A 126222-nucleotide genomic window follows, 5' to 3' on the forward strand; every position below is an offset into this window, starting at 1 on the left:
TGTAGTGTATTGTCTTAAGCATTCATTCAATCTTTCTAAGAAGGTCGAAGGCCTCTCATTGACCTGTTGTGGAATGTTTCTAGTGGGGTGACCCACCATACCCTTCTGCAGTAGGCTCCCCTAATACCAAGGCAGCCCTGTCTAGTTAGTCACTGGGGCCAATGACTGAGGGTCAGTCCTGGGAGCCACCACCAGATCTGACTACTAGGCTGAGGAGCATGTTTTCATCAGCCTCTTCCTTGGCTTTTAACAGTAAAGGTTTTATCTTCGGCAGTGGGCTGGATGGTAAGGAGGGATAAAATATCTCCCCAAGTGGAATTAGGGGTGAGGAATATACCACTAATCAAGCTAATAAACTCCTCTGGGTCAGCCTGAGGTCCCTCCATATTTCCCTCCCTGTCATACAGATCTGATGTTGACACAGAGCAGACAGTAGCCATTTCTCCTTCCCCACTCAGACCCCAGTGTGCCCTCTGGGTGGAGACTAGTACCTTGATGGTGGCAGACTCAGGGAGTGGGGGACGCAGGATGGGAGTATTCGTTCCCTGTTCTGGGGGCATCTCAAAGATTAGAGAGACCAAAGGAATAGGGAGGCTGAGCGCTGGGAGGGGGAGGCAAAAGGAACTCAGAAGAAACAGACCTCCCCAGGAGGGAGACAAGGTCCCCTGTTGGGAGCACCTGGAGGCGAGAAAGCAAGGTCTTCCCAGGGGCCCTCAAGGACTGGCTATGTCGGAGCTGGGGACTCCGTTTCTAACCCTTGGGTCCTCTTTAATGCACATTTCTCTTATAGGCTGAGATTTTGATAGAACGCCATACAATTCTGAAGGTATAAGGTTTCATTCCATTTTTCCTTTTTCCAAAATAGCTCCAATTGTAATATTGTATTACAAGTAAAAGAGCCATTTTGTGGCCAATGTTGCTGGTTCCCTAAAACACATCGGGGCCATGTGACATTGCAAAAGAAAACTTCTTGTTTCTTTGTTAAAGGGTCATGTTCAAAATGTGTCCAGTGTTTCAGGATGGGACTGAAATTCGGAACTGAAGGTTGATTTCCCATTTTTCTTAAGCGGTATTTCCAGCTTCTCAGACGACCCTGCATTGACTAGCAACCAGTTCACAGTCTAACTGAAGAGTTTTATATTAAAAACCTGCTGCTTTGATTGAGCTAAACCTTATGGGTTTGGTACACCATGCATCACTGAATTCTGTTTTTGTTCCCCTAAGAGGCCTCTGCAAAAAGGCCGGGAACAGGCAGGCCCCAGGGTGACCTCCAGAAATCTCGAGCCAGGCAGGGCACTGGGCTGTGTCAGGTCTCTACCTTCAATGCCCCTGAAAATCCCCTTCAGAAATACCTTCAGTCGGCACCCTGACAAAGGTTTGCTTTGTGTTTGTTTGCTTTTCCCTGTAAAGTCTCAGAACCTACGTGCGCTCCAGAAATGAAACTCTTCTTCTGACAACCCTATGCCCCAAACGGGAATAGAAACACCAATTACTGAGGCCTCTGGGGGTAACTCAACCGCCTCCTATTGAACGGTCTGAGCAAAGAGGTTGTGGTGGCCACCGGACTTCACTGCGGAGGCCGGTCGGTACCGCACAGCCGCCGCCAGCACTGGGGGGCACGGCACGCCCAGGGCCGGTCCCGTCCTGTCAGGTCGCGACCCCAGGGCCAGCTGCGGACCGACCGAATCCCACAGAGAAGCCCCCGCCTGAGGTTCGATACCGTCTCAGGGGGCGCGCAGCTCGGGGTGCTGTATTCAGAAAGGAGACGTGGCTGTCACAGGAGGGTTTTACTGACTTGCAGGCAGGGAAAGGGCCCGGGACTCACTCCCCAGCTCCGTCTCCCAGCAGGGAGGCGCGGCCAGGGCTCATGCACACTGGTTCATTGCACGTGGATTTCTTCTTCGCAGCCGCCTACACTTACCCGGCTGTGTTCCGGTCAGGCTCTTCCAGTGACAGCTGCGCCCACAAAGTCCTGGTGTGCGCTTTAATATTTAGCAAGAACAGCATTTAGTAAGAACGGCTGGATGTTGAGACCGTCCTCCTACCCAACACTTTGGGATCCTCCATTTCTTCCTTGTCCTTCGGGGGTTTTTCTCAGGGTTGGGGGCATCCATCCGTGCGACCCCACTCCTGCGTCCAGTGCCGGTCTCGCGGCCTTGAAGAAAGAGCAGGATTCGGAAAGTGCAACGCAAACCGCGAACTTCTACATCCGGGCCCTCCGCAGCTTGGGCAAGGCCGCAGCACAGCGCTGGCTCCGTCCATCACGGCCCAGAGCCCCTGGGCGCACGCGCCCCGGCCCCGCCCCTTCCCGAGGTGCGACCCCATTGGCGCAGGAGCGTGGGCGGGGCGCGCTGTCGCCGCGGGCGGGTGGCCACGTGACTCGCGGGGCGGGGCTGCGCCGCCGCCTCCGGCCGGGCTGAGAAGGCTGGCGTAGCCGGCCTGGTCAGCGTGGAGGCGCCCGGACCGTCCAGCCCCAGCTCCCTGCCCCGGCGCCCAGAGGGAGCTGCTCCTGGCTCTCGTCGGCCCCAGGTTTGCTTTCCCTCCTTGCCCGACGGTGGGCCGTTCGGTCCACTGCCGTGGAGCCTGCGGCCGCCGGGAACCCCGGGACCGAGTGTCCGCGAGTAACCGGAAGTGCGGTGGCCGAGGGGCGGCGCGGTGGCCGCGGGGCGAGCGGGCCGCGGGCCTGGGCGGCTGGGCCTGCAGGGTCGGGTCGGGCCGTGGCGGACTGGAACCCCGCGGCCTAGACCCTGGGAGCCGCCCTGCTCCGCGCGTCCGCGTGGCTCTGGGACCTCCGACCCCGGACCGAAAGGCGGTCAATGAAAAGTTGAAAAAAGAGAAGCTCGGCGTAGTGGTTCTTGCGGACAGTAACAGTGAACACTGCGGGGCAGTTTTCTAAGTGACCTGTGCCTTTCGTCTTGGGGAAGAAACCCGCAGGCCTTGAATGGAGCCCTCCCACCCCCGTCTTTACTGCAGACATTAGTTATTGTTGCATTCGCATCTAGATGCAGGGCAATCCGGTTGCTTTAATCACTCCATAGCCATTTTTGGAAACTGCATTATATGTAACTTTTTTATACGCACTTACCAGTGCTAGAAGAATGGGTCCGTGACCTTAGAGGTTGCCATAATACAAACAAAAAACAATTAGCAAAAGAGGCCTTGGGGCTTTATTATGAAGTTAATTATTGTCCGGAAGGATTCTTGATAATTTTGTATTGAAATGGGAAGGAACTGTGGCTACCAGTAGCGGGTACTTCTTGCAGCAGAAACAGAATGCAAGCAGAGGTGAGAAAAGGTAAGATAAGATATGTCTGAGATATGTGCTGACTGGAGTGGGGAGAAAATGGGACCAATATTTAGAGGTTCAGCTTCAGAAAAATGAAAAGTTTCACAAAAATTATAAATTTCAACATTATTGATTTTTTTTCTCTAGGAGAGGGGAGAATTGTGTGTTGTGAATAGTTATGAGTTAGAGACCTTTTGGAAGCAAAAGGAAGACAGCCTTGGGTCTCTGTTGCAATGGCCAAGGCACACCAGGCTGTATGTTTCTGTATGAAAGTGGTGGGCTTTGGAGGTGGAGGACAGGTAGGACCAGAAGATCCGTGGAAAAGGGGAATGATCCTCTTTTAGCTTGTGAGATAGCAAAGTGATAAAACCGAGTCCCATTCTACCAATTTAAGTGTATTTTACATTCCATTCCAACATGGTTATTCACAATAGGCTTGTAGTAATTGCTTCTTGATTGATGTGCAGCCCCCCAAAAGTCAGTATGCCCAAGGTTTAGGCAGGCTCAGGAGTCAGAAGATGGCACTTTAAATCCTGGCTCTACTAGCTGAGACGTGTTGGGTAACATTTTAACTGCCCTAAGCATCAGGCTTTTTACCGGTAAGGTGCAAACATTGGTATTAACACCAACTGCACAGAGATCTTGGGAGGATTAAATGAAGCAATCCATGTAATCAATGAAAAATAAGTAAGACAATCCTAAACCTAAGGTAAGAATCATCTATTTTTTAGATGATGCTTTATAGGCTTTGATTGCTTGCCCCATATAGCCTTTAACTGTAAGGATTACCTTGAGCTTTGAAGTCCTCTACTCAGCCAGTGTGCTTGGACTTGTATTGCCTGCCTCTGACCTAGCTATGGAAGAGAGAACCAGTATCTTCCTGGAGGAGGGTTCTGAATCTAAGACTGGAAGGATACATGTAGGTTTGCCGGATGGACCAGCTAGGGCTACTGGCCTAGCCAGTTGCATTGCACCTAGGGCTCCAAGGATGATAATGGACCTTTTTGGTGGGGGGGCGGTTCTGGCATTTATTCATTCATATTTATCATTCATCCAACTAATGTATTCTTTTGCAAGAAAAGGCTAAGACCCAACCCAAACGAAACTTATATTCTAGTAGCAGAGAAACCGATGAACAAACATAAAACGTGTACCACAAAGTTGGGTAACGAGTGCTCTGCAGAGACATAAAGCAGGGTAAGGGGATGTGCTATATTAGATAAAGTCCCCATGTGTCTGTTTTTGAGGAAATAATTTTTAGGCAGACACTTGAATCAGTTACCTGGGGGAAGAACTTTCTAGGCCGAAGGAAGAAGTACAGAGGTTCTGAGGTGGCCTGTGGGGCTGGAGAGAGGTGGAGGTGCCACATTACATAGAGCTGTGAAAATGTTGTGTTTATTCTTAGTGATAGGAGACAGTTATAATATTTTGAACTAGGGAAGTGTTATGGTCTACTTAGAGTTTTGACAACTAGACTGTATATTTACCAGGAGCTGACATCTAAAAAACTTAGATATGCATAAACATTGTTTCCTTATTTACAATTTTTTTCTTTTTTGTGCCCCACAGTTGTTGGCTACTTAGGACAAATATAATACCCTGGGCGGATAATTTTAGGAAATATTCTGGTTCATTTACCAGGTTATTTCCAGGCTCAGTATCCTTTATTTCTACTCTATTCTCCTTTTGGCCTTAACAGTTACATACATTTTCAAAGACAAAACTCCCATAAACCCACCATCTTGTATTAGCTATTTGTCCAGATGCTTGCATATCTTTATAGGAGTTGTGATTCTGGATTCTTTCTTTCCCTCCTAACATTTCTCCAGAACTGCTTTTGTAGTTTTTGCAGTCTTCATATTAATCATTAACTTGCTGAGTTATTTTATTATTTATTAATTATTTTATGGATTTTGAAGGAGACTTTGTGCAAGAGCCAGGCACAGAGGGTGGGCTGGATGAATGTGAGGGGTTTTGTGCACGTGGAGGTGGATTGGGTGAATAGAACCTGGCCTTCACTGAGCGCCCGCTTAGACCCAGACACTGAGCCGAGTCCGTCACTGACACCTGTCTCGTTCTCGCAGCAGCTCCCTGAGGCCTGTCATGGTAGCTCACCTACTGGATCAAAGGGGAAATCGAAGCCGAAGGACCTTAAGTCACTATCCAAGTTCTCACAGCTACAAAGGAGCATACGGGGAACTTGAACCAAAATCTGATTTCAGAGCTTGAACATTTAATTTAACTAGCACAGTGTGCCAGCTCTCACTACCATGCTTTTTAAAAAAATAAAATGCCTTTTAATTTTGAAATAACTTGAGACTTACAAAAATGTTGTAAAAGAGTACAAAGAATGCCCACATACCCTTTGCCCATAGTTCCTAAATGTTAACACTTGACTCTGCTTGCTTTATTACTGTTCACTTGTTTCTCTCTATACACATAGAAATGCACTTCACATCTGACTCAGCAATCCCTTTTGTAGAAATTGACTCTGAAGATTCACCTGCAACAATATGATAATACACATGCATAAAGCTACTCATTGTAGTAATGTTTGTAATTTGGAAATTTTTAAAACAACCTAAAATACTCATATGTAAGAAAGTAGTTGAAAAAAGAAAAGGAAAAAAAAAGAAAAATGCAAGGAAATGGTTGAATAAACTTGATATATTCACACGTAATGGGGTATTATGCAGCTGTGAAAGAGGATGAAGAAAATCTTTACAAGTTGATGTGGAGTGATTTCTAGGATAAATGGTAAATTTTAAAAAGCGATAGTGTAAAAGAGTATGCTATATTTTGTGTAATAATGTATATTATATGCATCAATATAAAAAGTACCAAAAACTACACCTCAGTTTGTATAAGGATGTGGTGTTGGATTTTGTTAGCAATTTTCATATTGATACTGGGCTGTAGGATTTTTATACTCTATTCATCAGCTGTAGTTGTTAGTGTTAAACTTTTTTCACAAAAGAATTAGAGGTTTTTCTTTATTTTTAGTGCTCTAGAAAACAGTTATGAAGTATGAAGTATCTTTGTAAGTTTGTTAGAATTCTCTTCTGAAACAGTCTAGGTCTAGTGTTTTTGTGGGATAGTTCCTTAGTAACTTTTTCTGTTTATTCTGTGCATATTGCTGTTTTAAAACTTCCTGGCTCTACTTGGGTTGATTTGGGTAAATTGTGTTTCCTAAGGAAACAGTCTTATTTCACGGGTTATCACATTTATTTTTGTAGAATTCTACAGAATGGTCTCATGTATAAATGGATTTGTTTGTTGCTTTTCTGTTTTGGTGGATATTTATTCCTCATGCTTTCTTACTTTGTAAATGTGTCATTTCTCCATCCCCCTCCAACTCCCATTATGATGTGAGCTAGTACTTTATTATATATAGGTTTATCAAAATAAGTAGGATTTTGATTTATAATTAGGTTCATTGTTTTTCTATTTAGTTCATTGATTTCTGTTTTTATGTTGATTTTCTTCCTTATTTGTTTTGATTTACTTTTTGATCTGAGAGTTTAGTTTCTTCATATAATTATTTTATTTTTATTGATAAAAATTATTTACGACTATAACTATTCCTTTGATCACTGCTTTAAATTTATTTTATAAATTACAATATGTAATAGTCAATTATCAACACTTAGAAATTCATTTAATTTTCCATTTTCTCTTCACTGAAGAGTTGTTATAATTGTTTATTTTTCCTGCTGGGGGTGGTCATTTGTTATTTGATATTTGAGACACTTTTGGTTTTATAGCAGAGTGTTGTTTATGTCACTTTATGGAACTCACTGATACTTCCTTGATAACCTAATAATATATGACTCTTTCATTTGTGCTTGAAAAGAAAGTTTATTCCTTATAATGAAGGTGTAAGTTTTAACAGATGCCCATGAGACCCACTCACTGGTTACCTTATTTGGGTGTTCTGCATCATTACTTGTTTTTGGTCCAGCTTGTGTGTCCTTTTACTGACAGTAGTATTTTTTCTTACTGATGTTTTTATTTATGTTTCTGGGCATCTTCTAGGTTTTGCTTTAAACAGGTGACTGTTGTGTAATTTGGTACATAGAGAATCAAAACTTTTGTAAGCTTATTGTAATTATTGGCTTTTACAATTTAAAGAGTGTCCTTTATCATGTTCAATGCATTTTGGCTTGCATTCCACTTTGCTCGATATCGGGAATAGAAGCCCTACTTTTATTGTTTCCCTTGGCCTGGTGTTCCTTTCCATCCCTTTATTTTTAGCCTTTCCGAATCGTTTTGTTTTAGGTGTCTTGTATTTAGCACATTTGGTCTTGCTTGTGAGCCATGTTAAAAATCACTTTTAACAAGTGAGTTAAACTCATTCACATTTATTGATGTGATTGATGTGTTTGGTCTCATCACTGGTGTATTGTTTATATAACATTTGTCCAATGTGTTTTCATTGCTCTTTCATTTAAAATTTTTTACAATGTTTGATTTTTGTTATTATGGCTACCTTTGTACTTAGACACTTTTAAAAAAATATTTTAATGTAGCTTTTTATTGTCTTTTTTCCATTACCATTTATTCCCCTTATACCTTCTTCCACCACCACCGCCCCCTCCCCCTCAATTACTTTTTAAAATGCCTTTAGTCCCATTTTCTTATTGAACCTTTAATTATCTGATTTTCCCATTAATGCAGTAGTCAGTGAGGTTATTTGACTTTGTTTTCTTCCTCTCATCCCAGTTTTTGGTGAGTTATTTTGATTTTATTAGAACATAAAAAGTTTTCCAGGGTCGCTCATGCCGAAGCACATTACCACTTTGCCGTTGTGGTCAAGTTTTGCTTTTGTTTTAGAACTGGATGGCATTAGTGGAGAGAGAGATTGTGCATTTAAAAAGTTTCCTTCGTTTTGAAGGACCTGAAGTTTCCCTTTGCCCTTTTTTCCTTGGTGGTGCGCTCACAGGGTTCCTCCCCCCACTTTCCACCCTCCTCTTTGCGAGCAGTTGTCCTTCCACAGCCGCCTCTTCCCGTCCCACGTGCGCGCTAAGTGTCCTCCTTGTATCCTTTGATCAGAACTCTTTAAAGTGTTTTCGTGCTTAGAGTGGGTTTTCTCCTTTTGACAGTGAGCTTTAGATCGGCTCTGCCCCGGGCTGCCCAGCTCTGCTTTCTATGCACCGACTGGAGTCGGTTTTAAGCCCCCGGCAGGAAGCCGGTGGCGTTGTGAAAAATGCCAGGTGCCTGACATTGTGCAGTCTCTCTGACGTCTGCGGTTCCGCCTGTACTGAGTCCGGCCAAGGGATGCAGAAAGGACAAAGATTAGTGAACTTGCCGCAGGTCGGGTTGCGCTCCGGTGGTCTACACGCCCCTGCTGGTCCCGGGCCCTGCTCCCTGCGGTCCGTGCAGGGCTCAGGCTCGCGTTCTGCGGGAGAAGCGAACCGGTTGGCGTGCGTGCACTCCGTCTTTGCAGGAACCAGAACCCTGAACGTGTCGTGTGAATCCTGGTGGCTGTGGACTCTGCGTGTGCCCGCTGCTGTCTGCATCTGAGCATTGCGTGCTCCCTCCTGCTCCTCAGTGGCAGGAGGGTGGTGGAAGGACCTGAGAGTCTGGTGACCTGGAATAGGCAGGTTAGAGCTGCGGAGGGAGGAAATCCGGGACAGGTCTGGCTGTCTGGTTCCGTGTGCCCACAGTCGACTGCATCCTGATATGTGGCTGAAAGAGAAATTGTGAATAGACAAAATGGTGACGATGGCGATGGCATGTCTGGCCAAGAAGGCAGGGGTGGTGGCGCCCCTCCCTGGGGACATGGTGCTCCCTGAGGTAATGCAGGCCAGGGCAGCCTGCGCTCCTGGGGAAGGTGGCGCCTCAGTGTGTCAGTGAGGGTAGGTAGGGGCCCTTTCCTGCTATGCTGTCACATCCCCAAGGATGGGTTATGGACTCTTTATGTCCTTTTCTTCCAAGAGGCATGTGGGGTGACAGGACTGTGAGTACTCTCTTTGGGATTGAACATGAGGGCTTGTATAAGAAGACCTTGCAGCTCTTTTTAAGGAAACTGTACCGATTTTAGGTTCTTTGAGTGAAATGATCTAGTGCTGAGTCCTGTCATTTATGACTGTCTACCCTTTCCTTGTCCTTGTGTTTTCCAGAATGCAATCTTCATCAAGAAGTCAAAGTCTCAGGACCAGGAAGTGAATGCTGCTCTCCCTCCGCTACATTCCAGGTGAGCTCCGGCTTCCTCCGTCTTTTGAAATGCACCTTGCTTGTTTCTTCTAAACGACATCCCATCAGACCAGCTCCCACCGTGTGGCATTCAGCCCTGTCCTTTGCCAGCTGAGGATCCAAGTGGAACTGCAATAAGCTGCTTATTAAGCACCAACTGGATGCCTGCTCTGTATACTAAGGAAAGAGCAGCAATCAAAACAGACACTGTGCATCTTCTAGCCGTAGACAGCGCATCAGTGGGTTTCGCGTGCGCTGCACTGGGCAGTGAGCGCTGTGGAGAAAGACGGAGCAGTGAAGGGGCAGGGGAGGCGGCCGGCACCCCTGAGCCAGAGCAAGGGCGGAGGAGGAAGGGCCTGGGTCTGAGGTCACCCAGGTCACGAAAGGAATAATTCTCCCTAGTACTTTGCACTCGTATTGCTGATTGGTTTTATACTGGCAAAGAGGGAGACTGACTCTGGCTCGGCCCCTGCAGCATCTGGGGCGCTTACAGGCTGATGCAGAACTCCTGTCTTTTCCACAGTGATTTTAACTCTGAGCATTCTTTCTCAGTTATAGGAATATAAATAATACTTCTTCTTTGTCTCACAGTGTTGGAAATACCAAGTAAGGAATTAGTGTATATGATGCTGGAAACCTGTAGAGATGCACAGCTCATGACTCAAAGGCCTAAAACGGGCGTATCTTCCAAGTTCTTATCAGGAAAATGACAGTGGAGAAGATGACGGGCCAGGGTGGCCAGTGGGAAGCGCCCTAGGAGGGAGCCACAGAGATGTACACTTCAGAAGAGAGGCGTGATCAGAGAACTCGGAGAAGGACAGTGTATCGTGTGTGCCCTCAGAAGGGTCAGAAGATCTTTATTCGTGTGCATGAGATTACTCATATAGATGATCACTTATACCAGTGCCTTGAATGTGAGCAAAACTTCTGCGAAAACTTAGCTCTTATTATGTGTGAGAGAACCCACAGTGGAGAGAAACCTTATCGATGTGATATGTGTGAGAAAACCTTCATCCAGCGCTCAGATCTCATTTCACACCAGAGGATCCACAATTATGAGAAACCCTATAAATGTAGCAAATGTGAGAAGAGCTTCTGGCACCACTTAGCCCTTTCAGGGCACCAGAGAACACATGCAGGTAAAAAATTCTATACGTGTGACATTTGTGGCAAGAATTTTGGACAGAGCTCTGATCTGCTCGTCCACCAGCGAAGCCACACTGGCGAGAAACCGTACCTGTGCAGCGAGTGTGATAAGTGCTTCAGTCGAAGTACGAACCTCATTCGCCACCGAAGAACTCACACTGGCGAGAAACCATTTAAGTGTCTGGAGTGTGAAAAAGCTTTTAGTGGGAAGTCGGATCTCATTAGCCACCAGAGAACTCACACTGGCGAAAGGCCCTACAAGTGTAACAAGTGTGAGAAGAGCTACCGACACCGCTCAGCCTTCATTGTTCACAAGAGAGTCCACACCGGGGAGAAGCCCTACAAGTGCGGCGCCTGTGAGAAGTGCTTTGGCCAGAAGTCAGACCTCATTGTCCACCAGAGGGTCCACACCGGGGAGAAGCCCTACAAGTGCTTGGAATGTATGAGAAGTTTCACTCGCAGTGCCAACCTAATCAGGCACCAGGCCACTCACACGCACACTTTTAAATGCCTTGAATATGAGAAAAGTTTCAGCTGTGGCTCAGACCTTATTGTGCATCAAAGAATTCACATGGAAGAGAAGCCCCATCAGTGGCCTGCCTGTGAGAGCGGCTTCCTCCTGGGCATGGGCTTTGTTGCCCAGCCGAAAATGAGAACTCAGACGGAGGAGCTGCGTTACCCGTACAGTGTGTGTGACAAAGGCTTCCGCCAGAGTTCGGCCCTCCTGCAGCACCAGACGGTCCACGGTGGCGAGAAGCCCTGTGTCTGTAACGCAGGGGAGAAGGGGCTTGAGCTCAGCCCTCCCCGTGCACCAGAAGCCTCACAAACGTCTTGGCCGGACAAGAAGTTATAACACCATAAAAAAAAAACACTTATGAGTCAGAGAACTCATTAAAATGAGGAACTCTAGGCAAAACTTAGGTTTTTCTAAGAGCTCAGACTTCAGTGGGGACCAGAGACTCTGCGATTGCAGGAAGCTGGGAAGTGGTTTGCCCAGAGAGCTGCCCTAACAGAATCCTACCGGTCACTCCAACGAGCAACCTTCCAAGGCCCTGAGGCTTGGAAAACCTTTAATCTGAGCTCCGATCTGGTCACTCACAGGGGACTCGTACCAGTGGCAAACCTTGCAGATGCTGAGACGGGGAGAGCCTCCAGGCCACGCTCACTCCTCTCCCTCCGGGAAGTTCGCACCAGAGGACAATGCCCTTGGTGTGCACAACCCACTGACGCCAGAGAGCCCACACTCGGGAGAAACCCCAGAAAGTGTGGTAAAAGCTTCCAAAGGAACTGTGACTTTCCTCACCATCAGAAAAGCCATATCGGTGACAATTTAGGTATTTGTCTTGAGTGTGGCAAAGCACTAGATGGAGAGCCTTCTTGGGTTTGCATCAACAACAACAAAACCGATCTGAGAAGAAACCTTATGAAGTCTGAGGGAGAAAAGCTGCCAGCCATCAGCTCCTTTGGTTGGCACACCAGGGAACCCACACGTGTGAAAAACCCCATAAATATCTTGAGTCTGAAAAAAGCCTTGCTAGAAACCTGCACCTCTGGGCCCCAAAGAACCTACTCTGTGGAGAATCGTGCTCTAGTGAGAGATCTAATCGGGGGTGGTGTACATATAGTAGGTGTGAGAATAGCCATGTTCCCAGTTAGCTGACCCGTGTGTAGAGGTGACTTTCATGGAGTCCATACCTGGACAGTTCTTAGAAGCCCAGCTCGTTGTGGGAGGAGCTCGGGCAGATCAGAGCAGGCCTGATGGGAAACTCAGGTAAAGATCCTTTTCTTTTATCTCAACCACTTCATTATGATCGCTTTACTTTCTCTTTTTAAAATGTGGAAATCCAATAAAGGAAAGGACTGTGCCCTGTGACAGACGGTGTGGCATGTGTTACTGTGGGGGACAGCAGAAGACTGACTTTGCCTTATGGTGGTTACTATTTTTGAAAAAATTCTTGGCCAGATTGGGGACTGGTTTTGACAAGTCGCTTAGGGAACTTGCTGGAAGTGGAAACAGCCAGGCAGGTGGGGAGCTGCTCTCCTGGGTCAGGACTCCCAGAAGCTTCCCCTTTGCAGGGCCAACTTCACACACAGGCGGGACACTTGGCGTTTCACACTTGGTGTGAGTGGGGGCGAACCCTCAAAGGTTTCCTTTCCCGAAAATGTCTGAGTATCACTGGTGTTTGAAATTTCTGCTTTAGAGATTCATCTCTTTTCAACTCGGAAACTCCAGCTTGAGGAGCAGTTATGGTGTTGCTAGTATCCACATCTTTGTGGCTTCGTGTGCCACCCCTCCCGGTGCTAACACCTCCTTAGCAGCTCCCCTCCCTGCAGAATGGCAACGGGAGGCCTGCAAGGACGTCCGGCCTGTGCAGGCAGGTGATACCTGGTGACGCTTTGTCAGTGGAGCAGCTGTGCTTCTGGTTTTGAGGTTCCTACCTCCAAAGCCAGTGTTCTTTTCTCTCCATTATCCTGCTGTTTGATTCAGTCCCGTAATGACATGCCTTTCATTTGTTTCAGTTCTGCCAAGAAAGGAGAGACTACTTTTTATTCCCAGGGAAAGGATTGCAATCACTACAATATAAGGTATTTATTTGGCTTGGAATGTAGGATTCTAAACGCTAGAAGGGAAAAGTAGTTGCTAAATTTATCAGAGGTTTAGGGATTAGCACTTATTTCTAGTTTAACAGAATAACTATTATATTCAACATTCTCTAGAAGTACTATAATCCAGGGATCTATAAATGAACAGTTCTGAGGGGATTTTTCCCCTCAAAAGAGATGTAATAAAAATACTTAAGATTCCTGCAGTATTTGGGACTCTAGACTGGTGAATAAATATTTTGTTGCTAGTCTGCGTCTGACAAATCTAGTTGATCTCAGCAAACCCTTGAACTCCAGGAGCGCTGGCCTTGGACCACAGAGGTGGCCAGCGGCTGCTTTGTGTGTGGCTCTGATCTCTGATCTTGATGGCTGGCTGGTGACCTTGATAATCTTAGGGTCACAGGGCAGCTCGAAGTGATAGGAAGGAATCTGGTTCCAGGGTGTTTTTCTTTTAGCAAACAGGTCCTGGAAGGTTATTCACTCTGGTATGTTTTAGTATTATTTCCGTAAATAGCTCTTCTACCATGAACAGTTGCCCAGTGTGGTAAAACGCACGAGATGTATTTGTTTTTCTTTGGTGCCTATCGCTAGTGTGTGTTTGATCACTGTAACACTAAAATAGTATGGGTGTATGGCATGGCAGCGATGAAAATTAGTCCTGTGGCTGCTTGCTAGTCATTAGAACCTGCAGAAGGGGACCGAGTTGGCCTCACGGCAGGGTAACGACCCTTCTTTTGGCTAATCTAGCTGTATCTAGTCTTTAAGTAAATTAAGGATGGACCACCCCCCAAGCAGAACTTTGTGGGTTTGAAACAGGTCCAGGGTCTTTTAACCATGGGGAAGAGGTGTGGGTACTATTCACGCAGCGTAGCCTGAGGCTGGGGAGGACCGCCTGGGGGCCTGTGACCAGCACTAGAAGGCAACTTCTGGGATGGTTGGAGGTTCTCTTGAAACAGTGCCAACCTAGATCTACCTCAGGTAAGTAGTTAGGGTCACTTTCAAGACTTCAGACCAAACGAGACACTTGTATTCAGTGTATTCCTATGCTTTAATGTTTTGTTTGCCCTTAATTCTTAAATAAACATTTGTTCTGAAAAACTCCAGTTTGTCTCTACTGTACTAAGAAAAAAATGTTCCCCCTACACTTGCATTAGAATAGAGCAGATATTCAGGAATCCTTTCACAATGTATGTGTACATCATCAGCTCATCGTGATGTATGCATTAAATATCTTACAATTTCACTTTTCAGTTATACCTGAATAAAGCTGAAAAAAAAAAAGAATAAAGTGGATATTCATGTGGGCCTCAGTTCTGGTGCGGGGACAGTCACTGGACCATTTCTAGAATTCTAGGGGTTTCTGGCTAGGAGCGAACAAAACCCAAAACCCAGAGGACCCTGGGTCCTTTCCAAGTCCCCACCCCCCCACCCCCCCACCACACTGCAGGGCATAATAGCGCAGGGAGGAGTCCTAGCTTCATCTGACCATACGGGGCTAAAATTCAGTAACGACCTGTGCTCCATTGATCCGTGTGGAGTCCATGCCCTCATTACTCACAGAAGTTAAACATATCCAGGTTTCCAAGAGAAAAAAAGACACTCGGGAGAATATTGGCCTGCAGAGCAGCTCAGTTCTGCTCAACTATGGTTTTCTCTGCTCCGCTCCCTGGCAGGAGTGCTGGTACTAGTGTGAGAACACGCCCATGGTGAGAGGCTAGAGATCTTTAGGTGTGACTGGAGAAAGGGTTAACTATCCTTTCCAGTGTAATTAGTGAACATATCCCCCCACCCCAACCATTTCTTCCAGCCTCTCTGGTCTGAGGCCGGGGGAAGGTGGTCGGCCCTGCTGTGTCATTTGTGATCTTGGTGTCAGGGTAAGTATTCCCACTGAGGCACAAAATTGTGCAGAACTTTAGGGTTCTCAGAATCCATTCAGCTAACTTCTAATTTAGAGTAAGTGTCACTGTTACTGAAACTGAGCAAAGCTGTGAAGGACCTCTACACCCCACCACTAACCCTGTGTAGTTGTTGAGGTCCAGATTCGAAATCATTTTATCAAGGTCAGATTTCTGGTTATTGTACAGATTCATCAAAGCAAGCTTGCAAACTTTGGAAATCTTAACACATCAAATGTTCAAGATTGGAGAGGACCCGAACACTCTCTCACATAATGAAATTTCTTTTTTGTGGTCACTTTTTTTCTGGTCCAATATATTTCTTACAGGTTTATGTTTGAACTTGCACATTTCACCTGAAGTTCATTGAAGGAAGTTGTGCATTTATGTCTAGTTTTATCTTTCATAGTGAGATTGCTGGAACATATGTCTTTTAGGTTTCAACATGCCTGGAAGTTATAATGTAAACTTTATTTTGAGTGAGATTCTGATGTTCTCTACCATGGGTTGGAGTGGCCGCTGGCTTGGGTAAGTGCTAGAAGCTTGGTCTCCGTCCCAAGCTCAGTAGGACTTAGAACAAGTGTCCAGAGACTCATTAAATGAGGTGTACTGTGGAAGTTAAAACTTTTCATGAGCATGGCAGAGTCAAAGACCCAGGGAATCCAGTTAAATAACTGCGTAATTGAAAAAGTATAAAACTTGGTGTGGTTCTTTGGGACCTAGGGGCAAAATGCCATGACTAGCAGACTCAGAAGGATAGAGCTTTTGGTCACCTTGGTGCTTTGTGACAGAATGACCTAGTGGGAGTAAATAGCCACCAAAGTGATGTAAGCCCACGCTGACTGATTAGTGAGTGAGACCTGTTCTGACAGAAATGCTGTCACCTGCAGGCCTAACCCAATGTAATATGAAAATCACACTACTACAGATTTGTGTACATCTGGAATTGAGGGCACTTGTGATGAATCCAGGATGTTTTACACACAAACTATAATCTGGTAATCAGCCTTATAGTTGGGTCATAAGATCATTTATTCTGCCGACTGATGGTGCCACAGTAGGTTCCACTGTGTTCATATTGTCAGACCAGGATCTTCCCTTACAGACTGAGGAACTGACTGGGTAATTCCCAGTAACCAGATGAATCATCGCTTGAAGTTTCATTTAGGCACCAGGTAAGTAAATAAAGTATTTTATTCCTGGCAATAACTCATTTTTAAAAATTGTTTTAGCAATGTAAAATATTGTAATGGCACATGGTACAAAATGACATAATAGGCACATATCTAAGTTAAAGCTTATATCTTAACTTTATGACCCCCCCCCCTTTTTATAATGAAAATAAATTTCCACCAGAGCTGATGCCTCCTTGTAACTCTCGCCATACCAACCTTACCCTTCTGCCATTCTGGTTAGCATTCCCAGGAATGGCTTATTTTGCTGAATGCATAGGTATTTGTAAAAATCATATGGAAACGTTTATGCTTGATATACCAGGTACTATACACCATAGAATTCTTAAACTTGCATCTTTAAAATTAACCCATTGCCACTTCATGCGAACTTTTAAACACTTCTACAGCATCCTGCTACATAGCTTCGACTCTGGGCTGATGTCCATACGATTGCAGTGAGCACTCACCCATCCCTGTACAGCCTGGTGTCAACAGTGAGCCTCTGTGTTCACTGCCACCTCAGCATCCTTTCATGTGTATGGCATCTTTATCTGTGGCATCAGTGCTGTTTGTTTTTATGTACAGTATGATGGTCAAATATGCAACAAAACTAATTTTCTGGACACTTATGTTGAAATTATATCACCTGCAAATGTCAGGTTTTTTCCTCTGGACTTTTTTTAATCTTTGTCTCTGAATCTCCAGGATTCCTTGGACAGTGTATGAGTAGGGAGTATCTTCATGCAATCCTGACTTGAATTAGAATATTTTAAATGCAATTAGTTTTCAGTTAGTTTTGAGATTTGTAGTAATATCCTTCTGAATGCCCCTCATTTAGTTAAAGAAACGTTTTTATTATTGGATTACTAAGGGTTTTTTTTTTTATCATTACAGTGTTAAATTTAGTTGAACTTCCATCTTCTACCACTGTATTTGCCCAGCCACGACATCTGGATTCTGACCAGAGGTTCAATCTCTGAGGCTGCGCGCAGACTTCTCAGCTGTGGTGACACCACTTTGTCTTCAGTGGTTTACACCGAGTCTGTCGCCTCTGGGGCTGCCCTTATTGTCTGTGACCGCCCGTCTTAGTCCCAACAGAGTGCACCCGAGGGAGTCACAGTGCCCGCTACCTTTGAAATGGTTCTGACCCAACACTTCACCCAGGGAGCTTTGTGCAAGATTGTAGTTCACCAGGCTCTTTCAGACTTCTGCTCACCTTCCAGGGACGATTCGGAAAACTTGGTAAAAATGACCCCATCTCTGAGAACTGTGACTGGGACTCAGCTCCACACTAAGGGCTTCTCTTACCTTCCCGATGGTGTCACCAGCCTTCCCACGACCCCTCTACCCCTTGCACACCACTCATCCACCATAATGCCGGAAGCACCTCTGCACGTTTATTCCTGAAATACCCGCCTTTTTCTAGTGGTCTGTGAGGCTCTCAATGCCAAGTACCATGAGTTGTTACATTCTCTCACTCACATGCTCACAGAGCGGATGGTGAACACTGAGCTGGATAACTAATAAAATGGGCTAAAAAATTAATTAGGCAGATGGGAAGGGGTCCAGGTTCACTGAATTCCGAGACCAGAACAGAGTGAAGGTGAGTAAATGGGACACAGGAAATTGAAATTATCCCATAACTCGCCCCCCCCAAAAGTTGTATTAAACACATACATACATTTCTTTTTTATAAATACATTTGGAAGATGGTTCCCCAGCCAGTCCCACCCCATTAACCCCCATCCCTGTGAATCTTCTAAATGCAAGGCTGCTGCCACTGCCCATACCTATAGTTGGTACGTGGCCTCCTGGACTGGCCATTTTCACTGTAGCTTGACATAAGGCTTTTCCTGGGCCCAGGAAGTGGGGTTTTTAGAGGACCCCAATGGGCAGGAGGCAGGCAGCCAAGAACAAGACAAAACGGGCATCTGCAGGAGTCTAATCACACTGTGAGTGTGAATTGGGTGCCTCAGCCAGGCTTGTACGGAGTTGGAGGGAAAGAGAGGCCCCCAAGACTAGGTCTGGACACTCACCAGTGACTCCTGGTCTGAGATACAACATGCCGGCCTCAGTAGTTATTATCAGGTAGGCAGAACTCTGGGCTGGGCTAGGAGATGAAGCGAACTCTCTGCCCCTCAGGAGTCCCTGACCGCCGAGAGTCCCCCCGTGCTCTCTGAGGGTGGTGGGGCTCCAAAGATTCTGGCGAGGAGCCCTCTGTTAGAGCGGGCCTGGTCCTGAGCATTGGCTAGTCGAGCCCGTTCTCGACCCCCTGGACGAGCTGCCTTCCGGGCCCTCAGCTCCTGCTCGGTAGGACGCTGCGCAAAGGACCAGGTGCTATCTGGGCGGGTCGAGTCCCCATCGGCGGCGAGGAAGTGCTTCCCTCGCTCCACACTTTGAAGATAGAAGTCGGTCTCACGCTTGGCCTGGGCAACCTCCGCTCTCAGGCGCTGCCTGCGCACCTGGCGCTCAAAGGCGAGATGCTCGCTGAGGTGGGACCAAGTGAAACGGTGCAGGTACTGCGGACAGGAACACAAGAAAAGCCCTGGGTAGGTCGGGGTGGAAAGAAAACGCGAGGGAGCAGAGCTAACAAGAGGTTACAGAGGTGCCTCCTCTGGGGTTGGGAAGGCAGGAAGACGAGAGATGCAGGAGGCAAGCCTATCCCCTCACCTTGAGGTTCCACAGGTCATAACGGAAAGGGCTGCGCCTGCGGGAACCCATGGGCGTGTTGTGTAGGCTGGCGGCCACACGCTTGGCTACTCGCTTGTCCCGGAACTCCACCCAGCCCTCGGTGTAGTCCTTGCTGTATCTGGACCGCTTTTTCCCTCCGGCCGCCGAGGCTGCCGCTGCCTTTTTCTTGCGCCGCACGAACCCCTCTGTGTGAAAGACAAGAGTGGTGGTCATGGAGACAGCCGCAGTACCCACTCACCACACGCCCACCTGCCACTTTCTCAAAGCCTGCCCGCCGGCCGCGATCCCACCATCCCACCGCAAGGTCTTTGCCAGGAAAGGAGTAGAGAGCTGCGAAGTCCACCTCCCCCCATCCCCGCCCCCATGCCTACTCAATCCTTTCTGAATGTCAACTCCTGTCACAATATAAATGGGACTACTTTAAACTGATGTCGAAGCTGACAGCCCGAAGGAATTGCTTTGCATGTTTATGCCTCAAATCTCTGGACGTTTGAACAGGGTAAATAACCTCTGGACTGGGCCGAAAACAACTTTGTGCCCCAAAGAACTGCTTGCAAGGATAACAAAAAAGTAGACACCGTGACCACCAGATTGATGGTTCCCAGACTGAAATGTAAAAACATTGTTTAGGATTAACATCACTATGTCTTGTTATCCGCACCAGTAGCAACGATCTCCTCCTACTGATGTCATTGTTCCCCTTCTCCTCATACACACCCCTTGCCTTGGCCTCCTAATCGGAATACTATTTGGGCTTCTGCCTGAATCAGTGCTTTCCCGAATAGCTCTTCTTACTGAAGTCAAATAAGTGTTTGTTACCTCTCATTTAACAGGCCTTTAATTTTGGTGTTAACACTCCTTGCTCAGGTCTGCCCTGAACGTTCTATTTTAAACCCGCACAGGCCTCCAACTCCCGTTCCGATGAGTGCCTGCCGGGGAGTTGGGGGCGGCTGATCGATACTGTCTCCCCACCTAGGCCACAGTGATAAGGGATGGCTTCGGTTTTGTGGAAAAGCCACTGGTATTTTATTTAGGCGGCTGTACTCATTTAACAAAAAGTGGTAAATTCGGACCAGAGAAGAGGGGTGGGCGGAGGCGAGAGTAAATCCAAATCAGCTGAGGACAGGCCTACAGCGCTACCGCCCACCCCAGCCCTACGGGACCTGCTCACACCACGGACTGACCCCAGCGCCTCGGACCCGCGCACTTACCCTCGGGCTGGAAGAAGACGCGCCCCACCTCTCCGTAGGCGCTGAGAAGGTTCCGCACGTGCAGAGGCCGAAAACGGGGCGGGATGTGGCCCAGGTACACAATGCCCGGCACCACCCGCTTCTTAGCGGCACCAGTCGCCTCTTGGGGTTCCTCCTGCTCCTCCGCCGCCTCTGGTTCCGCATCTCTGCCTTCCAGAGTCTCCTGCTCCGCTGGCTCCTTCGCCGGCTCCTCAGCCTCCATGTTTGCCGAGACGTGAAGAACTAGAGCCGTAAAGCGCTAGAGCCTGAAGCACTGCGCCGTCTGACGCTTGCTGCGTAGGACAGCCTGCGACGAGGGGGCGGGGCCAATGAGGGTTCTGACCAATGAGGAGACGAAATTGGGCGTCACGGGCGGGTCCAGGTCCAGGGCAGAGGGCGGAAGTGGATCCCAGGTCCCGGGAGTTTTAAATCGAGAGAGCCGGTCCGAACTCAGGAAAGCGAAAGTCGCCTGACTTCCGGGCTGGAGAGGCCGACCGGAAAATGCAGACTGGAAGAGGAGCACGGAAGAAGCCGATTCTCTAGTCTAACACACCCTGCAGAATGCCTCGGGAGGCGCAGAATGGCGGGATGCGGCAGGCTGTCCCGGGATTTTGGGAGTGGCTGAAGTGGCTTATGTGGTGGCAGTATTAGGCATGGCTGCATGAATAGGAGGCAGCACCTCTCTGGTTCTCCACAGTCCACTGTCATTCTTCGGGAGCCGTCCGGCTTTCTTACCCGCCTCACTAGCTCTTAAAGGCGCCATGTGCAAGGCGCACAATGTCCACACGATGGCGCTCCTGGACCGTTTCCGAGTGTCCTCCCCGTAACCCATATTGCAGGTCACCACCCTCCCCGGCTCCCCTAATGGGCTGGCTCCCCATTGACCCTGCCTCTCGGTACTGATTTTGTTACTCGTACTTGGAGGCTGAATTCCCCAATCGAAGTTTGCCAAGTCTGTCTTTGTAAAATGTCAATGCCCAGTATGTTCTCCGGGATTGGGGAGTGAAGAACTCATACAGTTCACAGTCAGCCGTGATAAAGCTCTAATGGATCTGAGCGACGGGATGGGGCAGGCGACTTTCTTTCACTCCAATTCTACACCTGCACTCCAATAGAACCACAGAACATAAACAAACAAATGAGCGGAGGCCAAACTGAGTTCTGTGGCTGGGCAAATTCTGTCCATGAAAGAGTGTGGCGAAAGTCCCCAGGTGGTGGTGAGAATCGGGGCAAGACTGACCTTGAGCCACTTTGAGAACACCTAAGTTCTGAACTGTCTTGTCTCAAACGGTGTGGAAGGGGCGGGTTTCCTCCCACAGAAATTTATGCACTTTATGTCAGCTGCCAGTGAAGGAAGGAAGGAAGGAAAAGAGAGAAAGGAAGAGAAAGAAAAGCAAGCAGAAGAGAGAGCAAGCATTAAGGACATAGTAAAGACCTGGAAAGGTCTGCCCTGTGTGCCCTGCAGAGCCTAGGGACAGTCACTTTCTCAAATAAGATGTTTCACCTTTTGCATGTCAATTTTGATCCTCTTGCCCCAATTTCAGTAAGAGGTGGATTCCAGTGTTGAGTAAAGTGGTGTCCGCGCTCTGCGGATTATCTCCACACAGGATCCAGCTCTGTGCAGCAGGTTACAGGTGGTGCTGGTGGCTTGAATTCGTGCTGTGGCTGTTTGATCACCACTGACCCACAATTCCACTCTTGGGCCTATGAACTGATAGACCAATTATAACTTGTATGCTGGAATTCTAAATTCTTTTCAAATATTAAGGTGAGTGAGGGAAGCCTACAGCACGTCGCTTGGGGAATTAGCTCAAATGGTAGAGCGCTCGCTTAGCATGCGAGAGGTAGTGGGATCGATGCCCGCATTCTCCAGTTTTATAAAAAGCGTTTCTAGACATTCTCAGCTAACAGATCCTCTAGGTCACAGAGATCCGGACTTCTCATCGCACATTTCATGACAGGGATGGACATCGCGCCAAGAGCCACGTATTGGTGGCTACCTCACCTTCAGGACAGGACAGGCAAGAGTCAACTTTTGGGGATTTCACTCACGTTTGCCGGTTTGAACAAAAGCTAAAAAGCCCGAGGGGAAAAATACAAGGATTTCCAGGCACAAAATCCTCAGCAACTCTTCCTTACCTTGATCTGTATCTTTGTAGGTGAGGAGTCTTCGATAAATATTCGGGATCATATTTTTGAGACGGGGAGAAATGAAATTGGCACGAAATTACAAAAGTCTTTTTCTATTGTTGAGAGAGATCTCTCCTTTGTAATCCCCAAAGCGGGTAGAAATCGTACGCATTTTTCTACTTTTTATCCTAAAATGATTGTTTCTCTCGTAGCAGTGGTTCCCAAACCTTGCAGCACGTTAAAATCACCTGGGAGCGTTTGAAACTACTAACGCAGGGGACCCGCCTGCAAAGTGTCCCGAGCAGGAGCGCTCTGTAAAATCTCCCCAGGAGATTTTGATACTCACCAACCGTTCTCACCCAGGGTTGAGAATCGCCGTCACTTAAAGGGGGCAAGGGGGCGTAGTGCCCGAGTTTCTCTCTGCCTGCGGGGCAGGGGGCATCACCGGAAAAATCCTTCCGGAGACTCAGAACTATAGGACCAGCAGGGGGCGCATGAGCCGAGGGGCCGAAGTATGACTGAGGGTAATTAGTCTTGATTACAGTGAATAATAATGGAGAATAATGATGTAAAAGTATCGATTGGCTGCACAATAAGGACGGTCTTAAAGAAACGCCCATTCAAGACTTAAAGAACTGAGATGGATCGGGGATGAAAAAGAACTCGAAAAAGCCAGTTCCTTCGAGCCGGATTCGAACCAGCGACCTAAGGATGTCCGAAGAGGGAACCACTACAGTCCTCCGCTCTACCAACTGAGCTATCGAAGGAAGCACGTCGCTAAGCTGCAATCCGCGGGTGCCAACTCTGTGCTCGCAGCAGCAGGTGCCCGCGGCCTCACGTTTCCACGTCCTGGACACGTCGGCCCTGTCCCTCAAAGACCCACAGCTGTGGACCAAGGAGAAAAGGGGAGCACCCGCTGGTTTGCAAAAAGGAAATCGGCACCATGCCCAGAAGTCCCTGTTTCCTGCCACTCTCCTTGCTCTCCCCGTCTCGCTTTTTCGTGCGCGCATTTCTTGTGCTGTAACATTTGAAAATAAGTTGCAAATACCATGACTTTCATCTTTAGATACTTCAGCGTGCATACCTATGTGTGAGGGCATCCTATATATCCCATCATTATTCCACCTAGGAAAAGTATCAATAATTCCACTGTATCTAATAATCAGCTCATGGTCCAGTTTCTCCAATTATCCCAACAATATGATTTATTGTATTGATTTTGGAACCAGAACGTAATTCAACACAAAGCCCCCCATTACACCGGTTATAACGTCTTCAGTAATGTAGCGACTGCGCTCCAATGCAGTCGCTTGAGTGAATTAAGTTTTTCCCTTCACCGCAACCCAGATCGGGGACTCCTATTGACATTGGATTGGTGGCACTGACCTTTTGCAGACGAGGCCGTAAGAATAGTGTTTCCCGTAGGTGTAGACTTCCTGTGGAATTCTAGCCTGAATAGACAGCCACATTGTGTATTCACCATGTTAAACTGGAACAGCAGCCTCAACCAAAAGCAATGGTTTCTAAACCATCAAGAGATTCAGGTTGACTATGTCTGAGATTGAGCCCAGGAATCTGAAATGTGAGAAACTCCTCAGGTGATTCACGTATACAGCCAGACCCTGGATACCCAAACTCAGGTGTTTCCACTGAATTGTCCTGAGGCCTGAAAGAACATTAATGTGTGGTTAATTGGGTTTTATCAATGGAGAGGTATATATGTTTGCTTTTCCTACTCATTGTCGTGGGTGTTTTGATGAAACAATACAAATGAACCTACAAAAGCTTCAAAGGAATAATAAAAGAACACATTCACAGTGGGATTTTTGCAGAGGGGTGGCGAAATCTCAAAAAGCCCTGAGACCAAAATTTGAGACCAATCAATTTGACCAAAGGGCTGATTTTCGAGTCACTCTATTAACAGCAAAATCTGCCCCTATCTGGGATAATACTGGCGAAGCACAGGGCTGAAATGGTCGGCGCCACACCAGCATGGATTTATGTGAGCAAAAAGGGTACATGGTGGGTGCAAAGTGAACAACCATCGGAGGCTGGGCAGGGCAGTGTTTTCTACAGGGTAGAAAGTTCAGAGGAATTGGGGTAGAAATGCAGTCTGGATTTTGAAAAACAGGCTTAAAACTTTCTATTTTATTTTGTTGACAATTGGAACCTGTCGTGGCTTGGTTGGTTCTTTTCCTTGCCAGAGGAAGGGAAGAGAGGTTGGAAAAACTTTTGTTGGGTTGGTTGTGCTCCCTGGGTGTGAGTGGTTAGGTAGAGAAAGGGCGTAGGAGGCAGTGGCCATAGAAAATTTGAGTCTCCATAGACGTTGTTGCCTCTGGGTCTCTGCCCATCAAACTTCCCTTTGGGTGGTTTTGTCCACTTTCAGTCTCTACCTTTCCCAACATCCCTGCACCTTCTTCCCGCATTCTAGACTTTTTTGATTGGCATAGTGCTTGAGAATCATCCGAGGAGCTTCAACTCTACAGAGGAAAGTCACTGCTACAGGCCCAGTAAGAACTCAAATAATGATCCTGAGAGACGCATTCCCGCCAGGGGTCGATGAGGACACGCTGAAGAGTTACAGGGGCTTAAGTGTCTCAGCAACAGTAGCCCTGTAATTCCACGCTTAAGAGTGTTGACCTATAAACTTGCTCATTTGACATTGGTGACAGACCGTTTTTGGAGCTAACGGTGTGTAGAGATCAAGTAGAAAAGCATTGGAAGCAATTAAAAGTAAGCCGCCCAACGTGGGGCTCGAACCCACGACCCTGAGATTAAGAGTCTCATGCTCTACCGACTGAGCTAGCCGGGCACCTGTGAGGGCGGTGCTCGCATGTACTCTAACAATATCAAAACTCTTTTGGAAACGCCTCAAGTTTTGTTTTATAGGCAAAATAACATGAAATTCAAAGAAGATAAACATTCTATGACACTATTAGCGTTCATTATACCCACTTGGATTACTTTGCCCCATTTCTCACCAACCTGTAGTGTGGCAGACCACAAACACCACGGTGACCCCTGCTCTGGCATTCCCCCCGCTCCGACCTGGTAGCCAACGTGGCTGCGCACTTAGTGAGGGAGGCCTCGGGTCCTGGAACCCAGACACAACCCCGGGCTGTCTCTGCAGCCCACCGAGGCCCTCCTCTCCTGTGTCCGTCGCCTGTCAACTTTCGCCCCTCCAGCCACCCTGTGTGAACATGGCCCTCCAGAAAATCTCTGCGGTTTTTGCCCTCCTTTCCAGGCCCCTTTTGCTTCTTTATTGTCCTTCACACGCTAGGCTGATACACACAGAGAAAAGGGGGGGGGGTGCAATTTTATTTTAATATAAAACACCTGACAACCACTGAAATATATAGAATCCAGTGATTTTCGTATTTTTTATTTACCAATGGCCGCAAACTTTTATTGAATATAATAGATGCTCAACAAACCTGACCCTTCCCAGTAAGGATGCAGAACCCCGTCTCCTAAACTACGGGAAATTCTCAACGTTATACTCACGAGGAAATCACTTATGCAAAGATTTCCAGCATCCGAACTCGATAGATCAGTGTTGGAGTTTTCCACTTAAATCCATGTATCTGCTGTGGTGAGGGAATTATGGGTAAGAGCGACCTGAGATGTGGCCATCGTGTTCCTATACATTTTGTATATCACAAGCGTGGAGGTGGAACTTCAGGAAGAAGCAGAAACATTTGCCTTTGCAAGAGTTACTTTGCAGCTGATGGAAAATTGAATACAAGCCGAAATACGAAAGTACTTGTCCCTTTTGTTAGAAGAGTTACCAAGTGACTTACTGGGATCAAGTGCAGGTGGAGCCCGGACTGCAAATTTCTTACGCGGAGTTATAGGAGTTTAATTTCGTTGAAAGGCAGCTGTCCCAGGTGTGCCGCGAGTGACAAAGAGTTACAAATGTCCAATAAGCAACAAAAACGTGGGCTCGTCCGGGATTTGAACCCGGGACCTCTCGCACCCTAAGCGAGAATCATACCCCTAGACCAACGAGCCCCACAGTCATCTTTTCCCCTGAATATATTAAATATATAGTAAAATTCTGGTTTTTGCATTTCATTTGCAAAAGTGTGTAATTGTGACTGATATTTTCCTTTTCTTCCCGGCCCTCGCTCCTCGTTTTTCTATTTTGAAAACCAGACTAACGCAGATCTCAGAACTTCCCCGGGTTTTCCCCCTACCCAATCCTCTGAAGACTGTATAAAACCTTATTTCTCAAAGCTCGTTGGCCCATCCTTTGTAAGAAACAACCGTGCTGTTTGTTAGAAAAGCAGAAACCTTGGCCCTTTCTGTGGAGCGAGGCCCCAGAGGCTGCATTTTCGCGAGGCCCCTAAGGCCCCTGAAGCTGTAAGAGCGAGGCTGACCCGGCCTCGTTTGCATTCCCAAATCCACGTGGAGCTCTTGACTCGGTCTCAGCATTTCCCACGGACAACAGTGAAAATAGGGAAAGTTCACTCAGCGGGATACGAAGCTGAGTGATTAAGCGATTAAGTGAAGGGTATGAGCTGCACGAGGAACAAGGAGATAGATACGTAACTAGGGCGCTGAAACTGCTTTGTTGGGAAATGAGGCTGACTCCACACGCGTGCCATCAGGAAATGACAGAACAGAGGGACAGGTCTGTGACAGAGGGCCGGGTAGATCCTGGAAAAAGACTGAAAGTGGGATTCCTCCGATGATCACCCCGATAGAAACGCTTCACTAGGATCGGAGATACTGAGTCCTGCCTGCTCGCAGGGGCCCTCGCGCCACTCGCTCAAGAGTACCTGTGTCGTAGGATTTGGAGCGAAGGGTTTGGTCACTAACCCGGCGACCTTCTTTTTCCTCCTGCTGAATTTAGTATCCGCTGAGGTTACCTACTTGTCTGCTGATGCGGAGCGAACGCTGTGAGCGCTCCGCCAGCGGAGGCCCGCGCTGTGGGCTCCCTCGGAAAGTGCACAGCGGTACAAAAATGAAAATAGGAATGGGACTGGCCCGTACGGGGATCGAACCCGCGACCTTGGCGTTATTAGCACCACGCTCTAACCAACTGAGCTAACCGGCCGGTCGACAAACGGCCTTTCAAAAATTTAGTAGAAGGAAACTTTAGTCTTAATTTCGCTTTTTAGCTGCCAACAGTGTGGTGCATCCCAGCAGCTGAACTCGACCGCACCGAGCTGGGCTTCTTTTTCCCTTGTTGGGCCTGTAGTTTCGATGCAGCAGCTAACCAGAAGATAACAATAGGCTTCCTTCTCTTTCTGTGCTCTCAAGGTAAGATGATCTCTGTCCTGAAGTCCAGCCAGACACTGAAGATGGCTGTTAATTTAATGAATCCTGGGCAATTCTCCAGGTTGCCCCTCTTCGGCCTCTCCATTTTCTCTTTCATTTTTGTATCAAGCAAAGATACCCCAAAATACTTTAAAGCGATCTAATTTCCTTCTCTACACAGGGAGTTCTATACATAGATGCTAATCTATGTACCAGATTAATGAAGAGCAGCATACAGCGCGAAACGAGAAGGCATTTTTAAAATATAACTTCTGATTAAGTAGGTATAAAAGAAGCTTGGAGATGCCGGGGATCGAACCCGGGGCCTCATACATGCGAAGCATGCGCTCTACCACTGAGCTACATCCCCTGCCTTGCAGGCAGCCGTTTTACTCTTCTCCCCAACTTTTTAAATTTGACTTTTCCCTTCCACAATTTTAATGTTTTCTGAATGTTAAAGTGAAATTCTCCTTTATTTAGTCAGAAAAAAACCTTGAAATGGTTGATGGGACATTTGTCAGAATTCCAAGTGGAGGAAACCTTGCAGCCATCAGACCCTTGCCAGTGCTGAACCGGGCGACGCACGCATGGAGCTAGATGCCGGAAACCCGCCCGAGAAAACGAGAGTGGAGCTCTCCCTTACAAGCTTACTTTTCGTTTTCTTTTCTCCAAAGACAGCTGAAGCCCGGCACAAAATAAAACCGTTTCCTCTGTCCCTCATTAGCTGTCCAAAGTGCTGCGGGAAAAGGTGATTTAATGAAGCCATTAAAGCACAGCATTGGATCGGCTTCCTTTTGAAAGTGCTCTGCTGGGGCCCAAGGGCGGAATGTTTGAGCTTCTTCTCCGGAAAGCTCAGGAACTGAAGGCCAGCGTTCTTGACGGCACTGAGTTCCATGCAGTCCAGTATGTGTTTATATGCACTATATACAGTATCTGTACATATACTATAGCCTATAGAATTCGGGCGACATTCTCATCAATGTAATAGGATTGACATCGGCCTTAAAGAAAACCCTCGTTGTGGTTGAGTTTCTATGTTTATTGGTACTAACAAGCACTTTCTGAGTGACTACCTTTGAACAAAAATGATAGCGAAATCTTCTAAAATGACTTGCTCCTTCTAGTTCACATTAACTTAAATATAGTTACTATGAGTAGTTAAAGTCGTGTGAGCCCGGATAGCTCAGTCGGTAGAGCATCAGACTTTTAATCTGAGGGTCCAGGGTTCAAGTCCCTGTTCGGGCGCTCCCGTTTTTACTCTCACAAAATAGAAAGAAAAAAATAGTAAGGTGCTTGGAAGCCACGGCGCAGGAAACATTTCATCTATAGCAGTAGTGAAAGTTTTAACAGTAGTCACCATGTATCAAAGGTCAAATTTGTTCTTTAAGAGCAACGAAAGCGTGAAACTGCTCCCTCGCCGCCTCATTACTGTGCTCGTTTCTAATCACCTGTTTCGCTCAGCCCTGCGGATGCCCAGGTAAACTGCACGTCGGTAGTGGGGCCAGTACTCAGAACGCCTGGCCTGGTGGCTTCCAAATTTCTTTGGCCAGGACCAGTTTGAAGTTTAGTTTACTTCTGCACCCAGAAATACACAGGTTACAGGAACAAAGGTTGCTTAAATTAGCACTCACTCTTCCATATGCCCTGCGTTCTGCTGTTTCAGATTCTGATTCTTTAAAATGCTGGGTTCTGCCCGCCATTACACTGATTTCAGGTCCTCCTTCTTGGAAAAATACCCGGCTGTAGGGTAACCATGAAGATGAACTGTAACATGGTATAGGGCGATGGGTGCTCTGCTGAGTAACCTGCCTGCTCCACCCCTTCTCCTAAACCCGAGTCCCCTGTCCTGGAGTGACCCAAAGACTCAAGTCACCTAATGCCCGGGCACTGACATTTTCCCTGCCTTGCCTGGCAGCCCTTGACTTCACTTGGTAATTGTTCAAAGCAGAGACTTCATCCTAATGCATCCAGCAGATAACAGAAAAATTAGGTTTTTTTCCTGCTGTTAAAAATCGCCAAATGAGCACTAAACCAGTAGAAAAATAAAGATCATCTCCTGACTGGACCGATCAGCCAACAGGGGGGTTGAAGTTAAAATTGCTAGTAAATAAAGGAGATGATACCTGTTGTGGACAGCTAATCCAAGATTCTGGAGCAGGCCTGTATAATCTATACATTCAGTTTTCTTTTCGACTCTTGCTTTAATTCCTTCCTATCTCACAGATAACATGAGAGGCCAAACACTTGCTGTAATAGTTGTTTCCTTTTCCTCCTTAGTTCTAACTGTAAAGATAAATCTTCAATTGACTGCCCTCAGATATTGCCTCCTGGTTCAAATCTATTTTTCAAGTTGTACTTAGCATTTTACTATTACAGAAAATTTTGCTGTTACAAATTTTTGTTCGTTCTGCACAGCTCGGTGTTAGAAAGACACCCCTCTGTTAATGGTTACTCAACATTTTTTAGGTAATCACTAAGGTCTATGAGACTTCATATGAGAAACTTCCAGAAACTACAGAAGAAACAAGCCAACGAAAGAACACAAACGACAAAAAAAGAAAAGAAAGAAAATACAGAAGACGCATTCCTGCCCCTAAAGAAACGTGACAGTCAAGACTTCCTCTGTTCTGGCGCTCTCGTTGCTCATATGTGGGCTCAGGCTCCGAAAAACCCACTTTTCCTCCTACATGGGACATGACCCTCCATGATGAGCCTTCCTGGTGATAAGACCTACGATGTCATGATTTGCCCAAGATAAGCCACCTGCCAATGGAGAACTAATGCTGCTTTAATAACTGATGAGTGCTGCTTTCCAATAATTGATCAGTGAGATTTTCAAGGAAAAATCTTATTCAAAAGTGGAGGAGAATGTAAAAATAATACAAACGGAGCCACTTCAAAATGGAGTCATTTTGCAACTACCTTGCACGTCTTATGTTTCAAACCTTTGGACGTTAAAACAGGACAACACACTCTTAGGTCTGGGTCCAAATCAACACTGGGCCCCAAAGAACTGTTAGCAAGGATGACGAGGAAGCAGATATAATGGCAACTGGATTAATGATTACTGGACTGGAAATTAAAAGCACTGTTTGGAATAAACATCCCTATTTAGCTTACCTGGACCAATAGCAACACCTTCCTTCTATTGATATATCAATAATTGTTCCCCTTCCCTTTCTCATACACAGCCCTTGCCTTTGTCTCCTAACGAGAACACTATCTGGGCTTCTGCCTGAACTGGCACGTCCAAAATAGCGATTCTTATTGAGCTTAAATAAATACTTGTTGACTTTCACTCTGGCCTTTTACTTTTAGGATAACATACCTGAATTGATGGGCTGAACTCAATTTATCTTTGTCCCAACGCAGCACTTCATGTAATCAACCCCATCGTGTCACCTAAAAGAAATTTCAGCAGGTGCAAAAACAGTAATAATAAAATTACTAATATCTACATTGTGGAGGAAGGGCTTTCCGTGTGATGGGCACCGTGTTAAGCATTTTTGCAGAGATTAACCTGGGGACCAGTTAACTGGGATGAGAAAAGATTAAAAAATTATATCTTTAAAATCTCTAACCTCTGAAATTTAGCATATCCTTCACGTATAAATGTACAAATTACAGTCGGAAGAGTAGTACCCGTGGCTTTGTCACACACACACAAAAATCGCATATATTATCACGTCACAACACAGTTGTTACAAATTATCTCCTACTTAACTATTTTTAAAAGACAGATGTCCAAAGAAGGGTCTTGATGTTGAATTTTTAATGCATTACACTAATGAAGGTGCACACATATGACTATATTGCAAATTACACTATTTCGTAGTATAATTGGTTTTCTTTGTTACCTATGTCTTGATTTTTGTTGCTTTTTAAACTATAATCTAGCCAAGGGCTCCATGCCCCGCCCCGAGGCGACCTCCTGGTTGCTGGCAGTCCCCTTCCGCCCGAATTTCTCTAAAGCAGACGTGGGGTGAGAGCCCGGCACCGAAGCCCAAGCCCGGTGTGCGAGGGGCCGGAGGGGCCGCAGGGACAACCCAGGGAAAGAACTTCACGCTCACAGCCTCCCCGCCGCCTGGGAATCCGCCTGCAATCCAGGCCGGCGGGCGCGCGGGCCACCGAGAAGACGGTCCTCCAAACGGCCCAGAGGGGCCCGGAAGTGCGTCCGTGCGGCGCGGCGTGTCCTCCAAAACTTCCGGTAAGCTGTCAGCCGTCTCCCGAGTGACCAGGCCGGGGAGCCGCTGGAGGCTGTAGCAGGGGCGTGCCGTGTGTTTTACGGGGCCGCTGTGAGCACAGCTGAGAAGGAACGAAGCGAGGAGGCGGCGCGGGGGGGGGGGGGGGGGGGGGGGTATGTCCCTCGTCTTCCTCCCAGCCCTCCCAGGACCAAGGCCTCCGTTTGGAGGGTAATTTAATTACTGAGAGTTCTGGATCGCCAGGCTGTTCAAGTCAGACCCAGATTCTCAAGGTGTTTGTGAACCAGGTTGTTGCTTCGTGACTTTACAGAAAGGGACGTAAACGCCTAATGGGTCGGAAAAGTGGGCGGGCGTGTTTAAAGGCGGACTTAGGCTTCCTAAGTTGCGCTTTCCCGCTTCAGGAGTGGACAGAAACTGTCCCTCTGACCTCATGTTGCGGGAGACGCACCGACGCTGTGAATTCCCGCCATTTTCCTCCTGGAGCTTGTCCTCTCGTGCTCTTCGTCATTGGAAATCATCACTGTTTAGCTTGTATTTTTACTGCATGCATTTGAAGTGAAAGGGGGATAGTAATACTGAATTCATAGTCATGAAAATAAAACCATGCGTGTAAATCATTGGGCAGACAGAGTCTGGCAAACACAAGAAATACTGTAAAACTAATATAACTTGGTTGTGCATTTTAATTGTTGACTTAACCATTTACTAAACAACTTCCGTGCAGCATGTCCACATCCTTGCAAGTGTCATTACTTGTACAAGAAGCCTTTCCCCCACTCCTTGCTTGACCAACTTCTGTTTGTTTTCGTTTTGCAGTTTTTGTGTCAGAATGCCCCCCAGAAGCCCTCCCTAAAACCCGTCAATCTCTGGCCTCCGAGTTAGGCCTGTTGCGCATTCACAACTGGAAACGCACGGCTACATGGTGGTATCTATCACTTGACTTTGGACTTTGAGAATAGAGAATGCTTATTTTTAACCCTAATCTGTTTGGCAAAAAAGCACAGAGAAATGTTTGCTCATAGAAAAAAATGGAATGGGCATCATGGAGCAGAAGGATGGTGACACAAAGCAATGAAGTAGGATATCCGGCAATTCAGCTGTGACTGTCTGCTAACGGGTCTTCCTCCTTTCACTCTTTCCCGCTCACAGCCTGCAGCCAGTGCCTCAGCCACACAGCCCTTAGACCGCCACTTCTCTGTTCAAAATTCTGAAGGCATCCCTCCTCAGAGAGAAACCACAGCCTGGAGAGGCACCCGTTTTCTGGCCCCTGCTCATGTCCGCATTTGTGTGAACTGTCACCCTTGCCCTCACTCCAGTTCAGCCACTCGTGCCTCCCAGTTCCTCCTCAGCACGTCTGTTCCACCCACCTCTGCATTTCCCATTCTCTCGGCTGGAACTTTCCCCTCAGTCCCATCTCTTGTTCCCCTACTTCACTAAGTGCTCTGTGGAAATATCACCTAACCACCCTATTTAAGTTGTACTGACTTCCACTTTTTTTACTTAAGTCCCCCGTTCCATAAATGTGTGTGTTTTCTATCTCACCCACCCCCATTAGAATATGAGCTTGGTGAAAGCAGAGACTTGGTTTGCTGTGCCCCCTCCCCTCTCCCTGGGCACTTGGACAAGCCTAGCATTGGAAAAAGGAAAGATGGTACAAGGTGGTGAAGAAACAGTCATTTGCATGTACAGAATCTATGGTCGTCTATGTAGAACACCCACAAGAATATACAAACATAAAAACTGATGAGAATTCAGCAAGGTTGCTGGATACAAAAATCAACTTTAGCTAAAAACAGAAAATGCAGTAACTACAAATATACTGTATGAAATAGAATTTAAAAAGTACATGTAGAGTCCCTAAGAAATATCAATAAAATAAGACATTTATGGAGAAAATTATAAAACTTTATTGAAAGAAGTTAAAGATCCTAAATAAATGGGTTCATAGATTGAAAGACTCAACATCACAATGTATAAATTCAGTACAAACCCAATAAAATTCCAACACTTTCTTGTTTGGTTTGATTAACAACTTGTCAGTCTAGCTAAGCTTGGCCAAATAGTCCTGAGGAAGAAAACTTTGGTGGAGGTGTAGGGGATGGAAGTTGGATTTGTCCTGAGATATCAAGGTCAGTTTCTAAACTTGTAGTACCCAGGCCTGTAGCACTGCCGGGGGTTAGGCAAAGTGCCTGCCTCATGAGTCAGAATAGAACCCCCCCCCCGCCACCCCAACTTGATTTATGAAACAGCCAGTGCTACAAATCAGTGAGGGATGGATAAACTTTTCAAAAAGTGATGCTGGGACAAACACATCCATACGGAAAAACTACGATGCTGAACTTCTATCTCATACATTTCACAAAAATCAGTTCAGGAAAGATGCAAGGTAAATGTGAAAAAACTACAACGTTCACAGGCTGTAAGAAATATGTGTTTGGGTAGGAAATGATCCCCTCCCATTGCCAATTTGTATCCAACTTTTTCATATACTTAGAAAAACAAAAAGTTACTTCCAGCAAAATCTGAGTACAATTTATAAAATTTTACAACTTCCAAAATCCCCTCCTCAAAAGTCAACGACCTCTTCTGTTGCTGCTTTGAACAGGAAATGTTTCAGAAGGGACAGACATTTTGTATGAGGCACATAGCAGATTTTCACAGGTCAGCTCTGACCTAGACAAAACACCTGAAATCTGCAGGATCCACAAACCAGACAGAAATCTTTGACCTTCTGAGCAACACCATCTCGATGTCTGCCAGAAACCCTGGACATGCGACCCCACACTGCCAGTTGCAGGGGTGCCACGGCCACTTCACGGGTCTCGTTTCAGGACACCAGGTCCAAGCCGATGGCACCGGGAAAGAAGACAGGATGTCTGGCTTCCCCGCAGTGCGAGGCTTTTGAGCCAAAGTGGCTGACATGTGCATGCAACCAAGAATAACCTTCAAAAACAAGGACAGAAAATCCTACTTCCCCCATTTCAATCGAGCTCCTAACACTCTATTAGTGGCATTTGCCCTTTCCACAAGAGACAGCCACAGTGTCTTGTGTGCTAACAGTGTAACTTAAAAAAAACCTACATTTTAATAAAACAGATTTAAAAAATAGCATTTCAGACGGTGGAGTCATTAGAAGAACAGAACTATTTAAAACGTCTGCTTCACTTGTCCCCAGTGCCTTCTGCTCTCTGTGACTGGGTAGCGGCGGCATCTCGGGTTCTCCCAGGGTTGTTACCATCCTTGCCACCATCTGCTTTCCCCTTTTTTCCTTTGGGCAGCTTCTCCCCCTTCTGTGTAGGGGCCTCTTTAGGCCTGGGCTCTGGTTTTGGAGGAGCAGGCTTAGCAGACAGCCGTGCCGACCTTCTCTGCGGCTCATCCTTCACTTTCACTTTGTCTCCTTTGGCGTCTCCTTTTGCCTTTCTCTTGGGCATGGCAGCTGCAGCGCTGCGCCGGTGGCTCTGCTAGTCCAGGGGGTTCTTCTGTCTTCCTCACACTGCGCCTAGAGTTTAACAAGACACAAAAAGTGTAAACCATAAAGGGAAAGACTGACAACACTCAATTTGATTATATGAAAATTAATAATTTGGCCCTGGCTGATGTGGTTCAGTGGACTGAGTGTCAAGCTGAGAACCAATGGGTGGCCAGTTCAATTCCCAGTGAGGGCACATGCCTGGATTGTGGGCTAGGTTTCCAGTAGGGGGTACCCAAGAGGTAACCATAACTGTTTCTCTCCCTCTCTTTCACCCTCCCCCTCTATAAGAATAAATAAGTAAATAATTTAAAAATTAATAATGTGTGTATGTAAAAAAGATAGCATAAAATGTCAAAAATAAGTTAAAAGCTGAGCAAAGATATTTGTTACACATATAACTGATGAAGGATTAGAATCCAGAATATATAAAGAATTCCTACAGATCCACGAGGAAAGGACAAAATGAGAATTTTAAAACAATGGGTAACTTCTGGCCAAGATGGGGGCACAGGTGGAAGCACTGTATTTCCATGCACAACCAAGATTGGAACAACAACAATTTAGAAACAGAATAACATCCAGAACTGACAGAAAATTGATCTGAATGGAAGTCGGACAACCAAGGAGCTGAAATAGAGCTTTTCATCCAGACCGGTAGGAGCGGTGGAGACGAGCAGCCAAGGGCGGAGAGCAGAGAGAGTTGGGTGTGTAAAGCATCCGGGGCACGTAAGACCACAGCAGGTGGACCCTGAGCGCGCAAGCGGCAGCTGGCAGACCCCAGCCTAAGGGTGGCAACCTGCAGACCCAGTGAGGCGGCGATTGTAAAGCAAGGCAGTGTGCGAAACCCAGGATCCCAGCACTGGGAAATAGAGCCTCGGGGCACTGATTGAGGACACCTGTGGGAATTGAGGTGCATGGAGAGACACCCAGCCTCACAGGAGAGGTCCTTGGAAGGTCCCACAGTGGGCAGAGACCCACCCACATGGGAATTGGAACCAGAGGGGCTCAGTTTGCTTGGGGGAAGCAGCAGAAGGGCCTGAGGTCCCACAGAGAATGGAGCAACTGCCATTGTTCCCTCTGGACCCCATCCCCACATACAACGTCACAACCCAGCGACTGGGGTGCCCAGCCCTGGTGAACACCTAAAGCTCCACCCCTCACCGTAACAGGCGAGTCAAAACAAAAAAAAAAAAAAAAAAAAAAGAGAGAGAGAGAGGGAGAGGGAGATGGCTGAAACAGAAGAACAAATCAAAGCCCTAGAATCCATCCTTTTAAGTGACCAAGAGATAGCCAACCTATCAGATGCACAGTTCAAAACACTGGTGATCAGGAAGCTCACAGAATTGGTTGATTTTGGTTGCAAATTACATGAACAAATGCAGGCTACGATAAGAGAAATGAAGGAAAATGCACAGGGAACCAATAGTGATGGGAAGGAAACTGGGACTCAAAACAATAGAGTGGACCAGAAGGAAGAAACAACCAAACAGGAAAGAATGGAGAAATAAGAATTTAAAAAACGAGGAGCTTAGGAACCTCCAGGACATCTTTAAATGTTCCAACATTAGAATTATAGGGATACCAGAAGAGAAGAGGTAGAGCAAAAAGTGGAAAAGTTATTTGAACAAATAATAAAGGAGAACTTCCCCATTCTGGCAAAGGAAATAGACTTCCAGGAAGTCCAAGAAGCTCAGAGCCCCAAGGCAGTTGGACCCAAGAAGGAACACACCAAGGCACATCATAATTACATTAGCCAAGGTAAAAATGAAGGAGAGAATCCTAGAAGCAGCAAGAGATAAGGGGACAGTAACCTACAAAGGGGTTCCCATCAGACTGTCAGCTGATTTCTCAAAAGAGACCTTACAGGCAAGAAAGGGCTGGAAAGAAGTATTCCAAGTTATAAAAGGCAAGGACCTACATCTCAGACTGCTCTATCTAGCAAAGCTTTCATTTAGAATGGAATGGCAGATAAAGTGCTTCTCAGATAAGGTCAAATTAAAGGAGTTCATCATCACCAAGCCCTTATTTTATGAAATGTTAAAGGGACTTGTCTCAGAAAAGAAGATTTAAAAAAGCATGTATAGTAAAAGGACAGCAAACTCACAATTATTAACAACCACATCTAAAACAAAACCAAAAGAAACTAAGCAAACAACTAGAACAGGAATAGAACCACAGAAATGGAGATCACATGGAGGGTTAGCAACAGGGGAGTGGGAGGAGGAAAGAGGGGGAAAAGGTACAGAGAATAAGTAGCATAGATGGTAGGTAGAAAATAGACAGGGGAGGGTAAGAATAGTATGAGACATGTAGAAGCTAAAGAACTTATAACTATGACACATGGACATGAACTAAAGGGGGGGAATGTGGGTGGGAGGGGGTGTGCAGGGTGGAGGGGAGTGAAGGGGGAAATGAGACAACTGTAATAGCATAATCAATAAAATATATTTAAAAACATTGGGGTGCAGGTATCTGTTCAGAATAGTGATTTCACTTAGTTCAAATTCATCTGGCCTTTAAAATTTTTTTCAAAATGGGTTTTAATCAAGCTTTATATACAAACTGTTGTACAATTATTTTTATGTGGCCTCCTAATAAAGTTCGCCGGCCCATGCTCAGCCAGCACCCCCCCCCCCAACAACAACAACAACAACAACAACAAAACAATGGGCAAAGGGTTAAGCACTTCTTAGAAAAAGCAGGAATAGTAAGTACATAAAAATATGCTCAGTGTCCTTGGCAATATGGGATAATGCATTCTAAAATGGTAGGATATATTTTACATCCATCAAATTGGAAAAAAAATTATTTCATCTCTGAATTGCTCCAGAAGGTTGTGTGTGTACATGTCTGTATGTGTTTTAGAAGAGGAGTTTGCTGACCTCACCACCTAGATATAGTGAGCAAAGATGGTGTTTTTTGAGAAAAGTTAGATTTCATTTTTATGTTTCTTGGTCAACAAGAGCAACCACCAGAAATGGTACTAAAACATCAAATTATCTACTTTTCTCCCCCATATTTTTAATTTAACGAGAACTTCTGGAAAATTTGCCTTTTCCCTCCTTGTAAAGGGAGAGGTGAGATTTGTACAGAGAGGGAAGGACCAAACCTGGGTGTGCCTTGAGTGCTTCCCGATTTCCTTTGGCGCCTTATGAGGAACTCTGGGAACAGGGGTTAAGATTGAGGAGAAACGGTTCTGTTCTCGCGTTGCACAGCTCTCACTGAGAAGCTTGTGTGGAATTCCCTGGGCGCCCCCTGCTCTTCCCTCACTGTGCTCCCTGCTCCCCTCAGCTCTTTCACGGTCTGCTCGCCCTGTGGCGTCTCAGCTCCGCAAAAGTCAAACCTCTGCGCAAAGGAAAACTCGGCTCTCTGAGCCAAAGGAGAGCTGGCTTGCGAGGAAAGAAGTCCCTATTCCTGGTTCCTGACTGGTCTGTCCTCATGCAAATGAAGACTTTAAGTATTTACATTTTGATTGGTTCAAGACACTGTTCTTGGTCAGAATGAAGGTGCTGATTGGCTGCGGAAAGCCTCAGTCCTAGTGGCTGAAATAGGATTCTAGGAACTCCTTTATAAAGATGGCTCAGCGGGAAGAAACGTGTGCCGGCAGCTAGAGGCAGGCCGTTCAGCAAGGAGAAAAGGGGAAGGTGCCTGTGCGGAAATGGCTGCTAGGTTCTTTTCTTTGTTTTTTTTCCTTTCCTTTCCCCTTTTATCTTTTTTTTTTTTTCTCTTCCTTCTTTATTTTGCTTAAAATTTTAGCTTAGTTTGCCGCCGGGGCCCTTAGTAGGTGTCTTCTTTATCACAATTCACAAAGAGTGAGCTTTTGCTTTACAGCACTGTGTGCCATTCTCCGTCCATCTTACTCCAAACGTGTTTGCCACCCATTCCTGGTATGGAAATGCACACAGCCTGTTCTTGGTTCGGTCGGTGTTCTTTATGTTAGATTCCTTTCTCAACAGGGGGCCACGATCATTAAAGCACAGCAGGTTACAATAAAGATAAGTTCAAGGCCAACAGGCCACTGGCTAGATGCTGTACCTGAGTACAAGAAAACTGATTAGCTTCTTGAAACTCACCTTTAGGGAACTTATCAGGAGATCGGGTGGCTGCTAACTTTCCAGAGACCCTACAGATACATTATTTGTGTATCTGTAGGAGACAGATACACAAAATAATGAAAAAGGGCCATTGGATAAAAAGTGATTTTATTTCCAGGAAGGCCTCAGAATGATTAGGGAGGGCAGGAGGTTACATGGTGTCAGTGAGTTCCCTACTTTTCAAAGGAAATGTCAGGCAAGGCCGCATTCTGAGTTCCCATTTGGAGGGTTAGAGAGCGCGTTGGGAACCCAAGCGACTCTGCCCTGACGCTAATCTCCACGTCCTGGGGCGCGCGAGAGGGCGCCGCGCAGTCACAGAATCCCGGCAGCTCTCTCTGGAGTCGCGCCTGGACGTGATCCCGGGAAGTTCGACTCACGCCCGGCGCGGGCCCCTCGGATCGCCCACGTTCCTCTCGGGGCGCGCAGACCCATGGTTCATCCACGAAACCGCGTGTCTGGGGGTGGACGGGGATACCCCTCCATCCTGCCGCCCAGGACCACGCTTCTGCACTAAATCTCCTGTTAAACTCATTAGCCAGCAAGCTGGACTTGGGTCCCTTATGTGCTGGCGGCCGCTGGGCGCTCGCGGGGCTGACCACACAGGGGATGGGGGCCACGGGGAAGGTGGGCCAGGGCGGGGTCTCACGTGCGCTGAGCCACAGGCGTGGAAAAAGCAGCCACCGCGTGCGCCGCTCTGCTCTGACACGCGGGAAAGGCGGAGGGGACACCCCCCGGCCCCGGCCCTGCCCCCTGAGCGGTGCAGACCGGGCTGCGAACAAAACTACCTCGGACACGCGGGAACCGAGCGGGGGCCCCAGCTCACCGTCTGGCTAACGAGGGACCCCGCGAGGTGAAAAACACGGGCCTCAGGCGCGAGGACGGCACGGCCACGGCGCCCGGAGCCCAGCAGCCTGGCTGACCACAGGGAACGGGGCTTTAGGGACCGAGTGCCCTTGCCTCATCGCCATAAACGCGTCGCCAACGCCCGGTTCACGCCAGGCACCGAGGGAACCCGAGCAACGTGACCTGAGCGACTGCCTCCGGCCCTTGGAGACGGGGGTGGCAACCCCGGCGGGGAAGACGCCGCGTCTAGTAACAGGGCCCCGGGCCCCACAGGTGCCACGGCCCGACCCGTCCCGTCCCGCAGGAACGCGTCTGACGACCCCGCTCACGTGGCCGCCGGCCGGGTGCCCCGCAGGTCAAGGCCAAGCGGGCCCGTCCCTCACCTTCGGGCTCTTCCCGCCTGGAGGGGAGCGCAGGCCAAGGGGAGGAAGCCTGGGCCCGTCGGGGTCCCCTCGGAGGGTGGCCCACGGGGGACGCCTCGAGCCCGCAGGCGGAGGGACCGCCCGCCGCGACCTCCCCGCTGGGGCGGCCGTGGCGCCGCCGACCCCGCCGTCCCAGGTCACGACGGGAGGCGCCCGGAGGCCCCGCACTCACCGAGTGTCCAGGCCGTCCCCTCGCGGGTGGGCGACCGGAGACCCGCGGGCAGGAAGGCCGCGGGCTGGGGATGCGCTTCCGGGGCCCGGGCCGCGTCTCCCCTCCTGCGACGGCCCGACTCCGCACCCACGTCAGCACCACAGCCCCGCGCGTGCAGGCAGGAGGAGGGTGCAGGTGTTTGTGAGGGCGTGAAATTTTAAAAATTAAGCGAAATCGTTTCTTAGGCAATTTATTCCGAGCATGGGGAAAAGAAAAGAGACCGCCGGCTGTTTCCGCCCGGTTTCGAACCGGGGACCTTTCGCGTGTGAGGCGAACGTGATAACCACTACACTACGGAAACGCTGTGGAAGACGTTGCCAGATCTCCCTCTTCACCTCACGAACTCCGCCCCTCCTGCCTAACGCGCCAGGCCCGCCGTGTGCGCCTGCGCACGTCCACGCCCTCCCCCCGCCCTCCCCCTGCTTCGTCCCCCTTCCCAACCCTCCTGCTTACACCGGAAATGACCGGATCCGGGAAAACAAAAGAGAGGCTCTGGTCTTTATGAACCCTTCATTGTTACCGGGGTCCCCCCACCTGAATCTCCACATCTTAATTGCTTCCCCTTTGACTGAGGGTCCTTCACCCCCGCCTCCCTTCGCCGGGGTGCATGGCTGCGGGCGCGCCGCAGGGACCGCGCCGGGATCGGCTGTGCGAGGAGGCTCCCGCGCCGGCTGCGGCGCCTTTCCCCCCCGCGAGCTCCTCCGGGGTCCGCGGAGAAGGAAGTAAAATGAGACTGCGCCCACCGAGCCAGCCAGGAGTCGAACCTGGAATCTTCTGATCCGTAGTCAGACGCGTTATCCATTGCGCCACTGGCCCACGCAGGAGCTCACCGGCGACGTGTTTTCTTCATCAGAAACCAGACGGCGGGCGTGCCCGTCCGAGGCCGGGCGGCGGCGCCCTTTCCCCGCGGAGCCTGCGAGCCCGCCGAAGCCGGGCCTCCGCACCCCCGGGCCCGCGGCCCTGCCAGACCTGCGCCCGCTCTCCCGTTCACACCAGCCCCTGGGCCTGCGAACGAAGAAGGGCTCGGTAATAAATCAGTGACCGGCAGTAACCTTGCGCGGTGATCTGATCACAAGCTCCTGACTGGGCGGGCGGTGGTGGGGAGGCGCGCGGGTCTAGGATTCTTTACTACAGGGATATTTTCGCCTTAAGCAAACTTTGTCCATTGTCCTTGTGCGTCTGGGTTTACATCATCTGAAACGCCCAGAGTAATTCTCTCCCTCCGGCCCCTCGGAGGCGAAACCAACCTCCAGGGAGTACTCGGCCGTGGTAACTCGCCTGCATCTCGTTTTCTCCCACCTTCTCTCCCTTATTCCCAATGCAGACAAGCTATTAAACTGTCATTCTCCAGAGCATCTGGGATCTTGCTTCCCCGTACGTCAGTTTGTCATAAAAATTCGCTGCAGCTTGCGATTGTTCAGGCTGGGGTTCCTTTCTCGGCAGAGGAGGCAGCCCAGTCCCTCTTCGCCCCAGCATCACCTCCCTCCGTCCTGCACCATCTGACCCATATTTACGGCTCAGTAAGGAAAATAATGCTGGTGAGAGCTTGGAGAAAAACGAAGCAGAACTTCGTGGAGAAATAAAAAAGCCCAGCAGGGAAGGTATGGACGACAGACTAATGATCTGCATTACGGATATTGGGGAGCAGAGCGATCTGGGAGCGGCTTAATCCTCAGGGAAGGCCTGAAAGTGGGAGCCGGCTTAGGCCAGTCCAGTAACGTGAGGGGCCAGTGCTGAGTGGACAGGGACAGCAGCCTTGGGACAGGACCTGGGCCTCGCAGGCCTTTGTAAGGACATGGGCTGCTACTCCAGGAAACTGGAAGCCATTGTAGAGTTGCATGATCTGACTCTTTCTTGTCTTTTCCTGGGTCGTTAAGAGAAGTTATTTTTTAAAATTTACTAAGCAAGACTGCGCTAAGCACCCTCTCTGCCTGCGACCTACATCTCAGAACAGGACACCTTGGAAAACAGCTGGCACACACATGAATGCTCACTTGTTTACTTGCCCAGGAAACCCAGAAGTGTTTCTCATGTGTGCATTTCAGCCTCTTCACGTTTCTGAGGAGGAAGCATTATTCCCAGGCACCATGAGCGCGGTGAATCACGTGAGAGGTACTGAACAGACGGGGTAAACGTACCTGACACCGGGAATGGATACACTGAGATTAGAGAATACTTGTCTTCAGTTGGTGAGGTCGCCACAGTCCTTACGAAGAATACTCGCGTTCCTGCTCTTACTAAGGTGGACCTAGTTATGGTTTCTCCTCTGGACCACAGCACAGGAGTCATCTGTCCAGGTTTTGTTCTGTCCCGAAGGGCAGTTTGGTGGTTATGGACTCCATTCTGGAATAATAGTTTTAACTATACATAAAAAGATAAATCCATAAGATTTCAGAAGGAAACCAAATATATTGAAATGTGCTCTTAAAATATTAAAAATTATGGTACAGTAATATTTGTGCTCCTTTACTAATGCACTAGATCTCCTTGTTCTGCACAAGATCAGAACATCTGATAAATACTGAAATTTCAAAGCAGTAATGAGCATGATATTTTAAGAAATTTGGGACGTCAAATCTGGAAGAAAATATTTGTGACTTCCAAGAGTGGTAAAGTCAAAGCTGCTAAAATACAGCTGTGATTTGTTGCCTATATTCATAATGGAAGAAAACACAAAATTTCAGTGATTACTTGTTAAGTAGTCAATATTATATTTTCCCATCCAAGTTCATGAACTACTCCATTTTCGTTTTCTCTCCCAAGCAAATGGAAAATGGCACTGTTGGCCACTCCCACGTTTCTTTACATTGTTGCCAGCATCTGTGACTCAGAGATCGGTGCCTTCTCCAAGGTCAGGTGTGTGGAACAAAGCCAGGATGAGAGGCCTTTCCCTGGCCCTTGATGGTCACACTGGGTACTGAGTAGTAGATAGTGTCCATGCCCAGATTTCTGGAAGTGATTGTTCTAAATCTCAACTTTCTTCCAAGACTTGCCTGGGGCTTGTTAAACAACTTTGACTTTCCAAAATTTCTGGGCCAATTTTGACAGCTGCCAGTCAAAGGAAAAACGCAAACCAGATACAGCAGGTTCTGCTGTCTTTCTGAAAGTCTGCCACAGTTTGGCCAGAGCCATACTGGCTCCAAGCACGTTGATGATATGATGGCTCATCTTATAATATTAAAGAAATAGGTGCTTATTTCATGGTGTTTCATACCCAACTGTGTGTTGAGTTCACTGACTCCCAAATTTTAACAAAAATAAACCCAGCAGAGTCACACAGCCCCCACTCATGTAGGTGGGCGGAAGTAAGTGCCTTATAGTGTTTCAGAGAAATCCTTCAAATATTGGTACAGTTGACTTCAGCATTATCACCCTAACAACAGATATCAAGCAAGACCTGCAATCATAATTACAGGCCTTATTAGGGAAGATACTTTCGCAGCTCTGGCGCCAAGTTGTAAACTGTTCCGAGTTTCACTGAAGCCATTTGTTCAAATTATATTCCCAAGGACAGGTTTACTTTACAGAGCACAGAATGAATCGGGAACAGTTACGAATCCTTACACAAGCCCCCGTAACAAAGTAGAAATTCTTGCGAAAGCTCTCAATGTGACATCTCATCAAAAACAGATCCCTTGACCAGAAAGCGTCTCTCCCTCCGGAGCTGCAGAGGAGAGGGGATCGCTCTTCCATTTCTTTCCAAGACTAGGTTTTCATTGTCAAGCCTTGTGTGTTCAAGGTGCAACTCTGGAATTGCGTCGGTTAACAGGATACGCTAGAGGCAGGCATTCGGAAAACAAATACACGCAAGGGCTTGTGGTAAGGAATGGCTGGAATTTTCATTAAAAACCGTGACATAGAGAATATAGAGCTTGCTTCCTGCACGGCCCAGTTCTAGGGGCTGGAAGTGTCCTACTGTCCAGGTGTCACGGTGTCACACGACCCGGAGGCGCGTCTCCGAATGAGTGCGACTGGTCCCCTCTTCCCACGCCCACCCCGCGCCGAGGAGGCTGTTGTCCTGCAGCTGCGCGGTTTCTCGGGTCTGCTGGGGCGAGGGGGAGGTTCATCTTCAGAGTCTGGGGAAGCCGCCGGGCTGCTCCCGACTCTCGTGGGGGAGGACGAATCAGCCCCGAACAAAAGCAACGCTCTTCCTCTTTCCTCATCGATTTGGACAGGCGCCGGCGTGCCGGCTCCGTGGCTTAGCTGGTTAAAGCGCCTGTCTAGTAAACAGGAGATCCTGGGTTCGAATCCCAGCGGGGCCTTTTTGTGGCTTTTCCCCCTTCCGCGGAGGGGATGGACGATCGCGCTGAAATGTAAAGGGCACTTTTCCCCGTGCAGTTTCACAGTAACGTTTTACGCGCGTCTGAAGATGGTTATTATTCACAAGAACAGGGTTCGAGGAGGAGTGGTTCTTTTGAAGAAAACCTCCATCCTTCCTGTTCTTGTATTTTTGTGCCACACACATCTTTTCCGCAAGCACAAAAGGAGCCGGGGAAAACGCAAGGCAGAGTCGCCAGAGTTACACCAGCAGCAGCATCGCAATCTCCGGTGCGGTGCGGTTCCCGAGGAAGTCCCCGGCGGACGCCCCCCGGCAGTCGGCAGGCAGCGTTCCCCCTGGAGGCAGGGGTGGCTGAGGGGTGCTGCCGAGCAGGCCGCAGCACCGGGCCGAGCAGCCGCCGAAACGACCCCAGACCTCAACATACCCGTAAGGGGCGGGGGTCTTGCTGCTGGTTCTGACTTTATCTAGCTGTGCACTAAAGACTGGCGGGCTTTTCTGGATGGATGTTACACTGCAGTAAATAGTTTTAAGAAGAAAGCAAAAAGATGAATAGTTTCTGTGTCTAGTACACCCGGAAAGAGGGCGCCTGACACCAGGCTTCCCGCCAGCAACTTCTGTGGCCACCCCTGGGAGGTTTCTGAAATCACAGCATCAGGGATTCTGCCTCTGGTGAGGCAGGCAGGCTTTGGCCAAGCGTTTGGCCAGGTGACACTTCCTCACAAGATCCAGAAGCAAAGCCAGGATTACTAAGATAACTCCCCCAGGGCACTGGCACTTGGTGCCAGCCGGAGGGGGCCTCCAGGCTCATCAGATAAGGTCTGGGGCGGGGGGCGCCCAGGCCCGAGGCCACAGCTGGGGAAAGCAAGGACGCAGGTGTTTCCGAGGAGCCTGTGCCAGCTCAGTGCTGTGCCTGGTGACCGTTTTTCTTGAAGGGAAAAGGGAAGGAGAGGGGAGTCGGCTGATTAAAATCTGTGACCGGTTTCCTTTCTATTCTCAGCGCGGGGTCCCTGTGGCAGCCGGGTCTGCTCCAGGTGAGGTTTCACACTCACATTTCAGGGTACACATCACACGTTAAACCAGCAAAGCAACTGCCTGAGGTTCCCAAGTATTTTAAAGAACGTTTGGGCTTTGTTTCCCTTCGGCTTTCTAGAAGCACAAGTTGAACACAAACGGATACTTTTAAAGCAGGGATAAACTGTGTCCTCCTCCCAGCGATCCAGGGTGGGTGTGTGGCATGCTGGGGGGCAGTGTGGGGTGAGCGTGTTTGAGGCAGGATGAGGAAAGGGCCCTGGAGACTCACGTGCTGTCCCTCTGGGCAACAGAGCTGGTTAAATGTTGGTAAGGTCAGAGCTGCTGGGCAACCAGCTGCTCCTGATCCCCACTTGGGGCAAAGCAGGAGAAACAGGGCGTCTGGCTGAACCGCGAGGACCTTCAACAGTGGTTTCCAAAGATCACCCAAGTCTGTTTGTTTCCCAGTTACAAGGCATCACCACTAAAACTTCCCCAATCATTTCCTCCTCCTGGAAAAAGTACTGTTAAAATTCCGAGATGTGGCCTCACTCACCTCACCAGGAACTGCCTTTCGAGCGGTGGAAATGGGGCCGCCACCCAATCAGGGGCTGAGGGTGGGCCGCCACTGGCACTGTGGCCTGTCTGTAAGTGTCTGGACCCTCCTGGGACAACGGCCCCTGTGCCACTTGCCCTGGTGGGCCCATGGCCCCCGGTCTGGGATGAGTCTTGGGCAAACAGAACCACATTGCTTGGCAAGCGGCATTCCCACGCAGGTTTTTCTCTGTCTTTGTTTCCGTTCCACTTGTTGAAATAAAGAAAGGAGGGTGCAGATGCTGCTTTCAGAAACCAGACAGACTTATTTATTAGGTTACGACCCTGGCGACATACATCTGAACGCTGGGAAAATACAATCGAAGTGGGCAATGTAGATAAATGTGTGGCCCCGTTGGCCAGACAAGCCAGGGGTGCACGGAAAAGGCAAATACAGGCGGGAGCAATCAGGGCAGCTGCCCTGAGCAGAGACACGGCTGCACTCAGGGGGCCCGAGGAGAGGCGAGGGTGGGAAGGCTGCGAGGGGGGAGGGTGCACGGGGCGCCGTGTGGGATTAGAGAGCAGTTGGTGCTGCTACAGTTGTGCTTGTGGGGTGAAACAGGACGTTGGGATGAGGGCTGAGGGGGCCCGAGGCTGCGACAGTGGCCCATGAAGTGGTGGTGGTACCGCTGAGGGGTGATTCCTGAACATGCCTCTGAAACGGAGGAAGAGAGGTGGAGACCATGGAGCCCACGGAGTGGGGGTGGAGCAACCCCCAGGCGAGGGAGCAGTGGGCTGGCGCTGAGGGGAACAGGGTCTGAGAGACAGCTCTGCACACAGCCTTGGGTTCTGTCATAACCCCGCTGCTCTGCCCAGCTTGCGGCTGACACCCTGGGCCTGCTCTGGCATCTCCTCTCTGCTCCACGTTGCCCGAGGCTCAGCCCCACAGCAGCAGGGCCGTTTCCTCTGCCCTGCATGGTGGGCCCAGGAAATTCGAGACACAGGCCTAAGCCTGCAGGGGCAGGCCAGCTGTACATCACTGGCCTGGGGGCACTTCACTTTCTTCCATCACAATGTCCCCTCTGGGTTTCTTTATGGGGTTTCAGCCTCAGTCTCATGTTCCCAAAACCCTCTGAGATTTCCGCTTGCCTGTTCCTCTGGACCCCATGACAACCTAACCCCACCTCAATCCCTGGGCTTTCTCTTGAGTTTGTTTCAAGTCCTCCCCCTTAGGATCTGGCTTCAAGAGGTAGGAGAACAGAAGTTGACACCTCCTTGGCCCCTGAGCACTGGTACAGAAACAGATTTGGAAGGTCTTACACCCCACACTTTCTAGCAACAGCAATGCCACTTTCCCGACTAAGGATCCCTAGGTGACAGGAAGCAGGGGAGCTGGGCGAAGCTGGCAGCTGAGGCCCCCAGCAGGGGAGGGGGGGCAGACAGGGAGCAAAAGGGAACGGCTCAGCTGGGGTTGTCCTTAAGGTGCCGTTTGGCTGGGCTGGGTAGAGATTAGTTTAGAACGAAGCATGTCTGTGTCCCCGGAGGCAGCATCCTCGCCCATCGGGGACAGTGGGATCTCCAGGGAAGGGTCCGTGGCATCAGCGACTACTGTGACCCCCTCAAGCTCATCAGTGATCGGGCAGATGGTCAGGGGCTTTTTGCCACAGGACCACAGGCAGAAGAAGGCCCGGAGGGGGCCGGAGAAAGCTGCGTTGGAGAAGCTGTAGACGAGGGACCCGTCGGTCATGTTGTAGAAGGTGACATCTCCAGACTCATAGTCCAGGAAAACCCCAACCCGGCGGGGGGGTCCCGCCAGGGGAAGGGGGGTCCGCAGGGGCGTGAGGGCCCAGTACCCATTGCCATACAGTTCCACAGCCCAGAACCCGTTCTCGGGAGTCATGGGGTCAAAGCCCTTCTTCGCCACGCCCTCCCTGCACACCCCGATCGCCCAGTCGGTCCTGTCTCCCACCTCCACCTCCCAGTAATGTCTCCCCGAGGTGAAGGCCTCCCGGCCCAGCACGCAAGGCCAGGAGTCGAATCTCTCTGCTTTCTCGGGCAGTTTCTGGCGAGCGTCTTCCAGCCGGACCGACTTGAAACCCTCGTACAGAAGGAGGTGGGGGTGGGCGGTGTCTGGATCCAGAGTCACGTCGACTAGACGCCGCCGAGAGGAAGTGGGTGTGAGCGGGAGGGACTGTGAGGCTCCACGGCCTGTCCTTCCTCCCCCTAAGGTGGGGGCGGCAGTCTAGGGGCCATCAGGCCTGCTGGCTGTCTCTGTTCCCCTCTCCCACCCACAGCCCCCGGTGCCCAATGCCCTGCGTGGGATGGGGCTTGTCTCCCAGCCACCTCCCAAGGGCCGCTTGTGCCTCAAGGAAAACGTGAGGCCATTTGCCATCGCTCCTGCCCTCTCTATCCTCATCGCTACCATGTGTGGGTGCTTTTACTGCCCAGTAACTAGGACTTTGGACCCCCCGGGGAAGGGCACCCTGCAGCCCTCGGGAAGTTGACCGCCACTGACCTGCATGCAGTGTGGCCTTCTTCCACTCTGCAACGAGACAGAGAGAGAGTCACGCACAGGTTTTATACAAGGGGGGGGCAATCTTGAGGGTGCAGTAACAAGGAGTCGGAACTTACTGAGCTCTTCCAGGAGTTTCTCTGGAAAACAAACAGAAATGCCCAGTGACCTTCTGCAGTGGACATGGTTGGGAGGGGCGGACCGGTGTGGGAGGGGCGGACCGGGGTGGGAGGGGCACGAAGCAGCGCCTGTGAGTCCTGACTGCTCGCTGGGCCCGATTACTGAACCAGGGTTGACAATGAACAACAAGGACTGTTTTGTTTTCTAGGAAATTTGCAGGAAGTTCCTACTGGCTTGGGCTCAGATCTTCAGTCATTGCTGGGAAAACGGGCAAAGTGAGGACAGAGCCTCGGGGGGAGGAGCGAGCGAACACGGGTCTATTGTCTGTCAGCGCTCGCTCGGCCCCCTGCACCCGGCCTCTGCTCCTCTTCAGGCCGCACGTCACGGACTTCAGCAGCCGTGCGATCCCCGAGTCTCAGAATTCCGGAGCCAGGTATCTTCCCCTGGCAGTTACCCTCAAGGACTTGGCTCCGACCTCACCCAGGAGCACTCCTGGCAAGGTGCCCGGGATTCAGTGGCTTACTCACCTGTAGAGCTGAATTCCTTCTTCCTCTGTCTGGATCGTTCCTTGTAGAGTCTCCAGGTGAAAAATATGGACCCGGTGGTGAGGACTCCTAGGACTATCAAGATGACAGCCACAGCCACCATCCAGGGCGTCAGTCTTGGGAAGAAGGGAGCTGAAACCGAGTCCCCAAAACGGACATTTGTTGAGAAACTTTGAGCAAATCCAGCTTCTCCCCTGGTTCCCAAGGGACTGGGAAGATGAGACAGATCACCTGGACCTCTCCCCTTCCTCCCAAACAGTACCCCCAGTGCCTCCGGGCTTTCCAAAAATGTGTTGGGCCTTAGGTAGGAAAGAGCAGAAAAAGAGAGGAAAGGAGATGAACACGAGTCATTTGGGGGCAGGACCTGTGAGATAGAGAAAAGGTGGACTCATTGACGTTGTTTGGAAACCCCCCTCAATGATCAGCGGAGGCTGACCCAGGCCAAGGGGGTGAGGGAAGGACATCAGGAAGCGGAAACACCACCTCTGGCAACAGCAGAGGACTCAGTGGCCAAAGTGCAAGGAACACTTCCTCCTTGTGGAGGAACAGGGACACGGCCTCACGTGGGGGGCAATGGGAAGAACTGCTTCCTGAGGGCAGGGACGGGGCGGGGAGGGGGCAGGGGACCTTAGTCTCCGCGGTCCCTCAAGGAGACAGTCTCTGGGTCAGGCAGGCCCCCCAGGACCAAGCTGCTCTGTCTGAGCCGTATCCCCTAAGACAGAAAATCTGGAATTTCTGGGCGGTCAGGCACCGTTCCTGCCTGCAGAATCTTGACTCTTCGAGTGAGTTGGTGGGGCTCCCTCAAGTCGGGGGGGGGGGGTCTGAGGTGGAGGAAGCAGACCACTCTGCCACGGTGTCACGCAGCACGGGTGTCCCAGGTGGCGTGGCCCGGAAGCTGCATCAAGTTGGAGCCCAGTCTGGGGGTCATTCACCTGGTATGGAAGTTCCCACTTCCTTCTCCTGGCCGAGAAGAACGTTTCGGATACAGCAGGACACATTCCTCTCGGACGTGTCCTCGACGATCACCGAAGCCGCCACAGAGAACAGGCCTTCTTCGTCGGGCTCCCTGGACTCCGACGCCGACGAAAGCTCCTCCCCCTTGGGTGTTCTCCACTGCAGCTGGGGCTCGGGGAACCACCCGGCCGAGGTGCACTCCAGCCGGGTCTCCCCATTGCCTTGAACTTCCACGTGGATGTGAGGATCCGAGCCCAGAGCTGCGGAGAGAGGGGCTGGTCTGACTCCTCCCTGGGCACAGGGCCACAGAGTCCAAGATGGAAAAGCATGAGGGGATGGGGGATGAGGGGGACTCCTCTCCATTTTCCATTACACAAGGAAACTGAGGTGTCAATGAGAGGAATTTCATGACCTCACTAGAGAGTGTCGCCAGCTGGAATTTGGTGGCTGACATGTGGGTTTTGTGGGAAGACATGGGGTGCCTGTCCAGTCAGCAGGAACACCAAGACCAATGGCAGGTGATGGAGCCCTGGCTGGCCTGGCTCAGTGGATTGAGCACTGGCCTGTGGCCCAATAGGCTGCAGGTTCAATTCCCAGTCAGGGCACATGTCTGGGTTGTGGGCCAGAGCAGGCAAGAGGCAGCCACACATTAATGTTTCTCTTTCTCTCTTTCTCCTTCCCCTCTCTCTAAAAATAAGTAAAAATCTTCAAAAAAAAAAAAATCAAAAGATAAGGCATATCCTTGAGGAGAAAGAGCTGGCTGGAGGACCTTTGCACTGAGATATAGCTTTCAACTTTCCTTTACCTGTGATACTGACTCAGACAATTTCTTAAATGGTTTCAACCTCATTTCCCTGCAACCATTATGTCTTAACGTAAACCAACATCTGTTTTTCTGGTCTCTTCAGCCTGATTGTTTTCTTGCATTTCCACAGAGCACAGAAAACGCTGAGCCACAGCGAAGAGTCCTTACACACACGTCCACTACGATCAGCTTACACCCACATTCCGAGTGGATGTGTGTGTGACGGAATGTGTGTATTTCTCACGAAGAGGCCTGCCACTCTCAGCAGATTTTCAAAGGTGCCTGTCACTCGGAAAAGGTGACAAGGACAGTTTGATGATATCAACTCTCTAGGGTTTTGCAATACGAGTTTAAGGTAATTTTCTAAAGAGGAAAACCGAGTTCCAGGCGGTGCTGCCACCGGGTGCAGCCCGTTTGGAGGCAGGGACCCAGATTTCACCCAAGGCTCCCAAACCCGATCTGCACTCGGATGCGGACACGAAGGGCCATGTATTTGTAAACCACACGTTTTAGAGCAGCCCGAGGTACAAGTGCATCGCACGAGTGTAGAATGCTTTTAGAGTTGCCAGTTTCCCACACGCTGTCTAGTTTTGTTTCAGACTTGCAGACGCTTGCAGGGGAGATGTTTCCAGGTTTTACAGGAGGAAACCCGGCTCAGGAAGAGGTCCGCCCGACGCCCAGGCAGTGGGGAAGTCAGGCCCGGGCACACTTTCCTCCTGAAGGCTTACCGTGTTCCTTGCAGTGACAGCCCGAATTTGGGCTTGACGCAAGAAAAGGGACAAAAGCAAAACCTTTTCCGAGTGGGTCGACACGCAGGCATGGTTTGGGACCTTAGGAAACCAGGGGACACGGTGTTGGGCGTTAACCCATCGAGCAGCTTCCACACATGCGTGGGGTCGCTCACCGGAGCCTCGGCTGAGGGTGAAGCAGAGACGCCAGGTAAGTGTTCAGGTCTGGGACTCGCCCAGGTACCCCTGGAGTACTAATGGTGTCACGGGGCCCTTATGTCTCACATGCATTTAATTAATACAACGAGGAAATGCTCATCCTAAAATCCGGAGGAAAAGGCAGGAGATGCGAGAAATAGATTTCTACAAGAAGGGCAACTCGCCGGGCCCTCTGCACTCTCAGCCCCAACCCCTGCCCGCTCACCTTCCATGCTAGGCCTGCCGACCCCGTCCAACCTGCGCGGGATTTGGGGAATGTCTGAAAGTTTGCAAGGACACCCGTAGGAAGACGGACGCCGCACGGAAGTCACGGAGAGAGGCACCCGCTGTACTCACCGGCCACCTGCAGGCGCACGCTGGCCTCTCCGTGGCCGTCGTCCTGCTTGAAGAGGCACCGGTACTCCCCGTCGTCCGAGGCCCGGACCCCGCGGATCCTGAGGGCCACGCGGCCCTGGGCGAGGCCGTCCTGCACCAGCGCGGCTCTGCCCCGGTAGCGGGCCATCTGCTCCGCGTCCTGCGCGCGCCCGGCCCGGTGCACCAGCACCGCGGGGGACTCCCGCTCCCGGAGCCACCGCAGCTCCGCGCCGGCCGCGCTCACGTTCGCGTTCGGGGACAGGTGGCAGGGCAGCTCCGCGTCGTCGCCCACCATGGCCAGGATGGGCTCGGGGGGCCCGACCACGTCGAAGCGAGCTGTCAGAAAACCCGGCGGGTCACACAGCATGGGGACAGTGGGCCGAGGAATGACGGAGACCAGGGTCCCCGCCGGAGGACCACGCCCCTGCCACCGTTCCTGTTATTCCTGGGACGGCCCGGCGGAGTCCCTCTGGGGCCCCGCGGTAGCCTCCGGGGGGAACCGAAGGGCCCCGCAGGCCGGGGACAGAGGGGTACGCACCTGAATGCAGCCGCGGCAGCTGGAGGAGAAGGAGGGTGAGCAGCCCCCCGCGCAGGCAGGGGCTGCGGGAAGCTGCCATCTCCCACCAACGCTGGAGTCTAGGAGACAACGGACAGGAGGTGACCCGGGTCCTCCGGACACTGTTCTCCGCGGTCCCCCCGTCGGGAGGTGCCAGTCCTCGCGCGGAGGCCTCCCGCGCCGCCCCCGAGTGCGGACTCCCGGTCCCGCTGCCACCCGCCCCCCGGCCCCCTAAGTCCGATCAGGCGCGCGTAGCGCAACCAAACGGGCCCGAAACCCCGAGGGGACTTGGGGGACGGGGACGGTGAGACGTTGTGCCCGTTAGTGCGGTGCAACTAAATGAGCAAGTCTTCGAACAACCGTGCTCAAACAACAACAACAAACAACAACAACAACAACAACAACAACAAACCCTCTTCTTTCAAATGCAGAAAGTCGGTGTTTGCCTTTAGCAAGGACGATCGATGCAGCGATGGAGGCAGCGGTGGAGTCCGGGGATCGGAGTGCAGGAGAAGGGGAGAGGTCGGAGGACGCGGGCAGGAAGGAGCTGAGGAGGGTCGGCTTGGGGCGCACAGGGAGACGAACGCACCGGGCCGGGCCGGGAGGATCGCGGGCGCCGAGCCGGGGCCGCGGCGCGCGGGGAGAGGAGGGCGCGCGGGGAGAGGCGGGCCGCGGCCCGGGCGCAGTTAATAAGGCCCGCAGGGGGAGGACGGGGAGGAGCTCCGGGCGCCGCCCGGGTCCCCAGGTATTTACCTTGGAAGGGAGTCCTGCGCCGGGGGACGGGACGGCGTGTGGCCGCGGTGCGTCTGCGGCGCACAGAGCGGCCTCTGCGCTCGGGGCTGGACGGAAGAAACGCGACGGAAAACTCCAGGACGCGCCGAGAGGCCTCAGCCCCTCTCGCTCCGACACGGGAGCGTTGTCGTTGAGGACCTTGCTCCAGGGGGAGCCGGGCGGATTCCACCGGACGCGGAGGGGAGGGGTCCTGGCTCCACATCGCCGCGTCGAGGGGGGCGAGGGCTGCGGGGCCCGTGGGAGCGCGCCTGCGGCTCCGTCTCCTGGGCCGCGACCGGCCGCCCTGGAAGTCAGTAACGAGGCCTGCGGTTCCTTTTTTCAGGCTAAACCTCGTATTTTTACGGAAAAATTAAAAATACAAAAAAATGTTTGAAAAGTAGAAATCACCCATAATGTCAGCACCTAACGGTAACTTATACGCACATTTTGGCATATTTCCTCCCAGTCTCTATTTTATGCTCATGTGCATTAAAAAACAGAGTAAAATAAAAACAGAGTTGATAAGGTTTTTGCACAATTGAAAACGTGGTGAACAGCTGCGTGACATCAAACTGGAGGGTCCTGTAGCTCCCGAGACTGCGGTGCGTGGTGGGCATTCGCTTCTCCAGAGCGTGCGCTTTGCACATGTTCTTCGCCCACATTTTTGATGACTTTCTAACACATTTTCTGGGGAATTCCAAGAAACGTCGTCACGTGGGCAAAGGGTACGCGCATGGAACGCTCCTTTCTGAAACCCACCGCACCGTGGGCGGGCGCGGCCTGTCCTAGGCCGTTGTCCCCCGCACCACCGGTTGGGTGCGGAGAACCACCACTTTGTGTGACTCCGCACCGACAGGGTAGCGAGGTGGGTCACGTCTCACATTAAAAATCAAACATATTCTGGAAGCGAGCTCCGCGGGCCAACTTCTGCCCTCACTACCCCCTTTGTTCCTTAGATTCTGTTATTAGTTCTTATAAACCTGTATGTGCTTCGTATAAATTAAAGAGGTCAACTGTGTTATATTTCTGACAAAAATCCTGCACCACCACACTTTGTCCTTGGCCTTTCAATTGGGACGATCATTAAGACCCACAAAGGACTGACCCCTCCCCCCCCCCCCCCCCCAGGAGAACCTCTTCCCCAAAGCAAATCTGATCCAGCCACTTGTTGCCTGAAGGTCCTCGCACGTCCCCTCCGTGACCCAGCACCGAGTCCCGGCCCCTCGGTGTGGTCACCAACACGCTGTCGGGTCTAGCGTTCTCCTGCCCCTTCCTCCCCTCCCTGCTCCCCACGGCCACCCCGCCCACGGCCGAGTCTGGGTGGGGCTGTGCTCGTCTCAGCCCTCAGCCCCCGCTCAGGCCTTGGACGGTGGTACCCGCCCCCCTCCTCCAGCCGCCGGCTCCCTGACCCAGGGACGCCCCGGACAGGGCACAGGTCCCGGGTTTAGGGCTCATCTCTGTAGCCTGTGGAGGAGCCACGCTCAGACACAGCGCTGGGGAGCCCCCCCCCCGCCCCCCGCCAGGGCTCTGTGCTCCGGGGCTCCTTCCTGAGCTGGGTGTCCCCGCTCTGTCCTGGGCACAGGCTGTGGGCACCCTGGGGACACTCAGATGTAACCCAACGATACGTTGGCACTGTAAGGGTGACATCATCCCCCTAATTTCCAAGCCCCTGTCCAGTTTCTCGGCACTGTGCACCCCGGGCCTGTGTCTGAGCGGGGCAAGCAGGGAAGCCAGGGGCCTGGGGAAGGGACTGGTGGTTCGGGGGCAGAGGAAGTACCAGCGGGCGTGAAGCACCTGGAGGGGCCCTGGGGCCCGTGCAGGGGAGACCGCCCTGACCCTGGCCCCAGAAACGCCTTTGGAGAGGAGGGTCCCTGCAGGGGAGCGGAGGGGCGGACAGGGAGCTGAGGGACGCCTGTCAGTGAGGGGGACTGAGCGAGGAGAAGGGGGGGAGGGGGGGGGCGGGGGGGGGCTGACTTGCTCTGAGTTGCCCCTGCACCTGCCCCAGGGCAGCCTCTCCCTTCACCTGCCCTGGCGGGGCAGAGTCAGGGCTGCGAGGGCCCTCGGAGCACCGGCTCCGGGAAACCCAAGGTCGCAGAGGTCAGGGGCTTTGGCAGCAGGCCATGAACTCAGTCAACGAGCTCCCCTCTTGTCACAGCTGTTGCTCTTGCTCCCTCACCATCCAAGAGCCCTGCAGGTCTCCTGAGGAGAAGAGGACAACTCTCCTCCGTCCTCACCAGCAAGACGTCCTCAGCGTCTCCATTTCTGTGCATCCAGAGTTTCTGAAACATGGGGGGTTGGGGGCTCAGAGTCCCAGGGAGGTGAAGAGCCACCCACCTGAATACAATTGAAAATGTTTGCACCCTGGCTGGTGTGGCTCAGTAGATTGTCTGCCTGCAAACCAAAGGGTCGCCAGTTCCATTCCCAGCCAAGGCACAGGCCTGAGTTGTGGACCAGGTCCCCAATAGGGGGCGCTCAAGAGGCAACCACACATTGATGTTTCTCCCCCTCCTTTTCTCCCTCCCTTCCCCTCTCTAAAAATACATAAATAAAATCACAGTTGCCCTGGGTGGCTGCTTCAGGTTTCTGCTGGCTGAGTTGTCACTTGACTAGAACAGAGCTTATCTGTCACCTGGAGAGAGGCGCCCCCTCCATCAAAAGCAGGTTTCTTTCCTGTCTTTACTTACAGCTGCTATACATCATCTCAAACAGGTGCAAGTTACATCATTGCCACCAACTGGTTTCACAAACTGCCCCTGGAGAAGAGGCTGCTCTCACTGGGGGAGCTCTGACTCGGGTCAGAGGAAGACCAGGGTTGGAGGTGAGGGCTTCCAGGGAAGCAACAGACAGGACACACAGGAACAGTCCCTGGACGTGGGTTGATAAGGAGAAGGGACAGACAGTGACAAAATAAGGAAGAAGGGAATTCCCACACAGTAAATTCCCCTGCAGAAAGTGAAACCAGAATTGTCTGTTTATCTGGACTATGGCAGAGCGTCTGGTTGGGTCCAGCTCCCCTGCACCCACACGATGCTCCCTTCCCAGGTCCGCAGATCCCAACTGGGCCACTGGGTACATTTCTGCTAGAATAATCTTCCCAAAGCACAGGCATAACATTTCCCGCCTGTGCCAGAACACCTCCTCTGGAACCCGGATTCCTTCTGACACCATCGACGCTGCAGGTAGCTCACGAGCAAGGGCCCCACCTCCAGTGACTCCACCCCTGGGAGTCTGTCCTCCTGTCATTCCCTTCAGCTGACTTGTCCCCTCACATCTGTCCCTGGGAGAACGACCCCAGACGTTCCTAGCCTGGAGGGTCTCAGCTCTTCTGGCAGCAGCAAGAGGGGCCACTGGGTCCCGTCACTGCAGGGAACTCAGCTCTGACAGCAGCCAGAGTCAGCAACACAGACTCGTCCCTGGGTCTCCTGAAAGGACCCAGCCTGAGACACCTCAGTTTCAGCCCATTGAGGGCCATGCAGGGTCTGATCTACAGAGATGTGCGACAATGAGCTTGTCTTGTGTTAGGCCATGAAATGTGTGTTCATTTATTACACTGGCAACAGAAAATAATTCAATAAAGAGTTTGTGAAATATTGCAAAGAGGTAAACCATGAATCTGTGGTGAGCTAACTGGGGGTTAAATCTAGAAAGAGCTCCGTGAGGTGTGAACGTTATTTACTTTATTTAACACACATGTGACATGACACCCACATGCCAGGGGAGGGGACACACAGTGAACAGTCACAGTGACGATGATGATGAGGAGGAAGAGCGGCCTTTCCCCAGGACCCACAGGTGACCGGAACCTCGGGAACCTCAGTGGGTGGTCAGCGGTGGGTGTCCCTGTCCTGGACGTGGGTCCCACCATGTGATGAAACTTCCACTGACGTTCGTCTGCCCCCTCCCCCCACCGTCCTGCTCACAGAGCACCTTCAGGTGGGAGGTGGGGGGGTGGGTCTGCTCTGTGCCCACAGGTCACAGGCTGGTTAAGACAGTGGCCACTGGTCCCTTCTCAGCCTGTGTGATGGGGTCACTGTGAGTTCATCCCCTGGACCACAGGTCCTGCAGAGCCCGTCAGTGAAGGGTGGGCCATGGCTCTGACAGTTGACCTTGGAGGATCCAAGTGGGTGTGGCCTTCACAGTCACCTGTGGTGACCTTTACCCTTGGTGCCCTGGGAGGGACCCTTGGGACTGCCCATAGCCCTGCCCGACAGGACACTCAGCTGCAAAGGGACAGACGAGAGGGAGGGGGAGGGGCAGAATATCTCCCAGCAGCACTAGATTCCGTGTGAATTATGTACATCAGTGAACTTGGCCCTGCCTCAGTTTCCACACTTTCTAAATGAGGCTGCCTCACGGGGTGGTTGTGAGGATGAGTGAGTGAGATTCACCTGAAGCAGTTAGCACAGCACTCGTACATGTGAAGTTACCTGTAAACGTCAGCTCTAGCTGTTCGAAGCCCCTGACTCACCTTTGGAAAGTTAACCCACTGTCTGCACCCTGGTCTCCTTGTCTCTCATGTGGAAAAACTGAGTGAATGTTAGTGAAGTCCGTCACTCAACACGGTTTCAGTGAGTGTTTTCTTGCTGAGAGGTTTGTGTCCAGGAGGCCCTCAGCTCCAGGCGGGGCAGCCAGAAGCAGAGGCGTTTCTTCGGTCTGAGGGTCCCCATTCCCATCAGCTGAGACTGGGGCCAGTGGGATCTCCAGGGAAGAGTCAGGCCCTGGGTCAGGCACAAGGGACCTCCCCAGTTGTTCCTGTGCTGGGCAAATGGTCATGGGAGTGGCCTCATGTGTCCAAATCCTGAAAACAGGCCTCAGAGGCCCAGAGAAGCGGGTGGGTGGGAAGGTGAAGATGTGAGACCCATCAAGGGCATTGTAGAACGAGACCTTCCCTGTCCCATAGTCCAGGAAAACCCCCACCCTCTCAGGAGGGCTGACCTTTTTTAGTGTGGTTTCAGGGACTGTGACAGCCTTGTACTCATTCCCAAAAGACCTTCTTATGACCCAGAATCCATTCTCAGGTGTCATTTGAACAAACTTCCTCCTCACGTTCTCCCTGCACACACCAACATACCACCGTGCCCTGTCCCCCACCTCCACCTCCCAGAAGTGTCTCCCTGACGTGAAGCTCTCACAGCCCAGCACACAGTGATTCCCCTGAAATCTCCTGGGGTTTTCTGGCAGGTTCTGCCGTGTGTCTGCCCGCTGCAGGCTCCTCTGGTCTTCAAAAACAAACAGAAGAGGGTGTGCCGTTTGTGGATCCAGAAACACATCCGCTGCAGGGGTGTCAGAGGGCGTGGGGTCAGCCATGGTTCCCAAACTTTGAGCCTCAGCCTCATGACACAGGTCTGGGCAGGAGGCCTGAGCCCACAGTCCGGGGTCCCCAACCCACCCTGGATGTGACCCTAAGCCGTGCCAAGAGAGTCCACAGGGGTCTTCTGTTTGGTGAGGAACCTCCCGCCATCTGAAGCTGGCTGCTTCCCCCTACCATTTCCTTTTTCCCTTCCAGAAATTGTGTGCCCACCTGTGCTGCACAGTCACATGGATTAAACGTCAGCCCTGGCTCTGCCCCCTGAGCTGGGGGACGTCCTTTCCTGCACAGTCTCTCTTCCCACAGACACCAGCTACAGAACATCTCAAGTTCAGTATCATGTCTGTGAACTGGGGGTAAAACACTGGTCTCTGGGGAGGAATAGGACAAATGGGTGGTACACTGAGCCCCAGGCCGGGCACAGAGGAAGTGCCTGGTGTGACAACAGACACCATGTCCCTCCGGTGCTCGGGGCCAGGCTGGGCTCCAGGTGCTCTGGGGTCCCTCCCCACCTGTTCCACCCCCTCTGGCCCAGGAGTCAGTCCTCCATGGACAGCACCCCTGGGCCCCTGGGCTCTGGTTACTATGGGGTTTGGCCAAGGGGAGGCGCAGGCTGGACACGGGAAGGAGGGAGGAGGGGGGGCACAGCACTGACCCCCACGACCTCCAGGGAGATGCTCCACCCCAGCACCTCCCTCAGGAGCCCCCCCCCGAGCCCCAGCTGCCCCATCCAGGCCCCAGTGAGTCCTCCCTGTCCCTCTGCCCTCGGCCCAAGGGGGGGGTCACAGCCCCCACGGCTGGGAGCCCTGGGGCCCAATCATCCTTGTTGGTCTCCCTAATGTCACCCCACCTGTCACTGTGAACACACCCAACCCCATCTCTGTGTCAGGAATTTCCTTCACCTCTTCCTGCTGTGACCTTTGACCCACCTCACTGTCCTCAGCCAGCACACCAAAGCCTCCAGGTGACGGTCATCCGTGTCCCTTAAACATGGCCGTGAGCACTTTTGTCACCAACAGCCAGAGTGACAGGGGCACCGAGGTCAACTCCACACTGGGGACCGTGTGGATGATGAAGGGTCACCTGTCACAGGACCACCGGGAGGTGCGGATGGTGCTGCCCCATTCTCTGTCCCTGTTCCTGTCAGTCATCAGTGCCCGAGTCACAGTGTGAGAAAGTGCTGTGAGGGGTGTGTTGTCAGGGAATAATCTGTGCAGGTTGTGGGGTCCTCTGTCCTCTCCGACCCTGCACCCCTGTGAGTGAGTCACCCTACAACACAGTCTGTTACAGTCTGAGGAGTTGTCTGCATCGTTTTTAGGTCTTATGACACTTCCTCCTCACCGTGGTCATTACTGTCAGACAAACACCCCCTTCAAACAGGCCGTCTGTTTCCTGTGGGTGCTCTGACAACACACGGTCACCACCTCACTTGGTCCCTGTCCCAGCCCTCACAGAGCAGCAGTGACTGTGGAACACGGCAGAACTCAGGGACACACGGGGGCAGGAGGGGAGGAGCCTGGTCAGGTCACCCCCTCCCTCTCCCTGCAGCCCCTCCCTCCAGCCCCGCCCCTCCTGCCTCTGCCTCCCACAGAGACCTGTGGACCCCAGGACAGCTGCTGTCCCTGGTCCCTTGGCTCTGGGCAGCAGGTGGGCACACCTTTGAGACTAGGACCTCAGGTCACCTCCCTCAGGCAAGAGCTGGAGAGGAAAGAGGGAGCAGGGGCCCTCGGGGGTTGTCCTGGGGACACAGAGGGACCCACTCACCAGGCTGGAAGAGGGCCGTCTTCAACTCTGGAAGGAAGGAGACACAGACAAGGAAAGGTCACTCTTTCTGTCCCCCCCACCCACTGTCCTCACTGAGCCTCTTCTCTCTCCTCTCCTCGGTCCCCTCCAACGTCCACTCCCCTCATCTGCAGCTCTGCGGAGCAGGCTGAACCCTCTCCCAGTGCTGGGCTTCCCCCCATCACGCTGGGGCCATGGGGACACGACCAGGCTGTGCCGGGTGTGGGCATGGGTGTCAGCAGGGTGAGGGGACACTGTGTCTGGAAGGTCCTCTCTGAGTGACCAGACAGGAGGGGGTGGTGCAGACACAGAGAATGAGCCTCTGAGCTGGATGGGATGGCTCCTCCCCCAGCAGGAAAGGCTGCACGTGCTCCCCCACAGGAGCCAGGAAACCAGAGAGCCTCAGGCTCACCCACCTGCATAGACCTGAGACCGCTCCTCACCTGCAATGGAGACAGACAGTCACCTGAAGTGTCATTTCTGAGTCAGTTCCTTTCTCTCCCTTGTGCCCCCCGTATCTTCCTGTGTGCCCCCCACCCTCCCCACCTCCCCCTCTGCCTGTTCCCTCCCTGGCTCCCCCTCCTCTTTCCATCAGCTGCAGCTCAGGACCCCCAGGCGCCCTGCACGGGCTGTCCCAGGGTCACTGCACAGCTGTCCTGTCCGTGTCTGTGCAGCAGTCACCTCTCATCCCCGCTTTAGCTTCTGAAGTTTCCATTACCTTCTCTCAACCACAGTTGGGGAGCAGTGAACAAAAATTGCAGAAAAAAACAATTCATAAATTGTAAACTGTACATTGCTCTGAGCAGCGTGATGAGGTCCCCTGCTGTCTGCTCTGCCCTGCCCCCTCAGGAATCCCCCTGAGTCCAGCAGATCCACCCTGGGGGTCCCTCCCGCTTAGTCCCTGAGGAGAGTCTCTGTGACAGACAGATGGTGGCAGTGTCACAGCGCTGGTGCTCAGTCACCCCTATTCTACTTAATAACGACTCCAACGTGCAAGGACAGTGATGCTGTGATGCTGCTGTGCCAAGGAGAAGCCTTCCTTTACGTGCAAAGGAAAAACCTCGTGTATTCAGGGTTTGGGACTATCTGTGGTCAGACGTCCCCTGGGGCACCTGGACCACGACCCTGTCATATAAGCCATGACCACGTTCTCCAGGACCTGAGTGTGCCTGCACACACGCTGCCCTGTGTACACACGCGTGTACCTGTGTGCTGGGATTCATTCACCTCAATCTGCATTATTTCCTGCCTACTCCGGAAACAGTGGACCAACCTAATGGGAAAATTTCAGATACTATTTTTTCAGCGGTGACGGTAAGTCTGTGACAACCGACATGGCCATTCCTGTTTTTAAGACACTTTTCGCTCCTTCTGCCTTTTGTGTCAGTGGGCTACAGAGTTTGTGAAACAATCAGGGTGGGAAGGACTCACACACTGAATCCCCTGACCCACCCACTCTCCTTTCTGGGGTTCCCTGGGGTTTCTCGCACGAGCGCCCCCTGGTGGAGAGAGACGGCAGCCCCTTCCCCCCTGAGACAGACCCCTGCCTGGTCCTCCATCAGCGTCCTCATCCTTCCCCTGGGAGTTAGAGGGGAGGGAAGGGGCTGAAATATCCGAGCAGAGAGGCTGAGAGGCCAATCCGGGTCACTCACTTGGTAGGTACGGGATGTTTGTCCACCCTGCAGGGAACAAACTTGGGGTCAGTGACATGGGTAATGCAGAGACCCCAGGATGCGTGGGCCGGGGATCGTCACTTACTGAGTTCGTCCTGCAGCTTCTCTGGAAATAAGCAGGAAAAGAAAGTCCTTTAAAGGGGATCGAATAGGGGACGTTTGTGGTGGGTGCGGGGTGGGGCCGGGAGGTGGCGACCACCAGCAGCGGGGCCTCACCTTTGGCGCCTCGCTCCCGCTGCTCCTTGGCCTGAGCTGCTTCTTTCTCCGCCTGAGCTGCTTCTTTCTCCGCCCGAGCTGCTTCTTTCTCCAACTGAGCTGCTTCTTTCTCCGCTCGCTCCCTCTCCTTCTCCTGGGACAGGGCCTGGATCTTCTTCTGCTGTCGCCACAGGAAGTACCCCGCCCCCGCCAGGAGCCCCAGCAGAGCCGGCAGAGTCACGCTCAGGGCCACCACCCAGGGCTGCGCGTTCCGGAAGAAGGGGCCTGCGAAGGGTGAGCCTCAGCTGATCGCCACCCTGGGTCTCAGAGCATCTGGGGACTGAAAACAATCGTTCTCTCCCCGAAGTGCCCAGAACTTTCACTGGCATGTAAAACCGTTGTCTTGAAGGAACTGCCTCTCACAAGGGAATATTTCGAATATAAAAGAACATATACAAAGTCATTGGACTCTCTCCACTGCTCCTCCCTCTGCCCTTTATTAGCTTCTTCTGAGTCAGTTTATGTAGTGATTAAAAATGTGAACCTTGGGGCTGGAGGACCTGGGTTCAAATTCAGGATCTTCTGCCTGACTAGCTCTGTGACCTTGAACTAATGACTTAACCACCTGTTCCTGCTGTCCTGTTCAGTAAGAGGATTAATTTAATGCTTACACAGTGCCTGACACATAGTGAGTGCCATGAAACTTTTATTAAATTTTAAAAACATAGATATACTTTTAATTTATCTTGTTTACACTGAAAACAGCACTGTTTACCAGCGGGTCCACAGGTGGTTCCCTCTGCTCCCCCGGGTCTGGGCGACCTTCCCGCCTCAGCACAGGGAGCAGGTCTGTGTCTGCTCTCACAGGGCAGCGCCCCCTGCACACACGGCCCCTCGGGGGCACTTGCAGGTCCCTGACTCTTTGTTGTTATAATTAGTGTGTAGGAAATAACCTTTTATATGGGTCATTGCACACAAATGTGAGCTGATCTGTCAGGTAAAGTCCCAGAAGTGGGGTCTTGTACAACTGAATAACTAGTCTGGACAAGGTGGCTCTGGTGTCCCCAGGGGCAGTTGTGCTTATTGACACAGACCTCTCAGAGTCACTGTCTCCCCAAAATTCCACCATCAGAATGTGTCACCATCACCTCGTTTTTCCTTTCTTGCCAGTCTCACAGGTGGGAATCACCTCCCTAATCAGGGAGATCAGACACCTTTTCCTGAGTCATTTCCTGTTCTGTGAACTGACACTTCCTGTTCTTTGCTCATTGCTCTACTTGGTACTTTTGGATTTTGAGGAGATCAGCCCTTTTTCTAAGATTTGCTTTGTACATATTTTCCCCCTTTTCTCATAACTTTGCTGATCTTGACCCTTTGCCCCCAGTTCCCATCCCCTGGCACCATGTGTGGCCGCAGGAAGTGCTCAGAAGGTGTCTGTGACACAAACAGCTTCATGGGGAAGGAGCAGCAGGTCCCTGCTCTGTCCCTTCTGTTCCCTGAAGAGACCCAGGTCAGCAGCAGACAACCACACCTTCCCCCAGGAGCCACCCAGGAGCCCAGGGCAGTGGGCAGGGCACTCACCTGGGATGGAAAGCCTGGCTGACCTCTCCTGGCCCAGCAGGGGGTTTCTGATGACACAGCAGACCCCCTCCCCAGAGCCAGCTCCCAGGATCACAGAGGCTGAGGCTGCATAAAGGCCCTGGGGGTCGGCAGCCCCTGTGGCCACCTCAGCAGACAAGCTGTGTCCCCTGGCGTCTCTCCACTGGATCTGGGGCTGCGGGTACCAGCCGGCAGACGTGCACTCCACACGGATCCCTCCAGCCTCACGGTCCTTCATTTCAACATGGGGGTCAGAGCCCAGCGCTGGGGAGGAACAGTGAGTCTGAATCGTGGGGAGCCCTCTGCACTGGTGGGGGTCTCCACAGCAGGGAGGGGCACACCCACCCTGGATGAGCCCAGCAGGGATTCACAGGAGCTGTTCTCAGAGTGTGCTGTGCAGGAGAGACTGACCCACGGTGTGACCACTGCCTGACCATCACTGGACCCTCCTGCTGGATCCAGGGGGATCTGGGCTGGAAGTGACATTGTTTCCCCTGAATCCACTTAGAGACTGCTGGACCCTCCCCTCCCCCAGAGCCCTGACATGCTGGTTCCTGGAACAGCCCCTCACCCCACCCTGGGCAAGCAGGTAAGTTCCCCCTTAATTGAAGCAGGTCCCACCCCAGTGCCCCATCCTTCCCGCCTGTCCTGTGTGAGCCTCTGCCCTGCCACGTGGGGGAAGGATCTGCACTTGTCTTGCTGCCGCCCCAGCTGTGCTCTGTGTGCTTGTCCCCATGGGAAACTCTGATGTAATTAATGCTGCAGGTGTCAGCCTCCTTTGGGGTCCCTCCATCGTGGGAAGTTTCTGTCACGTGACTGTGGAGAGGGGAACACTTCTCCACAGAGGAGCTCTGACCCAGGCAGGAACTGTGGGGTTTTTCCTACTGACACTGAATCCCTAAACACAAGGGGAGCAGGGAGGGAGCCCCTTACAGACCTGAGAGGACAGAGTCCTGTGGGGAGGACTCTCTTCAAAGGACCTGTGATATACAGGAGGGGACAGTGTCTGGCTCAGGAGGCCCTGCAGGGACAAAGCCAGGATCCCCCACAGTGCATCCCCTGCCGGGCTCCCCAGGGACCCACCAGGCAGAAGCCCAGGGCGGGGCTGTGTCCTGAGAAGGTGAAGTGCAGCCCTGACACCCGGACACGAGCACTTTCACGGGGCAGCGCCTCAGACAAGGTCACTCTGTCCCTGGGACGGGTCAGGACAAAGTCAAGACCACTCAGCAGTCGGTCTGAGCACAGAGGAAGCAGGAACAGTGTGCAGACCTCAGCAGTGACCACCCTCCCTGTCCTGGCTGGGAGTGACCCATGACACCCCTGCACCTTCCTGACAGCACCCAGCCCAGACCAGAGCCCTGCTTCCACATCCCCCCAAGTCCCCTGACAGCCCAGAGGTCACACCGAGTCCTCCCTGACACCCCCTCTCTGAGATACCCCCGTTTCCTCATGTGTGAATCCCCCCTCCCTGCTCCAGGGATGGACACACCCTGTTCAACTGCACGTGTGTCCCGGGGCCTTTGGTTGGAGGGTGTGGGCACCACAGGTGCTGTCCCTGCAGCTCAGCCCTCTGGACCCACAGCAGTGGGTACCTGGGGGGCCCACGGCCACTGTCTGGGACACATTGAACCCAAACACCTGAGTGCCACCCACTGTGGGGGGGTCTCCTCCTCCTTCCCATCCCCAGCCTCCACTTCCCTGCTGAGACCTGGTGGGAGGCATGAGGGACTCTTTACTGGATGCAGGAGGAGCCCTTCCTGGGGGATGACCTGGGTCTGTCACAGGCCTGAGAGAAGCAGGGAGGGAGGCAGGGGGGCAGGTGCTGGTGAGGAGCTGAGAGTGCTCTCAGGTGGGCCTGGAACCTGTGCTCCTGACCCCACAGAAAACAAGCACAGATCAAACCTGAGGCTCACCTGCAACCTTCAGCTCTACCTGGGCTTTTGCATAGAAGTCTCCATGTTGGAAATAACACAGATAGGTCCCATTGTCAGAGGCTCTGAGGTCCCGAATCCAGAGAGCAGCCTTCCCCAAAGTGATGTCCTCTCTTAAAATCCAAGTTCTCCCTCGAAACTCTGCTGCCGGCGTGTCCTCCTGCCCGTGTGCGTACGTGTGCACTACCTGCCTGGGGCTGGCTCGCTCCCACATCAGCTCCATGGTCTCAGCGCTCATCTCCGGGGACAGGTGACAGGGCAGCTCAGCATCTTCACCTTCGATGGCCAGGATGGGCTCGGGGGGTCCAACCACAGCAAACTGAGCTGGTCATCAGAAGGGGGGGCTCCGTCAGAGGGAGCTGGGGCCAGAGGACCAGGGGCTGACCCAGCAGGGAGGGCGAGGGGAGAGACACCTAGACAGGAGCTCAGTCCTCACACAGGTGGGTCTGGATGGGTCTTGCAGGGGTGGGGGGATCCAGGGTCCTGACTGGGCCCCAAGGTGAAGGCTTCAGGTGCAGAAACGCAGAGCAGGTCCTACCTGAGCAGGGGCTGAGCAGCTGGACCACGGCGAGGCAGACAGGGAGGGCAGGCAGACGGAGGACCAGGAGCCTCACCATCGTTCCCTGCTGGGCAGGTAGAAACACTAGCAGGGGGCTGGGTAGCAGTGACCACCTGTAAGCCTTAGATTCCATATGGAGAGGCTGCCTCCCAAGGGCCACCCCGACAGCCTCCTCTGCAAGTACCTGCTGGGGAGTCCCCTAACCTTGGATAGCAACATGGAAACAACCCATGAAACATCTAACCATTATGGATGTACCTTAACCTTCTCCATCAGGGAGTCTGGGGCTCTCCTGTGGTCAGAATCCGTCTATTTGCCCCGCACTTCCCTCCCACAGCCAGGTGTGGACCCCCAGCATCACCTTCTGCAGAAAGCAGGCCCCTCTGTCCCAGGTCCCGGATCCCACTGCTGCCCCCTGCAGGCCATGCTCTGCACAGCAGCCAGGACGTCGTGACCCCTCACCATCCTCCTGCTCAGCCCCTCCCAGGGGCTCCCCTTCCATCCAGAGCAGGAGAGTCCTTTGCACCCTGTACTCTAAAAATTACGTGCATGTTTTGCAGGATACAAAATCAGAAACCTGCTGTACTTCTATACCCTACTGATGATTCATGTTAGGGAGAATCTTTATAAATCCCATTTACATTTTCATCAAAAAGCATAGAATACCTGGGAACAAATGTAAGGCAAGAGGTGGCAGACCTGTGCCCTGACGACTGGAAGACGATGAGGAGGGAACCTGGAGCGCGCACACATCAGTGGGAGGACACACACTGAGCTCGCGGGTGGAAGGTTTAACACACACACAGAGTGTGCTCAGGGCTACAGCAGCACACAGGTTCCAGCGAGGCCTGTGAAACACCAGGGCTCTTCTCCTCAGAAGTAGGACGACTAATCCTAAACTTGCTATGGACCCAGAAGGACCCCAAATAGCCAATGAATCTTGAGAAAGAAGGAAGTTGGAGGTGTCACCCTGTCCGATAGCAACGTTCCAGCATGAACACAGACTCCAGTTCAACGGGACCGAGCAGAGCCCAGAAAGGAGCCCTCCCTTACGTGGTCAGTTACTCTGTGACGACGGAGGGAGGAGCATACAATGAGGCCAGGAGTCTCTCAAAACCATGGGAACACTGGACAGACATGGGAGAAGCAATGTACCTGGGTCATTCTCTTGTACCACCTGCCAGGAAAGGAAAGTGGATCAGAGATTTAAGGGAAACCTGAGACCAGAAAACCGGGAGAAAACACAGGCGGTGAGGACGCTGTGGCTCTGCTCGTAGTGACGTCCCTTTGGGTGAGTCTCCTCCGGCGAGGGCAAGGAAGGACGAACAGACAGATGGGACCGTGACCAACTAACAAGCGTTTGCACAGCACGGGAACCATCAACCAAAGGAAAGACGATTTACTAAATGAAGAAGGTATTTTCCAATAATACAATTTAAAAAGTACTTTACCCTGGCTGGTGTGGCTCAGTGTGTTGAGTGCCCGCCTGCGATCCAAAAGGTCACCAGTTCGATTCCCAGTCAGGGCACAGGCCTGGGTTCTGTGCCAGGTCCCCAGCTGGGGCCCTGTGAGAGGCAACCGATTGGTGTTTCTCCTGAACTCCATTGTCTCTCTCCTTCTCTTTCTCCCTCCTTTTCCCCTCTCTCTACAAATAAGTAAATGGAATCTTGAAATAAATAAATAAAATAAAATGCAGATAGTGATTAGACCTACTTTTTAAAAAAGCACTTCATATGCAAAATGTATACAGAACTCATATAACTAAACACCAATAAAAACAAACAGTCTTGTTTAGAAAATGAGCAGTGGACCTGAACAGACAGTTTTCCAAAGAGTCAGTGCAGACGCATGGACTGGAACCCCCTCTGTGGTCAGACAGTGTGTGTGGACTCTTTCTCCAACTGTCCTGTATGCGGGGGGTTCAGAATTTTCTATTTTACAAATAATTTTGTAATGAACCTATTTACATATAATCTCTGTCTTCTAATCCTCACCCGGAGGCATTTTTTCAATGCTTTTTGAGAGAGAAGAAAGAGGGGGAGAGAGTAGGAGATGAATAGAGAAAGAGAGTGGGGGAGAGAGAAACATCGATTGGTTGCCTCTCATAGGCTGCCTGACCCTCGGTTGGAACCCACTATCTAGGTTTCTGCCCTGACCAGGAACCGAACCCCCAGCTTTTGGTGTGTGAGGCCATGCTCCAACCAACTAAGCCACAGTGGCCAGGGTTTTACCATAACATTTTAAGACACACACCTGGTAACCCAGTCACTCTTTTACCACTATCTCTGTAAATGATGACCTGCTAACTTATGTGACTCAGATAAACAGCCAGTTTGCTGAAGAATTCCAGACACTGACTTCAGAAGGAGCTCACTCCACCCTCAGACATTCAGCTCTGGGAGATTTGCTGACCTCGACCAGTCACCTGAACAGACTGTGCTGTTGGCACATTGTCCCCTCCATGCAGAACTCTCAGCACCCTCCTTTCCGTGTCTTTGTTGTGTTTTTTTCTGTTTTCCTTCCTTCTCTCTGTTTACAAAAACCCCTGCCTGTGTCCATTGTTCAGATGGTCTTTGTCAGGAGGGACCCCCGTCTTCTCCAGCTGTGGGCCCTTGAATGGACCTACTTGCCTCCCACCAGTCCCTGTCTCTCAGTTATTGGCTTATGAGCAGCAGGCAGCTGAACCTGGGTTTGGTGTCAACCTCTCTCCTAGAAAGTCCTAGAACACATTCCCAGAGACCAGCAGGAGAGACTTAAGAGGCCTTGTTCCTCTCTGACCACAGGAAGTTCCCAGGGACGGGCAGGTGTCCAGCTTCCCCCTTCCCATTGTCTCCCTCCCACAGGTGTCCCAGTGCAGACCTTACCTGCCCTGCTCCATGCTCCCCCTGTGCCCTCACCTGCAGGCTCACAGCACCACACTCCTTCTCTGGCTGAGGGACACCCTGCAGGCTCCCCCAGGTTCTCACCCTCCTTCCTAAGGAGGCTTGTGGCCCTGGCCTTCACCAGTTCCCCGTCATTAACCCTTGAACTCTCAACTGAAAATCACAGAGCAAAGGTACTCCAGGGCTCTTTATTACAGGTGTGTCTATGATCTGATAGAAAGGGTGGGGAAGGAGAAAGGGTGCTCAGCAAGGAGAACAGGCCAAAGTCCTTCTTTGAAAACCCTTGTTCTCTGATTGGCTCCGAGCCTTGTGTCTCATCAGTTGCTGGGCAGAAACCAGTGAGCAAGGTTGGTGTGAACCAGGACCCCGTGTTGGAGGGAGCAATGCAGACCAGCTCCAGCCCTGACTCCCACTCTTGGGTCTCTCTGTGTGCTCACCTGCGTGAATCAGTCCTGGGTGTGGGTGTGTGTGAGCAGTATCTCACTGTACACACCTGTTTCATGTCACTTGTGTCACAGTGTGTTTAGCAGAGGAACCAGGACAGAGCAGCAGAGGGCAGTGTGGGAGGAGAGGAGGGTGCAGGAATTACAGGGTCACTGTGGTCGTTGGCTAATGTCCCTGACAGCAGAGCCCAGTGCAGGTGTGACAGAGAGAGGGCAGGCCCAGGCCACCTGTCCTGGCCCCTGTGACACTCAGGTCTCAGATCCACTCCCAGGCAGCACCGTGTTCAGGTTCCCACGGGCGGTGTGTCAGGGGCCGATGGGCAGGTTCCAGGTTTTCCAGGGAAGGTTCATGGGGGCGTTGCTGAGAAGGTCCATCCACCCTCTGCCCCTCACCTGAGCTGCACCTGGGTTTCAGGTGTGCTCACTTGTCCTCTGCTGCAGGACCTGTGTTCTCTGAGGTTGGACGGGAGAGACTGTGAGTGTGTCTGTCAGGGGACTTGGGGAGCAGCAGGGTCCACCTGCGGCCTGGGGCCTCCAGAGACACTGTTGCAATCGAGCTTCAAAGCAAATGCCCCGCATCTCAGAGGACTCTACTGACATCGTCTTTCCCCGCCTGTCAGTCTGCAGCGCGCTGGGCGCCGCTGGTCCAGCGGGCTCACCTGGGCCGGGCTGATGCCGCTGGACTCCAGGCTGCAGCTCCCATCGGGCCAGCTCCATCCCCGGGCCCAAGGCTACAGAACTCCTGCTGCACCTCCCCCCTCTTCTCACCTCTTCATCTGACCTTTCTCTCCTCAGTGAGGGGAAGAGACAGGACCCACCTTCCTGAGGGCGGCAGGGGTGGGGGAACAGGCCTGACGTGCAGAAGGTCTCAGCTCTCCAAACACACCCTGGGGTGTCAGACCCTGTTACTGGGGAGAACAGTGCAGACTCTCCTCAGTTAACAAGAGCACTGAGGTTGGGATGTGGCGGCACGCTGTCGTCCTCCTTCCAGTCATGTTCTCTCCACTGGACACGGGGGGATCCACAGACTGTTTGGGGACAAGTCACAGCTACAGGACATGGAAATGTCAGCCCCCACAGACAAGGTTTCACCGGGATGCAGACAACCCACTTGGACCAGGAGGAAAACAAAGTTCCCACAAAGTGCTCCCTGGCCCTGGCCCTGCCAGAGCTGCGGCAGCACCAACGGGCAGCTGTAACCACGGCCCAGCAATGACCCCGACGTCTTTACATCTGTTTCCAGATCTGAAGCTGAGCCACAAACCCAGCCACAAACTCAGTACCTGGTCAGGATAGCTCCTTCCTGCATCCGACAGGTTGCAAGAAGTCTTGCACAAACCCAGAATGCCCTGCTTTACTGACATGTCCCCAGATTTCAGTGCCACCCAGCATGCCTGAAGAGGAAACAGCCAGCCAACCTCCACCAGGATTGGTTAACCCCAGCACTTCTGTTCCCAGGGAGTGAAAACCCCTCACTCCACACGTGGGGCATGGACCCTGAGGCCCCAGCTCAGGGTTCTCATCCTCTGCAGAGGCTCAGTGAACCTGCCTTTGCTTTCATCAGTGTCCCTGGCCCGAATTCTTTTACATCGGGAGACAAGGGCTGAAACTCAGGGTAACACAGTCATTGAGGACTGGGTCACAAAAGGGGCTGTGGCAGGAACCACGTGGTCCTCAAAGCCAAAAATCTGTAATGTCCAGCCCTTAAATGAAAAAGAAGAAAAAGAAGAAGCAGCTCCAGGTCCCTAGTCCAGAGACAAGAATTTCCTTGTAGGTTATTGGTGCCCATTGTGGACAACAAAGGGGCCACTTTCTACCCCTGACAAGCACAGGGGAGGCTGCACGGTGAAACTGAGAACCTCAGAGACTGACAGTAACCACACGGAGTTACTGTGGGTAGTTCACTAGTTGTTAATAAGAAAGAGAGAAGGAAATTAGACAGTCCGCTTATTGAACTGGGGAGTGTACGCTTGTTTCCCTCACCGGGAAGCCACAGCTTCTCCCCCGGAGAGCACAGCGTTGCTCCTGCGAGGGGACCAGCACCTCTCCAGCCCCTCCTGCACCAGAGTGATGCAGGGAGCAGGGAGAGGTGACTGAGCAGAGAGGCTTGTCGGTCTGACTAGGGGGTGGACCCACTGAAAAGTCCGTGATATCCTGGGAAGTTGACTGTCTCTATTAGGTTTTTTAAAAAATATCTTTATTGATTGTTAAGGGGGAGGATGGCAGAGAGAGAGGGAACTATCCATGTGAGACAGAAACATTGATTGGATGCCCCCCATAAGTACCCAATGGAGGATCAGACCCTCAACTAGGGAGGTGCCCTGACTGGGAATCAACCCCAAACCTTTTGGTGTGTGTGGGGACGATGCTCCAATCAACCGAGCCTCACCTGCCAGGACTGATCAGCTGTTGTGAAAAAGCACCTGGTCCGTCCCAAACTGGAGCTGATGTAATCCCAGGGAGAATGAAGCTCTCTCTGTGCCCCCCACTCATCCCGATTCATCACGTGAACCAGAAGGAGTTACCCAAAAACCAGGTCCTCACTGCACAGGAGCTCCTGGGATGAACACCTTCAGGTGAGGGGGTGTATGTGGATCTGTGTGTGAGACAGAGAGAGAGGGAGAGAAAGAGAGAGAGAGAGAGAGACAGAGAGAGAGAGACAGAGACAGAGACAGAGAGAGACAGAGACAGAGAGGAAGGAGGAGAGGATGGAGAGACTGAGAGGCAGTGAACGTGATTCAGAGGCATCTCTTTCTCTCCAAAGACATGCGACACCACACACTGTGCTAGGGATCGTCAGTCTCCTCAGAAGACCTGTTTGCCAGCACACTGGTCTCCACTCCCAGCCCCTGGTTCCTACACCGCCCCCCTCCACCCCCACACACCACCCTATTTATAAGCATCACCAATAGATTAGTGAGCCTTCAAGGTTCTTCTGGAAGGAGAAATAACAGGTCAGCCAATCTGAGGGACCCTGTCAAAGAGCCCTGCTGGTCTCCTGAGGAGAAGAGGACAGTTCACCACCATCTCTCCTCTCTGTCCTCACCAGAAAGATACCCTCACTGTCTCCATTTCTGTGTATCCTGAGGCTCTGAACCCTTGGGGGGTGGGAGCTCAGAGTCCCAGGGAGGTGAGGAGCCACCCCCCTGCATACAACCGAACCTGTGCCATCCTGCAGGAAGAGGGGTTTCATGTCCGTGTTTGTAGAACAATGGGGGGGAACCCCAACTTTCTAGGCTGCATGCCCTGTAGACAGAGTAACTGCTGGGGAGGCAGAGAGGCTGGGGCAGCTGTAGCCACAGCAGAGGGTGCTGGTGGGGAGGGGGAGGTTGGAACAAGAGCTCAGGGTTGCCCTGGGTGGCTGCTCAAAGCAGGGGTGAGCCTCTCTCTCCCTCCAACTGCTGAGCACCAACCATCTCAGGCAGAGGCAAGTTAAATCATTGCCACCAACTGGTTTCACAAGCTGCCCCTGGAGAAGAGTCCGCTCTCACTGGGGGAGCTCTGACTCGGGTCAGAGGAAGACCAGGGTTGGCGGTGAGGGCTTCCAGGGAAGCAACAGACAGGACACACAGGGACAGTCCCTGGACGTGGGTTGATAATGAGAAGGGACAGACAGTGACAAAATAAGGAAGAAGGGAATTCTCACACAGTAAATTCCCCAAGGAGAAATTGAAACCAGAATTATCTATTTATCTGGACTTTGAATTTTGAGATGCCTCTCCCTCTGTTTTACTCTCAAGACTCTGGGGCTGCAAGTGAAGAAGGCTCTGGAACAGATCAGTGACCTCAGTGACCTCACGGGGTGATTTGACCACAGACCCCTTACTGGGCAGGTCAGGGCGGGAGTGAGGCCACAGGCCAATACATCTTTGGTAAGAGGTTTTCTTCACTTTCAGCAAACCCTGTCCACTGCCCTCTGGCCCCTGGATTAACCTGCATTTGAGGGCCAGAGGTCACCCTGTTCCTCAGGCCCTGGGAGAGTGGCCGCCCTCCAAGGAGCTCGGGGTCTTGGTCTCTCTCCTTCCTCCCTCCTCCCTGGCCCCCTCACATCCCCCTCAGTGCACACGCAGAGAGAAGCTGCCCACCCGCCATTCCCCAGAGCGGTCAGGTCCTCCCCCCATCACGACGGCAGTCAGCCTCAGATTAACTCTCATGAAAACTCTCTGCAGGATTCCACGTTCTCACATCAACAGACACGAGCATCCAGGCTTCTGTTAAGCCAGACGTAACAAACTGAACAATGGCACTAGCATTAATTTTGCTTCCCAAAGAAGTTATTTTTCACAAAACATGTTATTTACATTAGCATGTGATCAATTAATCTCTATATTTAAATATATATAAATAAATATGTCTTCAAAGCTTTTTCAGTCCAATACAGTAAATACTGTCAGATGTGAGTGAAATGAGCAAAACCTCTTCAGGGTGCTCAGTAATTCTCAAGTTTTTAACGCATCCTGAGAAGAAGAAGCTGCAAACTGCTGGGCTCCCCACTGACCCTGACCTTGAATGAACACGGTTCACACTCACCTGCTCAGCCAGGACCTTAAACCTGGGGCCATCCCCACTGACCCAGATTTTCTGCAGGGACACCTGAGCCAGGTCAGATCCAGGATGTCCTTGTCCATTATCCTTCTGTCCTTGCCTGTCATCCGTCTGCACCTGGAGCTCTGCTGCAAGGGCTGGACTCTAGGGGACTGTGGGGATGGCCCTTCTGGTACAGGACCCCTGGCTTTCATGGGGGGGCCACCACCCCAACAGCCTGGACCCTCCCAGCTCTCGGTCCCACTTCCTCCACCTCTGACCCCCAGTGGTGGCTCCTCACCCCCTCAGGTCCTGGTGCATCGTGCAGTCCTCACCCCAAGTCCACAGTGTCTGGTGTCACCTCAGGTCCCATGCTGACAGGTCACCCTGATGTCAGAGCAGCAGGCTGTCAGCCTGTCACTGTCCCACATTGTCCTTGGTGCGGAGCCACGTGCAAGCACTGGCTCCCCTGAGACTGGCCCCTGCCCCGAGGGGACAAGCTCACCAGCTGCTAGAGCAACAGCCTGAGGGGGGGATGGGCTGGGACTGAGGAGGGGTCCTGGGCCTGTGGGGCAGGTTCTCTGGTGTGCCCAGAGGGAGGGGCCGAGTCCTCTGGGTGCTGTGCTGTGTGAGCAGAGACGGCCGGGGCTTCTCTCCTGGGCTCTGAGACCAGGGCGCTGGCCTTGGTGGCTGCGGTGGGTCCCTGCTCCATGGAGAACCAGGCCACCCTCAGGCACAGTGACCCCCGGGCCCCCGTGAATGCTGGGCAGAGGGAGAGGGGGCTGTCATCAGACCCCAGCCTGAAGAAGGGCCTCAGGGGCCCAGAGAAGTGGGCGCGGGGACACGTGTAGATGTGGGACCGATCCCTCATGTTGTAGAAGGAGACGTCTCCACATTCGTAGTCCAGGAAGACGACCACCCGGCGAAGGCGCTCCTTCAGGGGGATGATCTTCTCTGGAGAGGACAGGACCCGGTACTGGTTTCCAAACAGCTCCAGGGTCCAGAAGCCATTCTGAGGGACCAGCAGGGCCTCCCCCTTCCTGTGCACACGGTCTGCACAGACCCCCACGGCCCACACCATCACATTTCCTACCTCCACCTCCCAGTAGTGTCTCCCCGAGGAGAAACCCTGCACACCCAAGACGCATGGCCGGCAGTCGAATCTCTCGGGGTTGTCAGGCAGGATCTGCCTGGAGGGGCCCTGCCCCACCCTCCTCTGGTCCTGGGACAGGAAGAGCTCAGGGTGGGCGGTGTCTGGGTCCAGGAGCACGTCAGCTGCACAGGAAGTCTGAGGGTGAGGCCTGGGTGCTCAGGGGGACCCGGGAAGCTGGGGGTACAAAGCCACGTGCTGGGACCTCCATGATGCCCCGTGATCCCAACCCCAGGCAGCTCACAGAGGAGAGCCCCTGTGGCTGCATGTCCACCTGCTGAGTGAGGGGCGGGGCCTCAGGGAGAGCTCACCTGGGCACTGAGTGAGCAGAGAGCTTAGCAAAGGGGCTGAAGTTAGTGTCTCCTACTTTCTCTCCACAGCTTCGGGTTTGCACATTCTCCTCTACGTGACATGTAATCTTTTCAGCTGGAAACTTGCCAGATGGGCTTCAAACCCCAGAGACCCTGTCCCTCCCCTCTCCCAGTAAAGCATTCAGGCCAGCGTCTCCTGAAACAGGGGCTGGGCATAGCGGGTCCCTTCACTGGTCCTCCGTGTTCCACCAGTTTCTGCAGGTGACACCTGACATAAGTGACTGACAAGGGTCTCTGCGGAGGGTGAAAAGGGACAATGTCCCTCCAAGTCAACGGGCCACCTGAGAGGTGCATCTGGGAACAGGTGGGGAAGTGTTTCCGTGCAGCTTCGCTTTAGCGCCCGGTCTGAAGCCCCACTCTGGGCACAGGGGCGGGGGGGGGGGGCGGGCAGGAGTTTCTCCTTTCCCCACCTCGCTGTGTGGGACGGTGACGATGCTGAAGCTCACCTGGAGTGGGAGGGGGCGAGCACCAGGGTGTCTGGGGAAGCCTGGGGGCTGGCTGCCTTGAGCAGGAGGGGGCGGGCCCCAGCGCCAGCTGCTCCTCAGGGGAGGGAGGGGATGCTGTGGCTCCCGCTGGCCTGACCCTGTCCTCGCCCCGCAGGCTGCCCATGGCCAGCATCAGGGCCCTCCTGGGGCAGGCAGGCATCTGTGGCCCGGGTTTGTCCAGCCCTGAGCCGGGCTGGGGGCAGCTCACTCCCGTCCCCCAGGTCTCGTCCCTGCACTCTGTGCCTTCTCCCAGGTCACACCTGGCTGTGCAGTGTCTTCTCTGAGGCTAATCCAGGACCCAAGAGCAGCAGAGGGGGAACCGTGGGCTTTGGGGAAGTTCCCTCTGTGTGCGTGACCAGATGATCGTGGGTAAAATAGTGTTTTTTTTAAATGTGAGGTCAGGGGTGGCTAAGGAAGCCGAGAGCTGAACAAGAGCCCTGGGAAGTCCCTGTGGGGAGACCTGGGATCCTCACGCTGGATGAGATGGGGCCAGTGACCTGGCCCTTCCCCCGCCCCAGGCCCTGCGGCTTCTTGTCCCTCCTGGCTCCTGCGCCCCCTTGGCTGGCTGGTGGGGACAGCGCTCAGGAGGTGAGGGAAGGTCAGAGACACTCACCAGCGTGCAGGAGGCCTCTTCTCCACCCTGTGCGGGACAGACAGGGAGTCAGCTGCACGAGACACGGTGACCCACGGAGTAGACATCGTGCGTGGGGTCGTTCGAGAAACACTACACTTACGCAATTCTTCTTGAAGTTGATCTGAAACACAAACAGAAACAAAGGGGTGTCCGCCGCAGAGAACCGTGACTTTGAGTGTGTGTGACACGAAGGCCCAGACCTCCCTGTGAAGTCACTGTCCCCTCTCCGACGTGCAGGGACCCGTCCAGATGCAGGACCAGGGGCCTGGCTGGTGGCAGTGCCTGTGGAGGTTGGCTTTCTCCCAGCAGCCCAGGGCTCTCTGTCCCGGGTGAGTGGATGCCACGTTTGAGGGGTGAAGGCAAGTAGGAGGACTCCGTGACCAGGACACAGAACTGCAAGCCGGGCTGCTGTCTCTTCTGCCCTCTGTCCCCCAGGCCCCAGCTCTGAGCTGTGCCTTTGACAGACAGCAACTACCCTCCTGTTCTTCTTCCTCCCGTTAGACCTTCCTCCTCTTTTCCCACATGGTCCTTACCCAGCTCTTTCCTTGCAGTGTCTTCCTCTTTATCTTCATAATCCTCTCCCAGTGACAGAGTTTCTTTCTCCTTGTGGGGTTTCGAGCAGAGGCCGATGACCCCGACAGTGGTGAAGAACAGCAGTGCCGGCAGGAGGACCGCCAGGGCCACCATCCAGGCTGGGGGGCTGGGATGAAGACTTCTTCTGGAACGAAGACTAGCAAAGTCCCAGTCAGTGAGGCCAGGGAGGTCCAGGCGAGAGCACCCCTGGGTGCACCTCTGAGGAGCTCGCTCAGGTTCCTGCTCTGTCCTCTTCCCTCTCAGGAGCCACAGCGGGGGCCACGGCTGGGGCTGATGCAGACAACTCACACACGTGGACCCACAGAGTAGGGGCCGCCCCTGTGGCCCACACAACGCACCCTCGCTGACGTCTGCTGGGCGCGCTGGAGACACCCCGTTGTCAGGGAAACGGACAGACGCCCAGGCAACCCTCCCAGCAGCTCAGCCACTCACCTGCCCCCCCCCCCCCGCCCCACACAGGAGCAGCTGCCTCACCAGGACACCCCGACCCCCAGACAGTCAGGCCCCTTTCTGCCCCTGCACCCCTTCCTGTCGCCCCAAATCACCCAGGGGGAGGCTCCCCTCCGGGTGAGGCCCTGCAGCCCCCAGTCCATGATGGTTTTCCCTCAAACAGAAGCCGTCAGCTGGTCACCAAGCAGTTCTAGTTGTGTCACCTGTCAGGGCTGAGGAGACAGAAGAGCAGCAGCACCTGCAGTCCCCGTGGGAAGGACCAGATGAGTGAAAACCCACAACCGTCACCGTCCCCGCTGAGCCGCCCTCCCTGGGGCCTGGTCACTGCAACACCCTCCTTCCGGCCTCTGCTCCAGTCCCTGCCGGGGCTCCTGTCTCCCTGAGACTCCACCACAGGCTCCTGGGACCTGCTTTGCCCCGTCTGGTCTGGGCCCCTTCCAGGTCCCCACCCCCTCCTCCCCTTCTCCCTGCACTCAGTCCCTCCACCCACACCTGCCTCCAGGGTTCCTGGAAACTGCCAGAGGTGCTGCTGCCTCAGGGTCCGGGCACCTGCCCCTCCTGCTCCCTGGTGCTCACCCCTCACGTGCCCTGTTGTCACCTTCTCACAGGAGCCTCCCTCACCTTTCCGGTTATAGCACAGCTCCGCTGCTTTGAGCCCCCATATATCCTTTCCCAATTATTTTTCTATAGCACGTCTCACCCTCTAATATATTAGCTCAATTAATAATTTTACTCCTGGCTTCAGCTATTTTATAGATTACTCTCTGATTTTCGAGGGGGAGCCCCATGAGGGAAGAGATCTTTATGCATTTTGTTCCCTGATTTATCTCCTGTTTCTAGAACTGAGCCTAGAACATATGTGAGCCTTGCTAAGTGTTTGTTGACTGACTTTATGAGTGTCTGTAGATACTGACTGTCCCAGGTCCGTCCTTGGAAAACCCCAGGGGCAGGAGGGGAGGCTTCAGCATCAGCACCCCCAGGTGCAGACAGGCCCTGCCCCCACCTCTCTCCACGGTGTGTGATTGTCCTGAACACACAACCGTAGCTGCAGCATCAGAACCACAACAGGGAAAATGAGCAGATTTACCCTCAGAGACGAGGCTCCTCCTCCTGGGATGAGAGACTCTGTGATGCCCCCTGTGAGGAGGGGGGAGGCCTCAGCTCAGCTGCACCCTGAGCTCGTCAGGGCCCAGGGCCCTCCCAGCCCCGCCCCTCCCCCAGCCCCACTCAGGCTCCCAACTGTCTGCTGAGGGTCCTGTGTCCACGGGCCGGGCCCCCAGAGGGCAGGGAGCTGACCTGGAAGGGAGACCCCAGAGCCCCTCCCCTGGCCCAGGAGGTATTGTTGACGGAGCAGGGCTTGTCCTCACAGAGCTGTCCCTGACGGTCAGGGTCATGGTGACCCTGTAGAGGCCGTCTGTGTCCCAAGCTCCGTGAGCCTCCTCTAGGGAGGGCATGAGCTCACAATAGGGGTCCCCACACTGCACGGGGCTCTGGGTACCTTCATGTGGAGGGGCACTCCCGCCGGACACCCCTGTCCTCGTGGCCCTTCATCTCAATGAGGGGCTTGGGCTCCAGGCCTGTGACAGACAAACATGTCTAAAGTGTCTGATCCTAATGCACGTGACAGTCAAGGACCCTTAGGAATCTCTGAGCAGCAGCAGGGGCTACTCCATGAGGTTCCACCTTCTCCCCTGCTCACGGCCCCACTGAGCTCACTGTGCTTCTCAGGACTGGATCCGCTCACTCAGCCCTCATGCAGGGGGAGGCCCCCAACCAGGTCACACGGAATCCTAGACAAACACCTGCTGGTCTGTGGGGGCCTGAAGTGCAGAGAGAAACTATCGCCAAGGGTCACACTGTGAAAAAGTCACCAAAGAGAAACAGTGGACCTGCCCCCATCAGGCACAGAGTGGCCTCATCTCAGGACGTGGCTGGTTGGGAATGACAGCGGTGGATGGTGTTGTCCTGGGCTGTGACGTTTTGAAGGAGCAGGGCCACCCTCCCCTGCTCACAAAGGTCGTTCGTCCTCGGCACCATCTCCACTGGACACTGCAGGTAGCTCACGAGCAAGGGCCCCACCAGCAGTGACTCCACCCCTGGGACCCTGTCCCCATGTTGATCCCTTCACCTGACTTGTCCCCTCACATCTGTCCCTGCGAGAACGACCCCAGACGTTCCCAGCCTGGTGGGTCTCAGCTCCTCTGACAGCAGCAAGAGGGGCCACCTGGGTCCCGTCACTGCAGGGAACTCAGCTCTGCCAGCAGCCAGAGTCAGCAACGCAGACTCATCCCTGGGTCACCCCCAAAACAAAAGCAAACAAACAAAAAGGAAATACCAGCCTGCAGACACCTTAAACATAGTCTGGCGAGAGCCGTGCTGGATTCTGACCCAGAGAAATGTGAGATAACAGATTTGTGTTGTATTAGGTCATGAAATTTATACTATTACAGCAAAATAGAAAGTTAACCCAATAAGGATTGGGGAAAATGTGCCAAGGAGGTAAATTGTGAACCTGGTGAGTTATCCACGGGGTTAGATCTAGAAAGAGCTCTGTCCAAGGGTGACGATTATTGGCACATTTATTTAACACAAGTGACATGACACCCACATGCGGGGGAGGGGAGGGGACACACAGTGGACAGTCACAGTGATGATGATGATGAGGAAGAGCTGCCTTTCCCCAGGACTCCACAGGTGACAGGGACCTCAGGAACCTCAGTGGGTGGTCAGCGGTGGGCGTCCCTGTCCTGGACGTGGGTCCCACCATGTGATGGAACTTCCACTGATGTCCGTCTGCCCCCTCCCCCCACCCTCCTGCTCACAGAGGACCTTCAGGTGGGAGGTGGGAGGGTGGGTCTGCTCTGTGCCCACGAGTCACAGGCTGCTTCAGAAAGTGGCCGCTGGTCCCTTCTCAGCCTATGTGATGGGGTCACTGTGAGTTCATCCCCTGGACCACGGCGCCCTGCAGAGCCCATCAGGAAAGTGTGGACCATTGCTCTGACAGTTGACCTTGAAGGATCCAAGTGGGGTGTGGCCTTCACAGTCACCTGCAGTGACCTTTACCCCTGGTGCCCTGGGAGGGACCCTCGGGGCTGCCCATGACCCTGCCCAACAGGACAATCAGCTGCAAAGGGACAGATCAGAGGGAGGGGCAGGGGAACACCATCTTCTAGTAGCACTAAACTCTGTGTGAATTATGTACATCAGTGAACCTGTTCTTGCCTCAGTTTCCACACTTTCTAAATGAGGCTGCCTCACATGGTGGTTGTGAGTATGAGTGAGTTAGAGCCACCTGAAGCAGGTAGCACAGCACCCAGCACATGCGAAGTCACCTATAGACGTCAGCTCTGGTTGTTCGAGGCCAGATGAGTCACCTGTGGAAAGTTAACTCACTGTCTGCACCCTGGTCTCCTTGTCTCTCGTGTGGAAAAACTGAGTGAGTGTCAGTGAAGCTCGTCACTCAGTGTGCTTTTAGTGAGTGTTTTCTCGCTGAGAGGTTAGCTGTCCAGGAGGCCCTCAGCTCCAGGTGGGGCACCGAGAAGCATAGATGTTTCTTCAGCCTGAGAGTCCCCATTCCCACCAGCTGAGCCTGGGGACACTGGGGTCTCCAGGGAAGGGTCAGGCCCTGGGTCAGGCAGAAGGGTTCTCCTCACTTCTTTCTGCGCTGGGCAAATGGTCAAGGGAGTGGGCTCATTTGTCCAAATCCCAAAAACAGGCCTCAGAGGCCCAGAGAAGCGGGTGTGCGGGAAGGTGAAGATGGGAGACCCATTGAGGGCATTGTAGAACGAGACCTGCCCCAGCTCATAGTCCAGGAAAACCCCCACCCTCTCAGGGGGGTTCACATCGGTCAGTGTGCTCTCCGGGTATGTGACATCCACGTAGTCATTGGCAAGGACCAGCTCTACTGTCCAGAATCCATTCTCAGGGGCAATTTCAACACCTCTTTTTCTCATCACATTCTCCCTGCACACCCCAACACGCCATTCTTTTCTGTCCCCCACCTCCACCTCCCAGAAATGTCTCCCAGATGTAAATTTCTTACAGCCCAGAACACAGTACTCCCGGACAAATCTCTCGGGGTTTTCTGGCACCTTGTGCTGTATGTCTGCCCACTGCAGGTTCCTCTTGTCCTCAAAAACATGGAGTCTGGGGTGTGCCGTGTCTGGATCCAGAAACACATCCGCTGCAGGGGGGTCAGAGGGCGTGGGGTCAGCCATGGTTTCTGGACCTCAGAGCCTCAGCCTTCAAGACCAGGCTCTGGGCAGGAGGCCAAGCCCACAGTAGGGCGTCCCCAGCCCACCCTGGCCGTGACCCACAGCCGTGCCAGGGAAATGCAGGGGTCTTGTGATTGGTGAGGAAGGGGAGGGTGAGGAGGGAATCTACCATTTTCCTGTTTCTGCCCGAAAATGTCTGAGCCCACCTGTGCTGCACAGTCACATGGGTTAAACGTCAGCCTGGCTCTGCCCCCTGAGGTGGGGGACGTCCTTCCCTGCACAGTCTCTCCTCCCACAGACACCAGCTACAGAACATCTCGAGTTCAGTATCATGTCTGTGAACTGGGGGTAAAACACTGGTCTCTGGGGAGGAATAGGACAACTGGGTGGTAGACCGAGCCCCAGGCTGGGCACAGAGGAAGTGCCTGGTGTGACAACAGACACAATGTCCCTCCTGTGCTCGGGGCCAGGCTGGGCTCCAGGTGCTCTGGGGTCCACTCCCCACCTGTCCCACTCCCCCTGGCCCAGGACTCAGTCCTCCAGGGACAGCACCCCTGGGCCCCTGGGCTCTGGTTACTGTGGGTTTTGGCCAAGGGGAGGCACAGGCTGAACACGGGAAGGAGGGAGGAGAAGGGGCACAGCGCTGACCCCACGTCCCCCAGGAGATGCTCCACCCCAGCACCTCCCCCAAGAGCCCCCCCTGAGCCCCAGCTGCCCCCATCCAGGCCCCAGGGAGTCCTCCCTGTCCATCTGCCCTCAGCCCAGGGGGGTCACAGCTCCCACTGCTGGGAGCCCTGGGGTCCCAAAAGTCCTTGTTGGTTTCCCTAATGTCACCCCACCTGCCACTGTGAACCCACCCAACCCCATCTCTGTGTCAGGGATCTCTTTCACCTCTTCCTGCTGTGACCTTTGACCCACCTCACTGTCCTCAGCCAGCACACCAAAGCCTCCAGGTGACGGTCATCCGTGTCCCTTAAACACGGCCGTGAGCACTTCTGTCACCAACAGCCAGAGTGACAGGGGCACCGAGGTCAGCTCCACACTGGGGACCGTGTGGATGATAAAGGGTCACCTGTCACAGGACCACCGGGAGGTGTGGCTGGTGCTGCCCCATTCTCTGTCCCTGTTCCTGTCAGTCATCAGTGCCCGAGTCACAGTGTGAGAAAGTGCTGTGAGGGGTGTGTTGTCAGGGGATAATCTGTGCAGGTTGTGGGGTCCTCTGTCCTCTCTGACCCTGAACCTCTGTGGGTGAATCACCCTACAGCACAGTCTGTCGCAGTCTGAGGAGTTGTCTGCATCGTTTTTAGTTCTTAAGACACCTTCTCACCATGGTCATTACCATCAGACAAACACCCCCTTCAAACAGGCCGTCTGTTTCCTGTGGGTGCTCTGACAACACACAGTCACCACCTCACTCAGTCCTTGTCCCAGCCCCCACAGAGCAGTAGTGACTGTGGAACACGGCAGAACTCGGGACACACAGGGGCAGGAGGGGAGGAGCTTGGTCAGGTCACCCCCTCCCTCTCTCTGCAGCCCCTCCCTCCAGCCCGGCCCCTCCTGCCTCTTCCTCCCACAGAGAACTGTGGGCCCCAGGACGGCCTCTGTCCCTGGTCCCTGGGCTCAGGAGAGCAGGTGGGCACACCTTTGAGACCACGACCTCAGTTCACCTCCCTCAGGCAAGAGCTGGAGAGGAAAGAGGGAGCAGGGGCCCTCGGGGGTTGTCCTGGGGACACAGAGGGACCCACTCACCAGGCTGGAAGACTGCTGCCTTCAACTCTGGAAGGAAGGAGACACAGACAAGGAAAGGTCATTCTCTCTGTCCCCCCCCCACCCACTGTCCTCACTGAGCCTCTTCCCTCTCCTCTCCTCAGTCCCCTCCAGCGTCCACTCCCTTCATCTGCAGCTCTGCGGACCAGGCTGAACCCTCTCCCAGTGCTGGGCTTCCCCCCATCTCGCTGGGGCTGTGGGGACACAACCAGGCTGTGCCGGGTGTGGGCGTGGGTGTCAGCAAGGTGAGGGGACACTGGGTCTGGAAGGTCCTCTCTGAGTGACCAGACAGGAGGGGGTGGTGCAGACACAGAGAATGAGCCTCTGAGCTGGATGGGATGGCCCCTCCCCCAGCAGGAAAGGCTGCACGTGCTTCCCCCACAGGAGCCTGGAAACCAGAGAGCCTCAGGCTCACTCACCTGCATAGACCTGAGACCGCTCCTCACCTGCAATGGAGACAGACAGTCACCTGAACTGTCATTTCTGAGTCGGTTCCTTTCTCTCCCTTGTGGCCCCCTGTCACCTTCCTGTTTGCCCCCACCCTCCCCACCTCCCCCTCTGCCTGTTCCCTCCCTGGCTCCCCCTCCTCTTTCCATCAGCTGCAGCTCAGGACCCCCAGGCGCCCTGCACGGGCTGTCCCAGGGTCACTGCACAGCTGTCCTGTCCGTGTCTGTGCAGCAGTCACCTCTCATCCCCGCTTTAGCTTCTGAAGTTTCCATTACCTTCTCTCAACCACAGTTGGGGAGCAGTGAACAAAAATTGCAGAAAAAAACAATTCATAAATTGTAAACTGTACATTGCTCTGAGCAGCGTGATGAGGTCCCCTGCTGTCTGCTCTGCCCTGCCCCCTCAGGAATCCCCCTGAGTCCAGCAGATCCACCCTGGGGGTCCCTCCCGCTTAGTCCCTGAGGAGAGTCTCTGTGACAGACAGATGGTGGCAGTGTCACAGCGCTGGTGCTCAGTTACCCCTATTCTACTTAATAACGACTCCAACGTGCAAGGACAGTGATGCTGTGACGCTGCTGTGCCAAGGAGAAGCCTTCCTTTACGTGCAAAGGAAAAACCTCGTGTATTCAGGGTTTAGGACTATCTGTGGTCAGACGTCCCCTGGGGCACCTGGACCACGACCCTGTCATATAAATGATGACCACGTTCTCCAGGACCTGGGTGTGTCTGCGCACACGCTGCCCTGTGTACACACGCGTGTACCTGTGTGCTGGGATTCATTCCCCTCAATCTGCATTATTTCCTGCCTACTCCGGAAACAGTGGACCAACCTAATGGGAAAATTTCAGATACTATTTTTTCAGCGGTGACGGTAAGTCTGTGACAACCGACATGACCATTCCTGTTTTTAAGACACTTTTCGCTCCTTCTGCCTTTTGTGTCAGTGGGCTACAGAGTTTGTGAAACAATCAGGGTGGGAAGGACTCACACACTGAATCCCCTGACCCACCCACTCTCCTTTCTGGGGTTCCCTGGGGTTTCTCGCACGAGCGCCCCCTGGTGGAGAGAGACGGCAGCCCCTTCCCCCCTGAGACAGACCCCTGCCTGGTCCTCCATCAGCGTCCTCATCCTTCCCCTGGGAGTTAGAGGGGAGGGAAGGGGCTGAAATATCCGAGCAGAGAGGCTGAGAGGCCAATCCGGGTCACTCACTTGGTAGGTACGGGATGTTTGTCCACCCTGCAGGGAACAAACTTGGGGTCAGTGACATGGGTAATGCAGAGACCCCAGGATGCGTGGGCCGGGGATCGTCACTTACTGAGTTCGTCCTGCAGCTTCTCTGGAAATAAGCAGGAAAAGAAAGTCCTTTAAAGGGGATCGAATAGGGGACCTTTGTGGTGGGTGCGGGGTGGGGCCGGGAGGTGGCGACCACCAGCAGCGGGGCCTCACCTTTGGCGCCTCGCTCCCGCTGCTCCTTGGCCTGAGCTGCTGCTTTCTCCGCCTGAGCTGCTTCTTTCTCCGCCTGAGCTGCTGCTTTCTCCGCTTGAGCTGCTTCTTTCTCCACTCGCTCCCTCTCCTTCTCCTGGGACAGGGCCTGGATCTTCTTCTGCTGTCGCCACAGGAAGTACCCCGCCCCCGCCAGGAGCCCCAGCAGAGTCGGCAGGGTCACGCCCAGGGCCACCACCCAGGGCTGCGCGTTCCGGAAGTAGGGGCCTGCGAAGGGTGAGCCTCAGCTGATCGCCACCCTGGGTCTCAGAGCATCTGGGGACTGAAAACAATCGTTCTCTCCCCGAAGTGCCCAGAACTTTCACTGGCATGTAAAACCGTTGTCTTGAAGGAACTGCCTCTCACAAGGGAATATTTTGAATATAAAAGAACATATACAAAGTCATTGGACTCTCTCCACTGCTCCTCCCTCTGCCCTTTATTAGCTTCTTCTGAGTCAGTTTATGTAGTGATTAAAAATGTGAACCTTGGGGCTGGAGGACCTGGGTTCAAATTCAGGATCTTCTGCCTGACTAGCTCTGTGACCTTGAACTAATGACTTAACCACCTGTTCCTGCTGTCCTGTTCAGTAAGAGGATTAAATTAATGCTTACACAGTGCCTGACACATAGTGAGTGCCATGAAACTTTTATTAAATTTTAAAAACATAGATATACTTTTAATTTATCTTGTTTACACTGACAACAGCACTGTTTACCAGCGGGTCCACAGGTGGTTCCCTCTGCTCCCCCGGGTCTGGGCGACCTTCCCGCCTCAGCACAGGGAGCAGGTCTGTGTCTGCTCTCACAGGGCAGCGCCCCCTGCACACACGGCCCCTCGGGGGCACTTGCACCGTCTCTGACTCTTAGTTATTATAATTAATGATAAAGGAAATAACCTTTTATATGAGTCACTACACACAAATGTGAGCTGATCTGTCAGGTAAAGTCCCAGAAGTGGGGTCTTGTACAACTGAATAACTAGTCTGGACAAGGTGGCTCTGGTGTCCCCAGGGGCAGTTGTGCTTATTGACACAGACCTCTCAGAGTCACTGTCTCCCCAAAATTCCACCATCAGAATGTGTCACCATCACCTCGTTTTTCCTTTCTTGCCAGTCTCACAGGTGGGAATCACCTCCCTAATCAGGGAGATCAGACACCTTTTCCTGAGTCATTTCCTGTTCTGTGAACTGACACTTCCTGTTCTTTGCTCATTGCTCTACTTGGTACTTTTGGATTTTGAGGAGATCAGCCCTTTTTCTAAGATTTGCTTTGTACATATTTTCCCCCTTTTCTCATAACTTTGCTGATCTTGACCCTTTGCCCCCAGTTCCCATCCCCTGGCACCGTGTGTGGCCGCAGGAAGTGCTCAGAAGGTGTCTGTGACACAAACAGCTTCATGGGGAAGGAGCAGCAGGTCCCTGCTCTGTCCCTTCTGTCCCCTGCACAGACCCAGGTCAGCAGCAGACAACCACACCTTCCCCAGGGGCCACCCAGGAGCCCAGGGCAGTGGGCAGGGCACTCACCTGGGATGGAAAGCCTGGCTGACCTCTCCTGGCCCAGCAGGGGGTTTCTAATGACACAGGAGACCCCCTCCCCAGAGCTGTCCTCCAGGATCACAGAGGCTGAGGCTGCATAGAGGCCCTGGGGGTCTGCAGCCTCTGTGGCCACCTCAGCAGACAAGCTGTGTCCGCTGGCGTCTCTCCACTGGATCTGGGGCTGCGGGTACCAGCCGGCAGACGTGCACTCCACACGGATCCCTCCAGCCTCGTAGCCCTTCATGTCAACGTGGGGGTCAGAGCCCAGCGCTGGGGAGGAACAGTGAGTCTGAATCCTGGGGAGCCCTCTGCACTGGTGGGGGTCTCCACAGCAGGGAGGGGCACACGCACCCTGGATGAGCCCAGCAGGGATTCACAGGAGCTGTCCCCAGAGTGTGCTGTGCAGGAGAGACTGACCCACCGTGTGACCACGGCCTGACCACCGCTGGACCCTCCTGCTGGATCCAGGGGGATCTGGGCCAGAGCAGAGGTTGTTTCCCCTAAATCCCCTCAGAGACTGCTGGACCCTCCCCTCCCCCATGGCCCAGACACGCTGGTTCCTGGAACAGCCCCTCACCCCACCCTAGACAAGCATATAAGTTCTCCCTTAGTTGAAGCAGGTCTCACCCCAGTGCCCCATCCTTCCTGTCTGTCCTGTGTGAGCCTCTGCCCTGCCATGTGGGGGAAGGAGCTGCACTTGTCTTGCTGCTTCCCGAGCTGTGTGCTACATGTATGTCCCCGTGTGAAACTCTTGCTCTAATTAATGCTGCAGGTGTCAGCCTCCACTGTGGGAAGTTTCTATCACATGACTGTGGAGAGGGGAACACTTCTCCACAGAGGAGCGCTGACCCAGGCAGGAACTGTGGGTTTTTCCTACTGACACTGAATCCCTAAACACAAGGGGAGCAGGGAGGGAGCCCCTTACAGATCTGAGAGGACAGAGTCCTGTGGGAAGGACTCTCTTCAAAGGACCTGTGATATACAGGGAGGGACAGTATCTGGCTCAGTAGGCCCTGCAGGAACAAAGCCAGTACCTCCCAACATCCATCCCCTGCTGGGCTCCCCAGTGACCCACCAGGCAGAAGCCCAGGGCGGGGCTGTGTCCTGAGAAGGTGAAGTGCAGCCCTGACCCCCGGACACGAGCACTTTCACAGGGCAGCACCTCAGAGAAGGTCACTCTGTCACTGGGACGGGGCAGGACAAAGTCAAGACCACTCAGCAGTCGGTCTGAGCACAGAGGAAGCAGGAACAGTGTGCAGACCTCAGCAGTGACCACTCTCCCCTGTCCTGGCTGGGAGTGACCCATGACACCCCTGCACCTTCCTGACAGCACCCAGCCCAGAGCAGAGCCCTGCTTCCACACCCCCCCAAGTCCCCTGACAGCCCAGAGGTCACACCGAGTCCTCCCTGGCACCCCCTCTCTGAGACACCCCAGTTTCCTCCCCTGTAGACCCCCCTCCCTGCTCCAGGGATGGACACAACCTGTTCAACTGCACGTGTGTCCCGGGGCCTTTGGTTGGATGGTGTGGGCACCACAGGTGCTGTCCCTGCAGCTCAGCACCCTGGACCTACAGCAACGGGCACCTGGCGGGCCCAGGGCCCCAGTCTGGGACACACTGAACCCAAACATCTGTGTGCCACCCACTGTGGGGTGTCTCCTCCTCCTTCCCATCCCCGGCCTCCACTTCCCTGCTGAGACCTGGTGGGTGGCGTGAGGGACTCTTTACTGGATGCAGGAGGAGCCCTTCTTGGGGGACAACCTGGGTCTGTCTTGGAGCTCAGAAGAGCAGGGAGGGAGGCAGGAGGGCAGGTGCTGGTGAGGAGCTGAGACGGCTCTCATGTGGGCCTGGAACCTGTGCTCCTGACCCCACAGGAAACAAGCACAGATCAAACCTGAGGCTCACCTGCAACCTTCAGCTCCACCTGGGCTTTTGCATAGAAGTTTCCATGTTGGAAATAACACAGGTATGTTCCTCTGTCAGAGGCTCTGATGTCCCGAATCCGGAGAGCAGCCCTCCCCGCAGTGATGTCCTCTCTTAAAATCCAAGTTCTCCCTTGATACTCTGCTGCCGGCGTCTCCTCCTGCCCGTGTGCGTACGTGTGCACTACCTGCCTGGGGCTGGCTCGCTCCCACATCAGCTCCATGGTCTCAGCGCTAATCTTTGGGGATAGGTGACAGGGCAGCTCAGCGTCTTCACCTTCGATGGCCAGGATGGGTGCACGGGGTCCAACCACAGCAAACTGAGCTGGTCATCAGAAGGGGGGGCTCCGTCAGAGGGAGCTGGGGCCAGAGGACCAGGGGCTGACCCAGCAGGGAGGGCGAGGGGAGAGACACCTAGACAGGAGCTCAGTCCTCACACAGGTGGGTCTGGATGGGTCTTGCAGGGGTGGGGGGATCCAGGGTCCTGACTGGGCCCCAAGGTGAAGGCTTCAGGTGCAGAAACGCAGAGCAGGTCCTACCTGAGCAGGGGCTGAGCAGCTGGACCACGGCGAGGCAGACAGGGAGGGCAGGCAGACGGAGGACCAGGAGCCTCACCATCGTTCCCTGCTGGGCAGGTAGAAACACTAGCAGGGGGCTGGGTAGCAGTGACCACCTGTAAGCCTTAGATTCCATATGGAGAGGCTGCCTCCCAAGGGCCACCCCGACAGCCTCCTCTGCAAGTACCTGCTGGGGAGTCCCCTAACCTTGGATAGCAACATGGAAACAACCCATGAAACATCTAACCATTATGGATGTACCTTAACCTTCTCCATCAGGGAGTCTGGGGCTCTCCTGTGGTCAGAATCCGTCTATTTGCCCCGCACTTCCCTCCCACAGCCAGGTGTGGACCCCCAGCATCACCTTCTGCAGAAAGCAGGCCCCTCTGTCCCAGGTCCCGGATCCCACTGCTGCCCCCTGCAGGCCATGCTCTGCACAGCAGCCAGGACGTCGTGACCCCTCACCATCCTCCTGCTCAGCCCCTCCCAGGGGCTCCCCTTCCATCCAGAGCAGGAGAGTCCTTTGCACCCTGTACTCTAAAAATTACGTGCATGTTTTGCAGGATACAAAATCAGAAACCTGCTGTACTTCTATACCCTACTGATGATTCATGTTAGGGAGAATCTTTATAAATCCCATTTACATTTTCATCAAAAAGCATAGAATACCTGGGAACAAATGTAAGGCAAGAGGTGGCAGACCTGTGCCCTGACGACTGGAAGACGATGAGGAGGGAACCTGGAGCGCGCACACATCAGTGGGAGGACACACACTGAGCTCGCGGGTGGAAGGTTTAACACACACACAGAGTGTGCTCAGGGCTACAGCAGCACACAGGTTCCAGCGAGGCCTGTGAAACACCAGGGCTCTTCTCCTCAGAAGTAGGACGACTAATCCTAAACTTGCTATGGACCCAGAAGGACCCCAAATAGCCAATGAATCTTGAGAAAGAAGGAAGTTGGAGGTGTCACCCTGTCCGATAGCAACGTTCCAGCATGAACACAGACTCCAGTTCAACGGGACCGAGCAGAGCCCAGAAAGGAGCCCTCCCTTACGTGGTCAGTTACTCTGTGACGACGGAGGGAGGAGCATACAATGAGGCCAGGAGTCTCTCAAAACCATGGGAACACTGGACAGACATGGGAGAAGCAATGTACCTGGGTCATTCTCTTGTACCACCTGCCAGGAAAGGAAAGTGGATCAGAGATTTAAGGGAAACCTGAGACCAGAAAACCGGGAGAAAACACAGGCGGTGAGGACGCTGTGGCTCTGCTCGTAGTGACGTCCCTTTGGGTGAGTCTCCTCCGGCGAGGGCAAGGAAGGACGAACAGACAGATGGGACCGTGACCAACTAACAAGCGTTTGCACAGCACGGGAACCATCAACCAAAGGAAAGACGATTTACTAAATGAAGAAGGTATTTTCCAATAATACAATTTAAAAAGTACTTTACCCTGGCTGGTGTGGCTCAGTGTGTTGAGTGCCCGCCTGCGATCCAAAAGGTCACCAGTTCGATTCCCAGTCAGGGCACAGGCCTGGGTTCTGTGCCAGGTCCCCAGCTGGGGCCCTGTGAGAGGCAACCGATTGGTGTTTCTCCTGAACTCCATTGTCTCTCTCCTTCTCTTTCTCCCTCCTTTTCCCCTCTCTCTACAAATAAGTAAATGGAATCTTGAAATAAATAAATAAAATAAAATGCAGATAGTGATTAGACCTACTTTTTAAAAAAGCACTTCATATGCAAAATGTATACAGAACTCATATAACTAAACACCAATAAAAACAAACAGTCTTGTTTAGAAAATGAGCAGTGGACCTGAACAGACAGTTTTCCAAAGAGTCAGTGCAGACGCATGGACTGGAACCCCCTCTGTGGTCAGACAGTGTGTGTGGACTCTTTCTCCAACTGTCCTGTATGCGGGGGGTTCAGAATTTTCTATTTTACAAATAATTTTGTAATGAACCTATTTACATATAAATCTCTGTCTTCTAATCCTCACCCGGAGGCATTTTTTCAATGCTTTTTGAGAGAGAAGAAAGAGGGGGAGAGAGTAGGAGATGAATAGAGAAAGAGAGTGGGGGAGAGAGAAACATCGATTGGTTGCCTCTCATAGGCTGCCTGACCCTCGGTTGGAACCCACTATCTAGGTTTCTGCCCTGACCAGGAACCGAACCCCCAGCTTTTGGTGTGTGAGGCCATGCTCCAACCAACTAAGCCACAGTGGCCAGGGTTTTACCATAACATTTTAAGACACACACCTGGTAACCCAGTCACTCTTTTACCACTATCTCTGTAAATGATGACCTGCTAACTTATGTGACTCAGATAAACAGCCATTTTGCTTAAGAATTCCAGACGCTAACTTCAGAAGGAGCTCACTCCACCCTCAGACATTCAGCTCTGGGAGATTTGCTGACCTCGACCAGTCACCTGAACAGACTGTGCTGTTGGCACATTGTCCCCTCCATGCAGAACTCTCAGCACCCTCCTTTCCGTGTCTTTGTTGTGTTTTTTTCTGTTTTCCTTCCTTCTCTCTGTTTACAAAAACCCCTGCCTGTGTCCATTGTTCAGATGGTCTTTGTCAGGAGGGACCCCCGTCTTCTCCAGCTGTGGGCCCTTGAATGGACCTACTTGCCTCCCACCAGTCCCTGTCTCTCAGTTATTGGCTTATGAGCAGCAGGCAGCTGAACCTGGGTTTGGTGTCAACCTCTCTCCTAGAAAGTCCTAGAACACATTCCCAGAGACCAGCAGGAGAGACTTAAGAGGCCTTGTTCCTCTCTGACCACAGGAAGTTCCCAGGGACGGGCAGGTGTCCAGCTTCCCCCTTCCCATTGTCTCCCTCCCACAGGTGTCCCAGTGCAGACCTTACCTGCCCTGCTCCATGCTCCCCCTGTGCCCTCACCTGCAGGCTCACAGCACCACACTCCTTCTCTGGCTGAGGGACACCCTGCAGGCTCCCCCAGGTTCTCACCCTCCTTCCTAAGGAGGCTTGTGGCCCTGGCCTTCACCAGTTCCCCGTCATTAACCCTTGAACTCTCAACTGAAAATCACAGAGCAAAGGTACTCCAGGGCTCTTTATTACAGGTGTGTCTATGATCTGATAGAAAGGGTGGGGAAGGAGAAAGGGTGCTCAGCAAGGAGAACAGGCCAAAGTCCTTCTTTGAAAACCCTTGTTCTCTGATTGGCTCCGAGCCTTGTGTCTCATCAGTTGCTGGCAGAAACCAGTGAGCAAGGTTGGTGTGAACCAGGACCCGTGTTGGAGGGAGCAATGCAGACCAGCTCCAGCCCTGACTCCCACTCTTGGGTCTCTCTGTGTGCTCACCTGCGTGAATCAGTCCTGGGTGTGGGTGTGTGTGAGCAGTATCTCACTGTACACACCTGTTTCATGTCACTTGTGTCACAGTGTGTTTAGCAGAGGAACCAGGACAGAGCAGCAGAGGGCAGTGTGGGAGGAGAGGAGGGTGCAGGAATTACAGGGTCACTGTGGTCGTTGGCTAATGTCCCTGACAGCAGAGCCCAGTGCAGGTGTGACAGAGAGAGGGCAGGCCCAGGCCACCTGTCCTGGCCCCTGTGACACTCAGGTCTCAGATCCACTCCCAGGCAGCACCGTGTTCAGGTTCCCACGGGCGGTGTGTCAGGGGCCGATGGGCAGGTTCCAGGTTTTCCAGGGAAGGTTCATGGGGGCGTTGCTGAGAAGGTCCATCCACCCTCTGCCCCTCACCTGAGCTGCACCTGGGTTTCAGGTGTGCTCACTTGTCCTCTGCTGCAGGACCTGTGTTCTCTGAGGTTGGACGGGAGAGACTGTGAGTGTGTCTGTCAGGGGACTTGGGGAGCAGCAGGGTCCACCTGCGGCCTGGGGCCTCCAGAGACACTGTTGCAATCGAGCTTCAAAGCAAATGCCCCGCATCTCAGAGGACTCTACTGACATCGTCTTTCCCCGCCTGTCAGTCTGCAGCGCGCTGGGCGCCGCTGGTCCAGCGGGCTCACCTGGGCCGGGCTGATGCCGCTGGACTCCAGGCTGCAGCTCCCATCGGGCCAGCTCCATCCCCGGGCCCAAGGCTACAGAACTCCTGCTGCACCTCCCCCCTCTTCTCACCTCTTCATCTGACCTTTCTCTCCTCAGTGAGGGGAAGAGACAGGACCCACCTTCCTGAGGGCGGCAGGGGTGGGGGAACAGGCCTGACGTGCAGAAGGTCTCAGCTCTCCAAACACACCCTGGGGTGTCAGACCCTGTTACTGGGGAGAACAGTGCAGACTCTCCTCAGTTAACAAGAGCACTGAGGTTGGGATGTGGCGGCACGCTGTCGTCCTCCTTCCAGTCATGTTCTCTCCACTGGACACGGGGGGATCCACAGACTGTTTGGGGACAAGTCACAGCTACAGGACATGGAAATGTCAGCCCCCACAGACAAGGTTTCACCGGGATGCAGACAACCCACTTGGACCAGGAGGAAAACAAAGTTCCCACAAAGTGCTCCCTGGCCCTGGCCCTGCCAGAGCTGCGGCAGCACCAACGGGCAGCTGTAACCACGGCCCAGCAATGACCCCGACGTCTTTTACATCTGTTTCCAGATCTGAAGCTGAGCCACAAACCCAGCCACAAACTCAGTACCTGGTCAGGATAGCTCCTTCCTGCATCCGACAGGTTGCAAGAAGTCTTGCACAAACCCAGAATGCCCTGCTTTACTGACATGTCCCCAGATTTCAGTGCCACCCAGCATGCCTGAAGAGGAAACAGCCAGCCAACCTCCACCTGGATTGGTTAACCCCAGCACTTCTGTTCCCAGGGAGTGAAAACCCCTCACCCCACACGGGGCCCCAGCTCAGGGTTCTCATCCTCTGCAGAGGCTCAGTGAACCTGCCTTTGCTTTCATCAGTGTCCCTGGTCCGAATTCTTTTACAGCGGGAGACAAGGGCTGAAACTCAGGGTAACACAGTCATTGAGGACTGGGTCACAAGAGGGGCTGTGGCAGGAACCACGTGGTCCCCAAAGCCAAACATCTGTAATGTCCAGCCCTTAAATGAAAAAGAAGAAAAAGAAGAAGCAGCTCCAGGTCCCTAGTCCAGAGACAAGAATTTCCTTGTAGGTTATTGGTGCCCATTGTGGACAACAAAGGGGCCACTTTCTACCCCTGACAAGCACAGGGGAGGCTGCACGGTGAAACTGAGAACCTCAGAGACTGACAGTAACCACACGGAGTTACTGTGGGTAGTTCACTAGTTGTTAATAAGAAAGAGAGAAGGAAATTAGACAGTCCGCTTATTGAACTGGGGAGTGTACGCTTGTTTCCCTCACCGGGAAGCCACAGCTTCTCCCCCGGAGAGCACAGCGTTGCTCCTGCGAGGGGACCAGCACCTCTCCAGCCCCTCCTGCACCAGAGTGATGCAGGGAGCAGGGAGAGGTGACTGAGCAGAGAGGCTTGTCGGTCTGACTAGGGGGTGGACCCACTGAAAAGTCCGTGATATCCTGGGAAGTTGACTGTCTCTATTAGGTTTTTTAAAAAATATCTTTATTGATTGTTAAGGGGGAGGATGGCAGAGAGAGAGGGAACTATCCATGTGAGACAGAAACATTGATTGGATGCCCCCCATAAGTACCCAATGGAGGATCAGACCCTCAACTAGGGAGGTGCCCTGACTGGGAATCAACCCCAAACCTTTTGGTGTGTGTGGGGACGATGCTCCAATCAACCGAGCCTCACCTGCCAGGACTGATCAGCTGTTGTGAAAAAGCACCTGGTCCGTCCCAAACTGGAGCTGATGTAATCCCAGGGAGAATGAAGCTCTCTCTGTGCCCCCCACTCATCCCGATTCATCACGTGAACCAGAAGGAGTTACCCAAAAACCAGGTCCTCACTGCACAGGAGCTCCTGGGATGAACACCTTCAGGTGAGGGGGTGTATGTGGATCTGTGTGTGAGACAGAGAGAGAGGGAGAGAAAGAGAGAGAGAGAGAGAGAGACAGAGAGAGAGAGACAGAGACAGAGACAGAGAGAGACAGAGACAGAGAGGAAGGAGGAGAGGATGGAGAGACTGAGAGGCAGTGAACGTGATTCAGAGGCATCTCTTTCTCTCCAAAGACATGCGACACCACACACTGTGCTAGGGATCGTCAGTCTCCTCAGAAGACCTGTTTGCCAGCACACTGGTCTCCACTCCCAGCCCCTGGTTCCTACACCGCCCCCCTCCACCCCCACACACCACCCTATTTATAAGCATCACCAATAGATTAGTGAGCCTTCAAGGTTCTTCTGGAAGGAGAAATAACAGGTCAGCCAATCTGAGGGACCCTGTCAAAGAGCCCTGCTGGTCTCCTGAGGAGAAGAGGACAGTTCACCACCATCTCTCCTCTCTGTCCTCACCAGAAAGATACCCTCACTGTCTCCATTTCTGTGTATCCTGAGGCTCTGAACCCTTGGGGGGTGGGAGCTCAGAGTCCCAGGGAGGTGAGGAGCCACCCCCCTGCATACAACCGAACCTGTGCCATCCTGCAGGAAGAGGGGTTTCATGTCCGTGTTTGTAGAACAATGGGGGGGAACCCCAACTTTCTAGGCTGCATGCCCTGTAGACAGAGTAACTGCTGGGGAGGCAGAGAGGCTGGGGCAGCTGTAGCCACAGCAGAGGGTGCTGGTGGGGAGGGGGAGGTTGGAACAAGAGCTCAGGGTTGCCCTGGGTGGCTGCTCAAAGCAGGGGTGAGCCTCTCTCTCCCTCCAACTGCTGAGCACCAACCATCTCAGGCAGAGGCAAGTTAAATCATTGCCACCAACTGGTTTCACAAGCTGCCCCTGGAGAAGAGTCCGCTCTCACTGGGGGAGCTCTGACTCGGGTCAGAGGAAGACCAGGGTTGGAGGTGAGGGCTTCCAGGGAAGCAGCAGACAGGACACAGGGACAGTCCCTGGACGTGGGTTGATAATGAGAAGGGACAGGCAGTGACAAAATAAGGAAGAAGGGAATTCTCACACAGTAAATTCCCCAAGGAGAAATTGAAACCAGAATTATCTATTTATCTGGACTGTGAATTTTAAGATGCCTCTCGCTCTGTTTTACTCTCAAGACTCTGGGGCTGCAAGTGAAGAAGGCTCTGGAACAGATCAGTGACCTCAGTGACCTCACGGGGTGATTTGACCACAGACCCCTTACTGGGCAGGTCAGGGCGGGAGTGAGGCCACAGGCCAATACATCTTTGGTAAGAGGTTTTCTTCACTTTCAGCAAACCCTGTCCACTGCCCTCTGGCCCCTGGATTAACCTGCATTTGAGGGCCAGAGGTCACCCTGTTCCTCAGGCCCTGGGAGAGTGGCCGCCCTCCAAGGAGCTCGGGGTCTTGGTCTCTCTCCTTCCTCCCTCCTCCCTGGCCCCCTCACATCCCCCTCAGTGCACACGCAGAGAGAAGCTGCCCACCCGCCATTCCCCAGAGCGGTCAGGTCCTCCCCCCATCACGACGGCAGTCAGCCTCAGATTAACTCTCATGAAAACTCTCTGCAGGATTCCACGTTCTCACATCAACAGACACGAGCATCCAGGCTTCTGTTAAGCCAGACGTAACAAACTGAACAATGGCACTAGCATTAATTTTGCTTCCCAAAGAAGTTATTTTTCACAAAACATGTTATTTACATTAGCATGTGATCAATTAATCTCTATATTTAAATATATATAAATAAATATGTCTTCAAAGCTTTTTCAGTCCAATACAGTAAATACTGTCAGATGTGAGTGAATGAGCAAAACCTCTTCAGGGTGCTCAGTAATTCTCAAGTTTTTAACGCATCCTGAGAAGAAGAAGCTGCAAACTGCTGGGCTCCCCACTGACCCTGACCTTGAATGAACACGGTTCACACTCACCTGCTCAGCCAGGACCTTAAACCTGGGGCCATCCCCACTGACCCAGATTTTCTGCAGGGACACCTGAGCCAGGTCAGATCCAGGATGTCCTTGTCCATTATCCTTCTGTCCTTGCCTGTCATCCGTCTGCACCTGGAGCTCTGCTGCAAGGGCTGGACTCTAGGGGACTGTGGGGATGGCCCTTCTGGTACAGGACCCCTGGCTTTCATGGGGGGGCCACCACCCCAACAGCCTGGACCCTCCCAGCTCTCGGTCCCACTTCCTCCACCTCTGACCCCCAGTGGTGGCTCCTCACCCCCTCAGGTCCTGGTGCATCGTGCAGTCCTCACCCCAAGTCCACAGTGTCTGGTGTCACCTCAGGTCCCATGCTGACAGGTCACCCTGATGTCAGAGCAGCAGGCTGTCAGCCTGTCACTGTCCCACATTGTCCTTGGTGCGGAGCCACGTGCAAGCACTGGCTCCCCTGAGACTGGCCCCTGCCCCGAGGGGACAAGCTCACCAGCTGCTAGAGCAACAGCCTGAGGGGGGGATGGGCTGGGACTGAGGAGGGGTCCTGGGCCTGTGGGGCAGGTTCTCTGGTGTGCCCAGAGGGAGGGGCCGAGTCCTCTGGGTGCTGTGCTGTGTGAGCAGAGACGGCCGGGGCTTCTCTCCTGGGCTCTGAGACCAGGGCGCTGGCCTTGGTGGCTGCGGTGGGTCCCTGCTCCATGGAGAACCAGGCCACCCTCAGGCACAGTGACCCCCGGGCCCCCGTGAATGCTGGGCAGAGGGAGAGGGGGCTGTCATCAGACCCCAGCCTGAAGAAGGGCCTCAGGGGCCCAGAGAAGTGGGCGCGGGGACACGTGTAGATGTGGGACCGATCCCTCATGTTGTAGAAGGAGACGTCTCCACATTCGTAGTCCAGGAAGACGACCACCCGGCGAAGGCGCTCCTTCAGGGGGATGATCTTCTCTGGAGAGGACAGGACCCGGTACTGGTTTCCAAACAGCTCCAGGGTCCAGAAGCCATTCTGAGGGACCAGCAGGGCCTCCCCCTTCCTGTGCACACGGTCTGCACAGACCCCCACGGCCCACACCATCACATTTCCTACCTCCACCTCCCAGTAGTGTCTCCCCGAGGAGAAACCCTGCACACCCAAGACGCATGGCCGGCAGTCGAATCTCTCGGGGTTGTCAGGCAGGATCTGCCTGGAGGGGCCCTGCCCCACCCTCCTCTGGTCCTGGGACAGGAAGAGCTCAGGGTGGGCGGTGTCTGGGTCCAGGAGCACGTCAGCTGCACAGGAAGTCTGAGGGTGAGGCCTGGGTGCTCAGGGGGACCCGGGAAGCTGGGGGTACAAAGCCACGTGCTGGGACCTCCATGAGGCCCCGTGACCCCAGACCCCAGGCAGCTCACAGAGGAGAGCCCCTGTGGCTGCATGTCCACCTGCTGAGTGAGGGGCGGGGCCTCAGGGAGAGCTCACCTGGGCACTGAGTGAGCAGAGAGCTTAGCAAAGGGGCTGAAGTTAGTGTCTCCTACTTTCTCTCCACAGTTTCGGGTTTGCACAGTCTCCTCTACGTGACATGTAATCTTTTCAGCTGGAAACTTGCCAGATGGGCTTCAAACCCCAGAGACCCTGTCCCTCCCCTCTCCCAGTAAAGCATTCAGGCCAGCGTCTCCTGAAACAGGGGCTGGGCATAGCGGGTCCCTTCACTGGTCCTCCGTGTTCCACCAGTTTCTGCAGGTGACACCTGACATAAGTGACTGACAAGGGTCTCTGCGGAGGGTGAAAAGGGACAATGTCCCTCCAAGTCAACGGGCCACCTGAGAGGTGCATCTGGGAACAGGTGGGGAAGTGTTTCCGTGCAGCTTCGCTTTAGCGCCCGGTCTGAAGCCCCACTCTGGGCACAGGGGCGGGGGGGGGGGGGCGGGCAGGAGTTTCTCCTTTCCCCACCTCGCTGTGTGGGACGGTGACGATGCTGAAGCTCACCTGGAGTGGGAGGGGGCGAGCACCAGGGTGTCTGGGGAAGCCTGGGGGCTGGCTGCCTTGAGCAGGAGCGGGCTGGGCCCCATTGCCGGCTGCTCCTCAGGGAGGGAGGGGATGCTGTGGCTCCCGCTGGCCTGACCCTGTCCTCGCCCCGCAGGCTGCCCATGGCCAGCATCAGGGCCCTCCTGGGGCAGGCAGGCATCTGTGGCCCGGGTTTGTCCAGCCCTGAGCCGGGCTGGGGGCAGCTCACTCCCGTCCCCCAGGTCTCGTCCCTGCACTCTGTGCCTTCTCCCAGGTCACACCTGGCTGTGCAGTGTCTTCTCTGAGGCTAATCCAGGACCCAAGAGCAGCAGAGGGGGAACCGTGGGCTTTGGGGAAGTTCCCTCTGTGTGCGTGACCAGATGATCGTGGGTAAAATAGTGTTTTTTTTAAATGTGAGGTCAGGGGTGGCTAAGGAAGCCGAGAGCTGAACAAGAGCCCTGGGAAGTCCCTGTGGGGAGACCTGGGATCCTCACGCTGGATGAGATGGGGCCAGTGACCTGGCCCTTCCCCCGCCCCAGGCCCTGCGGCTTCTTGTCCCTCCTGGCTCCTGCGCCCCCTTGGCTGGCTGGTGGGGACAGCGCTCAGGAGGTGAGGGAAGGTCAGAGACACTCACCAGCGTGCAGGAGGCCTCTTCTCCACCCTGTGCGGGACAGACAGGGAGTCAGCTGCACGAGACACGGTGACCCACGGAGTAGACATCGTGCGTGGGGTCGTTCGAGAAACACTACACTTACGCAATTCTTCTTGAAGTTGATCTGAAACACAAACAGAAACAAAGGGGTGTCCGCCGCAGAGAACCGTGACTTTGAGTGTGTGTGACACGAAGGCCCAGACCTCCCTGTGAAGTCACTGTCCCCTCTCCGACGTGCAGGGACCCGTCCAGATGCAGGACCAGGGGCCTGGCTGGTGGCAGTGCCTGTGGAGGTTGGCTTTCTCCCAGCAGCCCAGGGCTCTCTGTCCCGGGTGAGTGGATGCCACGTTTGAGGGGTGAAGGCAAGTAGGAGGACTCCGTGACCAGGACACAGAACTGCAAGCCGGGCTGCTGTCTCCTCTGCCCTCTGTCCCCCAGGCCCCAGCTCTGAGCTGTGCCTTTGACAGACAGCAACTACCCTCCTGTTCTTCTTCCTCCCGTTAGACCTTCCTCCTCTTTTCCCACATGGTCCTTACCCAGCTCTTTCCTTGCAGTGTCTTCCTCTTTATCTTCATAATCCTCTCCCAGTGACAGAGTTTCTTTCTCCTTGTGGGGTTTCGAGCAGAGGCCGATGACCCCGACAGTGGTGAAGAACAGCAGTGCCGGCAGGAGGACCGCCAGGGCCACCATCCAGGCCGGGGGGCTGGGATGAAGACTTCTTCTGGAACGAAGACTAGCAAAGTCCCAGTCAGTGAGGCCAGGGAGGTCCAGGCGAGAGCACCCCTGGGTGCACCTCTGAGGAGCTCGCCCAGGTCCCTGCTCTGTCCTCTTCCCTCTCAGGAGCCACAGCGGGGGCCACGGCTGGGGCTGATGCAGACAACTCACACACGTGGACCCACAGAGCAGAGGCCGCCCCTGTGGCCCACACAACGCACCCTCGCTGACGTCTGCTGGGCCACTGGAAACACCCCGTTGTCAGGGAAACTGACAGACGCTCAGGCAACCCTCCCAGCAGCTCAGCCACTCACCTGCCCCCCCCCCCGCCCCACACAGGAGCAGCTGCCTCACCAGGACACCCCGACCCCCAGACAGTCAGGCCCCTTTCTGCCTCTGCACCCCTTCCTGTCGCCCCAAATCACCCAGGGGGAGGCTCCCCTCCGGGTGAGGCCCTGCAGCCCCCAGTCCATGATGGTTTTCCCTCAAACAGAAGCCGTCAGCTGGTCACCAAGCAGTTCTAGTTGTGTCACCTGTCAGGGCTGAGGAGACAGAAGAGCAGCAGCACCTGCAGTCCCCGTGGGAAGGACCAGATGAGTGAAAACCCACAACCGTCACCGTCCCCGCTGAGCCGCCCTCCCTGGGGCCTGGTCACTGCAACACCCTCCTTCCGGCCTCTGCTCCAGTCCCTTCCGGGGCTCCTGTCTCCCTGAGACTCCACCACAGGCTCCTGGGACCTGCTTTGCCCCGTCTGGTCTGGGCCCCTTCCAGGTCCCCACCCCCTCCTCCCCTTCTCCCTGCACTCAGTCCCTCCACCCACACCTGCCTCCAGGGTTCCTGGAAACTGCCAGAGGTGCTGCTGCCTCAGGGTCCGGGCACCTGCCCCTCCTGCTCCCTGGTGCTCACCCCTCACGTGCCCTGTTGTCACCTTCTCACAGGAGCCTCCCTCACCTTTCCGGTTATAGCACAGCTCCGCTGCTTTGAGCCCCCATATATCCTTTCCCAATTATTTTTCTATAGCACGTCTCACCCTCTAATATATTAGCTCAATTAATAATTTTACTCCTGGCTTCAGCTATTTTATAGATTACTCTCTGATTTTCGAGGGGGAGCCCCATGAGGGAAGAGATCTTTATGCATTTTCTTCCCTGATTTATCTCCTGTTTCTAGAACTGAGCCTAGAACATATGTGATCCTTGCTAAGTGTTTGTTGAGTGACTTTATGAGTGTCTGTAGATACTGACTGTCCCAGCTCTGTGCTTGGAAAACCCCAGGGGCAGGAGGGGAGGCTTCATCATCAGCACCCCCAGGTGCAGACAGCCCCCTGCCCCCACCTCTCTCCATGGTGTGTGATTGTCCTGAACACACAACCGTAGCTGCAGCATCAGAACCACAACAGGGAAAATGAGCAGATTTACCCTCAGAGACGAGGCTCCTCCTCCTGGGATGAGAGACTCTGTGATGCCCCCTGTGAGGAGGGGGGAGGCCTCAGCTCAGCTGCACCCTGAGCTCGTCAGGGCCCAGGGCCCTCCCAGCCCCGCCCCTCCCCCAGCCCCACTCAGGCTCCCAACTGTCTGCTGAGGGTCCTGTGTCCACGGGCCGGGCCCCCAGAGGGCAGGGAGCTGACCTGGAAGGGAGACCCCAGAGCCCCTCCCCTGGCCCAGGAGGTATTGTTGACGGAGCAGGGCTTGTCCTCACAGAGCTGTCCCTGACGGTCAGGGTCATGGTGACCCTGTAGAGGCCGTCTGTGTCCCAAGCTCCGTGAGCCTCCTCTAGGGAGGGCATGAGCTCACAATAGGGGTCCCCACACTGCACGGGGCTCTGGGTACCTTCATGTGGAGGGGCACTCCCGCCGGACACCCCTGTCCTCGTGGCCCTTCATCTCAATGAGGGGCTTGGGCTCCAGGCCTGTGACAGACAAACATGTCTAAAGTGTCTGATCCTAATGCACGTGACAGTCAAGGACCCTTAGGAATCTCTGAGCAGCAGCAGGGGCTACTCCATGAGGTTCCACCTTCTCCCCTGCTCACGGCCCCACTGAGCTCACTGTGCTTCTCAAGACCCAATGCCCACAGCTCAGCAGGACACACCCCCTCACTGGGCCCTCGGGCAGGAGGAAGCCCCCTGCCAAGGTAGAGGGGACCCTAGAGAAACATCTGCTGGTCTTTTGGAGGGTGCAAAGTGCAGAGAGAAACGATCCCCAAGGGTCACACTGTGAAAATGTCACCAAAGAGAAACAATGGACCTGCCACCATCAGGCACAGAGTGGCCTCATCTCAGGACGTGGCTGGTTGGAAATGATAGAGGTGGATGGCGCTGTCCTGGGCTGTGACGTTGTGAAGCAGCGGGGCCACCCTCCCCTGCTCACAAAGGTCGTTCGTCCTCGGCACTGTCTCCACTGGACACTGCAGGTAGCTCACGAGCAAGGGCCCCACCAGCAGTGACTCCACCCCTGGGACCCTGTCCCCACATTGCTCCCTTCACCTGACTGTTCCCTCACGTCTGTCCCTGCCAGAACGACCCTAGACATTCCCAGCCTGGAGGGTCTCAGCTCTTCTGACAAGAGCAAGAGGGGCCACCCGGGTCCCGTCACTGCAGAGAACTCAGCTCTGCCAGCAGCCAGAGTCAGCAATGCAGACTCGTCCCTGGGTCACCCTGAAAACAACAAGAAACAAACAAACAAGGGAAATAGCAGCCTGCAGACACCTTAAAAACAGTCTGGCGAGAGCCGTGCTGGATTCTGACCCAGAGATTTGTGAGATAACAGATTTGTGTTGTATTAGGTCCTAAAATTTATACTATTACAGCAAAAATAGAAAGTTAATCCAATAAGGATTGGGGAAAATGTGCCCAGGAGGTAAACTGTGAACCTGGTGAATTAACCACGGAGTTAGATCTAGAAAGAGTTCTGTCAAAGGGTGATGATTATTGACACATTTATTTAACACATGTGACACGACACCCACATTTGGGGGGAGGGGACACACGGTGAACAGTCACAGTGACGATGATGATGAGGAGGAAGAGTGGCCTTTCCCCAGGACCCCCAGGTGACAGGGACCTCAGGAACCTCAGTGGGTGGTCAGCGGTGGGCGTCCCTGTCCTGGACGTGGGTCCCACCGTGTGATGAAACTTCCACTGACGTCTGTTTGCCTCTCCCCCCACCCTCCTGCTCACAGAGGACCTTCAGGTGGGAGGTGGGAGGGTGGGTCTGCTCTGTGCCCACAGGTCACAGGCTGGTTCAGAAAGTGGCCGCTGGTCCCTTCTCAGCCTGTGTGATGGGGTCACTGTGAGTTTACCCTCTGGACCACGGTGTCCTGCAGAGCCCGTCAGTGAAGGGTGGACCTTGGCTCTGACAGTTGACCTTGAAGGGTCCAAGTGGGTGTGGCCTTCACAGTCACCTGCAGTGACCTTTACCCTTGGTGCCCTGGGAGGGACCCTCGGGGCTGCCCATGACCCTGCCCAACTGGACAATCAGCTGCAAAGGGACAGACGAGAGGGAGAGGGAGGGGCACAGGATGGACATCATTCAGCACTAAAATCTGAGTGAATTATGTACCTCAGTGAACTGCCCCTGCCTCAGTTTCTACACTTTCATAATGAGGCTGCCTCACAGGGTTTTTGAGAATGAGTCAGATTCACGTGAAGCAGGTAGCACAGCACTAGTACATGCGAAGTTACCTATAGGTGTCAGCTCTGGTTGTTCAAAGGCCCTGACTCACCTTTGGAAAGTCAACTCACTGTCTGCACCCTGGTCTCCTTGTCTCTCGTGTGAAAAAACTGAGTGAATGTCAGTGAAGTCCGTCACTCAGTGTTTTTAGTGTTTTCTTGCTGAGAGGTTTGTGTCCAGGAGGCCCTCAGCTCCAGGCGGGGCAGCGAGAAGCAGAGACGTTTCTTCATCCTGAGGGTCCCCATTCCCACCAGCTGAGCCCGGGGACACTGGGGTCTCCAGGGAAGGGTCAGGCCATGGGTCAGGCACAAGGGATCTCCTCACTCCTTCCTCTGCTGGGCAAATGGTCAAGGGAGTGGGCTCCATTGTCCAAATCCCAAAAACAGGCCTCAGAGGCCCAGAGAAGCAGGTGTGTGGGAAGGTGAAGATGGGAGACCCGTCGAGGGCATTGTAGAAGGAGACCTTGCCCAGCTCGTAGTCCAGGAAAACCCCCACCCTCTCATAAGGGTTCACATCGGTCAGCATGCTATCCGGGTTCGTGAAATCCACGTAGTCATTTGGAAAGGCCAGTCTCACTGTCCAGAATCCATTCTCGGGGGTTATTTCACCACCACTTTTTCTGCTCACACTCTCCCTGCACACCCCAACAAACCAATCTTTTCTGTCCCCCAAGTCCACCTCCCAGAAGTGTCTCCCAGACGTAAATCTCTCACAGCCCAGCACACAGGACTCCCAGTCAAATCTCTCGGGGTTTTCTGGCAGGTCCTCCCATGTGTCTGCCCACTGCAGGCTCCTCCTGTCCTCAGAAACCAGGAGGGCGGGGTGCGCCGTGTCTGGATCCAGAAACACATCCGCTGCAGGGGGGTCAGAGGGCGTGGGGTCAGCTGTGGCTCCTGGACTTCAGAGCCTCAGCCTTCCAGGCCTGAGTCTGGGCAGGAGGCCAAGTGCACAGTCTGGGGTCCCCAGCCTACCCTGGATGAGACCCTTGGCCGTGCCAGGGAAATGCAGAGGTCTTGTGATTGGTGAGGAAGGGGAGGGTGAGGAGGGCTGGGATCTACCATTTTCCTGCTTCTGCCCCAGAATGTCCGAGCCCACCTGTGCTGCACAGTCACATGGATTAAACGTCAGCCCTGGCCCTGCCCCCTGAGCTGGGGGACGTCCCTTCCTGCACAGTCTCTCTTCCCACAGACACCAGCTACGGAACATCTCAAGTTCAATTTCCTGTCTGTGAAGTGGAGGTAAAACACTGATCTCTGGGGAGGAATAAGACAAATGGGTGGTATACTGAGCCCCAGGCTGGGCACAGAGGAAGTGCCTGGTGTGACAACAGACACAATGTCCCTCCTGTGCTCAGGGCCAGGCTGGGCTCCATGTGCTCTGGGGTCCCTCCCCACCTGTCCCACCCTCTCTGGCCCAGGAGTCAGTCCTCCATGGACAGCACCCCTGGGCCCCTGGGCTCTGGTTACTGTGGGGTTTGGCCAAGGGGAGGCACAGGCTGGACACGGGAAGGAGGGAGGAGAGGGGGCACAGCACTGACCCCCACGTCCCCCAGGGACATGCTGCACCGCAGCACCTCCCCCAGGAGCCCCCACCTGAGCCCCGGCTGCCTCCTCCAGGCCCCAGGGAGTCCTCCCTGTCCCTCTGCCCTCGGCCCAGGGGGGTCACAGCTCCCACTGCTGGGAGCCCTGGGGCCCAGTCGTCCTTGTTGGTTTCCCTGTCACCCCACCTGTCACTGTGAACACACCCAACCCCATCTCTGTGTCAGGGATCTCTTTCACCTCTTCCTGCTGTGACTTTTGACCCACCTCACTGTCCTCAGCCAGCACACCAAAGCCTCCAGGTGACGGTCATCCGTGTCCCTTAAACACGGCCATGAGCACTTTTGTCAGTAACAACCAGAGTGACAGGGGCACCGAGGTCAACTCCACACTGGGGACCGTGTGGATTATAAAGGGTCACCTGTCACAGGACCACCAGGAGGTGTGGCTGGTGCTGCCCCATTCTCTGTCCCTGTTCCTGTCAGTCATCAGTGCCCGAGTCACAGTGTGAGAAAGTGCTGTGAGGGGTGTGTTGTCAGGGAATAATCTGTGCAGGTTGTGGGGTCCTCTGTCCTCTCCGACCCTGCACCCCTGGGAGTGAGTCACCCTACAGCACAGTTGTTACAGTCTGAGGAGTTGTCTGCATCGTTTTTAGGTCTTATGACACCTTCTCCTCACTGTGGTCATTACCATCAGACAAACACCCCCTTCAAACAGGCCGTCTGTCTCCTGTGGGTGCTCTGACAACACACAGTCACCACCTCACTCGGTCCTTGTCCCAGCCCTCACAGAGCAGCAGTGACTGTGGAACACGGCAGAACTCAGGGACACACGGGGGCAAGATGGGAGGAGCCTGGTCAGGTCCCCCCTTCCTCTCCCTGAAGCCCCTCCCTCCAGCCCCACCCTCCTGCCTCTTCCTCCCACAGAGACCTGTGGGCCCCAGGGCACCTGCTGTCCCTGGTCCCGGGGCTCCGGGCAGCAGGTGGACACACCTTTGAGACAATGACCTCAGGTCACCCACCAGAACTGTCCCAGTCAACAGTTGGAGAGGAAAGAGGGAGCAGGGGCCCTTGGGGGTTGTCCTGGGGACACAGAGGGACCCACTCACCAGGCTGGAAGACTGCTGCCTTCAACTCTGGAAGGAAGGAGACACAGACAAGGAAAGGTCATTCTCTCTGTCCCCCCCACTGTCCTCACTGAGCCTCTTCTCCCTCCTCTCTTCAGTCCCCTCCAACGTCCACTCCCCTCATCTGCAGCTCTGTGGACCAGGCTGCACCCTCTCCCAGTGCTGGGCTCCCCTCCATCACGCTGGGGCCATGGGGACATGACCAGGCTGTGCCGGGTGTGGGCGTGGGTGTCAGCAGGGTGAGGGGACACTGGGTCTGGAAGGTCCTCTCTGAGTGACCAGACAGGAGGGGGTGGTGCAGACACAGAGAATGAGCCTCTGAGCTGGATGGGATGGCCCCTCCCCCAGCAGGAAAGGCTGCACGTGCTTCCCACACAGGAGCCGGGAAACCAGAGAGCCTCAGCCTCACTCACCTGCATAGACCTGAGACTGCTCACCTGCAATGGAGACAGACAGTCACCTGAAGTGTCATTTCTGAGTTGGTTCCTTTCTCTCCCTTGTGCTTCCCCTGTTATCTCCCTGTGTGCCCCTACCATCCCCACCTCCCCCTCTGCCTGTTCCCTCCCCGGCTACCCCTCCTCTTTCCATCAGCTGCAGCTCAGGACCCCCAGACGCCCTGCACGGGCTGTCCCAGGGTCACCGCACAGCTGTCCTGTCCATGTCTGTGCAGGAGGCACCGCTTATACAGTTTGTTCTAAAGTTTGTTTGCCTTCTATCATCCATAGCCAGAAAATAAAAATTGGAAAATTGCAGAAACAAGCAATTCAGAAGTTTTAAATTGCACATCACTCTAAGCAGTGTGAGGAGATCCCCTGCTATTGCTTAGACCTGCCCCTTCCTGAATCCCCCCGTGTCCAGCACGTCCACCCTGGGCATCCTCACCCCCTTTATCATTGAGGAGCGTCTCTGTGACACATGGACGGTCCCAGGGTCACAGCGCTGGTGTTCAGTCACCCGTATTTTACCTACTAATGACCCTGAAGTGCAAGGACAGTGATACTGTGATGCTGCTGTGCCAACGAGAATCCTTTCTTTACGTGAAAAGGAAAAACCTCGTGTGTTCAGGGTTTGGGACTATCTGTGGTCAGATAGTCCCTGGGGGACCTGGACCACGACCCTGTCATATAAATGATGACCACGTTCTCCAGGACCTGGGTGTGTTTGCACATACGCTGCCCTGTGTACACACGTGTGTACCTGTGTGCTGGGATTCATTCCCCTCAATCTGCATTATTTCCCGCCTACTCTGGAAACAATGGAATAACCTAATGGGAAAATTTCAGATACTACTCTTTCAGCAGCGACGGTAAGTCTGTGACAACTGACACGGCCACTCCTGTTTTTAAGACACTTTTCGCTCCTTCTGCCTTTTGTGTCAGTGGGCTACAGAGTTTGTGAAACAATCAGGGTGGGAAGGACTCTCACACTGAATCCCCTGACCCACCCACTCTCCTTTCTGGGGTTCCCTGGGGTTTCCCACGCGAGCGCCCCCTGGTGGAGAGAGACGGCAGCCCCTTCCCCCCTGAGACAGACCCCTGCCTGGTCCCCCATCAGCGTCCTCATCCTTCCCCTGGGAGTTAGGGGGGAGGGAAAGGGCTGAAATATCCGAGCAGAGAGGCTGAGAGGCCAATCCGGGTCACTCACTTGGTAGGTACGGGATGTTTGTCCACCCTGCAGGGAACAAACTTGGGGTCAGTGACATGGGTAATGCAGAGACCCCAGGATGCGTGGGCCGGGGATCGTCACTTACTGAGTTCGTCCTGCAGCTTCTCTGGAAATAAGCAGGAAAAGAAAGTCCTTTAAAGGGGATCGAATAGGGGACCTTTGTGGTGGGTGCGGGGTGGGGCCGGGAGGTGGCGTCCACCTGCAGCGGGGCCTCACCTTTGGCGCCTCGCTCCCACTGCTCCTTGGCCTGAGCTGCTTCTTTCTCCGCCCGAGCTGCTTCTTTCTCCGCCTGAGCTGCTTCTTTCTCCTCTCGCTCCCTCTCCTTCTCCTTGGACAGGGCCTGGATCTTCTTCTGCTGTCGCCACAGGAAGTACCCCGCCCCCGCCAGGAGCCCCAGCAGAGCCGGCAGGGTCAGGCTCAGGGCCACCATCCAGGGCTGCGCGTTCCGGAAGAAGGGGCCTGGGAAGGGTGAGCCTCAGCTGATGGCCACCTTGGGTCTGAAAGTATCTGGGGACTGAAACAATCGTTCTCTCCCCGAAGTGCCCAGAACTTTCACTGGCATGTAAAACCGTTGTCTTGCAGTAACTGCCTCTGACAAGGGAATATTTCGAATATAAAAGAACATATACAAAGTCATTGGACTCTCTCCACTGCTCCTCCCTCTGCCCTTTATTAGCTTCTTCTGAGTCAGTTTATGTAGTGATTAAAAATGTGAACCTTGGGGCTGGAGGACCTGGGTTCAAATTCAGGATCTTCTGCCTGACTAGCTCTGTGACCTTGAACTAATGACTTAACCACCTGTTCCTGCTGTCCTGTTCAGTAAGAGGATTAAATTAATGCTTACACAGTGCCTGACACATAGTGAGTGCCATGAAACTTTTATTAAATTTTAAAAACATAGATATACTTTTAATTTATCCTGTTTACACTGACAACAGCACTGTTTACCAGCGGGTCCACAGGTGGTTCCCTCTGCTCCCCCGGGTCTGGGCGGCCTTCCCGCCTCAGCACAGGGAGCAGGTCTGTGTCTGCTCTCACAGGGCAGCGCCCCCTGCACACACGGCCCCTCGGGGGCACTTGCACCGTCTCTGACTCTTAGTTATTATAATTAATGATAAAGGAAATAACCTTTTATATGAGTCACTACACACAAATGTGAGCTTATCTGCCAGGTAAAAGTCCCAGAAGTGGGGTCTTGTACAACTGAATAACTAGTCTGGACAAGGTGGCTCTGGTGTCCCCAGGGGCAGTTGTGCTTATTGACACAGACCTCTCAGAGTCACTGTCTCCCCAAAATTCCACCATCAGAATGTGTCACCATCACCTCGTTTTTCCTTTCTTGCCAGTCTCACAGGTGGGAATCACCTCCCTAATCAGGGAGATCAGACACCTTTTCCTGAGTCATTTCCTGTTCTGTGAACTGATACTTCCTGTTCTTTGCTCATTGCTCTACTTGGTACTTTTGGATTTTGAGGAGATCAGCCCTTTTTCTAAGATTTGCTTTGTACATATTTTCCCCCTTTTCTCATAACTTTGCTGACCTTGACCCTTTGTCCCCAGTTCCCATCCCCTGGCACCGGGTGTGGCCGCAGGAAGTGCTCAGAAGGTGTCTGTGACACAAACAGCTTCATGGGGAAGGAGCAGCAGGTCCCTGCTCTGTCCCTTCTGTTCCCTGAAGAGACCCAGGTCAGCAGCAGACAACCACACCTTCCCCCAGGAGCCACCCAGGAGCCCAGGGCAGTGGGCAGGGCACTCACCTGGGATGGAAAGCCTGGCTGACCTTTCCTGGCCCAGCAGGGGGTTTCTGATGACACAGGAGACCCCCTCCCCAGAGCTGTCCTCCAGGATCACAGAGGCTGAGGCTGCATAAAGGCCCCGGGGGTCTGCAGCCGCTGTGGCCACCTCAGCAGACAAGCTGTGTCCCCTGGCGTCTCTCCACTGGATCTGGGGCTGCGGGTACCAGCCGGCAGACGTGCACTCCACACGGATCCCTCCAGCCTCGTAGCCCTTCATGTCAACGTGGGGGTCAGAGCCCAGCGCTGGGGAGGAACAGTGAATCTGAATCCTGGGGAGCCCTGTGCACTGGTGGGGGTCTCCACAGCAGGGAGGGGCACACCCACCCTGGATGAGCCCAGCAGGGATTCACAGGAACTGCTCCCAGAGTGTGCTGTGCAGGAGAGACTGACCCACGGTGTGACCACTGCCTGACCATGGCTGGACCCTTGTGCTTGATCCAGGGGGATCTGGGCTGGAAGTGACATTGTTTCCCCTAAATCCCCTTAGAGACTGCTGGACCCTCCCCTCCCCCATGGCCCTGACATGCTGGTTCCTGGAACAGCCCCTCACCCCACCCTAGGCAAGCATGTAAATTCCCTGTTAGTTGAAGCAGGTCCCACCCCAGTGCCCCATCCTTCCTGCCTGTCCTGTGTCAGCCTCTGCCCTGCCTGCCGCGTGGGGGAAGGATCTGCACCTCGTCTTGCTGCCGCCCCAGGTGTGTGCTATATGCGTGTGCCCATGGGAAACTCTTGCTCTAATTAATGCTGCAGGTGTCAGCCTCCACTGTGGGAAGTTTGTATCACGTGACTGTGGAACGGGGAACACTTCTCCACAGAGGAGCGCTGACCCAGGCCAGGAACTGTGAGGTTTTTCCTACTGACACTGAATCCCTAAACACAAGGGGAGCAGGGAGGGAGTCTCTTACAGACCTGAGAGGACAGAGTCCTGTGGGGAGGACTCTCTTCAAAGGACCTGTGATCTACAGGGAGGGACAGTGTCTGGCTCAAGAGGCCCTGCAGGGACAAAGCCAGGACCCCCCACAGTCCATCCCCTGCTGGGCTCCCCAGGGACCCACCAGGCAGAAGCCCAGGGCGGGGCTGTGTCCTGAGAAGGTGAAGTGCAGCCCTGACACCCGGACACGAGCACTTTCATGGAGCAGCACCTCAGACAAGGTCACCTTGTCACTGGGACAGGTCAGGACAAGGTCAGGACCACTCAGCAGTCGGTCTGAGCACAGAGGAAGCAGGAACAGTGTGCAGACCTCAGCAGTGACCACTCTTCCCTGTCCTGGCTGGGAGTGACCCATGACACCCTGCACCTTCCTGACAGCACCCAGCCCAGAGCAGAGCCCTGCTTCCACATCCTCCCAAGTCCCCTGACAGCGCAGAGGTCACACCGAGTCCTCCCTGACACCCCCTCTCTGAGACACCTCGGTTTCCTCCCCTGTGTGTCCCCCCTCACTGCTCCAGGGATGGACACACCCTGTTCAACTGCACGTGTGTCCCGGGGCCTTTGGTTGGAGAATGTGGGCACCACAGTTGTGGTCCCTGCAGCTCAGCCCCCTGGACCCACAGCAGCAGGCACCTGGGGGACCTACGGCCACTGTCTGGGACACACTGAACCCAAACACTTGTGTGCCACCTACTGTGGGGAGGTGTCCTCCTCCTTCCTGTCCCCGGCCTCCACTTCCCTGCTGAGACCTGGTGGGCGGCGTGAGGGACTCTTCACTGGACGCAGGAGGAGCCCTTCCTGTGGGACGACCTGGGTCTATCACAGGCCTGAGAGAAGCAGGGAGGGAGGCAGGGGGGCAGGTGCTGGTGAGGAGCAGGGAGAGCTCTCAGGTAGGCCTGGAGCCTCTGCACCTGACCCCACAGGAAACAAGCACAGATGAAACCTGAGGCTCACCTGCAACCTTCAGCTCCACCTGGGCTGTTGCAAAGAAATCTCCATGTTGGAAATAACACAGGTAGGTTCCACTGTCAGAGGCTCTGACATCCCGAATCCGGAGAGCAGCCTTCCCCACAGTGATGTCCTCTCTTGAAATCGAGGTTCTCCCTCGATACTCTGCTGCCGGCATGTACTCCTGCCCGTGTGCGTACGTGTGCACCACCTGCCTGGGGCTGGATCGCATCCATATCAGCTCCATGGTCTCAGCGCTCATCTCCGGGGACAGGTGACAGGGCAGCTCAGCGTCTTCACCTTCGGTGGCCAGGATGGGCTCGGGGGGTCCAACCACAGCAAACTGAGCTGGTCAGCAGAAGGAGGGGCTCCATCAGAGGGAGCTGGGCCAGAGGGCCAGGGGGCGACCCAAGAGGGAGGGCGAGGAGAGAGACACCTAGACAGGAACTCAGTCCTAGCACAGGAGTGTCTGGACGGGCCTCCCAGGGGTGTGGGGAGTCCAGGGTTCTGACTGGGCCCCAAGGGAAAGGCTTCGGATGCACAAACGCAGAGCAGGTCCTACCTGAGCAGGGGCTGAGCAGCTGTACCACGGCGAGGCAGACAGGGAGGGCAGGCAGACGGGGGACCAGGCGCCTCACCATCGTTCCCTGCTGTGCAGAGAGAGACACCAGCAGGGGCTGGGTAGCAGTGACGACCTGGGAGAAGCCGGAGAATTCCTCATGGAGACGCGGCCTCCCCAGGGCAGACCGAGGGTGGGACGGGGGTGGGGGGGGGGGGCGGTGCAAGCGCAATGGCTGCTGACCTGAGAGCCTCCTCTGCAAATGTCTCCTTGGGAGTCTCTTCACCCTGGATTTCAACACGGAAATCACCCATGAAACATGGAACGGTAAATGTATGTACCTGAACCCTCACCATCAAGGAGTCCTGCAATCCTCTGTGCGAACGTACTCAAATGCCCTCCACTGGTCCACACTTCCCTGCAACAGCCAGGTGTCAGCCCCCAGCATCACCCTCTGAGAAAGGCAGGACCCTCTGCTCTGAGTCCCCATCCCACTGCTGCCCCCTGCAGGCCGTGCTCCGCACAGCAGCCAGGACGTCCTGACCCCTCCCCTCCCTCCTGGTCAGCCCCTCCCAGGGGCTCCCATTCCACCCAGAGCAGAAGGCGAGTCCTTTGCACCCTGTACTTTGAAAATTATCGGAATGTTTTAAATTTTAAAAGTTTTCAGAGTGAGGAATGTATTTCTACTTATTTGCGTGGTTATTGATTGTTTTTTATTCCTCATTATAGACAACTTTGAAATACAAAAAAGTAAAAGGATAAAGTATAAATAATTTATAATAGTAATCTTATGCTTTGCTTCATAGGAAAGTGAATATTTTAGGTGTACTTTAGCCACGTATATGTACCAAATGCCTTAAAAATATTTTATCCTTTGACCCATAAATTCCAGTGGCAAGAATAGCTCTCAAAGAAAGAAAATCAGGCATGAACACAAAGGTTTATATTTAAAGCTCTTGGTCATAGTAAAGTCAACAATAGCAAAATGTAGATACAATTTGAATGCCCATATTGGGTTCAATGTGTTACAATTATAAATGAGATCTCTGTATTTAAACATGATTCCTAATCCAGCAACCAACATAACACCGAATGGTGAAAAGCTGAAAGCTTTTCCTCTAAGATCAGGAATGAGAAAAGGATGCCCACTCTCACCACTTCTGTTCAATGCAGTATTGAACGTACTAGCCACACCAATCAGTCAAGACAAAGAAACAAAAGGCATAGAAACCATAAAGGAGAAAGTAAAACTCTCACTATTTGCAGATGACATGAAACAATATACAGAAAAGCCTGAGGACCCCACCAAATTTTTTTAAAGACTATGACAAGTACTGAGTGAATTCAATAATACTGCAGAATACAAAATCAGAATCTGGTGGCATTTCTAACAGCAATAATTAGTAATCAAAAAAGAAAAATGTTAAAATCCCTTTTACAATTTCATGAGAAAGCATAAATACCTAAGAACGAATTTAACCACAGAGGGTGAACACTGTCACCTGACAACGGTCAGTCAGGGAGAAAAAGACCAAAGAGGATACAAACTAGTGGGCCACCCACTGTGCTCCCGGGTTGGAGGAGTAGCAGTGGTAAAATGTCCTCACTGCCTAAAGCAGTACACAGATTCAAGGCAATCCTTGTTAAATAAACAACAAAAACCAAGGGCCTCCTTCTCAGAAGTACAATTAATCCTAAAATCCACAGGGATCCCAAAACACCCAGAATACCCAGGAAATCTTGAGAAAGAACAGAAGTGGAGGCACCGTGCTCCCCGACATCAAAGTGCAGGCACCGGAGCAGACACGCAGTTCAGTGGGACAGACAGAGCCCGGGAATGGGCCTCACTCGCCATCGGTTAACTTATGACAAAGGAGGCAGGAATATGCAACGGCTACCCCACTCTTAAAAATAGACAGTCCCTTAAATATGTTGGAAAACTGCAAAAGAATGTAAGTGGATCGTTTTCTTATACCTATACAAGAATAAAAACAAAATGGACTAAGGATTTAAGTGTAAAACCTGAAACCATGAAAGTAAAAAAATCATAAGCAACAAAGTCTCCGACACCACCCAGTAATGTGGGTGTGTTTCCTCAGGCAAGAGCAGCAAACGAAAAATGGACAAATGGGACCACATCAGACTAAATGGTTTTGCACAGCAAAGGACATACCAACAAAACAAAGACAGCCTACTGAATGGAAGAAGATACTTGCCAATGATGTGTCCAGTAAAGCACTAATACTCCAAACTTATAAAGAACTCAGACAGCTTAGCACTAAAAAACCCAGACACTTTGGTTTAAAAAGTGGGCAGACGACCCGAACAGACAAACCCCCAAAGAGGCGGTCGGCAGGGTCCGCAGACACAGGGACGGGAGTCCCCTCTGCGCTCAGACAGGGCGGTGTCGGTCCGTTTTCCAGCTGATGTGTGTGTGGTGGGCTCAGCTGTTTCTATGTTACAAATAACTCCGTAATAAACATTTGTATATATAAATCTTTAAGACACACACCTTATAACACACCCCACCATTTTAACATGATTTCCATAAAGGACGGCCTGCTCACTTATCTGGGACTCAGATGAACAGCCTGTTGGCTGTACAGTTCTAGACACTGACTTCGAAAGAAGCTCATTCTGGCCTTCAGACCTTCAGCCCAGGATTTGCTGACCTCCCATCAGTGACCTGAGCGGACTGTGTTGCTGGCTCATTGTCCCTTCAATGCAGAACCCTCACCACTCTCCTCTCCATGTCTTTGCTGAGTCCTTTCTGTTCCATTCTTCCTTTTCCTTGCAGAAATGCCTACCTGTGTCCAGTTCTCAGGAGAGATTCCCACCTTCTCAAGCTGCCGACCCTTGAATAGACCTGCTTTCCTCCCACCAGTCCCTGTCTCTCCATTATTGGCTTATGAGCGGCAGGCAGCTGAACCTGGGTTTGGTGTCAATCTCTCTTCTAGAATCTCCTAGAAGACCTCCCCAGAGACAAGCAGGAGAGACTGTGAGGGGCCTTGCTCCTCTCTGACCACAGGAAGGTCCCAGGGATGGGCAGGTGTCCAGCTCCCTGGTTCCCATTGTCTCCCTCCCACAGGTGTCCCAGTGCAGACCTTACCTGCCCTGCTCCATGCTCCCCCTGTGCCCTCACCTGCAGGCTCACAGCACCACACTCCTTCTCTGGGTGAGGGACACCCTGTAGGCTCCTCCAGCTCCTCAGCCTCCCTCCTAAGGGGCCCTGGGCCCTGGCCTTCACCAGCTCCCCTCAATTCCCCTTTGCTCTTCCAAGTGAAATCACAGAGCAAAGGTACTGGATGGCCCTTTCTTATTGGTGAGTCTCTTATCCGGAAGAAAGGGTGGGGAAGGAGAAAGGGTGCTCAGCAAGGGAAACGGGACAAAGTCCATCTATGAAAACAGTTGTTTTCTGATTGGCTCACAGCTGTGTCTCTCATCACTTGTTGGGCAGGAGGTTTGGCATGAACTCTGACCCCGTGTTGAATGGAACAGTGCAAACCAGCTCCAGCCCTGACTCCCTCCCTCTGGGTCTCTCTCTGTGTGCTCACCTGCGTGAATCAGTCCTGGGTGTGGGGTGTGTGAGCAGTATCTCACTGCACACACCTGCTTCATGTCACTTGTGTCACAGTGTGTTTAGCAGAGGAACCAGGACAGAGCAGCAGAGGGCAGTGTGGGAGCAGAGGAGGGTGCAGGATTACAGGGTCACTGTGGTCGTTGGCTAATGACATTGACAGCAGAGCCCAGTGCAGGAGTGACAGAGAGAGGGCAGACCCACGCTACCTGTCCTGGCCCCTGTGACACTCAGGTCTCAGATCCACTCCCAGGCAGCACCGTGTTCAGGTTCCCACGGGCGGTGTGTCAGGGGCCGATGGGCAGATTCCAGGTTTTCCAGGGAAGGTTCATGGGGGCGTTGCTGAGAAGGTCCATCCACCCTCTGCCCCTCATCTGAGCTGCACCTGGGTTTCAGGTGTGCTCACTTCTCTCTGCTGCAGGGTCTGTGTTCTCTGAGGTTGGACAGGAGAGGCTGTGACTGTGTCTGTTGGGGAACGTTGGGACATACAGAAGCCTGGGACCTCCACATACACTAATGCATCTGCGCTTCAAAACAAACAACATTTCAGGAGACTCTGTGGACTGTTCCCCGTGGGTCTGCAGTGCAGAGCTCAGCTGATTCAGCAGGTCTTCCCTTGGCCTGGTTGACGGGGCGAGCTCCACGGCTCTCTCCATTCCGGTGCCCGGAGCCACAGGACTCGTGTTCCATCGCTCCACCCTCTCCTTGCGCCCCCTTCATCCGATCATTGTCCCCACGTCCTCGTACCCCTAACCCCCTCTTCCTCTTAACTTTTCAGACGAGGATCTTGAGGCTCCTCCGCTCCCTGGTGGCTGCCGCGCTTCACTGCAGTCCGTGCGCCTGGGAACCGTGCTGTGGTCCTTCTGCTGCGGGGTCCCCCCAGGCACCTACGTCTTTCTTTAATATAACTTCAAATCTTCTTTTAAACTGTGATACACAGTAGGAAGTGCATTTTATGCTGTCACTGAGGACGCACACTCACATTTATATAGAGTATATGGTCTCATAGTTCAGCTCGAGTTTCTCACGTAAACGTCGCTCACTGCGCAGTGTGTGCGTGTCCCCCACCAGCGGCGCAGGCCCTGCAGGTGGCGCTGCTCCGGGAGGACCGTCTGTCCGCGGGAACCGGGCGCCCCCTGCCTGGGGGGCTCTGCTCTGCTTGTCCAAGGGAGCGAACTTCAACACTCAAAAACTTACCTTCATTCCGAAACCTAACAACGCCCTTGTTTCCCTTCACACTAATGCTGTCAGAGCCCCTTAGCTGGGCCGGAGGCGGAGGACAGAGCTTTTCCGGTGCAGACGGACAAGTATCTGGTTAACATCCCCCGCCCCTCCCCCATCGGGGAGGACGTCTCCCTACGAACCACACGCCCGCGAACACACCGAGCAGCGGCCCGTGGCCCCCAGGCCTGGCTGCACCTCGTGCCGCCCACGGGGCGGCTGGAACAGCAGAACCTCGCGGTCCCCGTTCCCGAGGCTGGAGGCCTGAGCTCCGGTCCCGGTGCGCAGGTTTCAGCCTCTGCCCGGGTTAAGGCGACGGTGGAGGGTGGGGTGGGGGTGGGGTGCCGGCAGTGTTCAGGGGTTCCAGGCTGCTGGAAGCTTCACCCTGTCTCCGCCTCGTTCTCACGGGGCTTCCCCGAGACACGTGTCTCCCTCCCGTTTCCCGTGGAGACAGAAGCGGGTCAGTCCCGTGTCCTGGCCAAATGCACAGACGATGGAAGCTCCACTTGCGTGTCTGCGGGAAGGCCTCCGCTGATTTGCCTGCGCGCTGACGCCATCTCCTCTGACGGCCTCTCCTCGCAGTTCCTTCATTCCGTGTTTCAACCGCACACGGTGAGGGGCGGAGAAGGACCCCCGTTACTTACTGAGGGCGGCAGGGGTGGGAGCCCGGGCTCTCCACCACACCCTGCGGGGTCAGACCGTGTTATTGGGGGAAACAACTGTCCAGGCCTCAGGCCCTGCAGACAGAGTAACTGCTGGGGAGGCGGAGAGGCCGGGGCCGCTGCAGCCACAGCAGAGGGTGCTGGTGGGGGGGTGCGGGGGAAGAGGTTAGGAACGAAGGCTCCTGTGGCCCTGGGCGGCTGCTCCAGGTTCCTCCTGGCTGAGCTGTGCTGTCACTTGTGTAGAAAGGGGCTTATCTGTCACCTGGAGGCAGACTCCCCTCCATGGACCGCAGGGGTGAGCCCCTCTCTCCCTCCAACTGCTGAGCACCAACCGTCTCAGGCGGATGCAAGTTAAATCACTGCCACCAACTGGTTTCACAAACTGCCCCTGGAGAAGAGGCTGCTCTCACTGGGGGAGCTTTGACTCGGGTCAGAGGAAGACCAGGGCTGGAGGTGAGGGCTTCCAGGGAAGCAACAGACAGGACACAGGGACAGTCCCTGGACGTGGGTGTGATAATGAGAAGGGACGGGCAGTGACAAAATAAGAAAGAAGGGAATTCTCACACGGTAAATTCCCCTAAGCAGAAATTGAAACCAGAATTATCTATTTATGTGGACTTTGAATTTTAAGATGCCTCTCCCTCTGTTTTACTCTCAAGACTCTGGTGCTGCAAGTGAAGAAGTTGGTGGAACAAATCAGTGACCTCAGTGACCTCACAGGGTGATCTGACCACAGACCCCTCACTGGGCAGGTCAGGGTGGGAGTCAGGCCCCAGGCCAATTCGTCTTCAGTAAGAGGTTTTCTTCACCTTCAGCAAACCCTGTCCACTGTCCTCGGGCCCCTGGATTAACCTGCATTTGAGGGGCAGAGGTCAACCTGTTCCTCAGCCCCTGGGAGAGTGGCCACCCTCCAAGGAGCTCGGGGTCTTGGTCTCTCTCCTTCCTCCCTCCTCCCTGGCCCCCTCACGTCCCCCTCAGTGCACACACAGAGAGAAGCTGCCCACCCGCCATTCCCCAGAGCGGTCAGGTCCTCCCCCCATCACGATGGCAGTCGGCCTCAGATTAACTCTCATGAAAACTCTCTGCAGGATTCCACGTTCTCACATCAACAGACACGAGCATCCAGGCTTCTGTTAAGCCAGACGTAACAAACTGAACAATGGCACAGCATTAATTTTGTTTCCCAAAGAAGTTATTTTTCACAAAACATGTTATTTACATTAGCATGTGATCAGTTAATCTCTATATTTAAATACATATATAAGTAAATATGTCTTCAAAGCTTTTTCAGTCCAGTATAGTAAATACTATCAGATGTAAGTGAAATGAGCAAAACCTCTTCAGGGTGCTCAGTAATTCTCAAGTTTTTAATGCATCCTGAGAGCAAGAAGCTGCAAACTGCTGGCCTCCCCACTGACCCTGACCTTGAATGAATGTGGTTCACACTCACCTGCTCAGCCAGGACCTTAAACCTGGGGCCATCCTCACTGACCCAGAGGATTTACTGCAGGGACACCTGAGCCAGGTCAGATCCAGGATGTCCTTGTCCATTATCCTTCTGTCCTTGTCTGTCATCTGTCTGAACCTGGAGATTTGCTGTGAGGCCTGGAACTCTAGGGGACAGTGGGGATGGACCTTCTGGTGCTGGACCCCTCGCTGTCATGTGGAGGCCACCACACCAACAGCCAGGGCCCTCCCAGCTCTCGGTCCCCATTCTTCCACCTCTGACCTCCAGTGGTGGCTCCTCACACCTCAGGTCCTGGTGCATCCTGCTATCCTCACCCGAGTCCACAATGTCTGGTGTCACCTCAGGTCCCATGCTGACAGGTCACCCTGATGTCAGAGCAGCAGGCAGTCAGCTTGTCACTGTCCCATATTGTCCTTGGTTGGGAGCCACGTGCAAGCACTGGCTCCCCTGAGACTGGCCCCTGCCCCGTGAGGACAAGCTCACCAGTTGCTAGAGCAACAGCCTGAGGTGGGGATGGGCTGGGACTGGAGAGGGGTCCTGGGCCTGTGGGGCAGGTTCTCTGGTGTGCCCAGAGGGAGGGGCCGAGTCCTCTGGGTGCTGTGCTGTGTGAGCAGAGACAGCCAGGGCTTCTCTCCTGGGCTCTGAGACCAGGGTGCTGGCCTTGGTGGCTGTGGTGGGTCCCTGCTCCATGGAGAACCAGGCCATCCTCAGGCACAGTGACCCCCTGGGCCCCCGTGAATGCTGGGCAGAGGGAGAGGGGGCTGTCATGAGACCCCAGCCTGAGGAAGGACCTCAGGGGCCCAGAGAATAGTGAATGGGGGCATGTGTAGATGAGTGATCTGTCCCTCCTGTCACAGAAGGAGACGTCTCCAGATCGTAGTCGAGGAAGACGGCCACCTGGCAAAGGCACTCCTTCATGGGGTTGATCTTCTCCGGAGAGGACAGGACCCGGCACTGGTGTCCAAGCAGCCCCAGGGTCCAGAAGCCATTCTGAGGGACCAGCAGGGCCTCCCCCTCCCTCTGCACACGGTCTGCACAGACCCCCACAGCCCACACCATCACATTTCCTACCTCCACCTCCCAGCAGTGTCTCCCCGAGGAGAAACCCTGCACACCCAAGACACATGGCGGGCAGCTGAGTCTCTCGGGGTTGTCGGGCAGGATCTGCCTGCAGGGGCCCCGCCACACCCTCCTCTGGTCCTGGGACAGGAGGAGCTCGGGGTGGGCGGTGTCTGGGTCCAGGAGCAGGTCAGCTGCACAGGAAGTCTCAGGGTGAGGCCTGGGTGCTCAGGGGGACCCAGGAAGCTGGGGGGGACATACCCACAGGGTGGTACCTCCATGAAGGCCCCGTGATCCCAGACCCCAGGCAGCTCACAGAGGAGAGCCCTGAGGCTGCATGTCCACCTGCTGAGTGAGGGGGCGGGGCCTCAGGGAGAGCACACCTGGGCACTGAGTGAGCAGAGAGTTTAGCAAAGGGGCTGAAGTTAGTGTCTCCTACTTTCTCTCCACGTCCTGAGATGTGCCCCCTTTTCTATCACAAACAGATGGTCTCTGGGACTCTGTTTGGTTGCAGACGTCCCAAACTGGCTTCGTACACGGGGGACCCTGTCCCCTCCACCTCCCAGTGAAGCACTTCGGGCCACTCACCTGCCCCCAGAACACGGGACCTGCTGCCTCACAAGGAGACCCCGACCCCCTAGTCAGTGACGTCTGTTCCCTCCTCTGTGCCCCTTGTTCTTGCCCCAAACCCCTCAGGGAGAGGATTCCCTGCGGGTGAGGCCCTACAGCCCCCCAGTTCATGGGTGGTTTTCTTTTGAACAAAGGATGTCAGACTCATTAACAAATACTTTCAGTTTTGTTACTTGACAGGGAGACAGAAGAGCAGAAGCACCTGCAGTCCCCGTGGGAAGGACCAGGTGAATAAAAACCAAAAACTGTCACTCTCCCCGCTGAGCGGCCTTCACTGTGGCCTGGTTAGTGCAACCACCTCCCTCATGTTCTTCCAACATCCGTGCAGTCTGCCCTCACACAGCTCCCTCCTCCAGGTCACCTTGCTGCTCTGCTCCAGTCCCTGCCCTGGCTCCTGTCTCACTGAGACTCCACCACAGGCTCCCTGTGACCTGCTTTGCCCCGTCTGGTCTGGGCCCCTTCCAGGTCCGCACCCCCTCCTCCCATTCTCCCTGCACTCAGTCCCTCCACTCACACCTGCCCCCCCGGGTTCCTCAAAACTGCCAGACGTGCTGCTGCCTCAGGCCCTGGCACCTACCCCTCCTGCTCCCTGGTGCTCACCCCCATGTGCCCTGTTGCCCCTTCTCACAGGAGCCTCCTCACCTTTCCAGTTCCATGACTGCTCCCTTGCCTCTAGCCTCCACACACTCTCCCCGGATTAATTATTCTACAGCACTTATCACCACCTGATATAATTGTTGAAGTATTTTACTCAATGGGTTAAGTGTTTTATAGGTTACTTTCTGCTTCTGTACAATATGAGCCCCTTGATGGTAGGAATGTTTATGTGTTTTCTTCCCTGATTTATCTCCTGTTTCTAGAACTGAGCCTAGAACATATGTGATCCTTGCTAAGTGTTTGTTGAGTGACTTTATGAGTGTCTATAGATACTGACTGTCCCAGGTCCATCCTTGGAAAACCCCACGGGCAGGAGGGGAAGCTTCAGCATCAGCACCACCAAGAGCAGACAGGCCCTGCCCCCACCTCTCTCCATGGTGTGTGATTGTCCTGAACACACAACCGTAGCTGCAGCATCAGAACCACAACAGGGAAAATGAGCAGATTTACCCTCAGAGACGAGGCTCCTCCTCCTGGGAGGGGAGACTCTGTGATGCCCCCTGTGAGGAGGGTAGAGGCCTCAGCTCAGCTGCAGCCTGAGCTCCTCAGGGCCCAGGACCCTCTCAGCCCCACCCCTCGCTCAGCCCCACTCAGGCTCCCAACTGTCTGCTGAGGGTCCTGCATTCACTGGCTGGGCCCCCAGAGGGCAGGGAGCTGACCTGGAAGGGAGACCCCAGAGCCCCTCTCCTGGCCCAGCAGGTGTTGTTGATGGAGCAGAGCTGGTCCTCCCAGAGCTGTCCCTGATGGTCACGGCCATGGTGACCCTGTAGAGGCCATCTGTGTCCTCAGTGTGAGCCTCCTCCAGGGCGGGCATGAGCTCACCATAGGGGTCCCCACACTGCTCAGGGCTCTGGGAACCACCCTGTGGAGGTGCACTCCAGCCAGACACCCCATCCTCATGGCCCATCGTCTCAATGAGGGGCTTGGATCCCAGGCCTGTGACAAACATGTCTAAAATGTCTAATCCTAATTCATGTGACAGACAAAGACCCTTAGAGATCTCTGAGGAGTAGCCTGAGCACACTCCGTGGGGTTCCACCGTCTCCCCTGCTCACGGCCCCACTGAGCTCACTGTGCTTCTCAAACTCGATGCCCACAGCTCAGCAGGACACAGCCACTCACTGGGCCCTCGGGCAGGAGGAAGCCCCCTGCCAGGGCAGAGGGGTCCTAGACAAACATCTCATGGTCTGTGGGGGGCCTGAGGCTCAGAGAGAAACTTTCTCCAGGAGTCACAGTGCAAAAGAGCCACCAAATGAAATGCCACACCTGCCACCACTAGGCGCATGATGACCTACTGTAGCACCTGCCTTGTGGAAATGACAGTGGTGCATGCAATTGTCCTGGGCTGTGACATTGTGAATGACCAGGACCACCCTCCCCTTGCTCACAAACGTTGTTTGTCCTTGTTACTGCCTCAACCGGACACTGCACTTACCCCCAGCAATGGCCCCAAAGCAATCGTTCTAGGACTGGGACTCTGTCCTCATGTCCTTCCTCTCACCTGACTTGTTCCCCCACATCTGTCCCTGTGAGAACGACCCCAGACGTGCCCAGCCTGGAGGGTCTCAGCTCCTCTGACAGCAGCAAGAGGGGCCTCTGGGTCCCGCCACTGCGGGAAGCGCAGCTCTGCCAGCAGCCAGAGTCAGGAAGACGCACTGGTCCCTGGGTCCTCAGCAAGCACCCAGTCGGTGACTCCTGGACTTGAGGTCAGTGACAGCCCTGCTGGACCTCTGACCTACAGAGTCCAGGGGTAGTAAATGGGTGCTGTGTCAGGTCAGGAAATGCGTGGGTATGTATCACAGCAGCAACACAAAACCAATACAATTCGGATTTTGTGAAAATATTGCAAGGAGCTAAACCATGAATCTGTGGTGAGTTGTCTCTGAGAGCTTAATCTAGAAGCACATTGAACAGTGAAGATTACTGACAATTTTTTTTAAAAGATTTTATTTATTTATTTTCAGAGAGGAGAAGGGAGGGAGAAAGAGAGGGAGACAACATCAATGTGGGGTTGCTTCTCCTTGAGGGTTGTGCCCCCTTACTGGAGACCTGGCCAACAACCCAGGCACATGCCCTGACTGGGAATTGAACCTGTGACCCTTTGGTTCACAAGTTGGCACTCAATGCACTGAGCTACACCAGCTACGGTGATTACTGACATATGCATTTAACAAATGACACATGACAACCATATGCTAGTGGAGGGGACACACGGTGAACAATCACAGTGGTGATGACATGACCTTTACCCTTGGTGCCCTGGGAAGGGACCCTCAGGGCTCTGTGGCCCTGCCCAGCAGGGACACTCAGCTGCTGCAGAGGGACAGACGAGAGGCAGAGGGAGGGGCAGAGGCCACATGTCTCTCAGGTGCACTGAAGTCTGCAGGTATTGCGTGTTAGTGAACTTGGCCCCGTCTCAGTTTTCACCCTTTCAAAACGCGGCTGCCTCCCAGGGTTGTTGCGAGGGTCAGCGAGGTTCCCACGAAACCTCTGGCACGACTCCAGGACATGGTACGTCACCTGTGAGTGTCAGCTGCTGCTGTTCGAGGGCAGCTCCGTCGCCGGTGGCCCGTGACCTCACCGCCTGCCCCTTGTCTCTGCTTGTGTGTAGGAACTGAGGGAGTGTCAGGGAAGTCCGTCACTCAGCACGGTTTCAGTGAGTGTTTTCCTGCTGAGAGGTTTGCTGTCCAGGAGGCCCTCAGCTCCAGGTGGGGCAGCGAGAAGCACAGAAGTTTCTTCAGCCTGAGGGTCCCCATTTCCACCAGCTGAGCTAGGGGACA

General features: G+C 53.6%; 9 protein-coding genes, 2 long non-coding RNA genes, 10 other non-coding genes and 1 pseudogene across 27 annotated transcripts; 5 read left to right on the forward strand and 17 right to left on the reverse strand.

The window, feature by feature from the left end:
* The first annotated feature begins 2377 nt into the window (after nucleotides 1-2377).
* Nucleotides 2378-14324, forward strand: ZNF322 (zinc finger protein 322). 3 transcript variants are annotated; one of them, XR_004900732.1, is made up of 4 exons: nucleotides 2378-2529; nucleotides 9409-9482; nucleotides 10073-12398; nucleotides 13148-14324. XR_004900732.1 is itself a non-coding variant. In XM_028503491.2 (3 exons), exon 3 carries the CDS (start codon nucleotides 10254-10256, stop codon nucleotides 11478-11480), a length of 1227 nt encoding a protein of 408 aa, XP_028359292.1. In that variant the 5' UTR covers nucleotides 2378-2529; nucleotides 9409-9482; nucleotides 10073-10253; the 3' UTR covers nucleotides 11481-13405. The 3 variants fall into 3 exon arrangements, 2 of the variants coding, with proteins under 2 accessions (XP_028359292.1, XP_035871558.1); XM_028503491.2 differs by having other exon boundaries at nucleotides 10073-13405; XM_036015665.1 differs by lacking the exon at nucleotides 2378-2529 and adding an exon at nucleotides 2720-3295 and having other exon boundaries at nucleotides 10073-13405.
* Nucleotides 14325-17680: 3356 nt separating this feature from the next.
* Nucleotides 17681-20480, reverse strand: ABT1 (activator of basal transcription 1). Its single transcript, XM_028503494.2, has 3 exons — nucleotides 20204-20480; nucleotides 18972-19177; nucleotides 17681-18820 (listed from the first exon to the last, which is right to left on the reverse strand). The coding sequence occupies exons 1-3, from the start codon at nucleotides 20442-20444 to the stop codon at nucleotides 18440-18442; spliced, it is 828 nt and encodes a 275-aa protein (XP_028359295.1). The 5' UTR covers nucleotides 20445-20480; the 3' UTR covers nucleotides 17681-18439.
* Nucleotides 20481-20488: 8 nt separating this feature from the next.
* LOC118498218 lies at nucleotides 20489-31940 on the reverse strand. Of its 2 annotated transcripts, none has more exons than XR_004900745.1 (3): nucleotides 31471-31940; nucleotides 30942-31015; nucleotides 20489-21322 (listed from the first exon to the last, which is right to left on the reverse strand). It is a non-coding gene; the product is annotated as an uncharacterized LOC118498218 (long non-coding RNA). The 2 variants fall into 2 exon arrangements; XR_004900746.1 differs by lacking the exon at nucleotides 20489-21322 and adding an exon at nucleotides 28680-29188.
* Nucleotides 22021-22093, forward strand: TRNAA-AGC. The gene has a single exon. It is a non-coding gene; the product is annotated as a tRNA-Ala (tRNA).
* Nucleotides 23029-23118, reverse strand: TRNAY-GUA. The gene is given in 2 exon segments: nucleotides 23029-23064; nucleotides 23082-23118. It is a non-coding gene; the product is annotated as a tRNA-Tyr (tRNA).
* Nucleotides 25091-25163, reverse strand: TRNAK-CUU. Its single transcript has one exon. It is a non-coding gene; the product is annotated as a tRNA-Lys (tRNA).
* TRNAP-AGG lies at nucleotides 26291-26362 on the reverse strand. Its single transcript has one exon. It is a non-coding gene; the product is annotated as a tRNA-Pro (tRNA).
* On the reverse strand, nucleotides 27337-27410 carry TRNAI-AAU. The gene has a single exon. It is a non-coding gene; the product is annotated as a tRNA-Ile (tRNA).
* TRNAA-CGC lies at nucleotides 27912-27983 on the reverse strand. The gene has a single exon. It is a non-coding gene; the product is annotated as a tRNA-Ala (tRNA).
* TRNAK-UUU lies at nucleotides 28786-28858 on the forward strand. The gene has a single exon. It is a non-coding gene; the product is annotated as a tRNA-Lys (tRNA).
* A 21-nt stretch (nucleotides 31941-31961) lies between the features above and the next one.
* LOC118498212 lies at nucleotides 31962-34101 on the forward strand. The gene is made up of 2 exons (XR_004900740.1): nucleotides 31962-32133; nucleotides 32217-34101. It is a non-coding gene; the product is annotated as an uncharacterized LOC118498212 (long non-coding RNA).
* On the reverse strand, nucleotides 33703-41825 carry HMGN4 (high mobility group nucleosomal binding domain 4). 4 transcript variants are annotated; one of them, XM_036015690.1, is made up of 3 exons: nucleotides 40819-41177; nucleotides 39361-39410; nucleotides 33703-35314 (listed from the first exon to the last, which is right to left on the reverse strand). In XM_036015690.1, exon 3 carries the CDS (start codon nucleotides 35244-35246, stop codon nucleotides 34977-34979), a length of 270 nt encoding a protein of 89 aa, XP_035871583.1. In that variant the 5' UTR covers nucleotides 35247-35314; nucleotides 39361-39410; nucleotides 40819-41177; the 3' UTR covers nucleotides 33703-34976. The 4 variants fall into 4 exon arrangements, with proteins under 4 accessions (XP_035871583.1, XP_035871582.1, XP_035871584.1 ...); XM_036015689.1 differs by having other exon boundaries at nucleotides 39361-39433; XM_036015691.1 differs by lacking the exons at nucleotides 39361-39410; nucleotides 40819-41177 and adding an exon at nucleotides 41622-41825.
* Nucleotides 41086-41158, reverse strand: TRNAV-CAC. The gene has a single exon. It is a non-coding gene; the product is annotated as a tRNA-Val (tRNA).
* Nucleotides 41601-41673, reverse strand: TRNAR-ACG. The gene has a single exon. It is a non-coding gene; the product is annotated as a tRNA-Arg (tRNA).
* Nucleotides 41826-45045: 3220 nt separating the features above from the next.
* Nucleotides 45046-45119, forward strand: TRNAT-AGU. Its single transcript has one exon. It is a non-coding gene; the product is annotated as a tRNA-Thr (tRNA).
* Nucleotides 45120-46989: 1870 nt separating this feature from the next.
* Nucleotides 46990-53648, reverse strand: BTN1A1 (butyrophilin subfamily 1 member A1). The gene is made up of 7 exons (XM_028503483.2): nucleotides 53454-53648; nucleotides 52898-53251; nucleotides 50788-51069; nucleotides 49838-49987; nucleotides 49310-49330; nucleotides 49194-49220; nucleotides 46990-48829 (listed from the first exon to the last, which is right to left on the reverse strand). Exons 1-7 carry the CDS (start codon nucleotides 53530-53532, stop codon nucleotides 48156-48158), a joined length of 1587 nt encoding a protein of 528 aa, XP_028359284.1. The 5' UTR covers nucleotides 53533-53648; the 3' UTR covers nucleotides 46990-48155.
* Nucleotides 53649-63046: 9398 nt separating this feature from the next.
* On the reverse strand, nucleotides 63047-65163 carry LOC118496648 (butyrophilin subfamily 3 member A2-like; the record flags this gene model as incomplete). The annotated part of the gene is made up of 3 exons (XM_036015210.1): nucleotides 63047-63111; nucleotides 63222-63485; nucleotides 64782-65163. Coding segments are annotated over 3 exons (675 nt in total), but the record flags the coding sequence as incomplete, so codon positions are not given.
* A 607-nt stretch (nucleotides 65164-65770) lies between these two features.
* On the reverse strand, nucleotides 65771-67378 carry LOC114489453 (butyrophilin subfamily 3 member A2-like). Its single transcript, XM_036015211.1, has 4 exons — nucleotides 67269-67378; nucleotides 66713-67054; nucleotides 65883-66034; nucleotides 65771-65779 (listed from the first exon to the last, which is right to left on the reverse strand). Exons 1-4 carry the CDS (start codon nucleotides 67345-67347, stop codon nucleotides 65771-65773), a joined length of 582 nt encoding a protein of 193 aa, XP_035871104.1. The 5' UTR covers nucleotides 67348-67378.
* Nucleotides 67379-75520: 8142 nt separating this feature from the next.
* On the reverse strand, nucleotides 75521-81922 carry LOC114489454 (annotated as a pseudogene).
* Nucleotides 81923-82319: 397 nt separating this feature from the next.
* LOC118498105 (butyrophilin subfamily 3 member A3-like) lies at nucleotides 82320-90915 on the reverse strand. Its single transcript, XM_036015212.1, has 9 exons — nucleotides 90730-90915; nucleotides 90174-90515; nucleotides 88258-88539; nucleotides 86697-86960; nucleotides 86566-86586; nucleotides 86460-86486; nucleotides 85223-85249; nucleotides 84786-84812; nucleotides 82320-83005 (listed from the first exon to the last, which is right to left on the reverse strand). The coding sequence occupies exons 1-9, from the start codon at nucleotides 90881-90883 to the stop codon at nucleotides 82320-82322; spliced, it is 1830 nt and encodes a 609-aa protein (XP_035871105.1). The 5' UTR covers nucleotides 90884-90915.
* An 8049-nt stretch (nucleotides 90916-98964) lies between these two features.
* Nucleotides 98965-101947, reverse strand: LOC118498106 (butyrophilin subfamily 2 member A2-like). The gene is given in 6 exon segments (XM_036015213.1): nucleotides 98965-98969; nucleotides 99088-99330; nucleotides 99333-99857; nucleotides 101204-101230; nucleotides 101325-101345; nucleotides 101758-101947. Coding segments are annotated over 6 exon segments (975 nt in total). The 5' UTR covers nucleotides 101912-101947.
* A 2907-nt stretch (nucleotides 101948-104854) lies between these two features.
* Nucleotides 104855-117435, reverse strand: LOC114489455 (butyrophilin subfamily 3 member A3-like). The gene is made up of 11 exons (XM_036015692.1): nucleotides 117278-117435; nucleotides 114172-114304; nucleotides 113616-113957; nucleotides 111692-111973; nucleotides 110191-110393; nucleotides 110020-110038; nucleotides 109914-109940; nucleotides 109152-109154; nucleotides 108683-108706; nucleotides 108252-108278; nucleotides 104855-106459 (listed from the first exon to the last, which is right to left on the reverse strand). Exons 2-11 carry the CDS (start codon nucleotides 114248-114250, stop codon nucleotides 105753-105755), a joined length of 1713 nt encoding a protein of 570 aa, XP_035871585.1. The 5' UTR covers nucleotides 114251-114304; nucleotides 117278-117435; the 3' UTR covers nucleotides 104855-105752.
* Between the last annotated feature and the right edge of the window lie 8787 nt (nucleotides 117436-126222).

The sequence above is a fragment of the Phyllostomus discolor genome, chromosome 14 (genome assembly GCF_004126475.2).
Source record: "Phyllostomus discolor isolate MPI-MPIP mPhyDis1 chromosome 14, mPhyDis1.pri.v3, whole genome shotgun sequence".
Taxonomy (NCBI): Eukaryota; Metazoa; Chordata; class Mammalia; order Chiroptera; family Phyllostomidae; genus Phyllostomus; species Phyllostomus discolor.

Coding starts and splice junctions, on each gene's coding strand:
- ABT1 (XM_028503494.2), bottom strand. CDS start 20,444: ATGGAGGCTGAGGAGCCGGCGAAGGAGCCAGCGGAGCAGGAGACTCTG. Junction 19,178..20,203: donor CGTCTTCTTCCAGCCCGAGG/GTAAGTGCGCGG, acceptor TCTTTCACACAG/AGGGGTTCGTGCGGCGCAAG. Junction 18,821..18,971: donor ATGACCTGTGGAACCTCAAG/GTGAGGGGATAG, acceptor TCCTGTCCGCAG/TACCTGCACCGTTTCACTTG.
- ZNF322 (XM_028503491.2), top strand. CDS start 10,254: ATGTACACTTCAGAAGAGAGGCGTGATCAGAGAACTCGGAGAAGGACA.
- LOC114489453 (XM_036015211.1), bottom strand. CDS start 67,347: ATGGTGAGGCTCCTGGTCCTCCGTCTGCCTGCCCTCCCTGTCTGCCTC. Junction 67,055..67,268: donor GCTGCTCAGCCCCTGCTCAG/GTAGGACCTGCT, acceptor TCTGATGACCAG/CTCAGTTTGCTGTGGTTGGA. Junction 66,035..66,712: donor GGTAGAGCTGAAGGTTGCAG/GTGAGCCTCAGG, acceptor CTCTGTGCTCAG/ACCGACTGCTGAGTGGTCTT.
- HMGN4 (XM_036015691.1), bottom strand. CDS start 35,246: ATGCCCAAGAGAAAGGCAAAAGGAGACGCCAAAGGAGACAAAGTGAAA.
- BTN1A1 (XM_028503483.2), bottom strand. CDS start 53,532: ATGGCAGCTTCCCGCAGCCCCTGCCTGCGCGGGGGGCTGCTCACCCTC. Junction 49,331..49,837: donor GAAGGAATTCAGCTCTACAG/GTGAGTAAGCCA, acceptor TTTGTTTTCCAG/AGAAACTCCTGGAAGAGCTC. Junction 49,221..49,309: donor GAAACTCCTGGAAGAGCTCA/GTAAGTTCCGAC, acceptor GTCTCGTTGCAG/AGTGGAAGAAGGCCACACTG.
- LOC114489455 (XM_036015692.1), bottom strand. CDS start 114,250: ATGGTGAGGCGCCTGGTCCCCCGTCTGCCTGCCCTCCCTGTCTGCCTC. Junction 113,958..114,171: donor GCTGCTCAGCCCCTGCTCAG/GTAGGACCTGCT, acceptor TCTGCTGACCAG/CTCAGTTTGCTGTGGTTGGA. Junction 108,279..108,682: donor GCAGTCTCAGGTCTATGCAG/GTGAGTGAGGCT, acceptor CCTTCCTTCCAG/AGTTGAAGGCAGCAGTCTTC.
- LOC118498105 (XM_036015212.1), bottom strand. CDS start 90,883: ATGGAATCTAAGGCTTACAGGTGGTCACTGCTACCCAGCCCCCTGCTA. Junction 86,587..86,696: donor GCGGGAGCGAGGCGCCAAAG/GTGAGGCCCCGC, acceptor GCTTATTTCCAG/AGAAGCTGCAGGACGAACTC. Junction 84,813..85,222: donor GCGGTCTCAGGTCTATGCAG/GTGAGTGAGCCT, acceptor CCTTCCTTCCAG/AGTTGAAGGCAGCAGTCTTC.